The sequence below is a fragment of the Coregonus lavaretus genome (genome assembly GCF_964263955.1).
Source record: "Coregonus lavaretus genome assembly, chromosome: 27".
NCBI classification, from domain to species: domain Eukaryota; kingdom Metazoa; phylum Chordata; class Actinopteri; order Salmoniformes; family Salmonidae; genus Coregonus; species Coregonus lavaretus.
In genome coordinates, this window is record NC_140014.1 from 22,936,160 (window position 1) to 23,060,810 (window position 124,651).

The 124,651-nt window shown below is 43.6% G+C and overlaps 1 protein-coding gene across 5 annotated transcripts; it reads left to right on the top strand.

The window, feature by feature from the left end:
- The first annotated feature begins 63,618 nt into the window (after window positions 1–63,618).
- On the top strand, window positions 63,619–115,005 carry LOC311102389 (60 kDa lysophospholipase-like). Of its 5 annotated transcripts, XM_084143715.1 has the most exons (18): window positions 63,619–63,808; window positions 86,366–86,504; window positions 89,968–90,079; window positions 90,367–90,492; window positions 92,134–92,217; window positions 93,066–93,192; window positions 93,303–93,415; window positions 99,607–99,792; window positions 99,878–99,988; window positions 100,365–100,484; window positions 100,851–100,946; window positions 102,093–102,256; window positions 103,486–103,572; window positions 103,998–104,097; window positions 111,248–111,313; window positions 113,460–113,477; window positions 113,800–113,823; window positions 114,319–115,005. In XM_084143715.1, exons 1-15 carry the CDS (start codon window positions 63,715–63,717, stop codon window positions 111,311–111,313), a joined length of 1,725 nt encoding a protein of 574 aa, XP_083999841.1. In that variant the 5' UTR covers window positions 63,619–63,714; the 3' UTR covers window positions 113,460–113,477; window positions 113,800–113,823; window positions 114,319–115,005. The 5 variants fall into 5 exon arrangements, with proteins under 5 accessions (XP_083999841.1, XP_083999839.1, XP_083999840.1 ...); XM_084143713.1 differs by having other exon boundaries at window positions 113,460–115,005; XM_084143714.1 differs by lacking the exons at window positions 113,460–113,477; window positions 113,800–113,823.
- The last annotated feature ends 9,646 nt before the right edge of the window (window positions 115,006–124,651 follow it).

Consider the following 124,651-nt stretch of genomic DNA (forward strand, 5'->3'; position numbering starts at 1 on the left):
TCTCCTGCTCCCTGTCTGTGCTCCGTGGAGGCAGGAAGAGTGGAGCTGCAGGGAGTCTTTGCTCTGGAGCTCTGGGACGAGGGACAGCAGCCAGACCTCAGTCTCCCCAGTTCCCTGTAGTACTGTCTCTGCTGCTGCTCGATCCCCCTCATACAGTATCTATGTGCCAACTCCAGGCTACGGAGCAGGCCCTTATGCTGCTGGACTTGGTACCTGTGTAGTCCATGCTTAGTGGCAGTCAGTGGCTTCTGCATTTAGTTGTCAGTGGCTTCTGTGTATCACCTTGTGGAGGAAGGGATAGCAAAACAATGGAAGTTCAATAATTAGCTATACCAGTGTAGTAACTGTGTATTTCCTGTGGTATAACCATTGTATTAACATGGGATAATTGCATTGTAATTGCATAGTAATGGAGTTGAGCATTTCATTTTTTATATTATTACACAAGTTGAAAAAGGACAGTTGTGTAATAACAAAGGTCTTCATCAATAAATCTTTCCCATTTTAAAGGAATGTAAAATGATACTATGGATAGATACAGTATATACACCTCTTAAAATTGTCCTTTTGATTCATCAAAGGTTATTTCACAGTAAGTCAAATAATTGGCACTCACTTGAGAATTAAATCAGCATCCCTTTGATTAATTTGATGAGTCACACATCTCTGCTACTGTGTCATGTCCCCTAATCTCACATGGAATCTCCAGAGTGGAAAGTTGGTTGTGTTAAATTCTACAACCACCTAAAAGGAAGCAATTCCCAAACCTTCCATTACAAAGCCATCACCTACAGAGAGATTAACCTAGAGAAGAGTCCTCTAAGCAAGCTGGTCCTAGGGCTCTGTTCACAAACACAAACAGACCCCAGAGAGCCCCAGGACAGCAACACAATTAGACCCAACCAAATCATGAGAAAACAAAAAGATAATTACTTAAAACATTGGGAAGAATTAACAAAAAAACTGAGCAAACTAGAATGCTATTTGGCCCTAAACAGAGAGTACACAGAGGCAGAATACCTGACCACCGTGACTGACCCAAAATTAAAGAAAGATTTGACTATGTACAGACTCAGTGAGCATAGCCTTGCTATTGAGAGAGGCCGCCGTAGGCAGACCTGGCTCTCAAGAGAAGACAGGCTATGTGCACACTGCCCACAAAATAAGGTGGAAACTGAGCTGCACTTCCTAACCTGCCAAATGTATGACCATATTAGAGACACATATTTCCCTCAGATTACACAGACCCACAAAGAATTCGAAAACAAATCCAATTTTGATAGATTCCCATATCTATTGGTGTCACGCCCTGACTTATGGAACTCTTGTATGTTGAGTCAGGGTGTGGAGATCTATGTTATTATTTCTATGTTTACATACTAGGTATTGTGTTTCTATGTTTGGCCGGGTGTGATTCCCAATCAGAGGCAGCTGTCACTCGTTGTCTCTGATTGTGGATCATACTTAAGTAGCCTGTTTGCAATCATTAGTTGTGGGATCTTGTTCCGTGTATAGGCTTGTATGGTGTTTAGCCTGAGGACTTCACGTTACGTTGTTTTGTTGTTTTTGTTCGTGTGTTTATTTTATATAATAAACATGTATGCATTTCACGCTGCGCCTTGGTCTGACCCGTCCTTCAACGAACGTGACAGAAGATCCCACCAAACACGGACCAAGCAGCGTGCCCAGGAGGAGCAAACACCCTGGACACAGGTGGGGAAGATGTGGTCTTGGGAGTAGATATTTGCGGGGAAAGGACCATGGGCAAAGGTAGATGCCCAGGCAGGAGAGGAGAAACAGCGACCAAAAAGGACGAGAAGCAGCCCCAATAACATTTTTTGGGGGGGCACACGGGGTGGTTGGTGGAGCCAGGGTTCAGAGCACAGCCAACTCCCCGTAGTCACGCTAGGAAGCATGTGGACGTGCAGGATTTGTGTTATGCGGAGCTATGCAGTGTGTCGTCAGTGCGCCGGCACAGTCCGGTGCGTCCGGTGCGTGCGAAAATGGGCATCCAGCCAGGACGGGTTGTGCCGGCTCAACGCTCTTGGTCTCCAGTACGCCTCCTCGGTCCAGCATATCCTGCGTTGGTTCTACGTACTGTGTCGCCAGTGTGCGTGCACAGCCCAGTGCGTCCTGTGCTAATGCCACACACTTACTGTGCGGAAGTGGGCATCCAGCCAGGACGGGTTGTGCCAGCTCTACGCTCCAGACCTCCAGTGCGCCTCCACAGTCCGGTATGCCCCGTACCTGCTTCCCGCACCAAGCCAGTGGTGCGTGTTCCCAGTCCGGCCCAGCCCATTCCTGCTCCTCGCACCAAGCCTGTGGTGCGTGTTCCCAGTCCGGTACGGCCCGTTCCTGCTCCTCGCACCAAGCCTGTGGTGCGTGTTCCCAGTCCGGTACGGCCCGTGCCTACTCCCTGCACCAAGCCAGTGGTGCTTGTCGCCAGCCCGGTACGCCCCGTACCTGCTCCCCGCACCAAGCCAGTGGTGTGTTTCCCCAGTCCGGCCCGGCCTGTTCCTGCTCCTCGCACCAGACCAATGGTGCGTGTTCCCAGTCCGGCCCGGCCCGTTCCTGTTCCTCGCACCAAGCCAGTGGTGTGTGTCCCCAGCCCGGCCCGTTCCTGCTCCTCGCACCAGACCAGTGGTGCGTGTTCCCAGTCCAGCCCGGCCCGTTCCTGTTCCTCGCACCAGGCCAGTGGTGCGTGTTCCCAGTCCGGTACAGCCCGTGCCTGCTCCCCGCACCAAGCCAGTGGTGCGTGTCGCCAGTCCGGCCCGGCCCGTTCCTGCTCCTCGCACCAGACCAGTGGTGCGTGTTCCCAGTCCGGTACGGCCCGTGCCTGCTCCCCGCACCAAGCCAGTGGTGCGTGTCGCCAGTCCGGCCCGGCCCGTTCCTGCTCCTCGCACCAAGCCAGTGGTGCGTGTTCCTAGTCCGGTCCGGCCCGTGCCTGCTCCTCGCACCAGACCAGTGGTGCGTGTGTCCAGTCCGGCACGGCCCGTGCCCGTTCCACCGGTGCCTGGTCCGGCACCGGTCAGCTGCTCCACTCCGGAGCCAGAGAAGTCCGCTCCACCGGTGCCTGATCCAGCTCCGGTCGGTTGCTCCACTCCAGAGCCAGAGCATTCCGCTCCTCCGGTGCCCAGTTCAGCTCCGGTCAGCTGCTCCACTCCGGAGCTAGAGCAGTCCTCTCCACCGGTGCCCAGTCCAGCTCCGGTCAGCAGCTCCACTCCGGAGCCAGAGCAGTCCGCTCCACCGGTGCCTAGTCCAGCTCCGGTCAGCGGCTCCAGTCCAGACCCAGACGTCAGCCCCTCTCCAGGTTCGGGGTCTCCCACACCAGGGCCCAGACAGGGCTTGGTGCATCGCGGGAGGATTGCCGATGCAGGCCCAGACGTCAGCCCCTCTCCAGGTTCGGGGTCTCCCACACCAGGGTCCAGACAGGGCTTGTTGCATCGTGGGAGGAAGGAGAGGGGAAGCAGCGCGCCGAGGTCCAGACCAGACCAGGGGCGCAACGGGGAGGCTGAGAGAATGAGGTCGTCACGCCCGGAGCCGGATCCGCCTCCGAGGCGGAATGCCCACCCGGACCCTACCCTGTTATGTCAGGTTTGTGCGGTTGGAGTCCGCACCTTTGGGGGGGTACTGTCACGCCCTGATTTATGGAACTCTTGTATGTTGAGTCAGGGTGTGGAGATCTATGTTATTATTTCTATGTTTACATTCTAGGTATTTTGTTTCTATGTTTGGCGGGGTGTGATTCCCAATCAGAGGCAGCTGTCGCTCGTTGTCTCTGATTGGGGATCATTCTTAAGTAGCCTGTTTGCAGTCATTAGTTGTGGGATCTTGTTCCGTGAATAGGCTTGTATGGTGTTTAGCCTGAGGACTTCACGTTACGTTGTTTTGTTTGTGTGTTTATTTTATAAAATAAACATGTATGCATTTCACGCTGCGCCTTGGTCTGACCCATCCTTCAACGAATGTGACAATTGGGTGAAATACGACAGTGCGCCATCACAGCAGCAAGATATGTGACCTGTTGCCACAAGAAAAGGGCAACCAGTGAAGAACAAACACCATTGTAAATACAACTCATATTTATGTTAATTTATTTTCCCTTTTGTACTTGAACTATTTGCAGATCGTTACAACACCGTATAGCCATAATATGAGTGTAATGTTTACTGTTCATTTTATATTGTTTATTTCACTTTTGTTTATCTATTTCACTTGCTTTGGCAATGTAAACATATGTTTCCCATGCCAAAAAAGCCCTCTGAATTGAATTGTGTCTTCTCTACTTTATAGGGTCTCTCTCTCTCTCATGCTCTCTCTCTCTCTTTCTCTCTCTCTCTCTCTCTCTCTCCATCTCACTCTCACTCTCTTTGATTATGTAATCTGATACCCTGGCCCATGTGGAAGTTGGTGGTCATGTGATCTCTTGACAAGTTTTATTTACAGCCCTCTGGATTTCATTCACCTTGTGCAAAGTATAAAAAATGAATCCCTGATAATTGACAGGTGACAGGTGAGGCTACATCCAAACCAGATTGAAAATATCATGTAAACCCCAATATAGAGATGATTATTTAGCTAGACATCTCAAGACATTGCAGGGGGCTATACAAGTGGGTTACATCGCTGCTGTGGCGTAAGAAAGAGACAATGACAGATTTGTGGCTATGAAATATTTACAGCAAAATTCAGATGACTAAAACCTTTGTGTAGAACAACGCAGTGTGAGTATCTCATTATTAAAGTTTCAGAAACTGGGTTTAATTCACTGTCCTTCCTTAAACTGTGGTGTTTAATTATAAAAATCAGTTGGCTTGAACTGCACAAGACACACATTTCAGAGGATTTTCATTTAATTTTCCAACCCTTGTCTTGTGAACTCAGAACATACTAGTAATAGTGGAATAATACTGGAGGCCCTCATAGTAGTGAAATCACTTTCAATTCAATGGATCAATCTCATGATGAGTGAATGTACACGTTAGGTACATGAATCTGAATGGGTGTGGATCACTAAGCTCACTAACGGTGAGGCTAAATAAATAGCAATGACCTGAAAGAATGGGATATCTGAAGCCATAAATTATATACATTAATTCAAATATGTAAGTAACAGCGATCTCACTGAAAATTTTATTTCTGCATGGAAGTCTAGACAATACATAATACAATTTACATAACGACCTGGGTTGAAATACTATTTAAATTATTTGAATTACTTTCACATACATTTTGAAGTAAGTATTCAGATATTTATTTTAAATTACAAGTAGTTGAATTGTGGAATGTATTTGGAAATACACAAGGAAAGTATTATTGGCATGTATTAGATAATATACACACAGTATTGTCAAATACAAATAAATACTCCCATGCTATTGAATCCAGGTCCTAGGAGCATTTGAAATAATGTATTTGAAAATAATGTATTTTCAAATTGTAGGCTTTATAGGATGTATTTGAACCCAGGTCTGTTACCCAATGATGCTTTTGAATTCAAAACAAGTAAAGTGAGTGAGCTGAGTTTAGTGGAGACAATGTCCGTTCCTTAAAGAAGCTGCATGGTAATTCCGACGTCTGCATTGGCCGTGCAGCATGTACGATGATATGGCCTCTGCAGAACGCAGGACATACTTCTGGTACTTCGCAGAGAAGCTCAGAGCTGTTGTGAAGAAAGTTGTCAAGGAAGTGAGTTTGTGTTTATACAGGACCTCCCGCCCTCACTTACCGTCAACCAATCATGTAAATGCGGAGCTATACAGAGCCCTCTGCATTGATTTTCTATATACACTACCAGTCAAATGTTTGGACACACCTACTCATTCAAGGGTTTTCTTTATTTTTACTATTTTCTACATTGTAGAATAATAGTGAAGACATCAAAACTATGAAACAACACATATGGAATCATGTAGTAACCAAAAGAGTGTTAAAGAAATCAAATACATATTTTATATTTTTTTAACACTTCTTTGGTTACTACATGATTCCATATGTGTTATTTCATAGTTTTGATGTCTTCACTATTATTCTGCAATGTAAAAAATAGTAAAAATAAAGAAAACCCCTTGAATGAGTATGTGTTCTAAAACTTTTGACCAGTAGTATACCTCTGCTGCAGAGGATAAGTTCATTAGAGTTAACTGCACCTCAGATAGCAGCCCAAATAAATGCTTCACAGAGTTCAAGTAACAGACGCATCTCAACATCAACTATTTAGAGGAGAATGCGAAAATCAGGCCTTCATGGTCGAGTTGCTGCAAAGAAACCACGACTAAAGGACACCAATAATAATAAGAGACTTGCTTGGGCCAAGAAACACGAGCAATGGACATTAGACGGGTGGAAATCTGTCCTTTGGTGTGATTAGTGTTGTGGAAATTCTAATCAAGTGAGAGAGACTTTGTCATTTCTTCAAACAATCATCTTTCTTTGTTATCGATTAATTATTGCATTAATGGAGCTGGTCAACGGCCACCTGTAAGTGATTCGTTGAGACCCCAACAAACAGGAAATGCTGACATCTTATATAGTGGACCTAAAAATTGCTTATTTTCTTCTTGTGGCTATGTGTATCAGGTCATAACGCACAAACAAGTGATAACGTTAGTTCCGTGACTCCTCTCTGTTCAAGCCAGCCTCTGTTCTCTTCATATCTTCACACAGCTGTGCCCTTGGAAGATAGTAAATTAACAGGATAGACTGAGACACTGTGGTCACTCTCAGAGGCTCTTTCTCATGACCGTATGACTAAGTTGAACAGAGGCAGTGTGGAAAAATACCAGCTCCTTCTGTTATGTGAATTATTTAACAAACTATTTCAGTGTCTCTGTGCGTCTCCCAAAATCAACAAATGGACAGAGTCCCGGTCTGCATAGTCAGTGATGTTTATTCATTGTGAATTCTGCCATCACAATTTCAGAGTCCATCTTTTATACTCATACGTCATACAAAAATCCCTCCCCTCTTTAGGCAGGCTGTAGTTTTCCACTTTATAATTGCTCTCCTGACCATCAGTTCACACACACACACACACGTTTCCAAGCCTAACAGTTTCTCTCCTCCCTAAATTCCTCAGTTATCTTGGTTTCTCAGTTGCCTGTAGACAGTTCTCCTTGTCCTTTGTTGTCTGGCCTAACTCTTACTCACATTGCTAAATAGTAACACAATGTCATAATCTTTACTGGTCATACACTCACACATTCTAACACATTTCACACAGTTTCAGGGTGTAATAATTAGTCATTAATAATTAATCTATCAATCCACCCTTTGACTGAATATTACACACATACTCACAAAATATATGTTGTTATAGAAATGAATCACACACATTGAAGCATATAAGTTGATTTGCATATAAAAACATTAAAGATTGTCTCATTCAATACAGGTTCATTAGGGTTACCCCATGATTAAAAGCGTAACGTTACTCTTTAGCAATGGTACCTAACCTGTTTACCCACTATCTGGAAACAACAGTCTAAGCCTATAGTGAAGAACGTTTGCTTCATCACATCCTGCAACATCGGTTAACTAGTACATCATACTTAAAACAAGACTTTAATACACAAAAGATCATTACAATAACTTTTAAACAAGAGATTTATAGTTCTAGGAAAACATCCAGTCACAGTTCTTCGTCAGATTTTCACTGCAACCTTCACACATTAGAACTAAGAAAAGTTTCATCCAGTCTCAAACTATCTGAATAGTCGTCATCCTCCACCAAGCCTGGTGGGTCATTTTCTTCATTCCTTAGGTCGGAGTCCGGGATTGGGCCGTATCTCACCATCTGTTGAGAAACTGCATTCTCCAACGCCTTGCTCACCAACCCTCGGACACAGGGAATAAGACAACATCCACAAAGAACAAGCATACCCATAGACGCGATTGCCGCGCCTAAAATAGTTACAACAATAGTTTTCCATTTACTAAACATTTGATCAAACCAACCGTTTAGTGAGCTATCAATACCAGAGTTCTCAGCCAGTTCGTTCGCCAGCGTGGTGAGTCCCTGAAGTGCTTTGGTCACCGACCCGTCCGGTGCTGTATTGTTGGGGATGAAAGTACAGCACATAGATCCAAACAGAACACAAACTCCGCCCCGCTCAGCCAAAAGCATATCTAAAGCTATTCTATTCTGCCATGCCATTAAGCTAGTTGCCGCTGTCTGCTCAGCCAATCCCTTTATTGCATCACGAGTGTGGTTTATAAATCTTTGCTGGTTATAGTAAATATAATTGATCCAATCTACGTTTTAATTAATTGTTGACCACCAGAAAATACTTGATTCAAACCCAGCTGCGATCTGATTCCTAGCTTTGAATTCTTCTGGAACCCCTCGAGGTACTCCTATCCCATCAATATATATCCTTTCATCAAAGGATCCCGGGAGGAGGTCCCGTTTTCTACGTGCCAACCCACCCTTTTCTGAAACATTTGATTGTTTGATGAGAGTGAAGGGCATTACCAGTTGAACTAACGCACAGGTTCCCGTCCAATTCGTATGTAGGTGAGGCCACAATCTGTCATCACCACACAACCTATCCAGATTACTACCCAGAGAGCCACTAATGGGTCTTCACAACATTTGCGGTTAAATCCTATGTACCACATTCCCTCATCCGTAGCCTTTACCTGTTTTAGCGTAATTCGGACTTTCAGACAGTACCTACCCTTATATGGGTCGCACTGCCATTTCTGGTAATTCCCTACTTTCACAATACTCCACCTGTCCTTAAACTGTGTATGGAGATTGACATATCCCCCCTCTCGGTATGAGCAACTACATGGTCCCAGGATGTACATGGTGACATACATATATATCTCCCATCCTTTATGATACTACCAGCCAGTAGTCCCCAACTCCCCAACTCCCCAACTGGTCCGCAAAGACCTCAAAGGTGATGTCCTTTCCTACAGTCACTAGTACTTCCCCTTTCCTTACATCTAGCTCTCTCCTATGCCTACTTAGACTGTGCTCTGGTATTATTTTATCAACTTGTGTTAGGTTAACTACTACTTCTGGCGGATCAGGAGGGTTTGAGTGTGTTAGGAATATGGCCCCCACAATCACACAGCTACCTACCGTCAGAAGACCTGTGAATCCCCACCCTCGCCCTGAGAACATGTCAGACGCCAGAGGCCAACCCATTGCTTTACCTTCTATTGAACTCACACAGGGATGATCAGACAGGGTAAGGGAATCTTAGTTAAGGAGCCAACCCCCGAGTCCTAGTGGTGATCGGTTCTTTCTCCTAACTCTGTGTTTGTTCGTCAGGTGTAGCTGGGTTTACCTTTTTACAGTGTGTGACATGCACCCAGGTGGATCTTTCCGCGATTCTTACAGCGAAGGCCGTCACCAAAAGGACCTGATATGGACCTTCCCAACGGGGCTGCTTCCAGTCTTTCTTCTTCAAGGATTAGATCCACACCCAGTCACCTGGTTGGATAGAGTGGGTTACCTTCTCCTTTAGTTCTCCTGTGGGGCACAAAATCTTTGACATACGTGTTTGGTTAATGAACAGTCTTCTCATGTGTTCTGCCATCGTGTCTTCTACTTCTATGTCTGCCTGTTCTGGCCCTGCCAACTGTGGCATTCTATAAGGTCTCCCAAACACTTTCTCAAAGGGGGACAATCCATCCTTATCTGGCGTTATTCGGATAGTCATTAGTACGATTGGCAGACATTGTACCCAATTCATTCCTGTGTTCATGTGAGTTTTTCGTAATCTAGCCTTAATCGTCTGATTCATGCGTTCGATAAGTCCAGCTGATTTCGGGCTATATGAACAATGCTTCTTCATGTTTATTTGTAACCTCTGTCCAATATTATCTATTACTTGGTTAGAGAAATGGCATCCATTGTCAGAAAAAATAATTTCTGGGAGGCTGAACCTTGGCTACTGTTATAGCATCTGCCGAGGAGGTAGGGAAAGCTTCTACCCATTTAGTGTATTTGTCTATTATAGTCAAACACCACTTCTTTCCTTCACTCCTGGTCAGCTCTATAAAGTCAATTTCTAATTGTTGAAAGGGGTACTTAGCCGGAGGGTACTCACCCAGAGGTGCCCTTTGTCTGCCCTGGTGATTACTTTGAGCACAGATAACACATCTTGAACATAAGTTTTTTAAATTATTTGTAATCCCATATGCAACAAAGTGTTGCCTAATCTGCTCTACCATCCCTCCGGTTGACACATGGCAATGCCCGTGTGTCAATATTGCAGCATATCTAAACAGTGATTTCGGGAGAATTGGTAAGCTATCTTTGACCCATATTCTTTCCTTATTTACTGCGCCTTGCTTCACCCATCTGTGAACTTCCTTAATTGGGTCCTTACTGTAGCTCTCTATAAGTAGATCTCTTTCTATCGAAACTTCCTCTTTGGACAGCTGACTGGAACCAGAGAAGTGTTTTGACCCAGCCTTCTTAGCTTCCCCATCTGCCTTTGCATTCCCCAAAGTAATGCTATCCTTCCCTGTAGTATGCGTCTCACACTTACATATTGCGAGCTTTTTTGGTAATAGTACTGCATCTAGGAGGTCAAGAATCAACTCTGCATGTGTTATTGGTTTACCCGAAGTCGTAACCATTCCTCTATTCTTCCACTGGGCAGCAAAGACATGTACAGTATTAAAGGCATATGCACTGTCGGTATAGATAGTTATAACCTTCCCTTTACCCAGTTGGCATGCTTTTGTTAATGCCACTATCTCTGCCTGATGGGCAGAGTAGTTTCTTGGCAAGGGTTCAGCAGCTAGAACCTCGTTCTCTGTCACTACAGCATAACCAGTTGCATTCGTGCCATCAGGATTCTTCCTAGAAGATCCATCAACAAACATTGTTACTTCACAACAACTCTCTTGCTATCTCTCTCAGAATGACTTTCTTGATCCAAACCAGTCAGGTTTCAGGACTGGTCATTCAACTGAGACTGCTCTTCTCTGTGTCACGGAGGCTCTCCGCACTGCTAAAGCTTACTCTCTCTCCTCTGCTCTTGTCCTTCTAGACCTGTCTGCTGCCTTTGATACTGTGAACCATCAGATCCTCCTCTCCACCCTCTCCGAGCTGGGCATCTCCGGCGCGGCTCACTCTTGGATTGCGTCCTACCTGACCGGTCGCTCCTACCCCTTGAATGAGTATTTGTTCTAAAACTTTTGACCAGTAGTATACCTCTGCTGCAGAGCATAAGTTCATTAGAGTTAACTGCACCTCAGATAGCAGCCCAAATAAATGCTTCACAGAGTTCAAGTAACAGACGCATCTCAACATCAACTGTTTAGAGGAGAATGCGAAAATCAGGCCTTCATGGTCGAGTTGCTGCAAAGAAACCACGACTAAAGGACACCAATAATAATAAGAGACTTGCTTGGGCCAAGAAACACGAGCAAAGGACATTAGACCGGTGGAAATCTGTCCTTTGGTGTGATGAGTGTTGTGGAAATTCTAATCAAGTGAGAGAGACTTTGTCATTTCTTCAAACAATCATCTTTCTTTGTTATCGATTAATTATTGCATTAATGGAGCTGGTCAACGGCCACCTGTAAGTGATTCGTTGAGACCCCAACAAACAGGAAATGCTGACATCTTATATAGTGGACCTAAAAATTGCTTATTTTCTTCTTGTGGCTATGTGTATCAGGTCATAACGCACAAACAAGTGATAACGTTAGTTCCGTGACTCCTCTCTGTTCAAGCCAGCCTCTGTTCTCTTCATATCTTCACACAGCTGTGCCCTTGGAAGATAGTAAATTAACAGGATAGACTGAGACACTGTGGTCACTCTCAGAGGCTCTTTCTCATGACCGTATGACTAAGTTGAACAGAGGCAGTGTGGAAAAATACCAGCTCCTTCTGTTATGTGAATTATTTAACAAACTATTTCAGTGTCTCTGTGCGTCTCCCAAAATCAACAAATGGACAGAGTCCCGGTCTGCATAGTCAGTGATGTTTATTCATTGTGAATTCTGCCATCACAATTTCAGAGTCCATCTTTTATACTCATACGTCATACAAAAATCCCTCCCCTCTTTAGGCAGGCTGTAGTTTTCCACTTTATAATTGCTCTCCTGACCATCAGTTCACACACACACACACACACACGTTTCCAAGCCTAACAGTTTCTCTCCTCCCTAAATTCCTTAGTTATCTTGGTTTCTCAGTTGCCTGTAGACAGTTCTCCTTGTCCTTTGTTGTCTGGCCTAACTCTTACTCACATTGCTAAATAGTAACACAATGTCATAATCTTTACTGGTCATACACTCACACATTGTAACACATTTCACACAGTTTCAGGGTGTAATAATTAGTCATTAATAATTAATCTATCAATCCACCCTTTGACTGAATATTACACACATACTCACAAAATATATGTTGTTATAGAAATGAATCACACACATTGAAGCATATAAGTTGATTTGCATATAAAAACATTAAAGATTGTCTCATTCAATACAGGTTCATTAAGGTTACCCCATGATTAAAAGCGTAACGTTACTCTTTAGCAATGGTACCTAACCTGTTTACCCACTATCTGGAAACAACAGTCTAAGCCTATAGTGAAGAACGTTTGCTTCATCACATCCTGCAACATCGGTTAACTAGTACATCATACTTAAAACAAGACTTTAATACACAAAAGATCATTACAATAACTTTTAAACAAGAGATTTATAGTTCTAGGAAAACATCCAGTCACAGTTCTTCGTCAGATTTTCACTGCAACCTTCACACATTAGAACTAAGAAAAGTTTCATCCAGTCTCAAACTATCTGAATAGTCGTCATCCTCCACCAAGCCTGGTGGGTCATTTTCTTCATTCCTTAGGTCGGAGTCCGGGATTGGGCCGTATCTCACCATCTGTTGAGAAACTGCATCCTCCAACGCCTTGCTCACCAACCCTCGGACACAGGGAATAAGACAACATCCACAAAGAACAAGCATACCCATAGACGCGATTGCCGCGCCTAAAATAGTTACAACAATAGTTTTCCATTTACCAAACATTTGATCAAACCAACCGTTTAGTGAGCTATCAATACCAGAGTTCTCAGCCAGTTCGTTCGCCAGCGTGGTGAGTCCCTGAAGTGCTTTGGTCACCGACCCGTCCGGTGCTGTATTGTTGGGGATGAAAGTACAGCACATAGATCCAAACAGAACACAAACTCCGCCCGCTCAGCCAAAAGCATATCTAAAGCTATTCTATTCTGCCATGCCATTAAGCTAGTTGCCGCTGTCTGCTCAGCCAATCCCTTTATTGCATCACGAGTGTGGTTTATAAATCTTTGCTGGTTATAGTAAATATAATTGATCCAATCTACGTTTTAATTAATTGTTGACCACCAGAAAATACTTGATTCAAACCCAGCTGCGATCTGATTCCTAGCTTTGAATTCTTCTGGAACCCCTCGAGGTACTCCTATCCCATCAATATATATCCTTTCATCAAAGGATCCCGGGAGGAGGTCCCGTTTTCTACGTGCCAACCCACCCTTTTCTGAAACATTTGATTGTTTGATGAGAGTGAAGGGCATTACCAGTTGAACTAACGCACAGGTTCCCGTCCAATTCGTATGTAGGTGAGGCCACAATCTGTCATCACCACACAACCTATCCAGATTACTACCCAGAGAGCCACTAATGGGTCTTCACAACATTTGCGGTTAAATCCTATGTACCACATTCCCTCATCCGTAGCCTTTACCTGTTTTAGCGTAATTCGGACTTTCAGACAGTACCTACCCTTATATGGGTCGCACTGCCATTTCTGGTAATTCCCTACTTTCACAATACTCCACCTGTCCTTAAACTGTGTATGGAGATTGACATATCCCCCCTCTCGGTATGAGCAACTACATGGTCCCAGGATGTACATGGTGACATACATATATATCTCCCATCCTTTATGATACTACCAGCCAGTAGTCCCCAACTCCCCAACTCCCCAACTGGTCCGCAAAGACCTCAAAGGTGATGTCCTTTCCTACAGTCACTAGTACTTCCCCTTTCCTTACATCTATCTCTCTCCTATGCCTACTTAGACTGTGCTCTGGTATTATTTTATCAACTTGTGTTAGGTTAACTACTACTTCTGGCGGATCGGGAGGGTTTGAGTGTGTTAGGAATATGGCCCCCACAATCACACAGCTACCTACCGTCAGAAGACCTGTGAATCCCCACCCTCGCCCTGAGAACATGTCAGACGCCAGAGGCCAACCCATTGCTTTACCTTCTATTGAACTCACACAGGGATGATCAGACAGGGTAAGGGAATCTTCGTTAAGGAGCCAACCCCCGAGTCCTAGTGGTGATCGGTTCTTTCTCCTAACTCTGTGTTTGTTCGTCAGGTGTAGCTGGGTTTACCTTTTTACAGTGTGTGACATGCACCCAGGTGGATCTTTCCGTGATTCTTACAGCGAAGGCCGTCACCAAAAGGACCTGATATGGACCTTCCCAACGGGGCTGCTTCCAGTCTTTCTTCTTCAAGGATTAGATCCACACCCAGTCACCTGGTTGGATAGAGTGGGTTACCTTCTCCTTTAGTTCTCCTGTGGGGCACAAAATCTTTGACATACGTGTTTGGTTAATGAACAGTCTTCTCATGTGTTCTGCCATCGTGTCTTCTACTTCTATGTCTGCCTGTTCTGGCCCTGCCAACTGTGGCATTCTATAAGGTCTCCCAAACACTTTCTCAAAGGGGGACAATCCATCCTTATCTGGCGTTATTCGGATAGTCATTAGTACGATTGGCAGACATTGTACCCAATTCATTCCTGTGTTCATGTGAGTTTTTCGTAATCTAGCCTTAATCGTCTGATTCATGTGTTCGATAAGTCCAGCTGATTTCGGGCTATATGAACAATGCTTCTTCATGTTTATTTGTAACCTCTGTCCAATATTATCTATTACTTGGTTAGAGAAATGGGATCCATTGTCAGAAAAACATTTTTCTGGGAGGCTGAACCTTGGCTACTGTTATAGCATCTGCCGAGGAGGTAGGGAAAGATTCTACCCATTTAATGTATTTGTCTATTATAGTCAAACACCACTTCTTTCCTTCACTCCTGGTCAGCTCTATAAAGTCAATTTCTAATTGTTGAAAGGGGTACTTAGCCGGAGGGTACTCACCCAGAGGTGCCCTTTGTCTGCCCTGGTGATTACTTTGAGCACAGATAACACATCTTGAACAAAAGTTTTTTAAATTATTTGTAATCCCATATGCAACAAAGTGTTGCCTAATCTGCTCTACCATCCCTCCGGTTGACACATGGCAATTCCCGTGTGTCGATATTGCAGCATATCTAAACAGTGATTTCGTGAGAATTGGTAAGCTATCTTTGACCCATATTCTTTCCTTATTTACTGCGCCTTGCTTCACCCATCTGTGAACTTCCTTAATTGGGGCCTTACTGTAGCTCTCTATAAGTAGATCTCTTTCTATCGAAACTTCCTCTTTGGACAGCTGACTGGAACCAGAGAAGTGTTTTGACCCAGCCTTCTTAGCTTCCTCATCTGCCTTTGCATTCCCCAAAGTAATGCTATCCTTCCCTGTAGTATGCGTCTCACACTTACATATTGCGAGCTTTTTTGGTAATAGTACTGCATCTAGGAGGTCAAGAATCAACTCTGCATGTGTTATTGGTTTACCCGAAGTCGTAACCATTCCTCTATTCTTCCACTGGGCAGCAAAGACATGTACAGTATTAAAGGCATATGCACTGTCGGTATAGATAGTTATAACCTTCCCTTTACCCAGTTGGCATGCTTTTGTTAATGCCACTATCTCTGCCTGATGGGCAGAGTAGTTTCTTGGCAAGGGTTCAGCAGCTAGAACCTCGTTCTCTGTCACTACAGCATAACCAGTTGCATTCGTGCCATCAGGATTCTTCCTAGAAGATCCATCAACAAACATTGTTACTTCACAACAACTCTCTTGCTATCTCTCTCAGAATGACCTTCTTGATCCAAACCAGTCAGGTTTCAGGACTGGTCATTCAACTGAGACTGCTCTTCTATGTGTCACGGAGGCTCTCTGCACTGCTAAAGCTAACTCTCTCTCCTCTGCTCTTGTCCTTCTAGACCTGTCTGCTGCCTTTGATACTGTGAACCATCAGATCCTCCTCTCCACCCTCTCCGAGCTGGGCATCTCCGGCGCGGCTCACTCTTGGATTGCGTCCTACCTGACCGGTCGCTCCTACCAAGTGGCGTGGCGAGAAGCTGTCTCCGCACCACGTGCTCTCACCACTGGTGTCCCCCAGGGCTCAGTTCTAGGCCCTCTCCTATTCTCGCTATACACCAAGTCACTTGGCTCTGTCATATCCTCACATGGCCTCTCCTATCATTGCTACGCTGACGATACACAACTAATCTTCTCCTTTCCCCCTTCTGATAACCAGGTGGCGAATCGCATCTCTGCATGTCTGGCAGACATATCAGTATGGATGACGGATCACCACCTCAAGCTGAACCTTGGCAAGATGGAGCTGCTCTTCCTCCCGGGGAAGGACTGCCCGTTCCATGATCTCGCCATCACGGTTGACAACTCCGTTGTGTCCTCCTCCCAGAGTGCGAAGAGCCTTGGCGTGACCCTGGACAACACCCTGTCGTTCTCCGCTAACACCAAGGCGGTGACCCGATCCTGCAGGTTCATGCTCTACAACATTCGGAGAGTACGACCCTGCCTTACACAGGAAGCGGCACAGGTCCAAATCCAGTCACTTGTCATCTCCCGTCTAGATTACTGCAACTCGCTGTTGGCTGGGCTCCCTACCTGTGCCATTAAACCCCTACAACTCATCCAGAATTCCGCAGCCCGTCTGGTGTTCAACCTTCCCAAGTTCTCTCACGTCACCCCGCTCCTCCGCACACTCCACTGGCTTCCAGTTGAAGCTCGCATCTGTTACAAGACCATGGTGCTTGCCTATGGAGCTGTGAGGGTAACGGCACCTCCGTACCTTCAGGCTCTGATCAGTCCCTACACCCAAACGAGGGCATTGCATTCATCCACCTCTGGCCTGCTTGCTCCCCTTCCTCTGCGGAAGCATAGTTCCCGCTCAGCCCAGTCAAAACTGTTCGCTGCTCTGGCACCCCAATGGTGGAACAAGCTCCCTCACGACGCCAGGACAGCGGAGTCACTCACCACCTTCCGGAGACATTTGAAACCCCACCTCTTTAAGGAATACCTGGGATAGGATAAAGTAATCCCTCTACCCCCCCCCCCCCTAAAAAAATAATAAAAGAAAATAAAATAAAAACAAAGAAAATAAAAAATACAAAAATTGTAAAGTGGTTATCCCACTGGCTATAGGGTGAATGCACCAATTTGTAAGTCGCTCTGGATAAGAGCGTCTGCTAAATGACGGAAATGTAATGTAAATGTATAGCTAAGTCTGTTAAGTCAGGCCTGGGTAGTGCTATTTTTTCAGTTTCTTCAATACAGTTATAAGGACTACCATCATTCCCAACTGGAACTAATGTTGCAGGATTCAGCGTTGTATATCGTTCAATAGTTAGATTTGGCATGTTCAGCAATATTATCATACAAGATAGGTGTCATGCTGGTGACATGTACGCCATATTGTGTTCCAATAGCAGAATTGACACTGCATGTGGAACTTTTAAGGTTAGATCATGGTATAGTACAATTGAAGCTGAATCCTGCACGGCATTAGCAGCTGCCACAACTGATCGCAAACAGACAGGCATTGCCTGAGCCACCTCATCAAGTCTTGAAGAAAAATATGCTACCGGTTTATTTTTGTCCCCATGTTTTTGTGTCAGTACTGATGTCATATATCCCTCTCAACAATCCACAGTTTGAGTGAATGGTCTGTCATATCTAGGAAACGCCAGCACCATTGAAGAGGTCAATAATTGCTTAATTTCCTCAAATTGCAAATCAGCCTCGTTATTCCAGATTATTTTTTCATGTGCTGCCATAGCTTTTCCATAGATAAGATCACTCAATTTTCCAGTGTGTAATGCATAATGGGGAATCCATGCTCAACAGTAATGTATCATTCCCAAAAAGCTCATCATTTGTTTCTTATTCAGAGGTTTAGGAGCTTCTAATATTGCTGTTTTTCTTGACGAGTTTAGGGTTCTCCCATTCTGCGTTATCGTATGACGTAGATATATTACCTCTTTCTGCCAGAGTTGTAGTTTCTTTTTACTGACATTGTGCCATTGTCCTGCCATAAAGGTTAACAACTGGAGAGTATCATTTTTACATCCCTCCTCTGAGGGGTTTGCTACCAGTATATCATCGACATATATATCAAAATTTGGCTCCCCTCTTGGGGTTCAAACATTCCCAGGTTACGTGTGATAGCCTGGGAAAAAATTGTAGGACTTTCCGAATAACCTTGTGGAAGTCTCGAGTATGTGTATTTCTGACCTTTGAAGGTAAAGCCAAACCATCCTTGACTATCAGGATGTACAGGTATACTAAAGAAAGCATTAGCTATGTCTATCACAGTAAAGTAAGAATGTTCTGGTTTCAATTGGTTCAATAGAGTGTGTGGGTCTGGAACACAGGGTGCTCTTGGAATTATGTTCTTATTTACCCCCTGTAGGTCCATTACCATTCACCAATCATTGCTTGGAGCTGCCTTCTTTACTGGAAATACAGGTGAGTTACACTGTGCCTCATCCCCCGGGATTACCACTCCACCTTTGAGTAAATGGTCAAATGTGGGAGTAATCCCTATAATGGCTTCTGGTTTCATTGGATATTGTTTTTGGTATGGCCTATGGTTTGACCGCGGAACCACCTGGACTGGAGTTACTCCCTTAATTAACCCCACATCGGCTGGTCCCTTAGACCACAACTCTAGAGGTACAATCTCAAGGTCTCTTTTGTTCCTCTGTGAGGAAAATGTCTGGTCATCAATTATCACATCCTATGTCTAGGTGCACAGCGGGTGTGCAACCTGCTCTCCAATTCAACTTCCTACGATATTGGCCAGTTGATTGGCTATGTTGGTCCCCGTTAGGAGCAGTCTGCCAGTCTTTAACATACTTTGCCTGTGTCACCCATTTCCCCAGATCTAACCACTCCTCTTGAGCTTCCTTTGCCAAGGAGACATGAGGGCTCCATCTCTCTCTATAGAATTGCTGACTCTGTGGCCCCAATTCGACTTCTGCCGCTGCTTGGGTGTCATCATAATGAAACCATTTCAAGCCTATTGTCTTTTCTGTGGTTTTAAACAGAGCTTCCTCATATTCTTTTCTAGGGCCAGAGTGTGTATTATACCACAGAGTACAATGTAAGTCATCCTCTGTCATTTTAGGTGAGTCAGGTACTAGGGTTTTAGTCAAGTCTACTAAGGTCTTTGGTATGTCTGAGTTACCTCCCCTCAACAGGTCCTGGCTATACCAATAACATGGTTCCCCTTCACCACTTACAACCATATTATCCTTTACCACATGAGCCTGCATTCCCCTCACTGTCGGTCTTACTTCTATGTTTAACTGCGTCATTGCATCTCTTCCCAATAGATTAACAGGGCATTGTACTGAAATCAGTACAGGCAAAGTAGCTTCACTCCCTGTCTTTACATGTTTCAGTGTTACTGGTGCAGACAGTTGTTCAATACCTTTATGACCAGAGGCTGATCACACTGTAATTCTTTCTCCATTAATGTCAATTCCCTCTGGTGCATTATCTTTACAAATACAGGTATGGTCTGCCCCAGTATCACAGAGAAATGTTATCTTTTTACCCATTACTGTCAATGTTAGGTATGGTTTCTGTTCCTGTTGTAATGCAACATCTACAAGAGACAGATCAAACACCTCCAGTTCTCTCTCCTGCTTCTCCTGATTTCGCTCTTCCTCCCACTCTAGTCATGCCTCCTATTCTTCCTCTGATTCTGGCTTTCTCCCCCTGTCTCTTTCTCCTCTGCCTGGATTATACTTTCCTCCTTTTCCTCTCTTCCCCTTCTTCCTACAGTCTCTTGACTGGTGCCCTTTCCTTCCACAGTGATAAGACGGTTCCTCACATTCTCTAGCAAAATGTCCTGTTTTGTCACAATTGAAACACTTCCATTCACTCCTGTCTCCACTATTACCGTTGCCTCTCTTCTCTCCTCGGTCCTTCCAGTCTCTCCTACCTCCCATCTCCCCTAGGGCTGCCACTAGGTCCTCAGCTCCATTCGCTTCCTTTCTCTTATTTCGTTCCTTTACATTCTGCTCATGATGGATTGCATAACGTTTAACTTCAGCTAAGGTAGCCGTCCCCCAGCCAATTAGGGGATCTTTCATTGTTTGAGAGATTTCTGGCCTCATTCCACTTAGGAAGGCAATCTTTAACTGTTGGTGATACGGACCCTCTGGTGCCCCTGGTCCTGGATCTATTAGCCCACTGTTTGCATTGAACACATCTCTCAGTCTCTCTAGGTATTGACTAATAGTCTCACTGTCTCCCTGCTTACACTCATGGACTTTGGAGAAGTCGGCATGTCTGTGATAATGTTCTCTCAGATTATCACAGAGTTGTGCCAATTTATCTCCATAAGCCCCTCCTTCTGCCCACTCTAGGACCGGCGCATTCCCATCCCCGGGAACCCAGTTTCCCCTCACTGCCGCCCAGTCCTTTAACACTATCTGTCTGACTGCCCTCTCTAGTTCCCCTGTATTCAGCTTAAAGCTGGCGGTCAGCCCTTCCATATCTCTTCTGAACTGGTGTACCCCCGTCTTAGGGTGGGGTATCCCTTCCACTGCTCTCACTACATCTCTCTGATTCCATGCTCTGTATACTTGTAAGGTATCAGGCTGGTTGTCTTCTCCTGCTCTGGGGTTTGGCAGGGCTATTAAGGGATAGGATTGCTCCATTTTACCCTTACCACTGCCAGCCCCATCTGACTCTTCCCCTTCTGACTCATCATTCCCCTTTATCTTGGCCTCAGCCCTGTGCCTCTCTAGCTTTTTCCTTTTCTCTTTCTCCCTTTTAGCCTCCTGTCTGACTTTCTCTGCCCTTGTCCTGTCCTCCTCTACCTCTGGCTATTCCTCACCTTCGTCTTCCCTTCCTCCTCCAGCCCCTTCTTCCTCATAGGGAGGTGGGGCCGGTGGGGGGGGCAACATTATTCCCCTGCACTCTCCTTCTCCTCACTACGTACTCATCATCTGGATTTTCTCTCCATGCCTGGTCTGCCAAGTTTGGATATAACCTTTCTGCCCTCTGCTCTGGGGGAGGCACAGAGACCTCAACTTTCACTTCTCTTTCTCTTTCACTCTCACTCACTTCTCTTTTCTTCCTGCCTTCTTCCCGCTTTCTAGCTTCTACTAGCCACACCCTGGCTGTTTCTAAGCCCTTTCTTTTCTGTTTCTTTAGATCAGTACCACAATTTACATGCATTTGTTTAATCATGGATTCCAGTTTAATTACATCAAGTCGCCCAGTAAAGCCATATTTCTTTCTCCAAATATGTCCATAATACACATTCCGTTTGTCTCGCATTACCATGTATTTCTCGTCCCCAGTAAATTCTGGGATCTCTTGTGAGGATTTGCCTCCCATGGTTGGTACTGTTAAAATTCCTTAGCCACCTTTTCTACAGTGGGGAGAACAAGTATTTGATACACTGCCTATTTTGCAGGTTTTCCTACTTACAAAGCATGTAGAGGACTGTAATTTTTATCATAGGTACACTTCAACTGTGAGAGACGGAATCTAAAACAAAAATCCAGAAAGTCACATTGTATGATTTTTAAGTAATTAATTTTCATTTTATTGCATGACATAAGTATTTGATACATCAGAAAAGCAGAACTTAATATTTGGTACAGAAACCTTTGTTTGCAATTACAGAGATCATACGTTTCCTGTAGGTCTTGACCAGGTTTGCACACACTGCAGCAGGGATTTTGGCCCACTCCTCCATACAGACCTTCTCCAGATCCTTCAGGTTTCGGGGCTGTCGCTGGGCAATATGGACTTTCAGCTCCCTCCAAAGATTTTCTATTGGGTTCAGGTCTGGAGACTGGCTAGGCCACTCCAGGACCTTGAGATGCTTCTTACGGAGCCACTCCTTAGTTGCCCTGGCTGTGTGTTTCAGGTCGTTGTCATGCTGGAAGACCCAGCCATGACCCATCTTCAATGCTCTTACTGAGGGAAGGAGGTTGTTACCCAAGATCTCGCGATACATAGCCCCGTCCGTCCTCCCCTCAATACGGTGCAGTCGTCCTGTCCCCTTTGCAGAAAAGCATCCCCAAAGAATGATGCTTCCACCTCCATGCTTCACGGTTGGGATGGTGTCCTTGGGGTTGTACTCATCCTTCTTCTTCCTCCAAACACGGCGAGTGGAGTTTAGACCAAAAAGCTCTATTTTTGTCTCATCAGACCACATTACCTTCTCCCATTCCTCCTCTGGATCATCCAGATGGTGATTGGCAAACTTCAGACGGGCCTGGACATGCACTGGCTTGAGAAGGGGGACCTTGCGTGTGCTGCAGGATTTTAATCCATGACGGCGTAGTGTGTTACTAATGGTTTTCTTTGAGACTGTGGTCCCAGCTCTCTTCAGGTCATTGACCAGATCCTGCCTTGTAGTTATGGGCTGATCCCTCACCTTCCTCATGATCATTAATGCCCCACGAGGTGAGATCTTGCATGGAGCCCCAGACCGAGGGTGATTGACCGTCATCTTGAACTTCTTCCATTTTCTAATAATTGCGACAACAGTTGTTGCCTTCTCACCAAGCTGCTTGTCTATTGTCCTGTAGCCCATCCCAGCCATGTGCAGGTCTACAATTTTATCCCTGATGTCCTTACACAGCTCTCTGGTCTTGGCCATTGTGGAGAGGTTGGAGTCTGTTTAATTCAGTGTGTGGACAGGTGTCTTTTATACAGGTAATGAGTTCAAACAGGTGCAGTTAATACAGGTAATGAGTGGAGAACAGGAGGGCTTCTTAAAGAAAAACTAACAGGTCTGTGAGAGCCGGAATTCATACTGGTTGGTAGGTGATCAAATACTTATGTCATGCAATAAAATGCAAATTAATTACTTAAAAATCATACAATGTGTTTTTCTGGATTTTTGTTTTAGATTCCGTCTCTCACAGTTGAAGTGTACCTATAATAAAAATGACAGATCTCTACATGCTTTGTAAGTAGGAAAACCTGCAAAATCGGCAGTGTATCAAATACTTGTTCTCCCCACTGTATATAACAAGTTAGTCAAAACAGTTTCACACAACAATTTGAATCACCCCTTCTTGTATAGGTACTAGTCCCCCAGAATGATCTCCTACTCTACGGAGGAATTCATCCCCACAATGTAATCTTGATAATTCCTGACAGTCTCATACAACAGGAATGGGTTCTCCCTCCTCTAGCCACCTCTTCTATATAACAAGTTAGTTAAAACAGTTTCACACCACACCTGGAATCACCCCTTCCTGTATAGGTACTAGTCCCCCAGAATTATCTCCTACTCTACGGAGGAATTTATCCCCACAATGTAATCTTGATAATTTCTGACAGCCCCATACAACAGGAATGGGTTCTCCCTCTTTTCTATACAAATACCTGGAATTATTCATAGATGTGACTTTTGAGCAAATATTAGGTCACACACGTATACAACCTCACATGATTATTGGTTAACACTATCGGTAACCCGGAGTTTGTAAGGCTCCAGTTTCATAGCCTCCCGAGTGGCGCAGTGGTCTAAGGCACTGCATCGCAGTGCTAGCTGTGCCACTAGAGATCCTGGTTCGAATCCAGGCTCTGTCGTAGCCGACCGGGAGACCCATGGGGCGGCGCGTAATTGGCCCAGTGTCGTCCAGGGTAGGGGAGGGAATGGCCGGCAGGGATGTAGAGCATGGTGTTTGCAACGCCAGGGTTGTGGGTTCATTTCCCATGGGGGGCCAGTATGAAAAATAAAATAATGTATGCACGCACTAACTGTAAGTCGCTCTGGATAAGAGCGTCCGCTAAATGACTAAAATGTAAATGTAAATGTATGAAACCGATAGAGTTACGGCAAAATCTACAGTTGTTTGTGACTTTACTAATATTCTATTTCTCACACATGCTATTTTAATTCCTTCTGGTGTACTTTTTGTATTTGTTTAACCCAGATTATTTGTTGACTGTTCTATAATCTCTTACAAGTTACATCCCTTAACCTTGTGGAAGTCTCGAGTATGTGTATTTCTGACCTTTGAAGGTAAAGCCAAACCATCCTTGACTATCAGGATGTACAGGTATACTAAAGAAAGCATTAGCTATGTCTATCACAGTAAAGTAAGAATGTTCTGGTTTCAATTGGTTCAATAGAGTGTGTGGGTCTGGAACACAGGGTGCTCTTGGAATTATGTTCTTATTTACCCCCTGTAGGTCCATTACCATTCACCAATCATTGCTTGGAGCTGCCTTCTTTACTGGAAATACAGGTGAGTTACACTGTGCCTCATCCCCCGGGATTACCACTCCACCTTTGAGTAAATGGTCAAATGTGGGAGTAATCCCTATAATGGCTTCTGGTTTCATTGGATATTGTTTTTGGTATGGCCTATGGTTTGACCGCGGAACCACCTGGACTGGAGTTACTCCCTTAATTAACCCCACATCGGCTGGTCCCTTAGACCACAACTCTAGAGGTACAATCTCAAGGTCTCTTTTGTTCCTCTGTGAGGAAAATGTCTGGTCATCAATTATCACATCCTATGTCTAGGTGCACAGCGGGTGTGCAACCTGCTCTCCAATTCAACTTCCTACGATATTGGCCAGTTGATTGGCTATGTTGGTCCCCGTTAGGAGCAGTCTGCCAGTCTTTAACATACTTTGCCTGTGTCACCCATTTCCCCAGATCTAACCACTCCTCTTGAGCTTCCTTTGCCAAGGAGACATGAGGGCTCCATCTCTCTCTATAGAATTGCTGACTCTGTGGCCCCAATTCGACTTCTGCCGCTGCTTGGGTGTCATCATAATGAAACCATTTCAAGCCTATTGTCTTTTCTGTGGTTTTAAACAGAGCTTCCTCATATTCTTTTCTAGGGCCAGAGTGTGTATTATACCACAGAGTACAATGTAAGTCATCCTCTGTCATTTTAGGTGAGTCAGGTACTAGGGTTTTAGTCAAGTCTACTAAGGTCTTTGGTATGTCTGAGTTACCTCCCCTCAACAGGTCCTGGCTATACCAATAACATGGTTCCCCTTCACCACTTACAACCATATTATCCTTTACCACATGAGCCTGCATTCCCCTCACTGTCGGTCTTACTTCTATGTTTAACTGCGTCATTGCATCTCTTCCCAATAGATTAACAGGACATTGTACTGAAATCAGTACAGGCAAAGTAGCTTCACTCCCTGTCTTTACATGTTTCAGTGTTACTGGTGCAGACAGTTGTTCAATACCTTTATGACCAGAGGCTGATCACACTGTAATTCTTTCTCCATTAATGTCAATTCCCTCTGGTGCATTATCTTTACAAATACAGGTATGGTCTGCCCCAGTATCACAGAGAAATGTTATCTTTTTACCCATTACTGTCAATGTTAGGTATGGTTTCTGTTCCTGTTGTAATGCAACATCTACAAGAGACAGATCAAACACCTCCAGTTCTCTCTCCTGCTTCTCCTGATTTCGCTCTTCCTCCCACTCTAGTCATGCCTCCTATTCTTCCTCTGATTCTGGCTTTCTCCCCCTGTCTCTTTCTCCTCTGCCTGGATTATACTTTCCTCCTTTTCCTCTCTTCCCCTTCTTCCTACAGTCTCTTGACTGGTGCCCTTTCCTTCCACAGTGATAAGACGGTTCCTCACATTCTCTAGCAAAATGTCCTGTTTTGTCACAATTGAAACACTTCCATTCACTCCTGTCTCCACTATTACCGTTGCCTCTCTTCTCTCCTCGGTCCTTCCAGTCTCTCCTACCTCCCATCTCCCCTAGGGCTGCCACTAGGTCCTCAGCTCCATTCGCTTCCTTTCTCTTATTTCGTTCCTTTACATTCTGCTCATGATGGATTGCATAACGTTTAACTTCAGCTAAGGTAGCCGTCCCCCAGCCAATTAGGGGATTTTTCATTGTTTGAGAGATTTCTGGCCTCATTCCACTTAGGAAGGCAATCTTTAACTGTTGGTGATACGGACCCTCTGGTGCCCCTGGTCCTGGATCTATTAGCCCACTGTTTGCATTGAACACATCTCTCAGTCTCTCTAGGTATTGACTAATAGTCTCACTGTCTCCCTGCTTACACTCATGGACTTTGGAGAAGTCGGCATGTCTGTGATAATGTTCTCTCAGATTATCACAGAGTTGTGCCAACTTATCTCCATAAGCCCCTCCTTCTGCCCACTCTAGGACCGGCGCATTCCCATCCCCGGGAACCCAGTTTCCCCTCACTGCCGCCCAGTCCTTTAACACTATCTGTCTGACTGCCCTCTCTAGTTCCCCTGTATTCAGCTTAAAGCTGGCGGTCAGCCCTTCCATATCTCTTCTGAACTGGTGTACCCCCGTCTTAGGGTGGGGTATCCCTTCCACTGCTCTCACTACATCTCTCTGATTCCATGCTCTGTATACTTGTAAGGTATCAGGCTGGTTGTCTTCTCCTGCTCTGGGGTTTGGCAGGGCTATTAAGGGATAGGATTGCTCCATTTTACCCTTACCACTGCCAGCCCCATCTGACTCTTCCCCTTCTGACTCATCATTCCCCTTTATCTTGGCCTCAGCCCTGTGCCTCTCTAGCTTTTTCCTTTTCTCTTTCTCCCTTTTAGCCTCCTGTCTGACTTTCTCTGCCCTTGTCCTGTCCTCCTCTACCTCTGGCTATTCCTCACCTTCGTCTTCCCTTCCTCCTCCAGCCCCTTCTTCCTCATAGGGAGGTGGGGCCGGTGGGGGGGGCAACATTATTCCCCTGCACTCTCCTTCTCCTCACTACGTACTCATCATCTGGATTTTCTCTCCATGCCTGGTCTGCCAAGTTTGGATATAACCTTTCTGCCCTCTGCTCTGGGGGAGGCACAGAGACCTCAACTTTCACTTCTCTTTCTCTTTCACTCTCACTCACTTCTCTTTTCTTCCTGCCTTCTTCCCGCTTTCTAGCTTCTACTAGCCACACCCTGGCTGTTTCTAAGCCCTTTCTTTTCTGTTTCTTTAGATCAGTACCACAATTTACATGCATTTGTTTAATCATGGATTCCAGTTTAATTACATCAAGTCGCCCAGTAAAGCCATATTTCTTTCTCCAAATATGTCCATAATACACATTCCGTTTGTCTCGCATTACCATGTATTTCTCGTCCCCAGTAAATTCTGGGATCTCTTGTGAGGATTTGCCTCCCATGGTTGGTACTGTTAAAATTCCTTAGCCACCTTTTCTACAGTGGGGAGAACAAGTATTTGATACACTGCCTATTTTGCAGGTTTTCCTACTTACAAAGCATGTAGAGGACTGTAATTTTTATCATAGGTACACTTCAACTGTGAGAGACGGAATCTAAAACAAAAATCCAGAAAGTCACATTGTATGATTTTTAAGTAATTAATTTTCATTTTATTGCATGACATAAGTATTTGATACATCAGAAAAGCAGAACTTAATATTTGGTACAGAAACCTTTGTTTGCAATTACAGAGATCATACGTTTCCTGTAGGTCTTGACCAGGTTTGCACACACTGCAGCAGGGATTTTGGCCCACTCCTCCATACAGACCTTCTCCAGATCCTTCAGGTTTCGGGGCTGTCGCTGGGCAATATGGACTTTCAGCTCCCTCCAAAGATTTTCTATTGGGTTCAGGTCTGGAGACTGGCTAGGCCACTCCAGGACCTTGAGATGCTTCTTACGGAGCCACTCCTTAGTTGCCCTGGCTGTGTGTTTCAGGTCGTTGTCATGCTGGAAGACCCAGCCATGACCCATCTTCAATGCTCTTACTGAGGGAAGGAGGTTGTTGGCCAAGATCTCGCGATACATAGCCCCATCCGTCCTCCCCTCAATACGGTGCAGTCGTCCTGTCCCCTTTGCAGAAAAGCATCCCCAAAGAATGATGTTTCCACCTCCATGCTTCACGGTTGGGATGGTGTCCTTGGGGTTGTACTCATCCTTCTTCTTCCTCCAAACACGGCGAGTGGAGTTTAGACCAAAAAGCTCTATTTTTGTCTCATCAGACCACATTACCTTCTCCCATTCCTCCTCTGGATCATCCAGATGGTGATTGGCAAACTTCAGACGGGCCTGGACATGCACTGGCTTGAGAAGGGGGACCTTGCGTGTGCTGCAGGATTTTAATCCATGACGGCGTAGTGTGTTACTAATGGTTTTCTTTGAGACTGTGGTCCCAGCTCTCTTCAGGTCATTGACCAGATCCTGCCTTGTAGTTATGGGCTGATCCCTCACCTTCCTCATGATCATTAATGCCCCACGAGGTGAGATCTTGCATGGAGCCCCAGACCGAGGGTGATTGACCGTCATCTTGAACTTCTTCCATTTTCTAATAATTGCGCCAATAGTTGTTGCCTTCTCACCAAGCTGCTTGTCTATTGTCCTGTAGCCCATCCCAGCCATGTGCAGGTCTACAATTTTATCCCTGATGTCCTTACACAGCTCTCTGGTCTTGGCCATTGTGGAGAGGTTGGAGTCTGTTTAATTCAGTGTGTGGACAGGTGTCTTTTATACAGGTAATGAGTTCAAACAGGTGCAGTTAATACAGGTAATGAGTGGAGAACAGGAGGGCTTCTTAAAGAAAAACTAACAGGTCTGTGAGAGCCGGAATTCATACTGGTTGGTAGGTGATCAAATACTTATGTCATGCAATAAAATGCAAATTAATTACTTAAAAATCATACAATGTGTTTTTCTGGATTTTTGTTTTAGATTCCGTCTCTCACAGTTGAAGTGTACCTATGATAAAAATGACAGATCTCTACATGCTTTGTAAGTAGGAAAACCTGCAAAATCGGCAGTGTATCAAATACTTGTTCTCCCCACTGTATATAACAAGTTAGTCAAAACAGTTTCACACAACAATTGGAATCACCCCTTCTTGTATAGGTACTAGTCCCCCGGAATGATCTCCTACTCTTCGGAGGAATTCATCCCCACAATGTAATCTTGATAATTCCTGACAGTCTCATACAACAGGAATGGGTTCTCCCTCCTCTAGCCACCTCTTCTATATAACAAGTTAGTTAAAACAGTTTCACACCACACCTGGAATCACCCCTTCCTGTATAGGTACTAGTCCCCCAGAATTATCTCCTACTCTACGGAGGAATTTATCCCCACAATGTAATCTTGATAATTTCTGACAGCCCCATACAACAGGAATGGGTTCTCCCTCTTTTCTATACAAATACCTGGAATTATTCATAGATGTGACTTTTGAGCAAATATTAGGTCACACACGTATACAACCTCACATGATTATTGGTTAACACTATCGGTAACCCGGAGTTTGTAAGGCTCCAGTTTCATAGCCTCCCGAGTGGCGCAGTGGTCTAAGGCACTGCATCGCAGTGCTAGCTGTGCCACTAGAGATCCTGGTTCGAATCCAGGCTCTGTCGTAGCCGGCCGCGACCGGGAGACCCATGGGGCGGCGCGTAATTGGCCCAGCGTCGTCCAGGGTAGGGGAGGGAATGGCCGGCAGGGATGTAGAGCATGGCGTTTGCAACGCCAGGGTTGTGGGTTCATTTCCCATGGGGGGCCAGTATGAAAAATAAAATAATGTATGCACGCACTAACTGTAAGTCGCTCTGGATAAGAGCGTCTGCTAAATGACTAAAATGTAAATGTATGAAACGGATAGAGTTACGGCAAAATCTACAGTTGTTTGTGACTTTACTAATATTCTATTTCTCACACATGCTATTTTAATTCCTTCTGGTGTACTTTTTGTATTTGTTTAACCCAGATTATTTGTTGACTGTTCTATAATCTCTTACAAGTTACATCCCTTAACCTTGTGGAAGTCTCGAGTATGTGTATTTCTGACCTTTGAAGGTAAAGCCAAACCATCCTTGACTATCAGGATGTACAGGTATACTAAAGAAAGCATTAGCTATGTCTATCACAGTAAAGTAAGAATGTTCTGGTTTCAATTGGTTCAATAGAGTGTGTGGGTCTGGAACACAGGGTGCTCTTGGAATTATGTTCTTATTTACCCCCTGTAGGTCCATTACCATTCACCAATCATTGCTTGGAGCTGCCTTCTTTACTGGAAATACAGGTGAGTTACACTGTGCCTCATCCCCCGGGATTACCACTCCACCTTTGAGTAAATGGTCAAATGTGGGAGTAATCCCTATAATGGCTTCTGGTTTCATTGGATATTGTTTTTGGTATGGCCTATGGTTTGACCGCGGAACCACCTGGACTGGAGTTACTCCCTTAATTAACCCCACATCGGCTGGTCCCTTAGACCACAACTCTAGAGGTACAATCTCAAGGTCTCTTTTGTTCCTCTGTGAGGAAAATGTCTGGTCATCAATTATCACATCCTATGTCTAGGTGCACAGCGGGTGTGCAACCTGCTCTCCAATTCAACTTCCTACGATATTGGCCAGTTGATTGGCTATGTTGGTCCCCGTTAGGAGCAGTCTGCCAGTCTTTAACATACTTTGCCTGTGTCACCCATTTCCCCAGATCTGACCACTCCTCTTGAGCTTCCTTTGCCAAGGAGACATGAGGGCTCCATCTCTCTCTATAGAATTGCTGACTCTGTGGCCCCAATTCGACTTCTGCCGCTGCTTGGGTGTCATCATAATGAAACCATTTCAAGCCTATTGTCTTTTCTGTGGTTTTAAACAGAGCTTCCTCATATTCTTTTCTAGGGCCAGAGTGTGTATTATACCACAGAGTACAATGTAAGTCATCCTCTGTCATTTTAGGTGAGTCAGGTACTAGGGTTTTAGTCAAGTCTACTAAGGTCTTTGGTATGTCTGAGTTACCTCCCCTCAACAGGTCCTGGCTATACCAATAACATGGTTCCCCTTCACCACTTACAACCATATTATCCTTTACCACATGAGCCTGCATTCCCCTCACTGTCGGTCTTACTTCTATGTTTAACTGCGTCATTGCATCTCTTCCCAATAGATTAACAGGACATTGTACTGAAATCAGTACAGGCAAAGTAGCTTCACTCCCTGTCTTTACATGTTTCAGTGTTACTGGTGCAGACAGTTGTTCAATACCTTTATGACCAGAGGCTGATCACACTGTAATTCTTTCTCCATTAATGTCAATTCCCTCTGGTGCATTATCTTTACAAATACAGGTATGGTCTGCCCCAGTATCAAAGAGAAATGTTATCTTTTTACCCATTACTGTCAATGTTAGGTATGGTTTCTGTTCCTGTTGTAATGCAACATCTACAAGAGACAGATCAAACACCTCCAGTTCTCTCTCCTGCTTCTCCTGATTTCGCTCTTCCTCCCACTCTAGTCATGCCTTCCTCTGATTCTGGCTTTCTCCCCCTGTCTCTTTCTCCTCTGCCTGGATTATACTTTCCTCCTTTTCCTCTCTTCCCCTTCTTCCTACAGTCTCTTGACTGGTGCCCTTTCCTTCCACAGTGATAAGACGGTTCCTCACATTCTCTAGCAAAATGTCCTGTTTTGTCACAATTGAAACACTTCCATTCACTCCTGTCTCCACTATTACCGTTGCCTCTCTTCTCTCCTCGGTCCTTCCAGTCTCTCCTACCTCCCATCTCCCCTAGGGCTGCCACTAGGTCCTCAGCTCCATTCGCTTCCTTTCTCTTATTTCGTTCCTTTACATTCTGCTCATGATGGATTGCATAACGTTTAACTTCAGCTAAGGTAGCCGTCCCCCAGCCAATTAGGGGATTTTTCATTGTTTGAGAGATTTCTGGCCTCATTCCACTTAGGAAGGCAATCTTTAACTGTTGGTGATACGGACCCTCTGGTGCCCCTGGTCCTGGATCTATTAGCCCACTGTTTGCATTGAACACATCTCTCAGTCTCTCTAGGTATTGACTAATAGTCTCACTGTCTCCCTGCTTACACTCATGGACTTTGGAGAAGTCGGCATGTCTGTGATAATGTTCTCTCAGATTATCACAGAGTTGTGCCAACTTATCTCCATAAGCCCCTCCTTCTGCCCACTCTAGGACCGGCGCATTCCCATCCCCGGGAACCCAGTTTCCCCTCACTGCCGCCCAGTCCTTTAACACTATCTGTCTGACTGCCCTCTCTAGTTCCCCTGTATTCAGCTTAAAGCTGGCGGTCAGCCCTTCCATATCTCTTCTGAACTGGTGTACCCCCGTCTTAGGGTGGGGTATCCCTTCCACTGCTCTCACTACATCTCTCTGATTCCATGCTCTGTATACTTGTAAGGTATCAGGCTGGTTGTCTTCTCCTGCTCTGGGGTTTGGCAGGGCTATTAAGGGATAGGATTGCTCCATTTTACCCTTACCACTGCCAGCCCCATCTGACTCTTCCCCTTCTGACTCATCATTCCCCTTTATCTTGGCCTCAGCCCTGTGCCTCTCTAGCTTTTTCCTTTTCTCTTTCTCCCTTTTAGCCTCCTGTCTGACTTTCTCTGCCCTTGTCCTGTCCTCCTCTACCTCTGGCTATTCCTCACCTTCGTCTTCCCTTCCTCCTCCAGCCCCTTCTTCCTCATAGGGAGGTGGGGCCGGTGGGGGGGGCAACATTATTCCCCTGCACTCTCCTTCTCCTCACTACGTACTCATCATCTGGATTTTCTCTCCATGCCTGGTCTGCCAAGTTTGGATATAACCTTTCTGCCCTCTGCTCTGGGGGAGGCACAGAGACCTCAACTTTCACTTCTCTTTCTCTTTCACTCTCACTCACTTCTCTTTTCTTCCTGCCTTCTTCCCGCTTTCTAGCTTCTACTAGCCACACCCTGGCTGTTTCTAAGCCCTTTCTTTTCTGTTTCTTTAGATCAGTACCACAATTTACATGCATTTGTTTAATCATGGATTCCAGTTTAATTACATCAAGTCGCCCAGTAAAGCCATATTTCTTTCTCCAAATATGTCTATAATACACATTCCGTTTGTCTCGCATTACCATGTATTTCTCGTCCCCAGTAAATTCTGGGATCTCTTGTGAGGATTTGCCTCCCATGGTTGGTACTGTTAAAATTCCTTAGCCACCTTTTCTACAGTGGGGAGAACAAGTATTTGATACACTGCCGATTTTGCAGGTTTTCCTACTTACAAAGCATGTAGAGGACTGTAATTTTTATCATAGGTACACTTCAACTTTGAGAGACGAAATCTAAAACAAAAATCCAGAAAGTCACATTGTATGATTTTTAAGTAATTACTTTTCATTTTATTGCATGACATAAGTATTTGATACATCAGAAAAGCAGAACTTAATATTTGGTACAGAAACCTTTGTTTGCAATTACAGAGATCATACGTTTCCTGTAGGTCTTGACCAGGTTTGCACACACTGCAGCAGGGATTTTGGCCCACTCCTCCATACAGACCTTCTCCAGATCCTTCAGGTTTCGGGGCTGTCGCTGGGCAATATGGACTTTCAGCTCCCTCCAAAGATTTTCTATTGGGTTCAGGTCTGGAGACTGGCTAGGCCACTCCAGGACCTTGAGATGCTTCTTACGGAGCCACTCCTTAGTTGCCCTGGCTGTGTGTTTCAGGTCGTTGTCATGCTGGAAGACCCAGCCATGACCCATCTTCAATGCTCTTACTGAGGGAAGGAGGTTGTTGGCCAAGATCTCGCGATACATAGCCCCATCCGTCCTCCCATCAATACGGTGCAGTCGTCCTGTCCCCTTTGCAGAAAAGCATCCCCAAAGAATGATGTTTCCACCTCCATGCTTCACGGTTGGGATGGTGTCCTTGGGGTTGTACTCATCCTTCTTCTTCCTCCAAACACGGCGAGTGGAGTTTAGACCAAAAAGCTCTATTTTTGTCTCATCAGACCACATTACCTTCTCCCATTCCTCCTCTGGATCATCCAGATGGTGATTGGCAAACTTCAGACGGGCCTGGACATGCACTGGCTTGAGAAGGGGGACCTTGCGTGTGCTGCAGGATTTTAATCCATGACGGCGTAGTGTGTTACTAATGGTTTTCTTTGAGACTGTGGTCCCAGCTCTCTTCAGGTCATTGACCAGATCCTGCCTTGTAGTTATGGGCTGATCCCTCACCTTCCTCATGATCATTAATGCCCCACGAGGTGAGATCTTGCATGGAGCCCCAGACCGAGGGTGATTGACCGTCATCTTGAACTTCTTCCATTTTCTAATAATTGCGCCAACAGTTGTTGCCTTCTCACCAAGCTGCTTGTCTATTGTCCTGTAGCCCATCCCAGCCATGTGCAGGTCTACAATTTTATCCCTGATGTCCTTACACAGCTCTCTGGTCTTGGCCATTGTGGAGAGGTTGGAGTCTGTTTAATTCAGTGTGTGGACAGGTGTCTTTTATACAGGTAATGAGTTCAAACAGGTGCAGTTAATACAGGTAATGAGTGGAGAACAGGAGGGCTTCTTAAAGAAAAACTAACAGGTCTGTGAGAGCCGGAATTCATACTGGTTGGTAGGTGATCAAATACTTATGTCATGCAATAAAATGCAAATTAATTACTTAAAAATCATACAATGTGTTTTTCTGGATTTTTGTTTTAGATTCCGTCTCTCACAGTTGAAGTGTACCTATAATAAAAATGACAGATCTCTACATGCTTTGTAAGTAGGAAAACCTGCAAAATCGGCAGTGTATCAAATACTTGTTCTCCCCACTGTATATAACAAGTTAGTCAAAACAGTTTCACACAACAATTGGAATCACCCCTTCTTGTATAGGTACTAGTCCCCCGGAATGATCTCCTACTCTACGGAGGAATTCATCCCCACAATGTAATCTTGATAATTCCTGACAGTCTCATACAACAGGAATGGGTTCTCCCTCCTCTAGCCACCTCTTCTATATAACAAGTTAGTTAAAACAGTTTCACACCACACCTGGAATCACCCCTTCCTGTATAGGTACTAGTCCCCCAGAATTATCTCCTACTCTACGGAGGAATTTATCCCCACAATGTAATCTTGATAATTTCTGACAGCCCCATACAACAGGAATGGGTTCTCCCTCTTTTCTATACAAATACCTGGAATTATTCATAGATGTGACTTTTGAGCAAATATTAGGTCACACACGTATACAACCTCACATGATTATTGGTTAACACTATCGGTAACCCGGAGTTTGTAAGGCTCCAGTTTCATAGCCTCCCGAGTGGCGCAGTGGTCTAAGGCACTGCATCGCAGTGCTAGCTGTGCCACTAGAGATCCTGGTTCGAATCCAGGCTCTGTCGTAGCCGGCCGCGACCGGGAGACCCATGGGGCGGCGCGTAATTGGCCCAGCGTCGTCCAGGGTAGGGGAGGGAATGGCCGGCAGGGATGTAGAGCATGGCGTTTGCAACGCCAGGGTTGTGGGTTCATTTCCCATGGGGGGCCAGTATGAAAAATAAAATAATGTATGCACGCACTAACTGTAAGTCGCTCTGGATAAGAGCGTCCGCTAAATGACTAAAATGTAAATGTATGAAACGGATAGAGTTACGGCAAAATCTACAGTTGTTTGTGACTTTACTAATATTCTATTTCTCACACATGCTATTTTAATTCCTTCTGGTGTACTTTTTGTATTTGTTTAACCCAGATTATTTGTTGACTGTTCTATAATCTCTTACAAGTTACATCCCTTAACCTTGTGGAAGTCTCGAGTATGTGTATTTCTGACCTTTGAAGGTAAAGCCAAACCATCCTTGACTATCAGGATGTACAGGTATACTAAAGAAAGCATTAGCTATGTCTATCACAGTAAAGTAAGAATGTTCTGGTTTCAATTGGTTCAATAGAGTGTGTGGGTCTGGAACACAGGGTGCTCTTGGAATTATGTTCTTATTTACCCCCTGTAGGTCCATTACCATTCACCAATCATTGCTTGGAGCTGCCTTCTTTACTGGAAATACAGGTGAGTTACACTGTGCCTCATCCCCCGGGATTACCACTCCACCTTTGAGTAAATGGTCAAATGTGGGAGTAATCCCTATAATGGCTTCTGGTTTCATTGGATATTGTTTTTGGTATGGCCTATGGTTTGACCGCGGAACCACCTGGACTGGAGTTACTCCCTTAATTAACCCCACATCGGCTGGTCCCTTAGACCACAACTCTAGAGGTACAATCTCAAGGTCTCTTTTGTTCCTCTGTGAGGAAAATGTCTGGTCATCAATTATCACATCCTATGTCTAGGTGCACAGCGGGTGTGCAACCTGCTCTCCAATTCAACTTCCTACGATATTGGCCAGTTGATTGGCTATGTTGGTCCCCGTTAGGAGCAGTCTGCCAGTCTTTAACATACTTTGCCTGTGTCACCCATTTCCCCAGATCTAACCACTCCTCTTGAGCTTCCTTTGCCAAGGAGACATGAGGGCTCCATCTCTCTCTATAGAATTGCTGACTCTGTGGCCCCAATTCGACTTCTGCCGCTGCTTGGGTGTCATCATAATGAAACCATTTCAAGCCTATTGTCTTTTCTGTGGTTTTAAACAGAGCTTCCTCATATTCTTTTCTAGGGCCAGAGTGTGTATTATACCACAGAGTACAATGTAAGTCATCCTCTGTCATTTTAGGTGAGTCAGGTACTAGGGTTTTAGTCAAGTCTACTAAGGTCTTTGGTATGTCTGAGTTACCTCCCCTCAACAGGTCCTGGCTATACCAATAACATGGTTCCCCTTCACCACTTACAACCATATTATCCTTTACCACATGAGCCTGCATTCCCCTCACTGTCGGTCTTACTTCTATGTTTAACTGCGTCATTGCATCTCTTCCCAATAGATTAACAGGACATTGTACTGAAATCAGTACAGGCAAAGTAGCTTCACTCCCTGTCTTTACATGTTTCAGTGTTACTGGTGCAGACAGTTGTTCAATACCTTTATGACCAGAGGCTGATCACACTGTAATTCTTTCTCCATTAATGTCAATTCCCTCTGGTGCATTATCTTTACAAATACAGGTATGGTCTGCCCCAGTATCACAGAGAAATGTTATCTTTTTACCCATTACTGTCAATGTTAGGTATGGTTTCTGTTCCTGTTGTAATGCAACATCTACAAGAGACAGATCAAACACCTCCAGTTCTCTCTCCTGCTTCTCCTGATTTCGCTCTTCCTCCCACTCTAGTCATGCCTTCCTCTGATTCTGGCTTTCTCCCCCTGTCTCTTTCTCCTCTGCCTGGATTATACTTTCCTCCTTTTCCTCTCTTCCCCTTCTTCCTACAGTCTCTTGACTGGTGCCCTTTCCTTCCACAGTGATAAGACGGTTCCTCACATTCTCTAGCAAAATGTCCTGTTTTGTCACAATTGAAACACTTCTATTCACTCCTGTCTCCACTATTACCGTTGCCTCTCTTCTCTCCTCGGTCCTTCCAGTCTCTCCTACCTCCCATCTCCCCTAGGGCTGCCACTAGGTCCTCAGCTCCATTCGCTTCCTTTCTCTTATTTCGTTCCTTTACATTCTGCTCATGATGGATTGCATAACGTTTAACTTCAGCTAAGGTAGCCGTCCCCCAGCCAATTAGGGGATTTTTCATTGTTTGAGAGATTTCTGGCCTCATTCCACTTAGGAAGGCAATCTTTAACTGTTGGTGATACGGACCCTCTGGTGCCCCTGGTCCTGGATCTATTAGCCCACTGTTTGCATTGAACACATCTCTCAGTCTCTCTAGGTATTGACTAATAGTCTCACTGTCTCCCTGCTTACACTCATGGACTTTGGAGAAGTCGAAATGTCTGTGATAATGTTCTCTCAGATTATCACAGAGTTGTGCCAACTTATCTCCATAAGCCCCTCCTTCTGCCCACTCTAGGACCGGCGCATTCCCATCCCCGGGAACCCAGTTTCCCCTCACTGCCGCCCAGTCCTTTAACACTAGCTGTCTGACTGCCCTCTCTAGTTCCCCTGTATTCAGCTTAAAGCTGGCGGTCAGCCCTTCCATATCTCTTCTGAACTGGTGTACCCCCGTCTTAGGGTGGGGTATCCCTTCCACTGCTCTCACTACATCTCTCTGATTCCATGCTCTGTATACTTGTAAGGTATCAGGCTGGTTGTCTTCTCCTGCTCTGGGGTTTGGCAGGGCTATTAAGGGATAGGATTGCTCCATTTTACCCTTACCACTGCCAGCCCCATCTGACTCTTCCCCTTCTGACTCATCATTCCCCTTTATCTTGGCCTCAGCCCTGTGCCTCTCTAGCTTTTTCCTTTTCTCTTTCTCCCTTTTAGCCTCCTGTCTGACTTTCTCTGCCCTTGTCCTGTCCTCCTCTACCTCTGGCTATTCCTCACCTTCGTCTTCCCTTCCTCCTCCAGCCCCTTCTTCCTCATAGGGAGGTGGGGCCGGTGGGGGGGGCAACATTATTCTCCTGCACTCTCCTTCTCCTCACTACGTACTCATCATCTGGATTTTCTCTCCATGCCTGGTCTGCCAAGTTTGGATATAACCTTTCTGCCCTCTGCTCTGGGGGAGGCACAGAGACCTCAACTTTCACTTCTCTTTCTCTTTCACTCTCACTCACTTCTCTTTTCTTCCTGCCTTCTTCCCGCTTTCTAGCTTCTACTAGCCACACCCTGGCTGTTTCTAAGCCCTTTCTTTTCTGTTTCTTTAGATCAGTACCACAATTTACATGCATTTGTTTAATCATGGATTCCAGTTTAATTACATCAAGTCGCCCAGTAAAGCCATATTTCTTTCTCCAAATATGTCTATAATACACATTCCGTTTGTCTCGCATTACCATGTATTTCTCGTCCCCAGTAAATTCTGGGATCTCTTGTGAGGATTTGCCTCCCATGGTTGGTACTGTTAAAATTCCTTAGCCACCTTTTCTACAGTGGGGAGAACAAGTATTTGATACACTGCCGATTTTGCAGGTTTTCCTACTTACAAAGCATGTAGAGGACTGTAATTTTTATCATAGGTACACTTCAACTGTGAGAGACGGAATCTAAAACAAAAATCCAGAAAGTCACATTGTATGATTTTTAAGTAATTAATTTTCATTTTATTGCATGACATAAGTATTTGATACATCAGAAAAGCAGAACTTAATATTTGGTACAGAAACCTTTGTTTGCAATTACAGAGATCATACGTTTCCTGTAGGTCTTGACCAGGTTTGCACAAACTGCAGCAGGGATTTTGGCCCACTCCTCCATACAGACCTTCTCCAGATCCTTCAGGTTTCGGGGCTGTCGCTGGGCAATATGGACTTTCAGCTCCCTCCAAAGATTTTCTATTGGGTTCAGGTCTGGAGACTGGCTAGGCCACTCCAGGACCTTGAGATGCTTCTTACGGAGCCACTCCTTAGTTGCCCTGGCCGTGTGTTTCAGGTCGTTGTCATGCTGGAAGACCCAGCCATGACCCATCTTCAATGCTCTTACTGAGGGAAGGAGGTTGTTGGCCAAGATCTCGCGATACATAGCCCCATCCGTCCTCCCCTCAATACGGTGCAGTCGTCCTGTCCCCTTTGCAGAAAAGCATCCCCAAAGAATGATGCTTCCACCTCCATGCTTCACGGTTGGGATGGTGTCCTTGGGGTTGTACTCATCCTTCTTCTTCCTCCAAACACGGCGAGTGGAGTTTAGACCAAAAAGCTCTATTTTTGTCTCATCAGACCACATTACCTTCTCCCATTCCTCCTCTGGATCATCCAGATGGTGATTGGCAAACTTCAGACGGGCCTGGACATGCACTGGCTTGAGAAGGGGGACCTTGCGTGTGCTGCAGGATTTTAATCCATGACGGCGTAGTGTGTTACTAATGGTTTTCTTTGAGACTGTGGTCCCAGCTCTCTTCAGGTCATTGACCAGATCCTGCCTTGTAGTTATGGGCTGATCCCTCACCTTCCTCATGATCATTAATGCCCCACGAGGTGAGATCTTGCATGGAGCCCCAGACCGAGGGTGATTGACCGTCATCTTGAACTTCTTCCATTTTCTAATAATTGCGACAACAGTTGTTGCCTTCTCACCAAGCTGCTTGTCTATTGTCCTGTAGCCCATCCCAGCCATGTGCAGGTCTACAATTTTATCCCTGATGTCCTTACACAGCTCTCTGGTCTTGGCCATTGTGGAGAGGTTGGAGTCTGTTTAATTCAGTGTGTGGACAGGTGTCTTTTATACAGGTAATGAGTTCAAACAGGTGCAGTTAATACAGGTAATGAGTGGAGAACAGGAGGGCTTCTTAAAGAAAAACTAACAGGTCTGTGAGAGCCGGAATTCATACTGGTTGGTAGGTGATCAAATACTTATGTCATGCAATAAAATGCAAATTAATTACTTAAAAATCATACAATGTGTTTTTCTGGATTTTTGTTTTAGATTCCGTCTCTCACAGTTGAAGTGTACCTATGATAAAAATGACAGATCTCTACATGCTTTGTAAGTAGGAAAACCTGCAAAATCGGCAGTGTATCAAATACTTGTTCTCCCCACTGTATATAACAAGTTAGTCAAAACAGTTTCACACAACAATTGGAATCACCCCTTCTTGTATAGGTACTAGTCCGCCAGAATGATCTCCTACTCTACGGAGGAATTCATCCCCACAATGTAATCTTGATAATTCCTGACAGTCTCATACAACAGGAATGGGTTCTCCCTCCTCTAGCCACCTCTTCTATATAACAAGTTAGTTAAAACAGTTTCACACCACACCTGGAATCACCCCTTCCTGTATAGGTACTAGTCCCCCAGAATTATCTCCTACTCTACGGAGGAATTTATCCCCACAATGTAATCTTGATAATTTCTGACAGCCCCATACAACAGGAATGGGTTCTCCCTCTTTTCTATACAAATACCTGGAATTATTCATAGATGTGACTTTTGAGCAAATATTAGGTCACACACGTATACAACCTCACATGATTATTGGTTAACACTATCGGTAACCCGGAGTTTGTAAGGTTCCAGTTTCATAGCCTCCCGAGTGGCGCAGTGGTCTAAGGCACTGCATCGCAGTGCTAGCTGTGCCACTAGAGATCCTGGTTCGAATCCAGGCTCTGTCGTAGCCGGCCGCGACCGGGAGACCCATGGGGCGGCGCATAATTGGCCCAGCGTCGTCCAGGGTAGGGGAGGGAATGGCCGGCAGGGATGTAGAGCATGGCGTTTGCAACGCCAGGGTTGTGGGTTCATTTCCCATGGGTGGCCAGTATGAAAAATAAAATAATGAATGCACGCACTAACTGTAAGTCGCTCTGGATAAGAGCGTCTGCTAAATGACTAAAATGTAAATGTATGAAACGGATAGAGTTACGGCAAAATCTACAGTTGTTTTTGACTTTACTAATATTCTATTTCTCACACATGCTATTTTAATTCCTTCTGGTGTACTTTTTGTATTTGTTTAACCCAGATTATTTGTTGACTGTTCTATAATCTCTTACAAGTTACATCCCTTAGGTGTACTTTTAATAGTTCTTTCTATTTTAACACCGGGTAGTTTCTTTTGGTAATGGCCTATTAACGTGATTCGTTACGGACCCACCAACATTTCACTTAAAATGGCTACGCATTGATCAATTTGCTACTTTAAATTATGACGTTACCCTCAGTCATTATTTTAGCAAGTTCTCAAATCAATTTCACCAAGTAATGAATAAAGACTACTGACCTTATCCTTGCAGCCGAGATTCAATGTAGGTTTGGATTCCGTCACCGTCTCTGTCATTAATCAGGTGTCCTCTGGCCTGTCTTAACCCTTAATGTCAAAGGGCAGGACTTTCTATTTACGAATGTATCATTCGCCCGTCAACGGTTTTCAGAGTTACCTGGAATGACAGAGGCAGGTATTGGATTCCGGCTCTCGAAGGACCAAGCTGTTATGTGAATTATTTAACAAACTATTTCAGTGTCTCTGTGCGTCTCCCAAAATCAAGAAACGGACAGAGTCCCGGTCTGCATAGTCAGAGATGTTTATTCATTGAGAATTCAGAGTCCATCTTTTATACTCATACGTCATACAAAAATCCCTCCCCTCTTTAGGAAGGCTGTAGTTTTCCACTTTATAATTGCTCTCCTGACCATCAGTTCACACACACACTTTTCCAAGCCTAACAGTTTCTCTCCTCCCTAAATTCCTCAGTTGTCTTGGTTTCTCAGTTGCCTGTAGACAGTTCTCCTTGTCCTTTGTTGTCTGGCCTGACTCTTACTCACATTGCTAAATAGTAACACAATGTCATAATCTTTACTGGTCCTACACTCACACATTCTAACACATTTCACACAGTTTCAGGGTGTAATAATTAGTCATTAATAATTAATCTATCACCTTCTTACAAGACCTTCAAACAGACAGTGGAAATGTACAGGTTTAAGGCTCATACAACGCATGTGCATAACAAAGTTTAGCATTAAGAACTATTAAAGTAATTCTTCATTACATTGTCTCTGCTATACAAGATTAAAGAGCTTATTCTGGATGTTTTCCTCACTCTCCCCAGTTTAGTAAAGGAACATTAACACAAATTGTTAAAAACATAGGTAGATCAAACAGGAGTACATGCTTCATCAGTACACAACGGACCCGACCGGGGCCCAGCAGGGCTCTCCTTCCACTATGACCATCTTCTCCACAAATACATTTACACATATATAATTTGATCTAACCCATAACACATTCATTTCTCCCTATTTATACAGTTATAAACATACAACAACAACAAAAATTGCTCAAGTCAATTAGTCAGTTACAAAAAATTATTCAGTTTCCAAATCATAATTAAAACCCAATTAATTATCCAACCCAAATTTAGAATGACATTGCTCAGTGATTCATGTTGGTTCTATCACTCAAAGTTAAAACCCACAACTTAGCACACATCGGCACTAGCAGAATGTACATTACATTAATATACAGTATAATTATCCATAATTCTAGCATTAACTTTCTCATCACGGTTCTAATTACAGATCAGTATCTCAATGCATTCTTAGTCTACATTACTATAAATTGCGCAGTGTGTAGACCTCCACATCAATTTGATACCCCAAATAAACAACTTTGGACAAGTCCAAATCAATTACGGGCACAGTTGACCAACACCGTCCCTCCCCGGCACTCAATCTTCTGGCGTCTCTTCATTTTCTTCTTCAGATAGCTTTACAGTTCATCTTCCCAATGGCACAAATGTTCAAAATGGATGGCCCATGATAGTGTCTCACCTGGGCCGCCACCACCTTTACCACCCATGATGTATTGTCCATTTGCCAACCAGTATACCAGCAACATGAGAGAAGTTTGGAACAGATCTCTCTCCATGCTCACTCCACGTGGACTCCTGTCACACTCCTGAGAGAAAAGGCATGAGAGAAAAGGCAGTTGATAGCTTCGACTGGATACTGTGTACAGGTTGCTGGCTCGGACTCAGGTCTCACGGTAGAAGTGGTGAAGGAACAGTGAGAGAAAGAATAACAACAAAATAATCCAGAAAAACGCATGTCAAAAATGTTATAAATTGATTTGCATTTTAATGAGGGAAATAAGTATTTGACCCCCTCTCAATCAGAAAGATTTCTGGCTCCCAGGTGTCTTTTGTACAGGTAACGAGCTGAGATTAGGAGCACACTCTTAAAGGGAGTGCTCCTAATCTCAATTTGTTACCTGTATAAAAGACACCTGTCCCCAGAAGCAATCAATCAATCAGATTCCAAACTCTCCACCATGGCCAAGACCAAAGAGCTCTCCAAGGATGTCAGGGACAAGATTGTAGACCTACACAAGGCTGGAATGGGCTACAAGACCATCGCCAAGCAGCTTGGTGAGAAGGTGACAACAGTTGGTGCGATTATTCGCAAATGGAAGAAACACAAAAGAACTGTCAATCTCCCTCGGCCTGGGGCTCCATGCAAGATCTCACCTCGTGGAATTGCAATGATCATGAGAACGGCGAGGAATCCACCCAGAACTACACAGGAGGATCTTGTCAATGATCTCAAGGCAGCTGGGACCATAGTCACCAAGAAAACAATTGGTAACACACTACGCCGTGAAGGACTGAAATCCTGCAGCGCCCGCAAGGTCCCCCTGCTCAAGAAAGCACATATACAGGCCCGTCTGAAGTTTGCCAATGAACATCTGAATGATTCAGAGGAGAACTGTGTGAAAGTGTTGTGGTCAGATGAGACCAAAATCGAACTCTTTGGCATCAAATGAACTCGCCGTGTTTGGAGGTGGAGGAATTCTGCCTATGACCCCAAGAACACCATCCCCACCGTCAAACATGGAGGTGGAAACATTATGCTTTGTGGGTGTTTTTCTGCTAAGGGGACAGGACAACTTCACTGCATCAAAGGGACATCACACGGCCAAGGCAACAAAGGAGTGGCTCAAGAAGAAGCACATTAAGGTCCTGGAGTGGCCTAGCCAGTCTCCAGACCTTAATCCCCATAGAAAATCTGTGGAGGGAGCTGAAAGTTTGAGATGCCAAACGTCAGCCTCGAAACCTTAATGACTTGGAGAAGATCTGCAAAGAGGAGTGGGACAAAATCCCTCCTGAGATGTGTACAAACCTGGTGGCCAACTATAAGAAACGTCTGACCTCTGTGATTGCCAACAAGGGTTTTGCCACCAAGTACTAAGTCATGTTTTGCAGAGGGGTCAAATACTTATTTCCCTCATTAAATGCAAATCAATTGATAACATTTTTGACATGCGTTTTTCTGGATTATTTTGTTGTTATTCTGTCTCTCACTGTTCAAATAAACCTACCATTAAAATTATAGACTGATCATGTCTTTGACAGTTGGCAAATGTACAAAATCAGCAATGGATCAAATACTTTTTTCCCTCACTGTATATATCGACACTTATATCCAAATACAGTATTTAACTCTCACTTCTCTATTTTCACTACTCATAGCTCTCAGGCTACATAGACATTTATCCTACGCCTACAAACAGTACTGCCAACGCCAAATCCCCTCTTTGGGATTTAGGATCCTTGTCACTACATTTATTTTCACTACAAATTCATTAAACATTTGACTTACTGAAATTCAGTGGGTTGTAAATTGACTTGCTGAAATTCAGTGGGTTGTCCATTTCAAATTCGTGAATGTGATGTGTTCCCCCAGGCAGTCATCAGTGGAGGTCTGGTCAGGGCGGGTCCACGTTGTCTTTGGTCGGACAGGAATTTCCCTCACTCTCCCACGGAGAGTGCCACCGGTGTCTCCTTCACAGACCTTCACTGATGCTCTCCCCAGACAGAATCACACATCCTTTTTCGTGACGCCATTAAACTCGGTCCACACGCATCGCACTATCCGGTAGAGCATCCCACTTCTGACACCAATCCCATCTTGAGTTCCTATCTCACTCACACTCACACTCACAAAATATAGGAGTGATCAGTTCCTTCGGCGATGTCATTTACAAAATAGCCTCCAACACTCTACTCAGCAAATTGGATGTAGTCTATCACAGTGCCATCCGTTTTGTCTCCAAAGCCCCATACACTACCCACCACTGTGACCTGTACGCTCTTGTTGGCTGGTCCTCACTACATGTTCGTCGTCAAACCCACTGGCTCCAGGCCATCTATAAATCACTGCTAGGCAAATCCCCGCCTTATCTTAGCTCATTGGTCACCATAGCAGCACCCACCCGTAGTCTGCGCTCCAGCAGGTATATCTCACTGGTCATTCCCAAAGCCAACACCTCCTTTGGCCGCCATTCCTTCCAGTTCTCTGCTGCCAATGACTGGAACGAATTGCAAAAATCTCTGAAGCTGGAGACTCTTATCTCCCTCAATAACTTTAAGCATCAGTTGTCAGAGCACCTTACCGATCACTGCACCTGTACACAGCCCATCTGAAATTAGCCCACCCAACTACTTCATCCCCATATTGTTATTTATTTTGCTCTTTTGCACCCCAGTATCTCTATTTGCACATAATCTCTTGCACATCTAGCATTCCAGTGTTAATACTATTGTAATTATTCTGCACTATAGCCTATTTATTGCCTTACCTCCATAACTTGCTACATTTGCACACACTGTATATATATTTTCTGTTGTATTTTTGACTTTATGTTTTTTACCCCATATGTAACTCTGTGTTGTTTTTATTGCACTACTTTGCTTTATCTTGGCCAGGTCGCAGTTGTAAATGAGAACCTGTTCTCAACTGGCTTACCTGGTTAAATAAAGGTGAAATAAATAAAAAATAAAAAAACAACCTAAATCATGTACTTGCATGGCTGCTAAAATATTGCCTAATTCGTTGTTGAACCGCTGGAGAACTAATCCAAATTGGTGTCTTACCCACATAAAAAGTAAACACAGTTTTGCTATAATACTTAGTTTCAACAGTATGAGAAGTTATTCCTGTCCACTGATCTCTTAGGGCTGTCTATTGGCTGTGGGCTTCAATTCAAAAGAAGTATTTTCTTATTTCTAAAATGGGGTTTGGTTTAAAGCTATCACAGGTGCACATTAGTATTTTATACCATATAATTTCAATGCATTTCTACAATTTATTTTTTAGCGTTTTTCTTTCTTTTAACCTCTTCATCACTAGGCACCTGGCTAAAGTGCCTGCCTCGAAAATGCATGCCTTTGAATAGAGTATATCTCCAAAACGACAAGGGCTATCAACATAATCTTTATAAGACTTTATATGGATGTTTTTTCTTAGCACTTTTAATGATAAAGGCTTTAAACATTACTCGATTCAGTCTGCCTATCCGTGACGTCATCGCCCCGCGCCAGCAGCAGCGCAAAGGCGCAAAGACAACAAAACATAGCATGGCGGACGACAGAGGAGAAGCCGACGAGCGAGAAATTATCAAGCCACCATTGCGGTCCTTACAAGAAACAGGAATCTAGGAAACTTCACCTGCACTGTCCAGTATCCAGGTATTTATTTCAGTCACACTGGTTGAATTTTTGGCTAAAAGGTTACTGAATCGATTTCAAGTCACTGAATCGTTTCGGATCGTATCGTTCTAAATGAACCAATATCGTCCTTGAATCGTATCGACAACCACGAATCGTGATACAAATCGAATCGTTGTTAAAACGAATCGTTACACCCCTAATAAACAATGATATGGTGTCCTTGGGTGGGTTGTCACACAAAATGTAGATCCTTTTTTCTCTTCTCTATTATGCCACCTATCTTCTTCTTCCTCCCCAACTCTTGGAGTGGCAGGCCTACCTCCACCACGCTGACTTGGATGCGCTGACTTTGAGAAAGCTTTTCCTTTACTCTTGGGTTGAGAGCTCTTTACAGGGGACTCAGTGTCCGATTAAGACCGTGGCCGAGGGAGGGGAGCAGAAGTGCGTTGTCTAGACAAGCGGCCAGGCTGAGGAAGAGGAGGCTCTGCCTGAGGAAGGGGAAGCTGTGGCTGAGGAGGCAGATGATCTGGCTGTGGCTCATACCCCTATAATCATCTTCACTGTACAAACAAGACAAAAGAGAAAAGAAAATCATGACTAAAACACACTTGTATTCATTCATTGACAAATCTGACTCAAAACAGTCAGATATATCAAATAAATAGTTAGAACTATGAGAATGTTGACTTAAGTGATCATTCAGTGACAATAAATAATACACATAGCGTTCTATTGTAAGTCAATTTGCGCGTGGGCCTCTAGGCTAAGCTAGCTGGCGCTAACTTACGTTGAGCTTCAGTTACTCAAATAGATATTTTAGAATGTATGTTTTGTACTCATACAATAAATTAGTAATAGTAGTATTAGAAGTAATAAATAACAATGGGATTACATACTCTTCTGATGCTTGAGTAGGGCCCTGGACACGATAACCTTCGTTCTCGTCGTTGGGGTCTGGTTCGTCCGGTCTAAGCACTAAGCAGGTCCTCATCGTCTGATTCAGAGTCAATGGGGATACATGGAGTCCAACTTTCATCTGTTACAATTAATAACGCCTCTGTAACTGTACATTTGTTACTAGAGCCTGCCATATTTGAATAAACTTTGCGTTTTACCTCCGAAATTCTAGTGTTGTTGTGCGCTCTGCGTAACCGTGCGTAACGCAGCAAGTCAACTAATATGAGACAATGAGGTGCGCACTTGGATATTTCAACAACCGGTTGTTCGATTTTGACATGTGACCCCTCTATCGAAAGCTCTGGATCTGTAGAATTAAATGAGAACAATTAAAAACCACGAGGATTGCATCATATATCCAGAAGATGCGACAAAACAGTGCCTGTTGTGATTGAACCAAACTACTGACTTAATCTTCAAACACATTGTTGGCCATGTAAAACGATGGAAACTCATTGAAATCGACTCGGAATGAGAGAGAGAACCTAGAGTATCTTTTCAATTTTTTTATTTGATCAGACACTACTTTTGGTAACAGAAACAACAAAGGTAAGGCGCAGTTTGTTGTTGTGATAAAAAAAAATGGAAGTTTGTTATTGACGTTCTTTGATTAATAATTTAGTGAGTGTTGGTCATAGAGGAACACGGCTATCACTGTTGGAATCTGTGAGCTAGCAGCTTTTGAATGGTGTATCATTTGTGTATATAGGTTGAGAAAAATACTTTATCTGTCTACGAATATACGGGCATGCACGGTTTCAAAATACAGTACTGGTTTTGCTATATGCTTATATATTTGCTTGGTGTCGGAATATTATTTAATTTGGGCAACAACAGTTTAGCTAGATTCACAGTTGAGACGCTTCTCATTCCAGTAGTGTATAACATTCAGGTATTCACACATGTTTAAAAACCGTACTATGCCATTGTTTGAGATTGTGGGAGGAGTACCCCGGATATGGGGAACCTCGTGATGAAGAGGTTAAGGGCAGTACCACGCAGGACTCAGTTTTGTTAATTAAATGATAGTACCATGCAGGACTTCAAATAATTTATACTAACTACCTATGACAGTACCAAGCACGACTTCATAGCTCTTACGGCAGTACCATGCAGGACTCCGTTTTGTTAATTAAATGACAGTACCACACAGGACTTCAAATAATTTATCCTAACCACCTATTTCCGCGTATCATCAATGTCATTTTTCATTCGTCCATTGGTTTTCAGGCTTCATGTTGTAAGAGTTCAGTTATCCTTCCCCTTTTCTAACAGACATTATTTTAGTATTTTTCTTCAACCTAAAAAGTCGGCGTCTTTTCTTGTCTATCTTCCTACCACGTTCTCCCATTCTTACTCAAGTTCCTTTACAATCATTCATTTATTGAATTATTTGTATTTTAACAATGTTGTTCAAACCTATTTTAATGTCTTATTTAAATCCTATCTACTTCCTTCTGTGAAACAAAATACTTCACTTAGTCACCAGCCTATCTCATTTAACACATTATCGCTTTTAATTTATTTATTTTAATACAGTTGAAGTCGGAGGTTTACATACACTTAGGTTGGAGTCTTTAAAACTTGTTTTTCAACCACTCCAAAAATGTCTTGTTAACAAAGTATAGTTTTGGCAAGTCGGTTAGGACATCTACTTTGTGCATGACACAAGTCATTTTTCCAACAATTGTTTACAGACAGATTATTACACTTATAATTCACTGTATCACAATTCCAGTGGGTCAGAAGTTTACATACACTAAGTTGACTGTGCCTTTAAACAGCTTGGAAAATTCCAGAAAATGATGCCATGGCTTTAGAAGCTTCTGATAGGCTAATTGACATCATTTGAGTCAATTGGAGGTGTACCTGTGGATGTATTTCAAGGCCTACCTTCAAACTCAGTGCCTCTTTGCTTGACACCATGGGAAAATCAAAAGAAATCAGCCAAGACCTGTATAAACACCATGGGACCACGCAGCCGTCATACCGCTCAGGAAGGAGACGCATTCTGTCTTCTAGAGATTAACGTACTTTGGTGCGAAAAGTGCAAATCAATCCCAGAACAACAGCAAAGGACCTTGTGAAGATGCTAGAGGAAACAGGTACAAAAGTATCTATATCCACAGTAAAACAAGTCGAACAGCGCCGGAGAAGATGGCTGCCGTTTTACAGCCCTCTAACCAATTGTACTATTATGTGTGTTTTTCCGCGTTATTTGTAATTTATTTTGTACATAATGTTTCTGCCATCGTCTCTTATAACCAAAAAGAGCTTCTGGATATCAGGACAGCGATTACTCACCTCGTATTGGACTTCAACGAGGCGGCCGCGAAGGATATCATACAGACACCCGACAAGGCCCAAATCCCCGTCATTCGCATGAGGAAGAGACAGAGATATCGTGGACGTAGGTCGGTGTGCCTTGTAAGGATCCGACGGCGAGCGAGTAAACTGCCGCTCCCATCAATCCTATTAGCCAATCTTCAATCATTAGAGAACAAATTGGATGACCTAAGATTACGGTTATCCTACCAACGGGACATTAAAAACTGTAATATCTTATGTTTCACCGAGTCGTGGCTGAACGACGACATGGATAACATACAGCTAGCGGGCTATACGCTACATCGGCAGGATAGAACGGCTGACTCCGGTAAGACAAGGGGTGGCGATCTGTGTATATTTGTAAACAACAGCTGGTGCACAAAATCAAATACTAAGGAAGTCTCGAGGTTTTGCTCGCCTGAGGTAGAGTATCTTATGATAAGCTGTAGACCACACTATTTACCAAGAGAGTTTTCATCTATATTTTTCATAGCTGTCTATTTACCACCACAAACCAATGCTGGCATTAAGATTGCACTGAATGAGTTGTATAAGGCCATAAATCAACAGGAAAACGCTCATCCAGATGCAGCGCTCCTAGTGGCCGGGGACTTTAATGCAGGGAAACTTAGAACTCCGTTCTACCTAATTTCTACCAGCATGTTAAATGTGCAACCAGAGGGAAAGAAACTCTGGACCACCTTTACTCCACACACAGAGACGCATACAAAGCTCTCCCTCGCCCTCCATTTGGCAAATCTGACCATAACTATATCCTACTGATTCCTGCTTATAAGCAAAAACTAAAGCAGGAAGCACCAGTGACTTGGTTAATAAAAAAGTTGTCAGATGACGCAGATGCTAAGCTACAGGACTGTTTTGCTAGCACAGACTGGAACATGTTCCGGGATTCTTCAGACAGCATTGAGGAGTACACCACATCAGTCACTGGCTTCATCAATAAGTGCATCGATGATGTCGTCCCCACAGTGACCGTACGTACATACCCCAACCAGAAGCCATGGATTACAGGAAACATCCGCACTGAGCTAAAGGGTAGAGCTGCCGCTTTCAAGGAGCGGGACTCTAACCCGGACGCTTATAAGAAATCCCGCTATGCCCTCCGATGAACCATCAATCAGGCAAAGAGTCAATACAGGACTAAGATTAAATCGTACTACACTTGCTCTGACGCTCGTCGGATGTGGCAGGGCTTGAAAACTATTACAGACTACAAAGGGAAGCACAGCCGCAAGCTGCCCAGTGACACAAGCCTACCAGACGAGCTAAACCACTTCTATGCTCGTTTTGAGGCAAGCAACACTGAAGCATGCATGAGAGCACCAGCTGTTCTGGATGACTATGTGATCACGCTCTCCGTAGCCGATGTGAGTAAGACTTTTAAGCAGGTCAACATTCACAAGGCCGCAGGGCCAGACGGATTACCAGGACGTGTACTCCGAGCATGTGCTGACCAACTGGCAAGTGTCTTCACTGACATTTTCAACATGTCCCTGACTGAGTCTGTAATACCAACATGTTTCAAGCAGACCACCATAGTCCCCGTGCCCAAGGACTCTAAGATAACCTGCCTAAATGACTACCGACCCGTAGCACTGACGTCTGTAGCCATGAAGTGCTTTGAAAGGCTGGTAATGGCTCACATCAACAGCATTATCCCAGAAACCCTAGACCCACTCCAATTTGCATACCGCCCCAACAGATCCACAGATGATGCAATCTCTATTGCACTCCACACTGCCCTTTCCCACCTGGACAAGAGGAACACCTATGTGAGAATGCTATTCATTGACTACAGCTCAGCATTCAACACCATAGTGCCCTCTGAGCTCATCACTAAGCTAAGGATCCCGGGACTAAACACCTCCCTCTGCAACTGGATCCTGGACTTCCTGACGGGCCGCCCCCAGGTGGTAAGGGTAACAACACATCTGCCACACTGATTCTCAACACAGGGGCCCCTCAGTGATGCGTGCTCAGTCCCCTCCTGTACTCCCTGTTCACCCATGACTGCATGGCCAGGCACGACTCCAACACCATCATTAATTTTGCCGATGACACAACAGTGGTAGACAGCCTATAGGGAGGAGGTCAGAGACCTGGCCGTGTGGTGCCAGGACAACAACCTCTCCCTCAACGTGACCAAGACAAAGGAGATGATTGTGGACTACAGGAAAAAAAAGAGGACTGAGCACGCCCCCATTCTCATCGACAGGGCTGTAGTGGAACAGGTTGAGAGCTTCAAGTTCCTTGGTGTCCACATCACCAATGAACTATCATGGTCCAAACACACCAAGACAGTCGTGAAGAGGGCACGACAAAGCCTATTCCCCCTCAGGAGACTGAAAAGATTTGGCATGGGTCCTCAGATCCTCAAAAAATTCTACAGCTGCACCATCGAGAGCATCCTGACTGGTTGCATCACCGCCTGGTATGGCAACTGCTTGGCCTCCGACCGCAAGGCACTACAGAGGGTAGTGCGTACGGCCCAGTACATCACTGGGGCCAAGCTTCCTGCCATCCAGGACCTCTATACCAGGCGGTGTCAGAGGAAGGACCTCAATATTTTCGAAGACTCCAGCCACCCTAGTCATAGACTGTTCTCTCTGCTACCGCACGGCAAGCGGTACCGGAGTGCCAAGTCTAGGTCCAAAAGACTTCTCAACAGCTTCTACCCCCAAGCCATAAGACTCCTGAACAGCTAATCATGGCTACCCGGACTTTTTGCACTGCCCCCCCACCCCATCCTTTTACGCTGCTGCTACTCTGTTAATTATTTATGCATAGTCACTTTAACTCTACCCACATGTACATATTACTTCAACTACCTCAACTAGCCGGTGCCCCCGCACATTGACTCTCCACCGGTACCCCCTTGTATATATAGCCTCCCTAGTGTTATTTTATTTTACTTCTGCTCTTTTTTCTCAACACTTTTTTTGTTGTTGTTTTATTTGTACTTTTTTTTTGTTAAAAAGAAATGCACTGTTGGTTAAGGGCTGTAAGTAAGCATTTCACTGTAATGTCTGCACCTGTTGTATTCGGCGCATGTGGCCAATAAAATTTGATTTGATTTGATTTGATATATCGATATAACCTGAAAGGCCACTCAGCAAGGAAGAAGCCACTACTCCAAAACCGCCATAAAAAAGCCTACAGTTTGCAACTGCACATGGGGACAAAGATCGTACTTTTTGGAGAAATGTCCTCTGGTCTGATGAAACAAAAATAGAACTGTTTGGCCATAATGACCATCGTTATGTTTGGAGGAAAAAGGGGGATGGCTTGCAAGCCAAAGAACACCATCCCAACCGTGAAGCACGGGGGGTGGCAGCATCATGCTGTGGGGGTGCTTTGCTGCAGAAGGGACTGGTGCACTTCACAAAATAGATGGCATCATGAGGAAGGAAAATTATGTGATAATATATTGAAGCAACATCTCAACACATCAGTCAGGAAGTTAAAGCTTGGTCGCAAATGGGTCTTCCAAATGGACAATGACCCCAAGCATACTTCCAAAGTTGTGGCAAAATGGCTTAAGGACAACAAAGTCAAGGTATTGGAGTGGCCATCACAAAGCCCTGACCTCAATCCTATAGAAAATGTGTGGGCAGAACTGAAAAAGCGTGTGCGAGCAAGGAGGCCTACAAACCTCAGTTACACCGGTTCTGTCAGGAGGAATGGGCCAAAATTCACCCAACTTATTGTGGGAAGCTTGTGGAAGGCTACCTGAAACGTTTGTCCCAAGTTAAACAATTGAAAGGCAATGCTACCAAATACTAATTGAGTGTATGTAAACTTCTGACCCACTGAGAATGTGATGAAAGAAATAAAAGATGAAATAAATCATTCTCTCTACTATTATTCTCAAATAAAGTGGTGATCCTAACTGACCTAAGACAGGGAATGTTTACTAGGACTAAATGTCAGGAATTGTGAAAAACTGTGTTTAAATGTATTTGGCTAAGGTGCATGTACATTTCCAACTTCAACTGTATATATTTCCACCTAATCTGTCACTGTTCTCTCTTCAATACACACAGATTCAGGAAACAAAAACAAACACACAAAACAGACAGTATTTGGTTAGGAAGGTCTTCCTTTCTTAATAAAAATGTCCAATTGATCCATTACTAAAATATTGTTTTAGGCCTTAAGTAGTTCTCACAGGGTCTAGTTATACATCCGGTACACACAGCTTTGGATGTACATCTGCCCCCAGGTTCTAGCTATACATCCGTTACACACAGCTTTGGATGCTCACGTCAAATGATCTTAACTAATTCCCACAGGTTTGGATGCTAACGTTAAATGATCTTAACTAGTTCACACAGATTCTAGTTTTCATCCGGTACACACAGATTTGGATGTTAACGTTAGATGGCAGTTCCCTCGGAACTCAATTTTCTCAAAAAAAGTATTATTATAATAATAATTGTTTTTAAGAAATGTCAGTTTCCCCTATTTATCTGTCTCTTTTCGGGACACTGTATCCAACCCGCGACACCCTTCTTCAGATCTTAGGAAAGCGGGCTCCTTGAGCCACTTGGTGTGGCCCCCGTGCACGGTTAACTTAGGTCCTCAGGAGCTGTCAGCAGATGGAGTTTGGTGTCCCATCTGGGGTGCCAAGTATTGTCGTGGAAATTCTAATGAAGTGAGAGAGACTTTGTCATTTCATCAAACAATCATCTTTATTTGTTATCGATTAATTATTGCAATAATGGAGCTGGTCAACAACCACCCATAGGTGATTCGTTGAGAGCCCAACAAACAGGAAATGCTGACATTTTTATATAGTGGACCTAAAAATGCTTAGTCATGGCTGGTTCCACCCCTCCCCGGCAGATAAGGGCATCATAAGCTACCTTGTTTTCTTCTTGTGGCTATGTATGTCAGGTCATAGCGCACAAACAATTGATAACGTTAGTTCCGTTACTCCTCTCTGTTCAAGCCGGCCTCTGTTCTCCTCATATCTCCACACAGCTGTGCCCTTGGAAGATAGTAAAATAACAGGATAGACTGAGACACTGTGGTCACTCTCAGAGGCTCTTTCTCATGACCGTGTGACTAAGTTGAACAGAGGCAGTGTGGAAAATACCAGCTCCTTCTTACAAGACCTTCAAACAGACAGTGGACATTTATAGGTTTAAGGCTCATACAGCACATGTGCATAACAAAGTTTAGCATTAAGACTATTAAAGTAATTCTTCATTACATTGTCTCTGCTATACAAGCTTACATTTACATTTACATTTTAGTCATTTAGCAGACGCTCTTAACCAGAGCGACTTACAGGAGCAATTAGGGTTAAGTGCCTTGCTCAAGGGCACATTAACGTCATTTAGCAGACGCTTTTAGCCAGAGCGACTCACAAATTGGTGCGTTCACCCTATAGCCAGTGGGATAACCACTTTACAATTTGGGGGGGGGGGTTAGAAGGAATACTTTATCCTATCCCAGGTATTCCTTAAAGAGGTGGGGTTTCAAATGTCTCCGGAAGGTGGTGAGTGACTCCGCTGTCCTGGCGTCGTGAGGGAGCTTGTTCCACCATTGGGGTGCCAGAGCAGCGAACAGTTTTGACTGGGCTGAGCGGGAGCTATGCTTCCGCAGAGGAAGGGGAGCCAGCAGGCCAGAGGTGGATGAACGCAATGTCCTCGTTTGGGTATAGGGACTGATCAGAGCCTGAAGGTACAGAGGTGCCGTTCCCCTCACTGCTCCATAGGCAAGCACCATGGTCTTGTAGCGGATGCGAGCTTCAACTGGAAGCCAGTGGAGTGTGCGGAGGAGGGGGGTGACGTGAGAGAACTTGGGAAGGTTGAACACCAGACGGGCTGCGGCATTCTGGATGAGTTGTAGGGGTTTAATGGCACAGGCAGGGAGCCCAGCCAACAGCGAGTTGCAGTAGTCCAGACGGGAGATGACAAGTGCCTGGACCAGGACCTGCGCCGCTTCCTGTGTAAGGCAGGGTCGCACTCTCCGAATGTTGTAGAGCATGAACCTGCAGGAGCGGGTCACCGCCTTGATGTTGGCGGAGAACGACAGGGTGTTGTCCAGGGTCACGCCTAGGCTCTTCGCACTCTGGGAGGAGGACACAGCGGAGTTGTCAACCGTGATGGCGAGATCATGGAACGGGCAGTCCTTCCCCGGGAGGAAGAGCAGCTCCGTCTTGCCAGGGTTCAGCTTGAGGTGGTGATCCGTCATCCATACTGATATGTCTGCCAGACATGCAGAGATGCGATTCGCCACCTGGTTATCAGAAGGGGGAAAGGAGAAGATTAGTTGTGTATCGTCAGCGTAGCAATGATAGGAGAGACCATGTGAGGATATGACAGAGCCAAGTGACTTGGTGTATAGGGAGAAAAGGAGAGGGCCCAGAACCGATCCCTGGGGGACACCAGTGGTGAGAGCACGTGGTGCGGAGACGGTATATGCTTAAAGAGCTTATACCGGATTTTCCCCTCAAATGAGTCCAAATTTGAGATTTTTGGTTCCAACCGCTGTGTCTTTGTGAGACGCAGAGTAGGTGAACGGATGATCTCCGCATGTGTGGTTCCCACCGTGAAGCATGGAGGAGGAGGTGTGATGGTGTGGGGGTGATTTGCTGGTGACACTGTAAGTGATTTATTTAGAATTCAAGGCACACTTAACCAGCATGGCTACCACAGCATTCTGCAGTGATACGCCATCCCATCTGGTTTGCGCTTAGTGGGACTATAATTTGTTTTACAACAGGGCAATGACCCAAAACACACCTCCAGGCTGTGTAAGGTCTATTTGACCAAGAAGGAGAGTGATGGTGCTGCATCAGATGACCTGTCCTCCACAATCCCCTGACCTCAACCAAATTGAGATGGTTTGGGATGAGTTGGACCACTGAGTGAAGGAAAAGCAGCCAACAAGTGCTCAGCATATGTGGGAACTCCAACAAGACTCATGAAGCTGGCTGAGAGAATGTCAAGAGTGTGCAAAGCTGTCATCAAGGCAAAGGGTGGCTACTTTAAAGAATCTCAAATATAAAATATATTTTGATTTGTTTAACACTTGTTTGGTGACTACATGATTCCATATGTGTTATTTCATAGTTTTGATGTCTTCACTATTATTCTACAATGTAGAAAATAGTAAAAATAAAGAAAAACTCTTGAATTAGTAGGTGTGTCCAAACGTTTGATTGGTACTGTGTATATCTTTTTTTAGAGGTTAGATAAGGTTTAATATTGCAGATTGATTGTGGCTTCCATCAATGTAATTGTCTATATAATTTCCAATCCCCCATATATATATTTTTTATAAATATATAAAACATGCACTACCGTTCAAAAGTTTGGGGTCACTTAGAAATGTCCTTGTTTCTGAAAGAAAAGCTATTTTTGGGGCCATTAAAATAACATCAAATTGATCAGAAATACAGTGTAGACATTGTTAATGTTGTAAATGGCTATTGTAGCAGGAAACTGATTATTTTTTATGGAATATCTACATAGGCGTACAGAGGCCCATTACCATTAGAAAACCCTTTTGCAATTATGTTAGCACAGCTGAAAACTGTTGTGCTGATTAAAGAAGCAATAAAACTGGCCTTCTTGAGACTAGTTGAGTAGCTGGAGCATCAGCAATTGTGGGTTCGATTACAGGCTCAAAATGGCCAGAAACAAATAACTTTCTTCTTAAACTCGCCAGTCTATTCTTTTTCTGAGAAATGAAGGCTATTCCATGCGAGAAATTGCCAAGAAACTGAAGATCTCGTACAACGCTGTGTACTACTCTCTTCACAGAACAGCGCAAACTGGCTCTAACCAGAATAGAAAGAGGAGTTTTTCATATTTAAAACCAGACTCACAAACCATCTCTTCAGACACCTATGTTTCCCTCCATTCAGCCCCAAGTCTCCCATTTCTTGTTAGATGTTTTGACTAGAACCCCAAAATTGTATCATATTACTCCAGTGCTAGCCTCTGGCTTCCTGTTAAGGCTAGGGCTGATTTCAAGGTTTTACTGTTAACCTACAAAACATTGCATGGACTTGCTCCTACTTATCTCTCTGATTTGGTCCTGCCGTACATACCTACATGGACGCTACAGTCACAAGACGCAGGCCTCCTTATCATCCCTATAATTTCTAATCAAACAGCTGGAGACAGGGATTTCTCCTATAGAGCTCCGCTTTTATTGGATGGTCTGCCGATCCATGTGAGAGAATCAGACTCGGTCTAAACCTTTTAAGTCTTTACTGAAGACTCATCTCTTCAGTAGGTCCTATGATTGAGTGTCTGGCTAAGGGGTGCGAAGGTGAACGGCAAGGTACTAGCGAGAGGAACCACCCTTGCTGTCTCTGCCTTCCCAGCTCCCCACTCTTTCTGGGATTCCCTGCCTCTGACCCTATTACAGAGGCTGAGTCACTGGCTTGTTTGCGCTCTCCTATGCCGTCCCTATAAGAGCGCATCACGTCATCCCAGGCTTTGTTCGCTGCACTCGACTCCCTTGGGTGGGTTGAGTCACTGGCGTGATCTTCCTGTCAAATTTTGCGCCCCCTTACGGCTAGTGCGGTGGGTGAGATCTTCCTGGGCTATACTCGGCCTTGTCTCATGGCAGTAAGTTAGTGGTCTGTTGATTTCCCTTGAGTGGTCTCGGGGCTGTGCTTTGGCAAAGTGGGTGGCATGTATCCTGCCTGATTGGCCCTCTCTGGGAGTCATTTTGGATGGGGCAATAGTCTCAGGGGGAAGCTGGTTCCACCATTGGGGTGCCAGGAGGGAGAAGAGCATAGACTGGGCTGAGCGAGAGCTGCTCCCCTGTAGGGGTGGGAGGGCAAAGAGAACAGAGGTGGCAGAACAGAGTCCTCGGGTTGGGTTGTAGGGTTTGAATGTAGGAGGGGCAGTTCCTCTTGCTGCTCCGTAGACAGGTACAATGGTCTTGTAGTGGATGCGAGCTTCGACTGGAAGCCAGCGGAGTGTGCGTAGGAGCGGGGTGACAGGGGAGAACTTGGGAAGGTTGAACACCAGGCGGGCTGCGTCATTCTGTATATAAATTGCAGGGGTTTGATGGCACAAGTGGGGAGCCCAGCCAACAGCGAGTTGCAGTAGTCCATAAGGGAGATGTCAAGTGCCTGGATTAGGACTTGCGTCGCTTCCTGTGTGAGGTAGGGTCGTACTCTACGGATGTTGTAGAGCATGAACCTGCAGAGCAAGTCACTGATTTGATGTTTGCAGAGAATGACAGGGTGTTGTCCAGGGTCACGCCAAGATTATTTTCACTCTGGGAGGGAAACACCATGGAGTTCTCAACAATGATGGAAAGGTCTTGAAACTGGCAGGCCTTACCCGTGAGGAAGAGCAGCTCCGTCTGTGTCTGCACCACGTACTCTTACGACTGATGTCCCCCAGGGCTCAGTTCTAGGCCCTCTTCTCTCTATACACCAAGTCACTCAGCTATGTTGAGCTTGAGATGGTGGGCTGACATCCAAGCTGAGATATCTGCCAGGCACGCAGAGATGTGTGTCACCACCTGGGTGTCAGAAGGGGGAAGGAGAAAGGTAGTTGTGTCATCGGCATAGCAATGATAGGAGAGACCATGTGAGAATATGACAGAGCTGAGTGAGTTGGTGTATAGAGTGAATGTGATATGGCCTAGATCCAAGCCCTGGGGGACACCAGAAGTGAGAGTACGTGGTGCAGACACAGACATCACCTGGTAGGAGCTGCCTGCAAGGTTAGGATGCAATCCAAGAGTGTTCAGAGCCTGAGACACCCAGCCCTGAGAGGGTGGAGAGGAGGATCTGATGGTTCACAGTGTTGAAGGCAGTAGATAGATCTAGGAGGATGAGAACAGAGGAGAGAGAGAGTCAGCGTTGGCAGTGTGGAGAGCCTCCGTGACACAGAGGAGAGCAGTCTCGGTTGATTGACCCATCTTGAAGCCTGACTGGTTAGTGTCAAGAAGATCGTTCTGAAAGAGATAGCGAGAGAGTTGGTCAGAGACAGCACGCTCAAGTGTTATGGAAAGGGATTCCGGTCTGTAGTTTTTTACTAGTCAGAGGAGTCAAGTGTTGGTTTCTTGAGGAGGGGAGTGACTCTGGCCATTTTGAAGTCAGAGGGGATGCTGACAGTGGGCAGGGATTAATTGGGGGAAGTTAGGAATGAGAGAAGGTCTCCAAATATGGTCTGGAGAAAGGAGGAGGGGATAGGGTCGAGCGGGCATGATGTTGGGCGGTTGGACCTCACGAGTCGCAGGATTTCATCTGGAGAGAGAGTGGAGAAAGAGGTCAAAGCATAAGGTAGTTCTGTGTGATTGGAACCAGTGGACTCAATAGGCTGAGTGAATAAGGAGTGGATGTCGTCAACCTTTTCAAAAATGGGTTGACAAAGTCATCCGTAGAGAGGGAGGGGGTGGAGGATTAGTTCCCTTGCCCCTTAATCATGGTTGATGTGTCAACAATCAGCTGCAAGTTATGAGCAGTCAGCATTTCACACACCAAGTAGGCTACTGGGAAGACAGACAGCACTTAATGTAGATGGCCATACTAGACAACACAGATTAAGACAGAAAGTATACTTGTCACTTCTGGAGATATCAGGAGTCCTATAGCTATATTTAGAAACTGGAGGTAGACATGGCAGGTAGCCTAGCGGTGAAGAGCGTTGGGCCAGTAACCGAAAGGTTTCTGCTTCGAATCCCCGAGCCGACTAGGTGAAAAATCTGTCGACATGCCCTTGAGCAAGGCACTTAACCTTAATTGCTTGTGTAAGTCGCTATGGATAAGAGTGTCTACTAAATGACATAAATGTAATGGGTGATAATCAGCATAGTGTCTGGAAACATGAAATTAAGATGCATAACAAATTGGTAATAATGTGATAGAAATGTAATAAGCAATGCCTGCTATTAAAAAGTTATACACCATTCATATAAGTCACAAAAAAAACATAAATATGAACCATTACAAATCACTGTGTGGAGAAAGCAAAGGAGGTCCTCTTTGACTTCAGAAAGAAGGCTGATTTCATTACCTCGGCTGACCCTCAATTGAGAACAGGTAGAGCCACAGGACAACTTTGTTTGGACTTCGTAAAAGACTATCCGCCGAAACTGAAGAGCTATAGCTAGCTAACGACCTGGAAAAAATGGTGGACAGAGACTTGCTAGCTACGTTAGCTAGCTAGCTTTGCTTTTCTACAGGAAATCTGTCTCCCAAAAAAAGCTTCTCCCAAGTGGGTGTGACGCCTACTCCTGTTGCCTGCTGCACTGCTGCTTAGATTCCACCTGGCGATCTGTTTACCGTCTGCCCTGGCCTATCTCCCCCTGTCTGGTACAGGTACCCCTTCCACACTACCTCTCTCTCCCGAGCTTACGCTCGCCTCCAGCACACACGCACTGTTGGGGCGAATGACTCTGAACTTACAATTGCTAGCCCCAAGTTGTTATATTGTTGTCTTGTGCTTTATGATATTTGCCTCATGACTCCGTTGTTGACTATGAATTTGCTTGTTTACCCGACCGTGGGATAGACTATGTTTGTTCTCACACTCGGGACTCTGACTCTCTATTAGTTACACAGACTCTTGTACTCCCATCCTATTCTAACCACCTCTCGCCAGGTTTTTATTCATGTTACCTGATGAAATTGCTGTACAATATGATCTTGCTGCCATTTGATGCACATTCAAATGTAATAAAAAAATCTATACTGCTGAGCTCTCCCTGTCCTCTGCCGTGCTCTGATTGTATTACTGCTGATGATATCTGGAAATGTTTATGTACACCCTGGCCCATATACTGTTGCTAGCCCTAATTCTGACTTGTGCTCTGATATCTCCTTCACTGATTTCTGCTCTCGTAAAAGACTGGGTTTTCTGCACATTAACACTAGAAGCTTACTACATAAAATGGATCAATTGAAAGTGTGGGTTCACAGCTCTAATCCAGATGTGTTGGTCATTACTAAGACCTGGTTAAGAAAGAGTGTTTTGAACACTGATGTTAACCATTCTGGTTATAACCTTTTTAGGCAAGACAGATCTTTCAAAGGTGGTGGAGTGGCAATCTTTACCAAGGAACACCTACAGTGCTCGGTTATCTCCACCAAGTCTGTCCCCAAACAATTTGATTTGCTTGTTTTAAGCATTAAACTTTCAAATAGCTCTTTGTTGACTGTTGCTGGGTGTTATTTTTCACCATCAGCACTGGCCTGTACCCTAAATGCCCTAAGCTTTCTCCTGGCCCCTTACACTAAGTCTTAATTTGTCCTGCTAGGTGACCTAAACTGGGACATGCTTAAATCACCTGACCAAGTCCTACAATTATCTAGATCCTCTATGAGGCTGTGGAGGGATCCAAATTGTGGATTTAAAAGAAAACATGAATCATCAGCGTACAATGACACTTTTGTTTTTAAGCCGTGGATTTCAAACCCCTTGAAATTATTGTTGGATCAGATTTTAATAGCTAACATTTCGATGGCCATAATGAATTGATATGCCAATAGTGGACAACCTTGTTTTACTCCTCTTGACAGTTTAATACTTTCTGAGAACTAGCGATTGTTTACTATTTTACAGCTAGGGTTACTATACATAACTTTGACCCATTGTATAAGAGATTCTACAAAATATAAATATTCCAAGCATTTAAATATAAATTCCAGTCGTACTTTATCAAAAGCCTTTTCAAATTCAACTATGAATACCAGGCTTGGTTTCCCAGATTTCCAGTACTTCTCTTATTAATTATACGCAATTGCATCACACCCTCCATACGGTGCCTCTGACCACATGTTCGGATCAAGCAAAAATTGGCTCTTAGTCACACACTGGACACAATCATGTGTTGTTCATGTGGGTGTCTTGTGTAAATGCCTTTAGACACTGGATTAAAGCATATATTTATCGCTACATTATGTTAAATTGTTCACCATCTACTGGCAAATAAAGGAACGTCTTTTCATTCACGGACATAAATGTGAAGAACGGAATAGAAAGTATAGAAACGACTGTAGTAGTAAAAACACAAAAAATGAGTGACTAAAATATTATCCATAATATCTTTGAGTGATAGAAATGCAATAAATTGTGTGAAAAGCTGTCATCAAGGCAAAGGGTGGCTATTTGAATAATTTCAAATGTAACATATATTTTGATTTGTTTAACACTTTTTTGGTTACTATATGATTCCATATGTGTTATTTCATAGTTTTGATGTCTTCACTATTATTCTACAATGTAAAAAATAGTAATAATAAAGAAAAACCCTTGAATGAGTAGGTGTCCAAACTTTTGACTGGTACTGTAGGTTAATCTGTGGACTGATCCGTGCATTTGGCACTTCACAGCGCCATCTGTCATTGGTGGTGGTCTGTAGCTTTAAAAACATCCCTCATTTTGATGATGCACTCTTCCCCCGCCACCAGCTATCTAGTAATCATGTCGGAATCTATAAAAGGTCCGTCTCCAGCTTCAGAAATTACCCCTCTTGCTAGAGCTTTGTCCTATTCAAGTTTGAGCCAACTTGATCAGCCTGATTTTTTCCAGTCGCAGACTTCTGTTCACCGGAGCAAGATGGCCCAGCCAGACGATGTGAGCCCCTGTGCTGTTGCGCGTGTCTTGGTCATTAACACCGGAGGGACTATCGGGATGATGTACCATAATAAAGGTAAAAAGTTTGGACAGGGATTTTTACATTGTATTTGTTGTTGCCCAGACAAAGTACATTTAGCTGAGGTGACAGATGATGAATGACAGTGGTAAAATTGGTTTCAATTTCGATATTAGTCAGTCATTCGGACCTTCAAACTAAAATAGCTCGCAAATGATTTGAGCTACATACCTAAGGTTCTTTATGAAGGAAAACATGTGTAAAACATTGCACATGTCTTATTATCCCGATTCCCGACCCGAGTTTCATCATGACAAGGCAACGGTGTAGGCAGCCTGGCATCCCGTAAATGTAACAAGTTAGGGACCGTCAACAAAGTGCATGATCACAATATTATAATAATAATAATATGCCATTTAGCAGACGCTTTTATCCAAAGCGACTTACAGTCATGTGTGCATACATTGTTGCGTATGGGTGGTCCCGGGGATCGAACCCACTACCCTGGCGTTACAAGCGCCATGCTCTACCAATTGAGCTACAGAGGACCACATATTCAAATGTAATAGTTATTACACCAGATGACTTAGCAGACTAATTTCAACTGTCCATTATTCCTTACATAGAGGATGCACTCTTATAAAAATATATAATGATAAAAAATCACTTAAAATTCAATAGCTCCTTGATCACACCCGTTGGTTTCCCCATAAACCTTAGAAATGTTAACATTTTAATAGCTCTTCAAACATGTGATTTAGTAACCTCATTTCAACTGTCCACTATTCCTTATATAGAGAGGCATGTTGCACACCCTTTAGTTCTCATGAAATGATTCCTAATTTGTATATATAGATAAGGAAATCACTTAAAATTCAGTAGCTCCTTGACCATGTGACCTAGACACCTCAAACCGACATTGGAATGTTGAAAGCATAGGGACACACATTTTCACACCCTTTGGTTTTCCCATAAAGCGTTTACACAATTTTATATAAATATTTAAAACTTTTAAATGTCAGTAGCTCTTCAACCACGTGACTTAGCAACCTCATTTCAACTGTCCATTATTTATTTTTTTCGAATTTCAATAGCGCTTTGAACACATGACCTAGGCACCTTACACAAACGTTGTATTGTTTACAGGGTATGGATGGAGACACATTGCACACCCTTTGGTTTTCCAATAAAGCACAACATTAGAGCCCCAACTCTCTGACTCCCTCAGTTTCACACAACAATATGACTTTCTGCTCTGAAAAGTTGGACCACGAGGTTTTGGGCAATCTGAATAGTATTGTGTTGAACAGTTTGTCTGATTGTCACCTCTTACCTGGACAACTGCATAGCTCATTCCTAAAGCCTCTGTGTCAACCCTCTTCAATATGTTCAGAATTCTGTTGCTTCAGTGCTCACCCTGAAGGGTACAGAATTTTCAAACTGTTTGCAGGCATTCTGATGGGCTAGCAGGAGGAGGGCAAAAGAAAGTGTTCTCCCTCCTCTGGGTCCTTCTCTGTTGTTATGGTACAAATTAAGGCTGCGGGCTGATTTCAAGGTTTTACTTTTTACCTACAAAGCATTGCATGGAGTTGCTGCTACTTATCCCTCTGATTTGGTTCTGCCGTACATACCTAAATGTACGCTACAGTCACAAGACGCAGGCCTCCTTATTGTCCCTATAATTTCTAAGCAAACAGCTGGAGACAGGGCTTTCTCCTTTATGGGATGGTCTGCCGATCCATGTGAGAGAATCAGACTCGGTCTCAACCTTTTAAGTCTTTACTGAAGACTCATCTCTTCAGTAGGTCCTATGATTGAGTGTCTGGCTTAGGGGTGCGAAGGTGAACGGCAAGGTACTGGCGAGAGGAACCACACTTGCTGTCTCTGGCTTCCCAGCTCCCCTCTCTTTCTGGGATTCCCTGCCTCTGACCCTATTATAGAGGCCGAATCACTGGCTTGTTTGCGCTCTCCTATGCCGTCCCTATGAGAGCGCATCACGTCATCCCATGCTTTGTTCGCTGCACTCGACTCCCTTGGGTGGGTTGAGTCACTGGCGTGATCTTCCTGTCCGATTTTGCACCCCCCCTAGGGCTAGTGTGGTGGGTGAGATCTTCCTGGGCTATACTCTGCCTTTTCTCATGGCAGTTAGTTAGTGGTCTGTTGATTTCCCTTGAGTGGTCTAGGGGCTGTGCTTTGGCAAAGTGGGTGGCTTTTATCCTGTCTGATTGGCCCTGTGTGTTATTTCATAGTTTTCACTATTATTCTACAATGAAAAAAATATAAATAATAAAGAAAAACCCTTGAATGAGTATGTGTGTCCAAACTTTTGACTGGTTTCTCTGTGGACTGATCCGTGCATTTGGCACTTCACAGCGCCCTCTGTCATTGGTGGTGGTCTGTAGCTTTACAAACATCCCTTGTTTTGATGATGCACTCTTCCCCAGCCACCAGCTATGTAGTAATCATGGCAGAATCTAAAAGGTTTATGTCAAGTCCCTCTCCAGCTTCAGAAATGACCCCTCTCACTAGAGCTTTGTCCTATTCAAGTTTGAGCCAACTTGATCAGCCTGATTTTTTCCAGTCGCAGACTTCTGTTCACCGGAGCAAGATGGCACAGCCAGGCCGACAGAGCAGTAACAGTATTGAGTCTCTGGATGTGTGTCCCTGTGCTGAAGCGCTTGTCATGGTCATTAACCCTGGAGAGACTATCGGGATGATGTACCATAATAACGGTAAAAAGTTAGGACAGGGATTTTTACATTGTATTTGTTGTTGCCCAGACAAAGTACATTTAGCTGAGGTGACAGTCGGTGAATGACACTGGTAAAATTGGTTTCAGTTTCGATATTCGTCAGACATTCGGACCTTCAAACTAAAATAGCTTGCAAATGATTTGAGCTACATACCTAAGGTTCTTTATGAAGGACAACATGTGTAAAACATTGCACATGTCTTATTATCCCGATTCCCGACCCGAGTTTCATCATGACAAGGCAACGGTGTAGGCAGCCTGGCATCCCGTAAATGTAACAAGTTAGGGACCGTCAACAAAGTCCAAGATCACAATATTATTATAATAATAATATGCCATTTAGCAGACGCTTTTATCCAAAGCGACTTACAGTCATGTGTGCATACATTGTTGCGTATGGGTGGTCCCGGGTTTGGAACCCACTACCCTGGCGTTACAAGCGCCATGCTCTACCAATTGAGCTACAGAGGACCACATATTCAAATTTTAATAGTTATTACACCAGATGACTTAGCAGACTAATTTCAACTGTCCATTATTCCTTACATAGAGGGTGCACTCTTATAAAAATATATAATGATAAAAAATCACTTAAAATTCAATAGCTCCTTGATCACACCCTTTGGTTTCCCCATAAACCTTAGAAATGTTAACATTTTAATAGCTCTTCAAACATGTGATTTAGTAACCTCATTTCAACTGTCCATTATTCCTTATATAGAGAGGCATGTTGCACACCCTTTAGTTCTCATGAAATGATTCCTAATTTGTATATATAGATAAGGAAATCACTTAAAATTCAGTAACTCCTTGACCATGTGACCTAGACACGTCAAACCGACATTGGAATGTTGAAAGCGTAGGGACACACATTTTCACACCCTTTGGTTTTCCCATAAAGCGCTTACATAATTTTATATAAATATTTTAAACTTTAAAATGTCAGTAGCTCTTCAACCACGTGACTTAGCAACCTCATTTCAACTGTCCATTATTTTTTTATTTGAATTTCAATAGCGCTTTGAACATATGACCTAGGCACCTTACACAAACGTTGTATTGTTTACAGGGTATGGATGGAGACACATTGCACACCCTTTGGTTTTCCAATAAAGCACAACATTAGAGCCCCAACTCTCTGACTCCCTCAGTTTCACACAACAATATGACTTTCTGCTCTGAAAAGTTGGACCACGAGGTTTTGGGCAATCTGAATAGTATTGTGTTGATCAGTTTGTCTGATTGTCACCTCTTACCTGGACTACTGCATAGCTCATTCCTAAAGCCTCTGTGTCAACCCTCTTCAATATGTTCAGAATTCTGTTGCTTCAGTGCTCACCCTGAAGGGTACAGAATTTTCAAACTGTTTGCAGGCATTCTGATGGGCTAGCAGGAGGAGGGCAAAAGAAAGTGTTCTCCCTCCTCTGGGTCCTTCTCTGTTGTTATGGTACAAATTAAGGCTGCGGGCTGATTTCAAGGTTTTACTTTTTACCTACAAAGAATTGCATGGAGTTGCTGCTACTTATCCCTCTGATTTGGTCCTGCCGTACATACCTAAATGTACGCTACAGTCACAAGACGCAGGCCTCCTTATTGTCCCTATAATTTCTAAGCAAACAGCTGGAGACAGGGCTTTCTCCTTTATGGGATGGTCTGCCGATCCATGTGAGAGAATCAGACTCGGTCTCAACCTTTTAAGTCTTTACTGAAGACTCATCTCTTCAGTAGGCCCTATGATTGAGTGTCTGGCTCAGGGGTGCGAAGGTGAACGGCAAGGTACTAGCGAGAGGAACCACCCTTGCTGTCTCTGGCTTCCCAGCTCCCCACTCTTTCTGGGATTCCCTGCCTCTGACCCTATTATAGCGGCCGAGTCACTGGCTTGTTTGCGCTCTCCTATGCCGTCCCTATGAGAGCGCATCACGTCATCCCATGCTTTGTTCGCTGCACTCGACTCCCTTGGGTGGGTTGAGTCACTGGCGTGATCTTCCTGTCCGATTTTGCGCCCCCCCTAGGGCTAGTGTGGTGGGTGAGATCTTCCTGGGCTATACTCTGCCTTTTCTCATGGCAGTTAGTTAGTGGTCTGTTGATTTCCCTTGAGTGGTCTAGGGGCTGTGCTTTGGCAAAGTGGGTGGATTTTATCCTGTCTGATTGGCCCTGTGTGTTATTTCATAGTTTTCACTATTATTCTACAATGAAAAAAAAAATAATAATAAAGAAAAACCCTTGAATGAGTATGTGTGTCCAAACTTTTGACTGGTTTCTCTGTGGACTGATCCGTGCATTTGGCACTTCACAGCGCCCTCTGTCATTGGTGGTGGTCTGTAGCTTTACAAACATCCCTTGTTTTGATGATGCACTCTTCCCCAGCCACCAGCTATGTAGTAATCATGGCGGAATCTAAAAGGTTTACGTCAAGTCCCTCTCCAGCTTCAGAAATGACCCCTATCACTAGAGCTTTGTCCTTTTCAAGTTTTTCCAGTCGCAGACTTCTGTTCACCGGAGCAAGATGGCACAGCCAGGCAGACAGAGCAGTAACAGTGTTGAGTCTCTGGATGTGTGCCCCTTGTCTTGTTTTGTATGCTTTGTACAAAATAATAAAATGCAGGACGACAGGATATTTATAAACGTAGCTCTTTATTAACTAGCTATAACTGGCATGTCCATGTGTCTCTGGCCATGATCATCTTAGAATGACATCACCACCTGGGTGGTCTTAACCAATCATAGCACAGTATGATATGACAGTATAATGCATCCAATTACAATTCAGTATGCTGACACATATGAATATTACATCCCCCTTCTTTTAAAAAAAAGAAAAAATATGTAGAACAATAAAGTGTTTCTTTTGAATATATGCTCTGTAGTTTGAACTCGAGGTAAGTAACCATTTAAACTGCACCAACTGCATCAACTTAACAGACAAACAATGATTCAGCATACTGTTACTTTTAGAACAAATATTTCTCAGCAACTCAGCTTTTCACTGTAGCAATGACATCTCAACATATCAAACAAATACCATACCAAAGCATTTCAAGTTAACTTTCAATAACAAGTTTACAGTCTGGAACTCTTTTAGGGCAGCGATCCGCCTACACCCTTTGACATTTCACAGGTCTAGGACAGCTCTAGGCTTGACCTCTCTTCCTGACCTTGTGTGATATGAAGCTGAGCATGCTTCTGTGTCAGTCAACAGTTCTTGTGGTGTTGCAGGTAAGTATGGTGTATGTTGTGTTGTGTCTGTGTTTAGTCCACCCCGTTCTCTTTCAGGGGAACAGTTCATCTCGTCAGTGTGTTGTTCTTTTGTGTTCAGTAGGTGACGACGATTGCGGCGGTACACCGCTCCTTCTGCGGTGCGAACGAGATATGAACGTTCAGTGTCAGCTGGTTGGATGACGACTGCTGGCTTCCAGTAGCCATGTTCCTGGATCCTAACTGACTCTCCGTCATTCAGTGGTGGCAGTGGTCTGGCTGACCTGTCGTAGTATCGCTTTTGCTGTTGTTGTCTCTGTGCACGTTTTGCATGCACTTCCTTGTAGCTGACGACCTCAGGTTGCAGCTGCTGGTTGGTGCTGGGAAGGATTGAGCGAAGTCTGCGGCTCATCAACAGCTGGGCTGGTGATTTGAAGTTGTCAACTGGAGTGTTGCGGTATTCAAGGAGACTGAGGTAGGGGTCTCTCTTGTCTGCTTTTGCTTTGTCCATGAGTGATTTAGCGATCTGCACAGATTTTTCAGCAAGGCCATTACTTTGAGGGTAATGTGGGCTTGTGGTGACGTGTGTGAACTCCCATGCTTTTGTGAAGGATTCAAACTCATTTGATTTGTAACAGGGCCCATTGTCAGATGTTAAAGTCTCTACAATGCCATGCCTGGCAAAGGCTGCTTTCAGCTTGTGTATCACAGCTGCAGATGTGGTGCTGTGAAGCTTGTCGAGTTCGAAGTATCTGCTGTAGTAGTCCACTGTTATAATGTAGTCCTCGTTGTTCCACGTGAACAGATCGGTTGCCACGACCTGCCAGGGTCGGTCTGGGATACGGTGAGGTAACATTGGCTCTTTGGTGTTCGAGGGGCGTCGTTCAAGACAGGTGGGGCATTTACCAACCATGTCCTCTATTTGTTTGCACATTCTGGGCCAAAACAAAATGTCCCGTGCTCTCTGTTTGCACTTTTCCATGCCCATGTGTCCAGCATGGATCTTTGTCAAAATCTCTTCTCGGAGACTGGTAGGAATGATGATTTTCTCTCCTTTGAAAATGATTCCGTTGATCTGTGATAGTTCGTCACGATGGTTCCAGAACTCTGAGACGCTCTGAGGGCATTTTCTCCTCTCCTCAGGCCATCCTGACTGTATGACTTTCCTCAGCTGTGTGAGTTGTGTGTCTTTTTCTGTTTCTGCTCGGATCTCCTTCAGTTTTGTGTCACTAACTGGTTACTAAGTTGCTGTACACTGTGCACCTGCATGTCCTTGCCTTCACTGAGGCTGCTGTCCTTGTAGGTAGGAAACTTCCTGGAGAGTGTGTCTGCGACAGGGATGTCTTTGCCTGGACGGTGAGTGATTGTGAAGTTGTATTTTTGTAGTTGAAGGATCATTCTCTGTAGCCTTGGCGGGGCTGCGGCTAACGGTTTCCTCATGATTGACTCGAGGGGCTTGTGGTCTGATTCCACAATGACTTGTCGTCCATACACATACTGATGGAAACGCTTACATCCGAACAGAATGGCGTACAGCTCCTTTTCGATTTGAGCGTAGTTGATTTCACAGTCTTTCAGTCCTTCTTGCAGTAGCACTGCCCCTAGTCCATACTTTGACGCGTCCACCTGGAGTCTGAGCTCTTTGTTGGGGTCGTAGTAGGCAAGGATTGGTCCTGGTTCTCTCGTGATCAAGTCTTTCACTTTCTGGAAAGCGATGTCGTGTTGGTTGTCCCAGAGGAACTCACTGGACTGCTTTAGCAGCTGACGCAGGGGTGCATTAGCATTGGAGAGGCTGGGTGCGAACTTGGCTAAGTAGTTGACCATGCCAAGCACTGTTTCCAGCTCTGCGCCGTTCTTTGGTGGCTCCATTTCCTTTATGGCTGAGATCTTCTGCGGATCTGGCTTGATTCCATTCGCTGTGAGAAGATGTCCGAAGTAGCTGACCTCTGTAGCGCCGACTGTGCTCTTCTCGGGGTTGAGCCGGACTCCTCTCTCGCGGGACCTTTGCAGCATCGCGTTGAGGTTTCTGTCGTGTTCGTCTTTGGTTCGACCATAGACAAGGATGTCGTCCACAATTGCCACGACTCCGTCGAGGCCTTCGTACACCTCGTCAATCTTTCGCTGAAACTCGTCTTGGGCTGAGATAATCCCAAAAGGCAGGCGACGGAACCTGTAGCGTCCAAACGGTGTGTTGAACGTTGTGAGCTTAGATAACTCTTCTGTGAGCTTGATAGCCCAGTAGCCTGATCTGGCGTCCATGACACTGAAGTAGCGTGCGCCCGCTAGCTTGTGTGTGATGCCATCTAGCGCCGGTAAGGGGTAATGGGGGCGTTTGATAGCCTTGTTCAAGTCTCTTGGGTCGAGACATACTCTGAGCTTGCCTGTGCGTGGTTTCTCCACCACCACTAACGCGTTGACCCAATCCGTCGGTTCTGTAACCTTGGTGACGATGTCAGATTGCTCCATGCTCTCCAACTCTTTCTTCAGACGGGCGCGGAGAGCAAGTGGAATCTTTCTCGGTGGGTAGACCACAGGGGTTGCGTCTGGGTCAAGGTGAATGGTACATTCTCCTGGGAATAGTCCTATTCCTGTAAAAACATCAGCAAACTCCTCCATGACATTCTCTATCTCTACTGGTGCTGTTACTGATAAAACTAGCTTGATAAGGTCCATGTCTAAACATGCTTTAAGACCTAGCACTGCAGGTGCTCGAGTGTCAACAACGTAAAAGTCCAACATCATGTCCCTTTCCTTGTATTTGCATTTGAGAGTGCATGTGCCTTTTACTGGGAGCTGTTCACCACCATAACCAGTCAGTCTGCGCGTGGTGGGCTGTAGCTCACACTCAGATGTCAAGCTTCTGTACTTACTCAGAGGAATAATGTTTACTTGTGCACCAGTGTCTAGTTTGAATTTTAGCTCTGTGCCTTGTCTTCCTATCTCAATGTCAGCAAAGGCTTGCTCTGTCTCTGATATCTGACTTTTCTGTGTCACTGAATCAATAAACAGTTCATCAGCATTTGACTCTTTGATTGACATTTCATCTTCACTCATTTACATTTACATTTTAGTCATTTAGCAGACGCTCTTATCCAGAGCGACTTACAGTTAGTGAGTGCATACATTTTTTTATTTTTTTATATACTGGAATCGAACCCACAACCCTGGCGTTGCAAATGCCATGCTCTACCAACTGAGCTACATCCCTCACTGTATGTACTGTTTTTCCACGGTAAACTCTGCACACTTTTGCAAAGTGATTCCATTTTCCACATTTAGTACACAGTTTGCCTTTAGCTGGGCAATTCCCCTGTTCGCCATGCACTTTGTATCCACAATATCCACATGTTTTGGGGCGTTTGGAGTCTGTGTCGCTCTGTTTTGGAGTTCTGTCTGTCCCCGTTCTGAAACATGCTCTCTGGGCACTGGAGGTGTGCTTTGATGTCTGCCTGACTGCGTGCACTGCTTGTTCACGTGATGCGCTCGTGCTGCCGCCTGAAATGGTTTTCATCTGAACCTGTGCTAGCTCATGAGATCTGGCTATGTCGATAGCTTTGTCCAGCGTTAACTCTGATCCAACATTCAAAAGTTTCTCTCTCACTCGCGGTGAGTGTATTCCAAATACAATACGGTCCCTGACCATCTCATCCTTGTTTGCATAATCACAGTCTTTCACAAGCAGACGCAGCTCAGTGACAAACTGTTCAAACGATTCGCTAGCGCCTTGTACTTTCTCATGGAATTTGTACCTAGCGAAAATTGTATTGGTCTTTGGCACAACATCATCTTAGAATGTATTGGTCTTTGGCACAACATCATCTTAGAATGACCTCACCACCTGGGTGGTCTTAACCAATCATAGCACAGTATGATATGACAGTATAATGCATCCAATTACAATTCAGTATGCTGACACATATGAATATTACACCCCTGTGCTGAAGCGCTTGTCATGGTCATTAACACTGGAGGGACTATCGGAATGATGTACCATAATAACGGTAAAAAGTTAGGACAGGGATTTTTACATTGTATTTGTTGTTGCCCAGACAAAGTACATTTAGCTGAGGTGACAGTCGGTGAATGACACTGGTAAAATTGGTTTCAGTTTCGATATTCGTCAGACATTCGGACCTTCAAACTAAAATAGCTCACAAATGATTTGAGCTACATACCTAAGGTTCTTTATGAAGGAAAACATGTGTAAAACATTGCACATGTCTTATTATCCCGATTCCCGACCCGAGTTTCATCATGACGGGGGGCGGCAGGTAGCTTAGTGGGTAAGAGCGTTGTGCCAGTAACCGAAAGGTCGCTGGTTCTAATCCCCGAGCCGACTAGGTGAAAAATCTGTCGATGTGCCCTTGAGCAAGGCACTTAACCCTAATTGCTCCTGTAAGTCGCTCTGGATAAGCGTCTGCTAAATGACTGTAAATGTAAATAATGACAAGGCAAAAGTGTAGGCAGCCTGGCATCCCGTCAATGTAACATGTTAGGGACCATCAACAAAGTGCATGATCACAATATTCAAATTGCAATAGTTATTACACTACATGACTTTGCAACCTAATTTCAACTGCCCATTATTCATTACATAGAGGCATGCTGCACACCCTTTAGTTTTCTCACAAAAGGATTCCATATTAAAAATATATAATTATAAAAAATCCCTTAATATTCGAGTAGCTCCTTGATCACACCCTTTGGTTTTCCCATAAAGCACTTAAATGAATTTATATTAACATTAGAAACGTAAAAATTTCAATAGCTCTTCAAACAAGTGATTTAGTAACCTCATTTCAACTGTCCATTATTCCTTATATATAGAGGCATATTGTACACCCTTTAGTTCTCATAAAATGATTCCTAATTTGTTTATATATGTATACAAAATCACTTAAAATTCAGTAGCTCCTTGACCATATAATCTATACACCTCAAACCAACGTTGGAATGTTCAAAGGGTACGGACACACATTTGCACACCCTAAAGCGCTTACACAATTTTATATAAATATTTTTAACGTAAAAATGTCAATAGCTCTTCAACCACGTGACTTAGCAACCTCATTTCAACTGTCCATTATTTTTTACTTAGAATTTCAATAGTGCCTTGATCACATGACCTAGGCACCTTACAGAAACGTTGTATTGTTTACAGGGTATCGACGGAGACACATGGCACACACTTTTGTTTTCCCTCCTCTGGGTCCTTCTCTGATTATGGTACAAAGTAAGGCTGCGGACCATTGGAAAACTTTGCATGCAGGCTGTATGCTGTACTTCTCACCATTGTGCACATTGTCTGAATGCTGTTAAACCATTAAAAGACCATTGTTGTTCGCTCTATCCTTGGATCCTTTATTTCACACCACTGGATCTGCACCAAAACCTGGGAAAACATCACATCCACACTCCACTGCTCACCTACAAATCTCTCCATGTCCTGGCTCTTCCTTTTACTCTGACATGCTGCACACCTAAATCCCCTATCAATCACTCTACTCATCTGACTCCGGCTTCCTTATCACCCCCAACACCAGACTCCTGGCCATTGGGGACCTTGTCTTCAGTGCCTTCAGCTCAGCTGTACTCCTCTGAAACTCCTGGAACTCCTGGATCCATCACAACATTTGCATATTTAAAACCAGACTCACCAACCATCTCTTCAGACACCTATGTTACCCTCCATTCAGCCCCAAGTCTCCCATTTCTTGTTAGATGTTTTGACTAGAACACCAAAATTGTATCATATTACTCCAGTGCTAGCCTCTGGCTTCCTGTTATGTATCCAGGCTCTGTCGCAGCCGGCCGCGACCGGGAGACTCATGGGCGGCGCACAATTGGCCCAGCGTCGTCCAGGGAAGGGGAGGGAATGGCCGGCAGGGATGTAGCTCAGTTGATAGAGCATGGCGTTTGCAACGCCAGGGTTGTGGGTTCGATTCCCACGGGGGGCCAGTATAAAAAAATATATATATGTATTCACTAACTGTAAGTCGCTCTGGATAAGAGCGTCTGCTAAATGACTAAAATGTAAAATGTAATGTTAATGCTAGGGCTGGTTTTACTGTTAACCTACAAAGCATTGCATGAACTTGCTGCTACTTATCTCTCTGATTTGGTTCTGCCGTACATACCTACATGTACGCTACAGTCTTGACGCAGGCCTCCTTATTGTCCCTATCATTTCTAATCAAACAGCTGGAGACAGGCCTTTCTCCTATAGACCTCCTCTTTTATGGGATGGTCTGCCGATCCATGTGAGAGAATCAGACTCGAGCTCAACCTTTTTAAGTCTTTACTGAAGATTCATCTCTTCAGTAGGTCCTATGATTGAGTGTCTGGCTCAGGGGTGCGAAGGTGAACGGCAAGGTACTAGCGAGAGGAACCACCCTTGCTGTCTCTGGCTTCCCAGCTCCCCTCTTACTGGGATTCCCTGCCTCTGACCCTATTATAGAGGCCGAATCACTGGCTTGTTTGCGCTCTCCCATTCCGTCCCTATGAGAGCGCATCACGTCATCCCAGGCTTTGTTCGCTGCCCTCGACTCCCTTGGGTGGGTTGAGTCACTGGCGTGATATTCCTGTCTGATTTTGCGACCCCCAAGTGCTAGTGTGGTGGGTGAGATCTTCCTGGGCTATACTCTGCCTTGTCTCATGGCAGTTAGTTAGTGGTCTGTTGATTTCCCTTGAGTGGTCTAGGGGCTGTGTTTTGGCAAAGTGGGTGGCTTGTATCCTGCCTGATATGCCCTGTGTGGGAGTATTTTTGGACGGGGCTACAGTCTAAGGGGGTAGCTGGTTCCACCATTGGGGTGCCAGCAGAGAGAAGAGCATAGACTGGGCTGAGCGAGAGCTGCCCTCCTGTAGGGGTGGGAGGGCAAAGAGAACAGAGGTGGCAGAATGGAGTCCTCGGGTTGAGGTGTAGGGTTTGAGCAAAGCCTGAATGTAGGAGGGACAATGCCTCTTGCTGCTCTGTAGACAGGTACAATGGTCTTGTAGTGGATGTGAGCTTCGACTGGAAGCCAGTGGTGTGTGCGTAGGAGCGGGATGACATGGGAGAACTTGGGAAGGTTGAACACCAGGTGGGCTGCGGAATTCTGTATATAAATTGCAAGGTTTTTGATGGCGCAAGTGGGGAGCCCAGCCAACAGCGAGTTGCATTAGTCCATAAGGGAGATGTCAAGTGCCTGGATTAGGACCTGCGTCGCTTCCTGTGTGAGGTAGGATTTTTCTTTCTCATTTTGTCTGTCATAGTTGACGTGTACCTATGATGAAAATTACAGGCCTCTCTCATCTTTTTAAGTGGGAGAACTTGCACAATTGGTGGCTGACTAAATACTTTTTTTCCCCACTGTATGTTATGTCAGAAAAATTCAGTTATAAATTCCTCTGTCCTAGGTAAAAACAAGTTATCATCCAATAGGCTTTGATTAAATTTCCAATATCCTCGCCCATGTGGAAATTCAGTAAGAGTAACGTATATGCCAATTATATGATGGTCCGACCGCATTCTGTCCCCTATCAACACTTTAACTTTTGGTGCCAACGAGAATGACATAAGAAAGAAGTCAAGACGACTAGCTTGATTGCGTCTCCGCCATGTATATCTCATTAGGTCAGGATATTTAAGCCTCCATACAGTGAGGGAAAAAAGTATTTGATCCCCTGCTGATTTTGTATGTTTGCCCACTGACAAAGACATGATCAGTCTATAATTGTAATGGTAGGTTTATTTGAACAGTGAGAGACAGGATATGTCAAAAATGTTATAAATTGATTTGCATTTTAATGAGGGAAATAAGTATTTGATCCCCTCTCAATCAGAAAGATGTATGGCTCCCAGGTGTCTTTTATACAGGTAACGAGCTGAGATTAGGAGCACACTCTTAAAGGGAGTGCTCCTAATCTCAGTTTGTTACCTGTATAAAAGACACCTGTCCACAGAAGCAATCAATCAGTCAGATTCTAAACACTCCACCATGGCCAAGATCAAAGAGCTCTCCAAGGATGTCAGGGACAAGATTGTAGACCTACACAAGGCTGGAATGGGCTACAAGACCATCGCCAAGCAGCTTGGTGAGAAGGTGACAACAGTTGGTGCGATTATTCGCAAATAGAAGAAACACAAAAGAACTGTCAATCTCCCTCGGCCTGGGGCTCCATGCAAGATCTCACCTCGTGGAGTTGCAATGATCATGAGAATGGTGAGGAATCAGCCCAGAACTACACGGGAGGATCTTGTAAATGATCTCAAGGCAGCTGGGACTATAGTCACCAAGAAAACAATTGGTAACACACTACGCCGTGAAGGACTGAAATTCTGCAGCGCCCGCAAGGTCCCCCTGCTCAAGAAAGCGCATATACAGGCCTGTCTGTAGTTTGCCAATGAACATCTGAATGATTCAGAGGAGAACTGGGTGAAAGGGTTGTTGTCAGATGAGACCAAAATCTAGCTCTTTTGCATCAACTCAACTCGCCGTGTTTGGAGGAGGAGGAATGCTGCCTATGACCCCAAGAACACCATCCCCACGGTCAAACATGGAGGTGGAAACAAGGTTCGAGTTGCCAAACGTCAGCCTCGAAACCTTAATGACTTGGAGAAGATCTGCAAAGAGGAGTGGGTCAAAATCCCTCCTGAGATGTGTGCAAACCTGGTGGCCAACTACAAGAAACGTCTGACCTCTGTGATTGCCTCATTAAAATGCAAATCAATTTATAATATTTTTTACATGCGTTTTTCTGGATATGTTTGTTGTTATTCTGTCTCTCACTGTTCAAATAAACCTAACATTACAATTATAGACTGATCATGTCTTTGTCAGTGGGCAAACGTACAAAATCAGCAGGGGATCAAATAATTTAGTTCTAATGTATCCATGACATTCATGATTTCCTTAAGAGCATGAGGTTGATAGTTGGTAGTGTGATTTCCTTTACGGTCCATTGAGCTATTTAAAACAGTATTAGAATCTCCCACCATAATAATAGAGTATTGTATTGCTTGCAGGGTTGATCATTTATTATATATATTGTCAAAGAAGCGTGGATCATCATTATTTGGTCCGTAAAGTTTAATGAGCCATATCTGTTTATTATGGTCCAATAACATATTAAAAATCATCCATCTACCTTGCATATCTGTTTGGACAATTTGCACATTCGGTTCAAAATTACGGTTAATTAATATCATCACCCCTTTTGAGTTTCTTTGCCCATGGGAGAAATATATTTCGCCCCCCCCCCAGTCCTTTTTCCACACAACTTCATCTAGAATTGTTGAATGAGTTTCCTGTATACAATATATTCCTTCTTTGAGCCATGTAAATATTGTTCTTCTTTTGTTGTTATCTGCTAAGCCATTACAATTATAACTGCCTATACTTATTTCACCACTTACCATAATGAGATACAAGTTTCAAATCTATTATCATAATATATGTTTGTAAATTTACCAATAAAAAGTACCATAGTCATTGAGTGTCCATATAGCTGTACCACATGGACGGCTTGTTCAATAGGGCGATATGGGCGACGCACTGCCAAACGGGAAAAGGAAGGGATTTTTTTTCTAATCAATTATATCACGGCAACAGCAGTTATCAGTGTTCACGTCTGATCTGCCAGCCACTAAATGTCAAATCAGGGTAAAGTCGTGCTTCAAATGGCCCCGCCCGTTTTTTGGGCGATTTCAGTCAGGTTGAAAATCGCCCAGAAGTCTCTCATAGCCTGTCAATTAAAATCTATTTTTTTCACATTTCAAAGCTTTCAATACATTCTCTATGGGTGTCTGTGTGCATGCACTTACGCGCTTTCGTCATACGTGACGTAACGTTGAACGTAACTAAGACAATGGCGGCTACCAGCGTCTATGTTGCGACCTGCAGTGTGGCGTTATTTTATGTTTTTAATTTGTAGACTTAGTTTACAAACATTCTGCAAACATTCTGCTTTGGACTGATCTTCGGTTTTGGACTGATCTTGTTGATCGTGTACATACCCGCTACGAACTGACTAAATAATGAAAACGCTGCTGGCAGCGGAATCCCAATACAGCTGGGAGACTTGACTGGATGACAGAGTCCCGGACAGAGAGGTGGAGCCGGCCACCTTCACCCTGGTCAGAGCGGACCGCGATCCTGGTAAGAGAGCGACTCTGTACCCCGACATTGAACTGCTTTCTGTGTCATTGAACCTTACTATTGTTGATAAAACAAGTTTACTGGAGAACGGAGAAAAAGTAGAGACTTTTGGACAAGGTGGATAATTGTATAATATAAGGCAGTTTATTCAGAGGTAAAGATATCTGGAATCGCGTGCACGGACCCGTTCGTCAAACTCGTAGGGAGTTTATCAGAAGAGCCCCTAAACATTGTGTGCTGACATTTTATACAATAAAATGAAGTAGGTTGAATCTAGTAGTTCTGATCTTCTGATTGGTCCTGATGAGTTGGGCGATGTCACCTCCAGGCTAGTGTCACTGTTGCATTGGCTCTGAGTCGGGTTCTCTGTCTTCAGATGTTCAGCCTAAGAGAAGAGGATTTGTGTGTGTGTGTGTGTGTTTGTTATCAGTGTGTGTGTGTGTGTGTGTGTGTGTGTTTGTTATCAGTGATGATTGTGTGTGTGTGTGTGTGTGTTTATCAGTGATGATGTGTGTGTGTGTGTGTGTGTGTGTGTGGGTGTGTGTGTGTGTGTGTCCTCAGGGCAAGAACTCGTGAGTTGGAAGAACTGAGAGACCTATGGCGTGGGTGTTATCCTTAGCCACCTGCTGACAAGGCTGACAAGATAGGATAGGATCATTGTATTGAATACAAAGGCCCAACACAAAATGGGTCATGCACAAGATTTTAGTCAGACCAAGCTATAACATTATATATTTACTACGACAGTACATTCAACCAAAAGCTAATATAACAAAGGCATCAGAGATTATTTATAATCTGTCACAGAAACTGGAATCCATCTCCCCAGATCAGTCAATAAATGCTTCTGGTATTGACTTATATGCTGCCCCTGTCTTCATGTTGTTGCTGGACATATATTTTTTAAAATGTGTGTAGGTCACCTAAATCATCAGAAAAATTGCCCCTCCTGAGAATTTTTTCAGGAGCCGCCACTGCTGTACCATGATATTTGCATTGCTACTAAGTAACCCACCAATTGTTCTCCACAATTCCCCCCGCTAAAGCCCCTCCCCATCCCAAGTTGGGTTGTCATCCCAGTGATCGGCATACCACCCCCGTTCCCCCGGATCCCTAGGCCCCCCGAGAGGCCAGGACCCATCCTTCGAAAACAGCACACAGTGCCACCCACAAAACAGAAGCAGGTCAACCGCCAAAAGCATTTTCAATGCTCTCACTTCAATTTGTTTTATATATATATATATATGTATGTATATAGCTATAAAAAATATATATCTATTCAAATATCTTGTATATCTTAATTTCCATCATTATCAATTAATATGCGTAATAATGTCGGCAGTTCATGCAAAGGATTGTTACCTTTAACCCGGATTGCCATTGTATTACATTACATTTTTGTAAAGCAATTATTATTTTTGCAAACAATTATTGTGGTTCATCCTATATTGTCCCCTTGCAACAGATGTTGGATACATACACACACAAACACACACACACACACACACACACACACACACACACACACACACACACACACACACACACACACACACACACACACACACACACACACACACACACACACACACACACACACACACACACACACACACACACACACACACACACACACACACACACACATACTCTTAAACACTCAACCCCTTTCCCCCACAATCAACCATGAGCTCGGATGCTCAACGGTTGTTACATCCCAGTGCCGAACTCAAGAAAGGACCTGATTTACGAACGCATATACAGTTACAGCTATTTGAGAAAGCATGCAAGATTGAGCAAAAATTGACAAAAATGTGAGATTTGATTAACGTATGTCAAGTTCTAGGTGATGGAGATCAGATCCACCCTCTTCCCCTGAAACACAAACACTCTGGTCCCCCGTTGTAACCATTTCCCAAGCATCTCCGTGCAGTCAGACATTTGATTATTTTGTGCCACAAGGGCCACAAAAATATGCCCCCTCTCTGATTGTCAGAGTGTGACCCCCTCCCAATGGATTACTGCAGCCAGTGTTGCCAGCATTGCCACTACCTGGGTGGGGTACCCCACCGGAATCCCCACCGGCTAGGTACAAGTTCGTCAAGGTTCTCATTAGCAGCTTTGAAAATGTCCTTGTAATTTATAGTATGTTCTCCCATCAGGGGGCTCTGGACCAACCCTGCCAGGCAGGCTCAGAATCTTGAGGGGGCGGTGCTGCTCTAGTAGGTCTCTTTCCGCATATATCTTTCTGTTTTGGCTGCATGTAGGCAACTTACAGCAGGCCCATAAAACAGATGGGGACTTCTCTTTGGTGTATGGGTTGCTCAGGTGGGTGTCTAGGATATAGGGTTGGGGACCGTTCCATCATGATAGGACAATAAAAAATAAATTAGATGTTTTCTTATTTTAAAATGTATATCCCTCATCTGCACAAAACTGAAAGCTCTCTCTCACAACCCCTGCTCACAGACACACATTGGTTCTGGGATATGCACAGTTTCCTTTCTCACTCACTTAACGCCACACTTTTCCAAACACAAAAACGCACACCACACCTTCCATCACAATACATCCACACTTACCCACATACTGTGCCTTCTATATCTTCTGTTTGCTATGTTTTTATCTCCACTATGTTGATTGAGTACTTGTGTTCTAATTAGTTATATTTGAAGTATTATTTCGCTTGTTATCCTTTCTTGTAATGCCGTCTTATCCCTTTATAAAATACTATAAATGCTATAAATGTGTATTATTTTTACAATCCCTACCATGGCTAGTATTGGGTGTTCCATTATTTGACTCCTCTATTAGAACTTTCAGAATAGCCATGGAGTAGTCTTTGTGTCGCGGATCATTTGGTTGTCAATATACAGATTATCGACTACGATAAGAAGCAACACGCTTCTCTTTTAATCTATTTTCCTTGAAGATTGGGTACAGAACTTTGCACCGTTCTGCAATCTCCCTCGGGAACTGATCATTCATGCCTACTTTCGTGCGAGCAAGTCTTTTACCTAGGCTTTTAACCATTACTTTATCCTTAAAGAAAGCAAATTTGGCAAAGATTGGACGCTCATATCTCTGTCCTCTTTGTCTGAAACGGTGTACACGTTCGAGTTGGATTTTTTCGACAACATCGAGTGGGATTTGAAGCACTGTAAGAAAGAAGTCCTTCACAATTTTTAGGTAACCTCTCCTTCTTTTTCTTGGATAACCGTAAGTACTAGATTTTCTCTCATCAATCTAGTCTGTATGTCTAGTAAGGCTTCTCTCAGAAAGTTGTTCTCCCTTTTAAGTTCCTTAACATCAGTTTCTATCTTAGTGACTGTCCCTTTTAGCTTTTTTGTATCTTTCTACGTTATCGCAGCTTTTTCATCACTCATTTCAAGACTTGCCTTCAACTCCTTTACATCCTTACTGACCAACTCTAGTATGCCCAGTTTGTCATTTATTGACTTCAACAGATTGCTTTCCACACTTACCAGTCCCAGTGGTGAAAAGCATAAGTCATCTGTATCCGTCGAGGAGTCGCGTTTTCTCTTGGAGATTGATTCTCCTCGTTTATCCTCCGTCATGTTTGAGTGTTGCTTGTTGTTGTAATATTTGTCGATACATTTCTCTAGCGTTATGATTTGTTTTGCGTTATTATCCAGATTGAATGTTATTACCCACGAGTATATGAAGTGCTAATATTTAGTCTAACTTACTGATATTGAATATTACGTTTTAATCTTGAGGTGATTCGCACCGCTGTGTGTTCAATACGCCGTCGTGTCACGTGACAGCTCCATACTACTTGTCAGACATAAAGAACTGATACTATATACTTGTTGTTGGGGTGGGATGAATGTGGGGGGTCCGTGAGGGGCTTTTGACCATTTATTTGGATTCCTCATGTCTTACTCATTGTTAGAAAGAAGTTTCAAGGTTTGGAGGTTGGGATGCTTTCAAATTAGATGTTGGGTACTATATTTTTTGAATATTATGTGAATCCTAAAATTTAAATGGCCAATTTGGGTGCAATCAATTAGCTTAATTTCAAGAAAATAATGTTGCAGGAATGCTAATCTTATCTGTTTCTAACTACGGGAAACAATTTCAGAACAATCTGAGATGGTGGCTGTCATGGCTTGCTGAAATGACATGGAACAACCCCTGTGCTAAGTGCTAATTGGCTATCTAGCATGCTCAAACACCTGTGTGTAAGAGTAACTGGCGAGGAAGTGTAGCAGAAGTGTAGTTCGTCAGCTGGAGGCACACAGCCGTATGGATCTGTGCAAACCTGTTATAGTAATATATATATATTTGATTATTTCTTGCTGATACGAAAGATAAGTTCCATATGTTTTGAAAACCGTATCACAAATGATGATTATTGACATTTCTAAATGATAAAACAGAGCGTCGGGATTGTCTTTCACGTGGTCCCACCGGTAAGTGGTGCTTACAGCTGCGAACCCTTAAAAGTTCATGACAACTTCTTGCAACATATATTGCACCTTGAAAATCATGGTCATGTTTGTCCACGCATAATTAGTTTCAACTCACTTCCTTCCCCATTGTAAGATGAATTTGAGAACACGTGGATGGATGTGTACTCCCCTAACGTTAAACTAATGAATAACCAGCTGTGACGTACAAGATTGGGCAACAGCAGGACCAAACTACATAATATTATGTTTGTTGAGAGTACAAAACAACCAAAGGTCTTGCATGCTTCAATACTGGTTAACTGTCCAATCAGTCACAGTTGACCTAAATGATAGTGTTCACCACTGCCATTTGTCAGTCTTGCATAGGAATTCCAGAGGACAAGATCAGCTGAATTAGAATCTTTCATCCACACACCCTTACAAAGATAAATCAAGATTTTTGTTGACTTAAACAACCCAACCAAGCAGGTATTTTGCTAGTGTGATACACCACTGAAACTTTTATATCTGCCTATCTCTTCAACTCCAGTTTTGCTTCTTTTAATTTCTATTGTTTTCTGTATAATTCATTTCCTGAAATGGGAAAGAATTAAGAATCGTTTTTACGGCAAGGACACGTGTTAATTGTTAAGCAACTTGGATAAAATGTCTGATGAATGGTATGTCTAGGCCAGGGATCATCAACTAGATTCAGCCGCAGGACGATTTGTTTCTTGAACGGATAGTCAGGGGGGCAGAACATAATTACAAATAATTCGTAGACTGCAAATTGACCGCAAGAAGCCCAAACGGATATAATATTTGACTAAAACATAATAATTTCTAACGTTGTTTACATTTGTCGATGATCACATACTGTTTATCTCTCTATTTGCTAAGAAAACTTGGGGGGCCAAATAAAATCACCTGCGGGCCACCAGTTGGGGAACACTGCTCTAGGCTGACCAGACCTTCTCATATCATTCAGCATCCACTGCTGTTGATGGTACTAGGAGTAAACAGTAAACACTAGACCATAATTAACGTGACCTTAGTTTCTAGGTATAGGGCCTACTGTATAATCACACCATTCCAAAGGTTCAGTTTGGAAGTCAAAAGTTTGGTCTTTATGCAATCAGCCGTTTCATTCCAGTGGCTTGACTCAGGTTTCACGCCTCTCAGCTGCCCTGCCTCATCTCTCCCATTGAAACGCATTAGTAGTCACGTGCCAGTATGCCACGCAGCCTGCAGCCTTCTCCCACTTTAGGAACTCATTTATTGGAAAAGGCACTCATTGGTAACTCATTTACCATTGAAGACCCGGGGTCTGTACCTGGGTTAATACATTAGCATATTCTGGAGGGCTGTTGTCCTATGATGAGTTATATAAAACATTTCACAATACATGAATGATTAGAACCATTTTCAAACACAGCCTACTTTTCATATTGATGTGATTCTCAAGTTTGCCACTAGGGTTGAGTATAACACAAGGAGTGATTAACAGGGAATGGTAAACCTGATAATTCCCCCTGAAATTACTTTGATTATTTAGATATTTTCTTTTATTTATTTGCATTATTGCAAAAATGCTCTCGAGGTCTTTCTGTTTGACTTGCATAATTAACAAGAATGTAGACTCTACTAGGGCCGGGACAATCGCAATCATTTTTTTCTATGGCAAAAATGAAGACACGAAGTAGATTAACTTCTTTGGTCCTTTTAAAAACCTGCTGTATGTAACATATTGTGTGCTATAGCTTGGGAAATAAATACATGTGACTCTGGATGACAACATGATGTTTGTTTCCAACATCAGGGCTGTTTTCCTAAAGAAGTTAAATTATCTTAGTGTTTTGTTTCCTTGCCACGATACTAACGAGTATCGTGATACTGGTATTGTCCTGGCACTAGACTCTACCACACTGCTACACTCTCAACTCGAGGTCCCTAGGCTATGTCAGAGCCCTCTCTATACAAAATAAACAGCAATAAACTCAGATCTATGTAGGCTATTGTTGAGCTCACCCTAACTGAACTCTGACTGATTTGTTACTCCGTACTCTAATGGTAACATCACCTTCTCTCTCTGTGTCTCTCTGTCTCTCATCCACAGTGCTGTCCCCAGAGCCTAATGTGTTTGTGAAGGCCCTACGAAAGCTTCCCACCCTCCATGATGAGCAGTATGCCCTGCAGACCCGTATGTACGACCACTACAGCACGAGTGGCCTACAGGAGAACACCCTGGTCCTGCCGTAAGTCACCCATACACCCCACCTCTCCAGGGCTCCTCTGCAGCCTTCTAGCCCTATTTCTGTTTATTCTCTTTCTTTTTACTTTGCCTTTGCTGTTATTAATATGTAGGCTGGAGTTAAATGTTGGGATGTTTTACTTTATTGTACAATCTTCGTACAGTGTATAATCATTTAAACTGTGAAAAGCGTACTGTTTGACCTCCATGTAACACCTCATCACTGTAGATTTAGACTAATGTAGCCTTGTGCTATTTGACTGAAAAACTTCAGATAGCGAGCTTGGAGTTTAAAACAGGTAATAAAAGACTAACAGACTAGGCTAATAGTAGTTATATCTGGTCGTATAGAAATATATGAAAGGAACCTCTACCTACCGCTACTACCGATACATTCATTTTCACGCCTTTACCATTTCTTTACACAGGAGTCTATGTGGTCGTTGTGGTCCTCTGTAGCTCAGCTGGTAGAGCACGGCGCTTGTAACGCCAGGGTAGTGGGTTCGATCCCCGGGACCACCCATACACAAAAAAAATGTATGCACGCATGACTGTAAGTCGCTTTGGATAAAAGCGTCTGCTAAATGGCTTATTATTATTGTACTAACTAGATTAGAATAGCTGCTTAATTTGACTGTCACATTCAAAGACAAGACAGAAGCTCTGCTTCCTGTTTTATAACCATTGCCAGATTTTATTTCAAGGCTTTTTCAATCTACAAGGCAAACAAGGCTTTTTCAAAGGTTCCTTGAAAAAAGAAGTTGTAGTGCACACCGTATCACGTCAGGATAAAGGTTGAGATCCTCCCCAAAATCAGTTCAGTATGACTCCTCCATAGCAGTAGGCCTACGGCTGTAAACTTCTTAGCTGGGGATATCACACACATTTCTATTCCCTGCATGACTGGGAACATGTCACTCTCTGTATTGTTTTGACAGGATGCCGACACACCACGCTGATGAACTATAAAAGGCTCCTGTAGTACTGGTAGCATACTGTATGCCTGCGCTACACTATGCTGTGTGTCTGAGAGTGGTTTGATTCCTCTGTATCCGTCCCACCTGGTGTCAAAACGTGCCTGGCAGGAACAGTTTGCTGCTCAGTCGTGTCTGTGTTTGAATCTATCAGGGAGTGATCCTAGGAGCACACACCTGCAGGGAGTTGTGCAGCAGCATATCTGTAGTGGTTTTCACGGGTGCCTGACCGTATGCCCTTGTTCCATCTCTTCAGAAACTTCGCTTGGCTCCCGCTGGAGAGAGAGGTAATCTCATTGGTGCATGTCTAGCTAAAAACAGTGCAGCACAGTCGAGTTCTCACAATTTCTGTAATACTCTAAGCATCCCCAGGAGCTTTTCTGCTGTCAGGGAGTGAATAGGCCTGTGAGGGGTTGCTGGTGTCACGCTGGCAGGGAGCGAGGCTAATCTGTGTTAAGCGTGTTTCATCCTTGTAGTCTGGGTCTGTGTGTTCAGGAGCAGCGAGAGGGCCCTCTGCTGAATGGGGTCCTGGCAGGTCGGGTCCAAGGGCTACCTGCTATCGCCCCTCCAGATGGAGGCTGAGCCCAGACCAAGGAACCTTGGGTCAAATCCCTCCCAGCAGCGGTGTCGGGGGCATTGGGGCGCCCCTGCCTGCCTGCATGCTAATCCATACAGACACACAGGCAGGGCTCAGCCCCTCAACCTCAAACCCACTCAGAGCAGCACTGGACCACAGATAAAGGCTGGCGGGGGCAGGGTGGGGCTGGGTTATAGGGGACTATACTAGGACTACACAAGCACAGTATTTTTCAAACTAGTATGAGCGAGACTGTTTGTGTGTGCTTGCGTGTGCATATGTGTGGAGGGGGGCTGCTGGCACTGTGCTTGCTTGGATCATGATAGTGTTTGTTTGGAGAACGTATGTCACCTCCCTAGCCCTCCATTCCTCACCCCCTCACAGGGGATTCATAGGACATCACCTTCCGTCCCCCGAACTAATTCTATCAGTCTCATTAAGTTCAGCAGTTTATTCAAACATCCTCTTTCCTCCTTGCTTCTGTAAGGTTCATTTTCATTATTACCATCATTATATTCCTTTGTGTGGCGGCAAGTTAATGTTGATTAACACAAACTAACTGTCACTAAACATTGCTAATAAATGTCCCTAATGCCTGAATTATTTTGTTTGCACTTTGCAGTGAGCGTGTGCAGTGGACTTGAAATAACATTGGCAAAGCTGATATCATTATATCCTAACATTGCTTGAATTTTGAAGTCTGTGCAGTAGGAAATTGGTTTATTGATTTATTGAAAAGCTGTGAGTGAAAAGCAGTAGTGAAATTCTCTGTGGGAAGCCTTTACCCCAACCTCCCGTTTGCCCCTAACCCCTCCCACCACTCTGCTCCTCATCAGCAGGCTAGGCCAGGGGGCAGCATCCTATCCTCGGTATGCTAATACCTGTTTCCCTGCCACACCGTCGGCTACACCAGGAGATAAATGAATAATTTGTGATTTTAATATTGTTTCCAACGGCACTATCGCTTTAAGATTATCAACAACATATGTTTGAGGATTGTGTGTGGAGCCAGGGCTAATTAGGGTGGTGTCTTTAGGCCTCTGGTTAGGTGCTGAGGGGTGAGCTTGCTATTCCCCCTGCTGTTCTATTGAACCCCCAACAAGGGGATGATATGCACCCCCATCCGTGTTTCTAGTTGTCCTATGGTAATGTGGGGGGTAGCCGTGTCCCATCCCATGTCTTAAAAAGGGAGATTAAGAGGAACATCTTTTCACAGCTGCTTAGCAGGGGCACACTCTTATTAGGGTGCTAGGTCATTAATATGTATAGCAGGCCAGGAGCAACTGACCCTGTAATTAGAACATGGGGTCTCGCTAAGACATGAACCCACCCCTTTTTTATAGCGACGCAGAGATCTAACTAGTCACCCCCCTTCCACACCTCTAACAACCACCCCTCAGAACATCCTCAAATGAGTAACTCCCCATACAGTGTCATACTGAGCAGAAGAAACGGCAAAAATTCCCAGGGCGTCTCCCCCTTCCCCTCTAAAATGAGCTAATCCATGCCCCCTCCATCACACGTCCATAATTCACACCTCGCGCTTTGGAACTGGTTTGGGCACCCTGCTGCTGAAACAGAAGGCCTGACCAAATAGACTTTGTCTGGCTTCATAATGTAGGCTTGTCTCACTCTTTTCCTTTCTTTATCTTCAGCCTTTTTCCTCTCTCAGGTAAACAGAACCAAGTCTCACTGCGTTTGTAGAGTAAACAAAACATCCAAGACAAAGACCCCCTAAAGTGATTTCCTTTTTTTTAAAAATGTGATCGCCTCATTTGTTAACATTTATTGTTTATGTGTCTCTGTGTAAACTTTCTGCTCTGTTTTAGATACACTGCGTTTCTTTGGGTGTTTTTTCTGTGATTTGTTTATTATTGGATGATTGTGACTCATAGTAAACATGTGTCTTTTCCCAGGCTGTCAAAACTGAATAAGAGGATAGTGTACACTGTTTTAGAGTACAGCCCTTTGCTGGACTCTTGCAATATAACCGCAGATGACTGGGGTACAATTGGGAAGGACATTGAGGTACTTGGTGTTGTCATTTTCTATCTCTCACTAACCATAACCCTGACTTTATGATAAAACATAATGTATTACAATAACACAACAGCCTCAAATAATTCACTGAAGTAAAAATCAGTTATCACTTTCTTTTTTATGTAACCATACTGTTTGTGGTACTGTACTGGTGCTTTTGTAATAAATACAGTAGTAATTTCAAAAAGCCTGTGGCAAGATGTAGGCTACACATTTTGACCTTGGAACTTTGATTAAAGTCTGATCCTGTTCTCTTTATTGTCTCTTGGTTCCAGAAACACTATGAGAATTATGCCGGTTTTGTCATCCTCCATGGCACTGACACCATGGCCTACACTGCATCTGCTCTGTCCTTCATGTGTGAGCACCTGGGGAAGCCTGTCATCCTCACAGGCTCACAGGTACACCTGCCATCCTTATGGTTGAACTGCTTCATAAAGATAAGATAACAGAAGGGTGATATGTTGTTTATACAGTGAGGGGAAAAAAGTATTTGATCCCCTACTGATTTTGTAAGTTTGCCCACTGACAAAGACATGATCAGTCTATAATTTTAATGGTAGGTTTATTTGAACAGTGAGAGACAGAATAACAAAAAAATAATCAAGAAAAACACATGTCAAAATGTTATAAATTGATTTGCATTTTAATGAGGGGAATAAGTATTTGACCCCTCTGCAAAACATGACTTAGTACTTGGTGGCAAAACCCTTGTTGGCAATCACAGAGGTCAGACGTTTCTTGTAGTTGGCCACCAGGTTTGCACACATCTCAGGAGGGATTTTGTCCCACTCCTCTTTGCAGATCTTCTCCAAGTCATTAAGGTTTCGAGGCTGACATTTGGCAACTCGAACCTTCAGCTCCCTCCACAGATTTTCTATGGGATTAAGGTCTGGAGACTGGCTAGGCCACTCAAGGACCTTAATGTGCTTCTTCTTGAGCCACTCCTTTGTTGCCTTGGCCGTGTGTTTTGGATCATTGTCATGCTGGAATACCTATCCATGACCCATTTTCAATGCCCTGGCTGAGGGATGGAGGTTCTCATCCAAGATTTGATGGTACATGGCCCCGTCCATCGTCCCTTTGATGCGGTGAAGTTGTCCTGTCCCCATAGTAGAAAAACACCCCCAAAGCATAATGTTTCCACCTCCATGTTTGATGGTGGGGATGGTGTTTTTGGGGTCATAGGCAGCATTCCTCGTCCTCCAAACACGGCGAGTTGAGTTGATGCCAAAGAGCTCGATTTTAGGTCTCATCTGACCACAACACTTTCACCCAGTTCTCCTCTGAATCATTCAGATGTTCATTGGCAAACTTCAGCCGGGCCTGTATATGTGCTTTCTTGAGCAGGGGGACCTTGCGGGCGCTGCAGGATTTCAGTCCTTCACGGCGTAGTGTGTTACCAATTGTTTTCTTGGTGACTATGGTCCCAGCTGCCTTGAGATCATTGACAAGATCCTCCCGTGTAGTTCTGGGCTGATTCCACACCGTTCTCATGATCATTGCAACTCCACAAGGTGAGATCTTGCATGGAGCCCCAGGCCGAGGGAGATTGACAGTTCTTTTGTGTTTCTTCCATTTGCGAATAATCGCACCAACTGTTGTCACCTTCTCACCAAGCTGCTTGGCGATGGTCTTGTAGCCCATTCCAGCCTTGTGTAGGTCTACAATCTTGTCTCTGACATCCTTGGAGAGCTCTATGGTCTTGGCCATGGTGGAGAGTTTGGAATCTGATTGATTGATTGTTTCTGTGGACAGGTGTCTTTTATATAGGTAACAAACTGAGATTAGGAGCACTCCCTTTAAGAGTGTGCTCCTAATCTCAGCTCGTTACCTGTATAAATGACACCTGGGAGCCAGAAATCTTTCTGATTGAGAGGGGGTAAAATACTTATTTACCTCATTAAAATGCAAATAAATGTATAACATTTGTGACATGCGTTTTTCTGGATTTTGTTGTTGTTATTCTGTCTCTCACTGTTCAAATAAACCTACCATTAAAATTATAGACTGATAATTTCTCACTGTATGACCTCTTGCAGGTGCCGATCTATGAGATGAGGAACGATGGAATAGACAACCTCTTGGGGGCGCTGCTGATCGCCGGTCAGTTTGTGATTCCTGAGGTGAGTAGTGCAGGGAGGCTTCTTGGTAGCTCAGTTGCCTGCAAGTCACCTGTACTTGTTTTTGAATGTGAATTTATGTTGAATCATCAAGTGTTGATGAAGAAAATCCTTAATTCCCAGTTGCTATTATTTATATCAGACCAATTCCCCATTGCATGTCTTTCATATTTAAATTATTTTTCATCTTGAAGAGTGTCTGTCTAGCTTTTTAGGCTGTTGTGGATAAGAGCTTTTGTGATATAACTTCATGTGAATTTCAACATAAATCAAATCCACTGAGATAGTAGAGGCTATGTCATACCTGATTGATAAAGGTGTGAGGATGAACTATGTTGTCAGACAATAGGCACCAAAAGCCTTAAACCTCTTGTCTAACAAGACTGTTCAGTAAAGCATGAGAATGTGTGAGTGTCGCAATACAGGACCTGACCTGAAACTGCCAGATGATACTTCAGAGTTGTGTCAAAGGGCGTTTGTCTTTAAGAGTCACAGAATAACTCACGTACACACTCTCTGAGGCCTTTATCTAATGCTGTATCTAGAGAATGTGCTGCTATCAATAAATATGGAATTATACATTTTAAATGAAGATATGAGGAAATGTAGTTGTAATTGCGTTTTATCAAAGGCTCTGTCATATGCTCTGTTAAATCAATAGCACAAAATAGCCAAGCGCTAATTTACCTTAGCATTGTGGCTGTTGAAGGGAATATATATATATATATATATATATATATATATATATATATATATATATATATATATATATATATATATATATATACTACACCCATAGTATAGATGATCTATTATGAGGTTTCATTCATTCCCCATCTGATTCTCTGTAGGTTTGTCTGTATTTCCATCACAAGCTGTACCGAGGGAACCGTGTGACCAAGGTGGACGCTGGGAGTTTCTATGCCTTCAACTCTCCTAACCTTTCTCCTCTGGCCACCGCTGAAGTAGATATTAAAAGTAATCATACTGGCTCTGTCCTGTTATGTACTCATATCTATATCAAGTCAAATCTTTGATGTGGCCGATAGATGGATGTTTTCACTGAACTCTCTCCCTCTCCCCCGCAGTTAACTGGGACACGGTGAGGAGGGCGAACACGACCACACAGTTCAGAGTGAGCACTCCGATGAACCGTAACGTGGGTCTGCTGCGGCTCTTCCCAGGCATCACTACAGTGACTGTAAGAGGCTTCCCAGGGTGGGGATGGGGTGGAGGTGAGGAGGGGTGGATAGTGGCTCTGCCCTGTTCCTGTTGCCCATTTAACCACATCATTAAACCACAACTGTCTTCCTACTTCAGTAATACTGAAAGTAAAATATACTGAACAAAAATATATATGCAACAATTTAAACGATTTTACTGAGTTACAGTTCATATAAGGAAATCAGTCAATTGAAATAAATAAATTAGGCCCTAATATATGGATTTCACATGTCTGGGCAGGGGCGCAGCCAGACCCAGACAATCAGAATTAGTTTTTCACCACAAGAGGGTTTTATTTCAGACAGAAATACTCCTCAGTTTCATCAGCTGTCCGGGTGGCTGGTCTCAGACGATCCCGCAGGTGAAGAAGCCGAATGTGGAGGTCCTGGGCTGGCATGGTTACATGTGGTCTGTGGTTGTGAGGCCGGTTGGACATACTGCCAAATTCGCTAAAACAACGTTGAAGGTGGCTTATGGTAGAGAAATGAACATTAAATTGTCTGCCAACAGCTCTGGTAGACATTCCTGCAGTCAGCATGCCAATCTTTTTCAGCAGGCCTTTTATTGTCCCCAGCACAAGGTGCACCTGTGTAATGATCATGCTGTTTAATCAGCTTCTTGATATGCCACACCTGTCAGGTGGATGGATTATCTTAGCAAAGGAGAAATGCTCACTAACAGGGATGTAAACAAACATTTGAGAGAAATAAGCTTTTTGTGCATATGGAAAATGTCTGGGATCTTTTATTTCAGCTCATGAAACATGGGACCAACACTTTACATGTTGCGTTTATATTTCTGTTCAGTATAGTAATATCCTGTTGTAGAAAGAGTAAATCAGGACATCCCCATTTGGAGCCATCTTCATCTAAAACTCTTCATCTCTGTTGTGGTGAATCCTCTCATGAAGGCCATACTGTGTTTTCTCACAAGCCAGCATCATGTGGGCGTTCCAAGTGGTCTGCATACAGCCAGGATCTGCTCTGGGGTTGCCAGCAGCACTTAGCCAAGTGAAAAATTAGACAGGGTTATGGGGCATGTCCAATTACCCACCAACATTTAAACACTTAGATACACCTCCATATCTACAGACTGAGGGGAGTATGGCTTTACTGTCTCAATCTGGTCCCTCTGCCGATGCTGGCCATGTTGCTTTTTTATCCGTTTTTATCACTTGATTCTTTTTTGATTATGCACCAAGCTCTCCTCTGCCTTCCACTGTCTCTGCCATCATGGGGGTTATTTAGGAATCTGTGTTGCACACATTCTTGGCTAGCTAGAGGCTTGATCCGAAATCCAATGGAAGATATGGGGCCATGCCCAGCTCTTTTTCTTCTTTTTTTTTTTTTTTGGGGGGGGGGGATAGATCAGCTTAATATTGCAGATAGATTGTAACTTCCATCAATGTAATTATCTGCATCACTTCCAATCCCCCATGTTTATATATATATATATATACACACACATACATACATATATATACAGTGGGGAGAACAAGTATTTGATACACTGCCGATTTTGCAGGTTTTCCTACTTACAAAGCATGTAGAGGTCTGTAATTATTATCATAGGTACACTTCAACTGTGAGAGACAGAATCTAAAACAAAAATCCAGAAAATCACATTGTATGATTTTTAAGTAATTAATTTGCATTTTATTGCATGACATACAGTGGGGAGAACAAGTATTTGATACACTGCCGATTTTGCAGGTTTTCCTACTTACAAAGCATGTAGAGGTCTGTAATTTTTATCATAGGTACACATCAACTGTGAGAGACGGAATCGAAAACACAAATCCTGAAAATCACATTGTATGATTTTTAAGTAATTAATTTGCATTTTATTGCATGACATAAGTATTTGATCACCTACCAACCAGTAAGATTTCCGGCTCTCACAGACCTGTTAGTTTTTCTTTAAGAAGCCCTCCTGTTCTTCACTCATTACCTGTATTAACTGGACCTGTTTGAACGCGTTACCTGTATAAAAGACACCTGTCCACACACTCAATCAAACAGACTCCAACCTCTCCACAATGGCCAAGACCAGAGAGCTGTGTAAGGACATCAGGGATAAAATTGTAGACCTCCACAAGGCTGGAATGGGCTACAGGACAATAGGCAAGCAGCTTGGTGGGAAGGCAACAACTGTTGGCGCAATATTTGTTGCATTATTTGTTCTGTCGTTTCCGTTTAATCTGAGGATTAAATTGAAATTGCAACTAACTTTCTATGGCTTGTTTTAGAAATAGTGATATCTGGGAGATGATTTCCCTTTCAAATAACTGAAAGTGAGTGTTTGTAATCTGAATAAAGGGAAAAAGGCCATTCTTGAACATTGGGTGAGACAATCTTACTAGTTTGCTAGAGAACCAGTTCGGATTTAAGTATAATTTTTGTATGACTGAAGCTTTTAGTGATAGGTCTAATGCTTTAATATTTAATAATTTCTGTCCTCCGAATTCATATTCATTATATAAATAGGCCCGTTTAATTTTGTCTGGCTTGCCGTTCCAAATAAAATTGAATATTTTTTTCTCATATAATTAAAAAACTGTTCGCTAGGTGTAGGCAAGACCATAAGCAAATAGGTAAACTGGGATAATACTAAAGAGTTAATCAGGGGGATTTTTCCACAAATTGACAGGCACCCACCTTTCCATGGTAGCAAGATCTTATCTATTTTTGCTAACTTTCTATTATAATTTATTGAAGTGAGATCATTTATTTCCTTTGGGATATGCATTCCGAGTATATCCACATCACCATCAGACCATTTTATTGGTAAACTACATGGCAATGTAACAATTTTATTTTGAATTGATCCAATACGTAATATAGTACATTTGTCATAATTTGGTTGTAATCCAGAGAGGTTAGATGTATCTAGATCCTCTATGAGGCTGTGGAGTGATTCTAGTTGTGGATTTAAAAGAAAACATGATCATCAGCGTACAATGATACCTTTGCGTACAATGACACCTTTGTTTTTAAGCCCTGGATTTCTAATCCCCTGATATTATTGTTGGATCTGATTTTAATAGCTAACATCTCGATGGCCACAATAAATAGAAATGCCGATAGTGGACAATCTTGTTTCACTCCTGTTGACAGTTTAACACATTCTGAGAAATAGCCATTATTTACTATTTTACACCTAGGGTTACTATACATGATTTTGACCCGTTTTATAAGAGATTCACCAAAATTGAAATGCTCCAGGCATTTATATATAAACCCCAGTCGTACTTTATCAAATGCCTTTTCGAAGTCTGCTATAAATAGCAGGGCTGGTTTATCATATTTTCCATAATGTTCTATTGTTTCCAATACTTGCCTTATATTATCTCCAATGTATCTTCCATGTAAAAAACCTGTCTGATTAGAATGAATAATATCCAACAATAACTTTTTAATTCTATGCGCTATACATTTTGCTAGAATTTTTGCATCACAACACCTACAATCACAACACCTACAATTTTTTTAATGGACTGGATCTTTATATTTTCCACTTGTATCCTGTTTCAGTAATAATGAGATCTTCTTCTTGAGTGTCAGATAATCTATCATTTACATAGGAGTGGTTAAAACATTCTAATAATGGTCCTCTTAGTATATCAAAAAAGGTTTGGTATACTTCGACTGGTATGCCATCCAACCCTGGGGTTTTCCCGGACTTAAAGTCTTTAATTGCATTCAGAAGTTCCTCCTCTGTAATTTCACCTTCACATGAGTCTTTCTGTTTCTGTTAATTTTACATTATCAATAGAAAAAACATCTCTACAATTAGCTTCAGTTAGAGGAGATGGAGGTGACTGAAACGAAAACATATGCTTAAAGTACCTTGTTTCCTCCTTCAAGATATAATTTGGTGAATCATGGGTTAATTGTAACCAGTTTCATTAAATTATTTTTGGTAGCATTCCTATGTTGAAGATAAAAAAATAATTTGGTGCATTTTTCCCCATATTCCATCCAGTTTGCTTTATTTTTATAATATATTACACTTTCTTGAATAAGTTTCTCCATTTCTTTTTGTTTTTCTTCTAATTTATTCTGAGCCTCTATGTTACTGTTTTTATTGCCATCTATCTGTTCTGTTAGACTTTCTAATTCCTTTGTTAGTATAAACTTATAAATAACTTATTATATTATATTATTATTATTATATTATATATTATAACTCTTTTGACCTAAATTGCTTTTGTTTTCGAGATGAGTACTGAATTGCATGGCCTCTAAAGGCACATTTAAAGGTGTCCCATACAATAAGGGGATTTGCTGTACCTATGTTATGTCGGAAAAAGTCAGTTATAAATTCCTTTGTCCTAGTTAAAAATTAATTATCATCCAATAGGCTTTGATTAAATGTCCAATATCCTCGCCCATGTGGAAATTCAGTAAGAGTAATGTATATGCCAATTATATGATGGTCCGGCCGCATTCTGTCCCCTATCAACACTTTTAAAACTTTTGGTGCCAATGAGAATGAGATAAGAAAGAAGTCAAGACGACTAGCTTGATTGAGTCTCCGCCATGTATATCTCACTAGATCAGGATATTTAAACCTCCATATATCTACTAGTTCTAATGTATCCATGACATTCACAATTTCCTTAAGAGCATGAGGGGGATTGTTTGTAGTGTGATTTCCTTTATGGTCCATTGAGCTATTTAAAACAGTATTATAATCCCCCACCATAATAATATTGTCTTGAATTGCTTGCAGGGTTGATAATTAATTATATATATTGTCAAAGAAGTGTGGATCATCATTATTTGGTCCGTAAATGTTAATGAGCCATATCTGTTTATTGTCCAATAACATATTTAAAATAATCCATCTACCTTGCATTTCTATTTGGACAATTTGCACATTCGAATCGAAATTACTATTAATTAATATCATCACCCCTTTTGAATTTCTTTGCCCATGGGAGAAGTATATTTCGTCCCCCCCCCCCCCCCCCCCACAACAGACGCCGGACAAACACACACGCACATACTCACATACCCCAACACACTCAACCCCCCTCCTCCACAATCCACCATAAAATCAGATACTCAACGGTTGTTATATCCCAGAGCCCAACTCAAGAAAGGACCTGATTTACGAGTGCACATACAGGTACAGTTGATTGAGAAAGCATGCAACATTGAGCAGAAATTGACAACAATGTGAGATTTGATTAATCTACTTAATCTATGTCAAGTCCTAGGTGATGGAGATCAGATCCACCCTCTTCACCTGAGACACAAACACTCTGGTGCCCCGTTGTAACAATTTTTCCCAAGCATCTCCGTGCAGTCAGACCTTTGATTATTTTGTGCCACCTGGGCCACAATGATAAACCCCCTCTCTGATTGTCCGAGTGTGACCCCCTCCCCATGGGTTACTGCAGCCAGTGTTGCCAGCACTGCCACTACCTGGGTGGGGGTACCCCACCGGAATCCCCACCGGCTAGGTAAAAGGTTGTCAAGGTTCTCATTAGCAGCTTTGAGAATGTCCTTGTATATAATGCTCTACCATCAGGGGGCTCTGGCTTTGTAGGACCAACCCTGCCAGGCAGGCTCAGAATCTTGAGGGGGCGGTGCTGCTCAAGTAGGTCTCTGACCGCATTTATTTCTCTGTTTAGGCTGCATACTCACAGCAGGTCCATAAAATAGATGGGAACTTCTCTTTGGTGTATGGGTCACTCAGGTGGGTGTCCAGGATATAGGGTTGGGGATCTTTACATCATGATAGGACAATAAAAAATTAGATTAAATGTATACTATATTTAAAAATGTATATCCCTCATCTACATGCCCAGCTCTTGCTATAATTCCCTACCTCCTCAAGTTAGGTCTAAGGTCCAAGCGTTGCCAGGTGAAATGACGCTGTCTCTAAACACCTTGAATATAATGGTTCCCCCTGCCTGGCCATTGAGCCATCTCCTCTCCAGATGCCAGGGCTGGTGTGGTAAAGAGCTTTCCTAGAGCCAGTGAATCACCCTGAGACTGAGAGACAGCCCGGGTGGCATGGGCACCAGATGGGCTGGGGGGGCTGGTGAGGTCTGGGCCTGTTGTTAAACCCTATCCTAGCTCTGTACACTTCTCTCCCTATCTTTTCCCACCAGACAGGCTAAAATGGCCTCTCATCTCGCTCTCTCTTTCTCTACAGGTGAAGTCCTTCCTGCAGGTGCCCATGGAGGGCATCGTCCTGGAGACGTACGGTAGTGGTAACGCCCCTGACAACCGTGCTGACCTGCTGGAGGAGTTCCGGAATGCCACAGAGAGGGGCGTGATCATGGTCAACTGCACCCAGTGTCTGAGGGGTTCTGTCACCACATTATATGCCACCGGAAAGGTAGACCAGAAGACCATGTATGTTTAGTGGGAGAGTAGGATGAAGATGGATGTGTGTTCTTAACGTTTCTTCCTGGTTCCCTCAGGCCCTGAGTGACGCAGGGCTGGTGGCAGGCAGTGACATGACTCCTGAGGCTGCCCTGTGCAAGCTGTCCTACGTGCTGGCCAAGGAGCTCAGCATAGAGGACAAGAGGAAGGTAGGATTCACAGTCTAAACGCACAGTCCTTCAATCACTACACAATGTTTGCCCCTTGTAGAGAGAATTCTGAAGCCCAACCCTAGTGACATCTCCGTGAGTCCTATGTATGAAACAAATTAGAATGTAAACAGAGGTAGAAATCAGAGATGATTCACATGGAGATAAAAGGATCATAGAAGTGACAAGCTGATGACATCTTTGATCATGCCTGACTGTGTCTGTGTTGCCCTGACTGTGTCTGTGTTGTGCTGTCTGTGTTTCCCTGACTGTGTCTGTGTTGTGCTGTCTGTGTTACCCTGACTGTGTCTGTGTTGTGCTGTCTGTGTTGCCCTGACTGTGTCTGTGTTGTGCTCTCTGTGTGTTACGTGTCCAGATGCTGAGTCAGAACATGCGGGGGGAGATGATCGCTGATCTGCACGGGGCCAAGCTCACTCTGAGCAACAGTCACTTCATTCAGGTCATCGCCAATTCCCTGAACATCAGTTGTAAGGAGGTGAGGCCACCTCACTGCCGGCCACATCACACATACACACACACTGTCATCACCACTGAGACTGCAGGGTTACTTTCCACCTAACAGGTTTTTATCAGGCTCTGGCTTATCTGAGAGAACAGAGCTCCCATTGAAGTACAAAAAACTACTTTCTCAAGTCGTTTTAATGCCCAGCGCTAGGGGAAGAATGTCATAAGCCATCATCTGAAATTGTCTCGCCACTCGTCTAAAGTAGATTTTTTTGAATGTGTTGAATCCAACTTTATAGTGTATTTTTTACGTCACTCATAACACATTACATAAAACATTCCTTTACTGATTGTCAGCCTTTGTGTTGTCATGATGTTTCTCTACTGATGTTTCCAGGAGCTAGAAGCCATAAGGGATGCCCTTAACCCCAGCTTAGCTTGTGCTGCTTCTAAGATTGGAGACGTGGAGGCCTTAGATGCCATAAAGTTGATGGTGAGGAACAGTTATTTAAATACAACCTGTTACAATGTCTGTTAGTAAAAATAATCACTGCAACAACCTCATATTTTATAAGGGGGAGGTGGGGAGTAGAAAACGCATGTTCTAACAACATGTTTACTGTCAGTAGGACAGAGTTCAGTCCATATGTTGTTAGTGTTCTAAGACACGCATGTTCCCAGACTGATAATACAGACTTTGCACTGTCAAATGTGTGTGATTGTATTACTCCCTTAGTCCCACGGTACATCTGGTTGAACCGGCCAGTGCAGTGCGTACCAAAGATTCCTGCTGAGTTTCATGAGATAGCCGACTGGAGTCTCAGTAGTCATACTGTGTTAGATGCAAAGATAGATTTTGATTTGGTCTCCTTTGCAGTGAACTTTTGACATGAGGATGATTGCCTAGTGTTTCCAGTCAATTTCATTTTAAATAACCTACTTATTTGTTCTTTTGGAGCTTATTTTATAGGGGGTATATTTCAGTATGAATAGAGGAATGGGTTGGCTACTCTTTTAAAAAGAAATTATCTATCAATTCAAGATGAAACTGTCCGTGTCCGAAATCTGTCTTCCCTACTACTTACTAAATCGACATGCTGTGTACTAATCGTACTACATACTATTTAGCAGTACTGTTTAGTGAAAACGAATGCAGTAAGCAACAAATATCAACACGCTAGGCTCATCCATACTTAGAATACGTCATCTAATGCGCAATTACATTGATTCCCGCCATACGTTCCTTTTGGAACAGCGCATCCACTTATATGATTACCAGCTGCTTGCTGTCAAACACACGTGGGTCTGGAAAGACGATTGTCTTCCTAAATAGTGTGCAGCGAATTCTACTAGACGAAAAGCCAAAATGAGTATGACATGGCATTTAAGCATACTACATTGTGAAATGTCACATACTATCAAACTTTCTATTTTTGCATACCAAAAAAGGCCTACTATTTAGAACACAAGTACGGGTATTCAGACACGGCCACTGTCACCGTTCAGAAAGGTATGCACCAGGTAAATGTGTAGCACAACATTCACTACATGGGTTTGATACCTCAATGCACTGTTTTATAATACACAGTGATACCATGGCAACGTAACCTACAGTATGTAATGTGTTTCTTGTCATCAGGGCAGTAACCTGAGTCTGGGGGACTATGATGGACGCACCCCTCTGCACATCGCTGCCTGTGAGGGCCACCTCAAAGTGGTGCAGTATCTACTGGGCCAGGGAGCCAGCGTCTATGCCAGAGATCGCTATGGGGACACACCCCTGCACAACGCTGTACGCTTCAGGTAAGATTGAGCTAACGTGGGTCAAGACAAGAGCTTTACATTTTGGGGGGAATGGAGTATGATATGTCCTAACAGCTTTGCCTCTACAGTAGATGTTCACCCATCCCTTATGATTCAAGCCCCTAGTAGCCAATTCTAATGTGTGTGTGTGTGTGTGTGTGTGTGTGTGTGTGTGTGTGTGTGTGTGTGTGTGTGTGTGTGTGTGTGTGTGTGTTTGTGTGTGAGCAAGCATTGAGAGAGGTGACTATAAACCGTTGGAAGGGCAGGCATAGGCATGCCCATGTTGTCTTGGTACTGAAGGGCAGAATGGGATGTTCAACCTGGCAGCATAATTAACCTCTGACACCTGCTTGCTTGGGGAAATAGCCATGTCCCATTCTGGCTCTCTTACACTGTCAAAATCTCTGTTTTGTTACAAGTGATAATGCAATATGTTCCATTTTGTAAGAGTTACTTGAAATAAATAACCATTTTATTTCAGACATGGATTTCTTTTTTTTGTTTGTCTTTATGTAATTTCCTCCTAAGTTTAAACCACATTTCAAAAGCCAACTATTGTTCCTTCCCGATGACCATATAAGGATTGAAACGCAGTACAACGAAGGGTAGTGTCTTGAACCAGTCTTACCTGCCTGTCCTCAGTTTCATGGATAACAGAAACAGTACCTTGTCTCTAACAAAAGGACTGAAATACATTAGCCTAGGCTTGCCACTGTCTCTATGGCCAAACCCTATCTCAAAGTAGAGCTAAACGTGCATGACCAACTCATAACGTAGTGTCCATTTAACCTCTTAAACATTTGATGGATGTTCTAAGTTTAAATTCTATGAAAATCAAGATTCTGGACATGAAGCTGTGCCTTTTGTCTCCACCATTGTGTAGTGCATCCTTGGAGCTGCTGAGACGTTCTGCTCAGGCTCCATATGTGGGTGGTTAACTGTGGGGGAACTTGTCCCTACTCGTTTAGCACCCAGTCACAGTGCCACAACTTGTCACTGTCAGCAGAGACTATGAAAACTTGTTAGAAATATGACTAATGCACATTGCAGTCATAATAAAGCATACCTAATGGTTTCAGTTGAACTGATCTCTGACTCGCACTGTGAGCTTGATTTTGCTTTGCACGCGTCATCTTTTCCTTGATTGTAGTACACTGTATATATCATCTGTATTCGAAAACTGTTTGTCATATCTCTATGTCTGTCTGTCTGTCTCTCTGTCCATTCAGACACAAAGAGGTGGTGAAGCTGCTGAGAAAGACAGGAGCCCATTTCTCCAGGGATGAGCTGAATAATGCAGGCTCAGAGCTGTGCAGGTGAGACACACACAGCACTTTCTCACACATGCATTGCCCAAAGACCCATCCTACATAGTTTGTGCAGGTACGACCAGTTGTCCCAGTTGTCTTACGTAAACACTTGAAATGCTCCCTGACAGCATAGCTTTGGACCTCTGCAGCATCCAAACGTCACCAACACCACAGAACCATGAACTGCTCTGTCTGGCTGGTATCCTCACTTTTAGAAAAGGGAGCGGGAGAGATTTTGTCTTTTACTAGATGCAAGGCCTTTGTCTCTGGAAGCAAACAAGCATACTCATAGTCCTTTTCATAATCAAGGAGTGTGTTTAGTGTGATTATACAATACAACTTGATGTTATTACTGTAGATATCTGGTTGTTTTACTCCCTTTATCATGAAACCACTTGAATAATTCCCTGGTGGTGTTTGATGTGTTAAAGTCTGGCATCCAGGGCTGACACAGAGGGCCTGGAAATGTGGCACCTGGCCGGGGGAGAGCTGAACACACGAGGCTACAATGGGCAGACGGCCATGGAGGTGGTGAGTGTTTGGGACTGGGAGCCTCTCTCCTGCTTACAAACATGAATAGTAAAGGATGAGTACGGTTAAGGTCCCACATAAAAAACTACTACAGCTTACTATAGAATTTTGTAGTGTACTGTTGAATACTATACTACACACTGTAGTATCCCTCGATCATGTGTAGTACTTACTATATAATTTTTTAGTATACTGTAGAATACTATAGTAAATACTACTGTATTATCCACACAAAAAACACTGTAGTAAATGCTACAGTAATGTCCACAAAAACACTACTGCCCGCAAAAACACTACCGTTTTTAAACTATAGCAATACTACAGTATTTAATTTGCATATACCCTGCCCATTCCCCTCCCCCATATCTCAATTTGTGCCACCCATAAGTGAGAAACCTACAAGTATAGACCATATATTCTGTTCCCTGCAATTCACATTTTATTTGTCACATGCGCTGAGTACAACTGGTGTAGACTTTACTTACGAGCCCTTCCCAATGATCCAGAGTAAACAAATAAAATCCTAACACAAGGAATAAAATGCACAAGAATGAAGCTATATTTTTATTTATTTATTTTATTTAACCTTTATTTAACTAAGCAAGTCAGTTAAGAACAAATTCTTACTTACAATGGCGGCCTACATATACAGGGAGTACCAGATCAATGCGTAGAGGTACGAGGTATTTGAGGTAGGCATGTACATGAAGGCAAGGTAAAGTGACTAGGCGTCAGGATAGATAATAATAAGAGTAAAATAAAGAACAGAGTACATAGCCGGGGAAGTAATTTGGGGGTGGGGGTGCTGCAAATTATTTAATTAGATTTTTTAATTAGATTTTTCAGGGGTGCTGCAGCACGCTCAGCACACCTATTTCCTGCTATAACAGAGTAGCAGCAGCAAATGCGTGTAAAAGTGTGCGTGTGTATGTATGTGTGTTTGTGTTGTGTCGGTATGTGTGTGGGAGTGTCAATGTAGTGTGTGTGAGTGTGTGTGTATATTCAGTGGGGAAAAAAGTATTTGATCCCCTACTGATTTTGTACATTTGCCCACTGACAAAGACATGATTAGTCTATAATTTTAATGGTAGGTTTATTTGAACAGTGAGAGACAGAATAACAACCAAAAAATCCAGAAAAACGCATGTCAAAAATGTTATAAATTGTTTTGCATTTTAATGAGAGAAATAAGTATTTGACCCGTCTGCAAAACATGACTTAGTACTTGGTGGCAAAACTCTTGTTGGCAATCACAGAAGTCAGACGTTTCTTGTAGTTGGCCACCAGGTTTACTCAGGAGGGATTTTGTCCCACTCCTCTTTGCAGATCTTCTCCAAGTCATTAAGGTTTCGAGGCTGACGTTTGGCAACTCGAACCTTCAGCTCCCTCCACAGATTTTCTATGGGATTAAGGTCTGGAGACTGGCTAGGCCACTGCAGGACCTTAATGTGCTTCTTCTTGAGCCACTCCTTTGTTGCCTCGCCAAACACGGCAAGTTGAGTTGATGCCAAAGAGCTCGATTTTGGTCTCATTTGACCACAACACTTTCACCCAGTTCTCCTCTGAATCATTCAGATGTTCATTGGCAAACCTCAGACGGACCTGTATATGTGCTTTCTTGAGCAGGGGGACCTGGCGGGCGCTGCAGGGTTTCAGTCCTTCATGGCGTAGTGTGTTACCAATTGTTTTCTTGGTGACTATGGTCCCAGCTGCCTTGAGATCATTGACAAGATCCTCCGTGTAGTTCTGGGCTGATTCCTCACCGTTCTCATGATCATTGCAACTCCACGAGGTGAGATCTTGCATGGAGCCCCAGGCCGAGGGAGATTGACAGTTACAGTGGGGAAAAAAAGTATTTAGTCAGCCACCAATTGTGCAAGTTCTCCCACTTAAAAAGATGAGAGAGGCCTGTAATTTTCATCATAGGTACACGTCAACTATGACAGACAAATTGAGGAAAAAAAATCCAGAATATCACATTGTAGGATTTTTAATGAATTTATTTGCAAATTATGGTGGAAAATAAGTATTTGGTCAACTACAAACAAGCAAGATTTCTGGCTCTCACAGACCTGTAACTTCTTCTTTAAGAGGCTCCTCTGTCCTCCACTCGTTACCTGTATTAATGGCACCTGTTTGAACTTGTTATCAGTATAAAAGACACCTGTCCACAACCTCAAACAGTCACACTCCAAACTCCACTATGGCCAAGACCAAAGAGCTGTCAAAGGACACCAGAAACAAAATTGTAGACCTGCACCAGGCTGGGAAGACTGAATCTGCAATAGGTAAGCAGCTTGGTTTGAAGAAATCAACTGTGGGAGCAATTATTAGGAAATGGAAGACATACAAGATCACTGATAATCTCCCTCGATCTGGGGCTCCACGCAAGAACTCACCCCGTGGGGTCAAAATGATCACAAGAACGGTGAGCAAAAATCCCAGAACCACACGGGGGGACCTAGTGAATGACCTGCAGAGAGCTGGGACCAAAGTAACAAAGCCTACCATCAGTAACACACTACGCCGCCAGGGACGTAGTGCCAGACGTTTCCCCCTGCTTAAGCCAGTACATGTCCAGGCCCATCTGAAGTTTGCTAGAGTGCATTTGGATGATCCAGAAGAGGATTGGGAGAATGTCATATGGTCAGATGAAACCAAAATATAACTTTTTGGTAAAAACTCAACTCGTCGTGTTTGGAGGACAAAGAATGCTGAGTTGCATCCAAAGAACACCATACCTACTGTGAAGCATGGGGGTGGAAACATCATGCTTTGGGGCTGTTTTTCTGCAAAGGGACCAGGACGACTGATCCGTGTAAAGGAAAGAATGAATGGGGCCATGTATCGTGAGATTTTGAGTGAAAACCTCCTTCCATCAGCAAGGGCATTGAATATGAAACGTGGCTGGGTCTTTCAGCATGACAATGATCCCAAACACACCGCCCGGGCAACAAAGGAGTGGCTTCGTAAGAAGCATTTCAAGGTCCTGGAGTGGCCTAGCCAGTCTCCAGATCTCAACCCCATAGAAAATCTTTGGAGGGAGTTGAAAGTCCGTGTTGCCCAGCGACAGCCCCAAAACATCACTGCTCTAGAGGAGATCTTCATGGAGGAATGGGCCAAAATACCAGCAACAGTGTGTGAAAACCTTGTGAAGACTTACAGAAAACGTTTGACCTGTGTCATTGCCAACAAAGGGTATATAACAAAGTATTGAGAAACTTTTGTTATTGACCAAATACTTATTTTCCACCATAATTAGCAAATAAATTCATTAAAAATCCTACAATGTGATTTTCTGGATAATTTTTTCTCATTCTGTCTGTCATAGTTGACGTGTACCTATGATGAACATTACAGGCCTCTCTCATCTTTTTAAGTGGGAGAACTTGCACAATTGGTGGCTGACTAAATACTTTTTTTCCCCACTGTATTTTGTGTTTCTTCCATTTGCGAATAATCGCACCAACTGTTGTCACCTTCTCACCAAGCTGCTTGGCGATGGTCTTGTAGCCCATTCCAGCCTTGTATAGGTCTACAATATTGTCCCTGACATCCATGGAGAGCTCTTTGATCTTGGCCATGGTGGAGAGTTTGGAATCTGATTTATTGATTGCTTCTGTGGACAGGTGTCTTTATACAGGTAACAAGCTGAGATTAAGAGAGTGCTCCTAATCTCAGCTCGTTACCTGTATAAAAGACACCTGTGAGCCAGAAATCTTTCTAATTGAGAGGGGGTCAAATACTTATTTCCCTCATTAAAATGCAAATAAATTCATAACATCTTTGACATGCGTTTTTCAGGATTTCTTTGTTGTTATACTGTCTCTCACTGTTCAAATAAACCTACCATTAAAATTATAGACTGATCATTTCTTTATCAGTGGGCAAACATACAAAATCAGCAGGGGATCAAATACTTTTTTCCCTCACTGTACACTGTGTACAAAACATTAGGAACATCTTCCTAATATTGAGTTGCACCCCCTTTTGTCCTCAGAACAGCCTCAATTTGTCAGGGTATGGACTTTACAAGGTGTCGAAGTATTCCACAGGGACGCTGGCCTATGTTGACTCCAATGCTTCCCACAGCTGTCAAGTTGGCTGGATGTCCTTTGGGTGGTGGACCATTTTTGATACACACGGGAAAACCCAGCAGCATTGCAGTTCTTGACACACTCAAACCGGTGCGCCAGGCACCTACTACCATACCCTGTTCAAAGGCACTTAAATCTTATTTCTTGCCCATTCACCCTCTGAATGGCACACATACACAATCCATGTCTCAAGGCTTAAAAATCCTTCTTTAACCTGTCTCCTCCCCTTCTACACTGATTGAAGTGGATTTAACAGGTGACATCAATAAGGGATTATAGATTTCACCTGGATTCACCTGGTCAGTCTGTCATTGAAAGAGTGTTCCTAATGTTTTGTACACTCAGTACAAAACCGTGAGTGTGCGTAGGGTCAGTGCAAGATAGACAGTGCATATAGTTTGGGAACCATTCATTGACTATTTTGCAGTCTAGCTATTTAGCAGCCTTCCTCTGACACTGCCTGATATAGAGGTCCTGGATGGCATGGAGCTTGGCCCCAGTGATGTACTGGGCTGTCCGCACCACCCTCTGTAGCGCTTTGCGGTCAAGGGTGGTGCATTTGCCAATCCAAGCGGTGATGCAGCCAGTCAAGATGCTCTCGATAGTGCAGCTGTATAACTTTTTGAGGATCCGAGGGCCCATGCCAAATCTTTTCAACTTCCTGAGGGAGTAGAGGCGCTGCCGTGCCCTCTTCATGACTATGCGGGGGTGTGTGGACCATGTTAAGTCCTTAGTGATGTGGAAGCCAAGGAACTTGAAGCTCTCAACCCTCTCCACAACAGCCCCGTCGATGTGGATTGTGGCGTGCTCTCTCCTCTTTCTCCTATAGTCCACAATCAGCTCATTGGTCTTACTGACGTTGAAGGAGAGGTTGTTGTCCTGGCACCACACTACCAAGTCTCTGACCTCCTCCCTGTAGGCTGTCTCATCGCCGTCGGGATCAGGCCTACCACCGTCATGTCGTCAGCAAACTTGATGAGGGTGTTGGAGTCGTGCGTGGCCACGCAGTCGTGGGTGAAGAGGGAGTACAGGAGGGGATTAATCACACACTCCTGAGGGGCCCCCGTGTTGAGGGTCAGCGTGGCGGAGTGTATTTGCCTACCTTCACCACCTGGGGCCGGCCCGTCAGGAAGTCCATAGTCCCCTCCAGTTGCAGAGAGAGGGGTTCAGTCCCAGGGTCCCTAGATTGATGATGATCTTGGAGAGGACTGTGGGTTGAACGTTGAGATGTAGTCTATGAACAGCATTCTCACATTGTTATTTCCACTCTTGTCCAGGTGGGAGAGGGCAGTGTGAAGTGCAATTAAGATTGTGTCATCTGTTAGGGCGGTATGCGAATTGGAGTGGGTCCAATTCGCGACCGGGAGACTCATGGGCGGTGCACAATTGGCCCAGCGTCGTCCAGGGTAGGGGAGGGAATGGCCGGCAGGGATGTAGCTCAGTTGATAGAGCATGGCGTTTGCAACGCCAGGGTTGTGGGTATGATTCCCACGGGGGGCCAGTATAAAAAAATATATGTATTCACTAACTGTAAGTCGCTCTGGATAAGAGCGTCTGCTAAATGACTAAAATGTAAATGTAAATGTCCAGGGTTATAGAAAAGAGCAGAATCTCTGAGCCTATCTGTTCAGACCCCAGTCCTACTTACTTACAGGTTATGGAAAATGTGCTCTTTTAGCATTTCTCCAGTAGGTTTCCTCAAGGAGAAAGCCCACACTTCTATGTCAAAGATAATAAAATAAAAACACTATAATAAATACAATAGTAATGTCCCCAAAAACACTACAGTAAATACTACAGTCCACAAAAACATTACAGCAAATACTACAGTATACTACAGTCCGCAAAAATACTACAGTATTTACTGTAGGATACCATTGTGTACTGTAGTATTTACAGTTCAATATAGTGTAAATACTGTAGTAAAAAACTGTAGTATATACTATAATAATTACTGTTAAAATTAAAATATTAATGCAGACTGTAGTATTTGCTGTAGTGTTTTTGCGGACTGTAGTATTTACTGTAGTGTTTTTGCTGACTTTAGCCTGCAAAAACACTACAGTGAATACTATAGTGTTTATACCATAGTATACTATAGTATTTTTTCAGGGGGTTAAGCCAGAACAGTTATTTAACATGGATAGTAAAGGATGTGTACGGTAAAGGTAACCCAGACTCGTTATGTAACATGGATAGGGTTAAGTTCTGACAAACAGAGTGAAAAACTAATGGACAACTAGTCAAAGCTCAAACCAAGTTTATTCACCCAATGGGTCAAACAGCTGCAAAGACAAAGAGATGTTTACACAAGCACATATATTTATACCTTCCTCCTACGCTGAGTCTCCTCCTTGCACATCTGGACAACCAATACATCTCTGTTGCTAGACAGGACTTTAGTGATGCCTGTTCTTTCTCACTTCCTCTGACCTCACCTTGGCCCAAATTCCTCACTCCTCCCCAACTCACGGCTGTCCCACCTTATCTGTTGACTGGAACCAGACTGTGACCCTTCTCCTCTCCATAGGATACCTGAGATTGAACAATAACATGTTCTGACAGAATGTTAACTTTCTCACTCAGTAGATTTCCATACCCTCAGTTCTAATATGGTAACATGAATAAGGATATTTCATATTTGAAGATTAGCAGTTAGTACCCAACAATAGTAAAGGATGTATACAGTAAAGATAACCATAGACTAGTTATGTACCATGGCTAGTAAAGGATGTGTACGGTAAAGGTAACCCAGACTAGTTATGTAACATGGATGTGTACGGTAAAGCTAACCCAGACTAGTTATGTAACAAGGACAGTAAAGGATGTGTACGGTAAAGTTAACCCAGACTAGTTATGTAACATGGATAGTAAAGGATGTGTACGGTAAAGGTAACCCAGACTAGTTATGTAACATGGATAGTAAAGGATGTGTACGGTAAAGGTAACCCAGACTAGTTATGTAACATGGATAGTAAAGGATATGTACGGTAAAGGTAACCCAGACTATGAAAGACTGATCGTTAGGTTTTTCTTTTCCCTCTCTCTCTTAGGCTCAGGCTGTGGGGAATGAAGTTGTGATGGAGTTCATTCGCCGGGTCAGCCAGGACCATGCTTAGGTAAGAGTTGGACTATCATCTAGCTTTGCTGTTCTCCTCTATGCTCCTCCGACAGCATACAGTGCATCTGGAAAGTATTCAGACCCTTTGACTTTTCTCACATTTTGTTACGTTACAGCCTTATTCTAAAATGTATTAAATCGTTTTTTTCTCCTCATCAATCTACACACAATACCCCATAATGACAAAGCAAAAACAGGTTTTAAAAGTGGAAATATCACAATTACATAAGTATTCAGACCCTTTACTCAGTGTTTTGTTGAAGCACCTTTGGCAGCGATTACAGCCTCGAGTCTGCTTGGGTATGACGCTACAAGCTTGGCACACCTGTATTTGGGGAGTTTCCCATTCTTCTCCTAGATCCTTTCAAGCTCTGTCAGGTTGGATGGGGAGCGTCGCTGCACAGCTATTTTCAGGTCTCTCCAGAGATGTTTGATCGGGTTCAAGTCCGGGCTCTGGCTGGGCCACTCAAGGACATTCAGAGACTTGTCCCGAAGTCACTCCTGCGTTGTCTTTGGCTGTGTGCTTAGGGTTGTTGTCCTGTTGGAAGGTGAACCTTCACTCCAGTCGGAGGTCCTGAGCGCTCTGGAGCAGGTTTTCATCATGGATCTCTCTGTACATTGCTCAATTAATCTTTCCCTCGATCCTGACTAGTCTCCCAGTCCCTGCCACTGAAAAACATCCCCACAGCATGATGCTGCCACCACCATGCTTCACCGTAGGGATGGTGCCAGGTTTCCTCCAGATGTGATGCTTGGCATTCAGGCCAAGGGGTTCAATCTTGGTATCATCAGACCAGAGAATCTTGTTTCTCATGGTCTGAGAGTCCTTTAGGTGCCTTTTGGCAAACTATAAGCAGGCTGTCATGTGCCTTTTACTGAGGAGTGGCTTCCGTCTGGCCACTCTACCATAAAGGCCTGATTGGTGGAGTGCTTCAGAGATGGTTGTCATTCTGGAAGGTTCTCCCATCTCCAAAGAGGAACTCTGGAGCTCTGTCAGAGTGACCATCAGGTTCTTGGTCACCTCCCTGACCAAAGCCCTTCTCCCCCCATTGCTCAGTTTGACCGGGCGGCCAGCTCTAGGAAGAGTCTTGGTGGTTCCAAACTCATTCCATTTAAGAATGATGGAGGCCACTGTGTTCTTGGGGACCTTCAATGCTGCAGAAATGTTTTGGTACCCTTTCCCAGATCTGTGCCTCGACACAATCCTGTCTCAGTGCTCTACGGACAATTCCTTCGACCTCAAGGCTTGGTTTTTGTTCTGACATGCACTGTCAACTGTTGGACCTTATATAGACAGGTGTGTGCCTTTCCAAATCATATCCAATCAATTGAATTTACCACAGATGGACTCCAATCATGTTGTAGAAACATCTCAAGGATGATCCCGAGTGGCGCAGTGGTCTAAGGCACTGCATCGCAGTGCTAAACTGTGCCACTAGAGATCCTGGTTCGAATCCAGGCTCTGTCGTAGCCGGCCGCGACCGGGAGACCCATGGGGCGGCGCGCACAATTGGCCCAGCGTCGTCCAGGGTAGGGGAGGGATTTGGCCGGCAGGGGATGTAGCTCAGTTGGTAGAGCATGGCGTTTGCAACGCTAGGGTTGTGGGTTCGATAAAATAATAATGTATGCACTAACTGTAAGTCGCTCTGGATAAGAGCGTCTGCTAAATGACGTAAATGTAAATGTAATGATCAGTGGAAACAGGATGCACCTGAGCTCAATTTTGAGTCTCATAGCAAAGGGTCTGAATACTTATGTAAATAAGGTATTTCTGTTTTTTATTTTTAATTCATTTGCTCAAATTTATAAAAACCTGTTTTCGCTTTGTTATTATGGGGTATTATGTGTAGATTGAGGGGAAAAAACAATGTAATACATTGTAGAATAAGGCTGTAAAATAACAAAATGTGGAAAAAGTCAACGGGTCTGAATACTTTCCGATTGCACTGTACATCTCTGCCTCAATTCAGAGAGCTTCTTTCCCCAACTTTGAAGCATGCTCCATACCACCTGAGCTCACTGAAATCAAACGGAGTGAAGAATATTTTACTGTACCTTTTACTGTCTTCAACTTGTTACAATTTCCCATTCATTTAAAAGCCTCCTTGTCACCACTTATGTCTTGTGCTTTTTCCTCGCATCAGTCAGATGAAAGAAATGAGGTAATACAACTTTGATAGTTTTACTTTTCAACATGAGAATGAGTGTCATCTCATCCCTGTATTAACAGATTTGACCGGATTTTATAGATGTTTATCAGATTCGCAATAGATTTACTACAACTAAAACATTACTACCATCCAAACTTGTGAATGAATGGTCTTGTGGTGTGGCGTGAAGCACCCGTGGCAGCCTACAGAATGTACTATATTAAATTCAATTTGGGCTAGATTTAAAGTAAAACCATGTAGGCTACAGAATAGGGACATGGTTTCATTAATCTTCACCATGAGCTCCAATTACATGTTTTTTCCTTACTTCCAGCCTCTGTTTGATGACAATTATGAGGTAAATGTTGTGGTTTTGGGTTTTCCCCATGTTGATTATGAGCTAATGCTGAGGTAACACTGGAATAGCCACGGCTAGTGCTTTGGGTTCTCCTGTGCTTGGTGGTCATGCCTCACTCTTTGCTGTGACTCACCTGTGTCAGTCCTCTCATTGTATGGTGATGTGTTGCATCTCTGTGTGATCTACATGAGTATCACTCGTTGTAGCCTGGCTTGAACAGGTGATTATACAAAATGGCTGCCTGGGTGAGTTCGATTAGACTGTGACACAAATCCTTGCTGTGTGGTAGTCTGCCTGGCTTTTGTGATTGTCTCTCTGTGATGTCTGGTATGATGACCGCCTGGTGCCTGCAAACATGTTCTCTGAGATGCAGTATGTGGATTAGTAGCAGAGATTGCAAAGCCAGCATGCCTTTGAAGTTATCGCTGCTGGTCTTTGTATTGAACAGCACTGCTCCAAATTCAACGTTTAACTGTTTTTCCTTCTGTGTTTCAGAATGGTGAGTACATTCAGTTCTCAACCTGTCCAAAGGGACCCTGAAGACAAAGATCCTCAACACTTTTACCTTTCTCTTTAATCTCTCCATCCATCCCATCACTCTCTCTCTGACTTTCCATTTCACTCTTACACTGGACAATTGCACAAGCTTGCAGATAAACAGATATTATATATAGATTAATCCAAGCCATTTACAGTTTATATATTTGCATCCGTCCCAAGTACAGTTAGAGAACTGTACGCTGTAAAACTACTAGTAGAACAACATTATGTCAAGTAATATGGATGCACTGTGCCTAGAACGGGCAGCACTATATCTATGTGCATGTTTTGAATGTACCACGGTATACTATGTTGTATGTGGTAGCAATTCACTCTGTTTGTATTAGTATAATCAATGTTCATTGGAAGCACAGGGTACAATGCTGTACCTTATAGTAAGCACTTGATAAGGCGCATCTAAAGTGCCATTTATTCTAATCAGAAATCAATGTGAAATGAATAACTGTTTGCCTAGATGTTTATTGTTCCAATTATGTATCATTCATGCAGTCTATATTTTAGCTCCACCTCCTGAAAGGCTTGCCTGTTTTGCATGTTATTTTGTCATTAATACGTGTCACATATCAGTTTGCAAACAATGTAAAAAAAATTTTTTTAAACATTGACTTAATAAAGCTGCATACAAACATGGTCTCTTTTTTGCTTTCTTGAGTAAGGCAGCTCCTAAATGCAGGTGCTTCAGCCTAGCTCAGTGCTTTCTGTGGTGGTGGGGCAGTCAGAGGAAAATACGGAGCCTATGTGTTGGTAATGTTCTCTAGTTGCGCCATGATTGGCTCAATGTTCTGTCACTCATGGGGACACTACGTCACCGAAAATTCAAGCCCCTTGGAGTTACATTAGAAGTGCCCATCCAAGAAGGCTCAAGGTCATTGGCCACAGATGAAATTATGTCAAATCACGTTATATCTACAGTAGCTTTGATTAGACTGATCATGTCAACATCATACTTTCAAAATCTTAGCTAGCAGTCATCATCATGAATCAAGTCGACAATCTACTGGCAAATCCTCTTTAATCCTTGTCATATGAAGAGAAATAATGAAGAGAAATTATAGATAAAACGTATCGGTGCTCATCGGCCATTAGACATTAACATTACACAACGATGAGTGATTTGGAAGGAATCCGTGTCTAACTGCAAGCATTGCAAAGCAATCTCTAGCCTGATATTCAGTGGAGTGTCTGTGTGGTCCCAAATCTGGAATTAAGGGTCTCTTTTCCAAGTTTAAAATGATACACATTCAACATTGGCCATGCTGTCAATGAAGCATGATTTGTGCCGCACTCAAAACAACTGTTAACTCAGAACTGCGAAATCTGACTTGAGTTCAAGACAACTGGGAACTCGGGGAAAAAACTAGCTCCGACTGGGAAAATACGTTTTGAACAGTCATCCAACTCAGAATTGTAAATCCGGAACTCAGGCCTTTTTCTAGAGCTACGACCTGAAGATCACTGACGTCATCATGATTCAACCTTGTTTTTTTCCGAGTTCCCAGTTGTCTTGAAAGCACCATAAATCCAGAGAATGCCAGACTTTGATGACAAAGTTTGATGACGAAATTTGCCCACGAAGGACCGCCGAGCCACCTTCCTGTTCAAGTGAAAACAGCACAACAAGGTGAGTCCAAAAATGTATTGTATGGTGCTGCATAAATTATGTAATATGCCAGGGAGATATGTATACTGTAGCTAAGAAAGTAATACTAAGTGTATGTTGTGTAGTAAGCTGTTAGTACCCATGTGCCTCACCCTAACAATTTGGTCTATTTTCCCGTCTTAATTTCGCCTACTGTTCTGACTTGGTGGTGCACATGTAGCCAATAGCCTGTTTTAGAGAAATGTAATCATCGAATATTGTAAGCGCTTTCATTGTCTGCTTATATGCCCCCGTTATTTATCCTACGGTTCTGACTTAGTGTAAAGGGAGAACACTGTAAGGACGGCCCATGTTCTGAATTCTGTCGCTGTACATTTCAAAGGTGCTGAACAAATAGTTACATTGACTATGTCCGTTCTAGCTTGCTCATTAATGTCTTAATCGAAATTACGGATTGCCTCTTATCCGCTTGTCGTCCCCTTATGCCATAGTTTGTACATCTCAATTGTCAGTAGAACCACATTTGTTTAAGCAAGTCAGCCAGCTGAGTCAGTTTTTTTAAGGCAGTAAATGAGGCTGAATGAACTGTTTCGCTGCCAGACAAGGCTCCGCTGTTAGCCATGTGTAGCAGGGGTAAGATGTTGGGACAGCTTTATGTAGGCCCTAACAGTTTGTGGGCACTGTTTGTCACTGTTATAGTGCAATGAATGTATTGTTTAGTGTTGTGTTGTGTAGTGGCTTTGCTGGCATGCATCCCACGTTTTTTTCTTTGCCCCACAAAGATTTACATGCTAAAATCGCCACTGAATCCGTCCCTCTATCCTGCTTCCACACAACTCTCCTAGCATCCAAACCCAGGGTCCTCTGTAGACGGTAAAAAGGTAATTCAGCTTTTCTCTAAAGCAACTTGCAGAGACATATAGTTTCTCAAAACCCCATCAATGTGAAATTCCAACCCACATCGTCTTCCATAGTTCAAGTTTTGTGCTACCTCTTACGTCTTTGTCGCCTCATGCTTTCTTGTTTCCTCTCTCTGACAGCCCAGGCTGAGAGGAAGGTCATAGCTGGATATCAAACCAGCAGCTGTCCCCCCAAAAGTGTTATTATCATTAACTGTTACTCAGTATTACTCTCCTTTACTCTTTATGTTCATGGTCAATTAACTATTTTATTCAGTTAACTAAATGTCAATAACATTATAATTTGTATGTGTCAGTCCACATCCATGGTTGTTGTCATGCATATATCTGCTATTGTGTAACTAGTAGAAGAGGTATCATATAACTTTATACTGTTCTGTAATTAAATGTATACATGTATGATGTATCTGAAGCACACAGGTTTTTGGACAACAGGATGTTTCTATGTTCTGTTTTGTCACATGTTAATCAGCTCAGGATGTCAGCTGCCTTCACTAATTCAGAGAGAATCACTGTAAATGCATTGGTCCATTTGCAATATATATTCAAATATACAGTACCAGTCAAACGTTTGGACACACCTACTAATTCAATAAGGCAGCGGTCACAGAAACTAGAAACAACTGGTGACTAAGACTAAAAAGAACAATAACATTTTAAAAAAATAGTCATTTATATTGTAACATATTGAATACAAGTCAAAGGTTTGGACACACCTACTCATTCAAGGGATTTTCTTTATTTTTACAATTCTTTACATTGTAGAATGATAGTGAAGACATCAAAACCATAAAAGAACACATATGGAATCATGTAATAACCAAAAAAGTGTTAAACATTTGTATATTTGAGATTCTTCAAATAGCCACCCTTTGCCTTGATGACAGCTTTGCATACTCTTGGCATTCTCTCAACCAGTTTCATGAGGTAGTCACCTGGAATGCATTTCAATTAACAGATGTGCCTTCTTTAAAGTTAATTTGTGGAATGTATTTCCTTCTTAATGCATTTGAGCAAATCAGTTGTGTTGTGACAATGTAGGGGGGTATACAGAAGATAGCCCTATTTGGTAAAAAACCAAGTCCATATTATGGCAAGAACAGCTCAAATAAGCAAAGAGAAATTACAGTCCATCATTAATTTGCCTTTCACAGGACTTCTTATCAGTCAGGAAAGGCCTTGAGTTATTGGGAGTAAACATTGTTACGTTAAGACATGCAGGTCAGTTAATACGGAAGATTTCAAGAACTTTTAAAGTTTCTGCAAGTGCAGTCGCGAAAACCGTCAAGCGCTATGATGAAACTGGCTGTCAGGTGTCAAATGTGCAGCGGTAGGACGGAGTCAGGCGCAGGACACAGAACTGAGTACACAACGTACTTTACTCGTAAAAAACAAACACTAATTTCCACACAGGGAAAACACACCAGCTCACAAAAGCGTATGACACAACACAACGAACAAACACGCACAAAACCATGTGGGAAACAGAGGGTTAAATAGGGAAATAATCATCATACAATGGGAACCAGATGTGTACAAACAAGACAAAACAAATGGAAATCGGTGGCAGCTAGAAAGCCGGTGACGACGACCGCCGATAGCCGCCCACACAAGGAGAGGCACCAACTTCGGCGGAAGTCGTGACAGTACACCCCCCATCCCCCCTTGATGCGCGGCTCCAGCAGCGTGCCAACACCGGCCTCGGGGACGTCCCGGAGGACGAGGCGCAGGACGATCCGGGTGGAAACTGTGAAATTCTTGCAGTAAGGAAGGGTCCAGGATGTCCTCCACCGGCACCCAGCATCTCTCCTCTGGACCGTACCCCTCTCACTCCACGAGGTACTGAAGGCCCCTCACCCGACGTCTTGAGTCCATGATGGCTCATACAGTATACGCCGGGGTCCCCTCGATGTCCAGAGGAGGCGGAGGAACCTCCCGCACCTTAGACTGCTGGAGCGGACCTGCTACCACCGGCCTGAGGAGAGACACATGGAACGAGGGGTTAATACGGTAATCAGGGGGGAGCTGTAACCTTTAAAATACCTCGTTCAGTCTCCTCAGGACTTTAAATGGCCCCACATACCGCGGACCCAGCTTCCGGCAGGGCAGGCGAAGGGGCAGGTTTCGGGTCGAGAGCCAGACCCGGTCCCCCGGTGCATACACCGGGGCCTCACTGTGGTGGCGGTCGGCGCTCGCCTTCTGTCGCCTGATGGCCCGTTGCAGGCACACATGGGCAGCGTCCCAGGTCTCCTCCGAGCGCCTAAACCATTCATCCACCGCAGGTGCCTCGATCTGGCTCTGATGCCAAGGTGCCAGGACCGGCTGATAACCTAGTACACACTGAAACTGAGACATGTTAGTGGAGGAGTGGCGGAGGGAGTTTTGGGCCATCTCTGCACAGGGGATGAAAGCCGCCCACTCCCCCGGCCGGTCCTGGCAATAGGACCGCAGAAACCTACCCACATCCTGGTTAACATCCGAACATCCGAACGCTGCTTGCACCCGCCCACCCGACTAGAATCACTACTCTAGACGGGTCTGACCTAGAGTACGTGGACAACTACAAATATCTAGGTGTCTGGTTAGACTGTAAACTCTCCTTCCAGACTCACATTAAGAATCTCCAATCCAAAGTTAAATCTAGAATCGGTTTCCTATTTCGCAACAAAGCCTCCTTCACTCATGCTGCCAAACATGCCCTCGTAAAACTGACTATCCTACCGATCCTTGACTTCGGCGATGTCATTTACAAAATAGCCTCCAACACTCTACTCAGCAAATTGGATGTTGTCTATCACAGTGCCATCCGTTTTGTCTCCAAAGCCCCATATAATACCCACCACTGTGACCTGTACGCTCTTGTTGGCTGGTCCTCACTACATATTCGTCTCCAAACCCACTGGCTCCAGGCCATCTATAAATCACTGCTAGGCAAATCCCCGCCTTATCTTAGCTCATTGGTCACCATAGCAACACCCACCCGTAGTCTGCGCTACAGCGGGTATATCTCACTGGTCATCCCCAAAGCCAACACCTCCTTTGGCCGCAATTCCTTCCAGTTCTCTGCTGCCAATGACTGGAACAAATTGCAAAAATCTCTGAAGCTGGAGACACTTATCTCCCTCACTAACTTTAAGCATCAGTTGTCAGAGCACCTTACCGATCACTGCGCCTGTACACAGCCCATCTGAAATTAGCCCGCCCAACTACCTCATCCCTATATTGTTATTTATTTTGCTCATCTGTACCCCAGTATCTCTATTTGCACATCATCTCTTGCACATCATTCCAGTGTTAATACTACATTGTAATTATTTTGCACTATAGCCTATTTTATTGCCTTACCTCCATAACTTGCTAAATTTGCACACTGTATATTAATTGTATTTCTGTTGTATTTTTTATTTTTGTTTTGTTTTACCCCATATGTAACTCTGTGTTGTTGTTTTTATCGCACTGCTTTGTTTTATCTTGGCCAGGTCGCAGTTGTAAATGAGAACTTGTTCTCAACTGGTTTACCTGGTTAAATAAAGGTGAAATAAAAAAATAAAAAAATAAACTCTCTCCACCTGCCCATTACTCTCATGGTTAATACCTGAGGTCAAGCTGACCGAGTGTTATGAGAATTATTTAACAAACTATTTCAGTGTCTCTGTGCGTCTCCCAAAAGGATCAAGAAACGGACAGAGTCCCGGTCTGCATAGTCAGTGATGTTTATTCATTGAGAATTCTGCCACAAAATGGTTGTGCAATATTTTTATACGCACACGTCATACGAAACTCCCACCTCTCTGTAGACGGGCTGTAGTTTTCCACTTTAAAACTGCTCTCCTGACCATCAGTTCACACACACACACACACACACACACACACACACACACACACACACACACACACACACACACACACACACAAACATACACACACACACACACACACATACACACACACACACATACATATACACACATATACACACACATATACACATTTACACACATACATTTTCTTATCATAGTCTCTCTCCTCCCTAAATTCCTTAGTTATCGCCGTTCTCACAATATTCTGCACCATATTTAACAGTTCTCCTTCTTCTTCGCCGTCCGGTCTAACTCCTACTCACATTGCTAAATAGTAACACAATGTCATAGTCTTTACTGGTCCTACACTCACACATTACCAGGTAGTAGATTCTAACACTACTCACACAGTTTCGGAGTATAATAATTAGTCACTACTAAGAAAGTACTAATCATACTTAAAACAAGAACATTTCACAACTATATTTAAGGGTGGAACATTTAGTCATTACTTTTTTTTTTTTTTTTTATATACTTTGTTTATTGAATTTTCAGTACCAGCATTTAGTAAATAATTGCACTTGAAAGTTATTTGGTATGAATATGGAACAACAATTTGAAGACAACGATACAGCAAAACATAGATAGTCAGACATGAAAGAAAAAATAGACATTAAATACATAAATAAGATAAAACACAGAGGAAAAAAAATAAATAAAAATAATAATAATAATAAAAAATATCTGTTTTGATCCAGTTGTTATAGGTCAGCTAGCACAGTTATTACCGTCCTTAACATCCGAGATGTCGTATATGCACATACCAGGCTTCTTACATCACCAATATATAAATACACATCACTCTGGAACTGCAGGGAAATCTATTCTTTTAACATAAGAAAAGAAGGGAGCCCACTTTGCATAGAATTTGTCTACAGACCCATTGAGTGTCTGTTTTATTTTCTCCAACTTTATGCAATTCAAAATAGATTTAATCCAAAGAGCATGAGAAGGGGCTGCAGAGGATTTCCATCTAAGTAAAATTAATCGTCTCGCTAACAACGTGACAAAGGCAATTACATCCTTATTCATTTTGGTCAGTTGTATTGTGGGTAAGGAAACTCCAAATAATGCAATGAGAGGGTCTGGCTCGATCTGTGTGCCGCTTAATTCTGAGAGTGTGTTAAAGATGTCTTTCCAGAAACCAACAAGAGATGGGCAGCCCCAAAACATGTGCACATGATTAGCAGGGGACTGGTTACATCGAACACAATTAGGGTTCACATCCTTGTAAATTTTTGATAGTCTTGCTTTGGTCCAGTGGGCCCTATGAATGAGTTTGCATTGGATGAGGCCGTGTCGAGCGCAGATAGAAGAGCTATGTACCCTTTTGAGTGCCCCTTCCCATAGTTCATCAGATATTTCCTCACCCAGTTCCTCCTCCCAAGAGGATTTGATATTGCTTAATGAGATGGCTTGTAGTGAGCAAATTTGACTATAGATTATTGACAATGTGCCTTTCTGATTAGGAAGTGGGGTGAGAAATGTGTCAAACTGTGTTCCACCAGAAAGGTTGGGGAATCCTGGATCTATGCTGCGGACATAACTCCGGACTTGTAAGAACCTAAAAAAATGATGTCTGGGGAGACCAAATTTAGCTGATAATTGTTGAAACGTACTAAATGTATTGTTAGTATACAGATCTCTGAATCTTTTAATACCGAGATTAGACCATGTTGAGAAAGCACCATCAATCATAGATGGGGGAAAAGCTGGGTTTGAGGCTACCGGAGCCAAGGAAGAGGTTGTTTGAAATCCAAAGTGGCGCCTAAATTGATTCCAGATCTTCAATGTTGTTTTGACACATATATTATTGGTGAAGGAGGAGTAAGGGCCTGTAACAGAGGAGTGAGCGAGGGAAGACAATGATGCCGGTGTAGACGAGGCAGCCTCCATCTCCAGCCAAGTTGGGGGTGGGAATATCACTCTGCTCTGCAACCAGTACTGAATGATCCTAAGGTTAGCGGCCCAATAATAGGATCTGAAATCTGGTAGAGCTAGACCGCCGTCTGGTTTGGGCCTCTGCAAGAGCTGTTTTCGCATCCTAGGAGGCTTTTTGTCCCATATAAAGGGTAGAATTAGGCCGTCGATCTTTTTGAAAAATGTATTGGGTAGAAATATTGGAAGGCACTGATATAGGTATAAGAATTTAGGGAGAGTATTCATTTTAATAGAGTTAATTCTAGCAACTAAGGAGAGGTGTAGCAAAGACCACCGTTCCAAATCGTCCTTAGTACGGGTTAAGAGAGGAGCAAAGTTGGCTTGAAAAAGGTTTTCAAACCTAATTGTGACATGTACCCCGAGATAAATAAAACTGCTGTGAGCTATTTTAAATGGCAAGTTATGTAAAGGGGATTTTTTTGCAGCCATGTTAAGTGGCATCAATTCACTTTTACTGAGATTTAGTTTATACCCTGATATGTGACCGAAGGATGCGAAAGTGGCAAGGGCAGCAGGGACAGAGACAGAAAGATTGGATGTGTATATTAATAAATCATCTGCATATAAAGACAGTTTGTGTTCGTGCCCGTATCTGACTATGCCTTTGATGAGGGGGTTGGAGCGAAGTGCTATTGCAAGTGGCTCTATGGCGAGGGCAAACAGTAAGGGACTTAAAGGGCAACCCTGACGTGTCGATCTTTGCAGAGGGAAGCGATCTGATTGAGTGTTATTAGTCCTGACAGAGGCTTGGGGGGATGAGTACAGAAGTTTTATCCAGGTCATGAATTTGGAGCCAAAGCCAAATTTATTTAGAGTGTAAAAAAGGTATTTCCATTCCACCCGATCAAACGCTTTCTCTGCGTCCAGGGATATAATGGCTTCAGAGGTATTGTCGTCAGAAGGATTGTATATAATATTAAATAATCTTCGGAGATTGAAGAATGAGTGTCTATTTTTTATAAATCCTGTTTGATCCGGAGAGATAATTGATGGGAGGACTGTTTCTAGCCGCGTTGCCAGAATTTTGGCTAGAATTTTATAGTCCACATTTAGCAGGCTAATTGGACGGTATGATGCACAGTCAAGAGGGTCTTTGTTTTTTTTAAGAATAACACAAATGGTTGCTTGAGTGAGAGTATGTGGGAGAGCACCATTTACAAATGCATCATTGTACATTTCAATTAGAATAGGGGCTATTTTGGAGATAAACTTTTTATAAAACTCTGTCGAGTAGCCATCAGGCCCTGGGCTTCTCCCAGATTGAAGGGATTTGACAGCGTTAGACAGTTCTTCAACAGTGATCGGCTGCTCTAATTTTTTAACCAAGTCTCGGCCGACCGAAGGCACAGAAAGTGAGTGGAAGAAATCATCCAATTCCAGTGTATCCGCTTTACTTTCAGAGGTATATAGAGACTGGTAAAATCTCTTGAACTCCTCATTGATCCCCCCAGGATCTAATGATATCCCAGATGAATTTTTGTAATCTGAGATGATGATGATAGTTGACGTAACTTGTGAGCTAATAATTTACTGGCTTTATCTCCTTGTTCATAGTAAGTGCTCCTAGACTTGACAAGCATTTCAGTAACCTGGTCTGTTAATAGTGTGTCAAATTCTGCTTGCAGAGTTAAACGTTCCTTATAAATATCCGGGGATGGTGAAACGGCATAAATGTCATCTAATTGGGCAATACAGCGTGTTAACATAGATAACCTATGCCTTTTCAATTTGTTCTCATGTGCGGTGTAGGAGATAATTTCACCTCTGATATAAGCTTTCAAAGTTTCCCAGAGAGTAGACGCAGAGATGTTTGGGGTTCTATTTGTAATCATGAAAAAGTCGATTTGACTCGAAACAAAATTGACAAAGTGTTCATTACTGAGCAGTTGAGTTTTTAGTCGCCAAGGCGGTCGCTGATTGTCAACATTTTGAAAAGCTACTTCCAT

What these genes read in the sequence shown, in the direction of transcription:
- LOC311102389 (XM_084143713.1), top strand. Translation starts at nt 63,715, where the DNA reads ATGGCCCAGCCAGACGATGTGAGCCCCTGTGCTGTTGCGCGTGTCTTG. An exon ending in GCAGGCTCAGAGCTGTGCAG is followed by an intron (nt 103,573 to 103,997) that starts GTGAGACACACA and finishes GATGTGTTAAAG; the next exon opens with TCTGGCATCCAGGGCTGACA. An exon ending in GGCAGACGGCCATGGAGGTG is followed by an intron (nt 104,098 to 111,247) that starts GTGAGTGTTTGG and finishes TCTCTCTCTTAG; the next exon opens with GCTCAGGCTGTGGGGAATGA.